Consider the following 144179-nt stretch of genomic DNA (forward strand, 5'->3'; position numbering starts at 1 on the left):
ATGGCGTCGCTCGAACGGAACATGTGCTTCATCTGTCGTTCGGACTACTCTGCATGTTATTTACATACCATGCCTCACAGAGTCTATCAAACTGATGGGCCAAGTAGTTCATCATTCAATCATCTCTCGAATCGATTATCTAGATGAGATATCGTTCGAAACATCGTTCAAACATCCCTGCCAGAGGCTCGTTCGAACTAATGTATTCGCCTGCTATTTCGTTTGAATGACTGATGGTAGTTAAAGTATCTGGTTCGGACATAAACTATTCCAGAGTTCAACAGTAACTGTTTGGAAGCCATGATGGGACTCAAGTTCCAGTGTTCGAATGATTGCCTGTTCATCCACTCCGTTGAAGCTATCCAATTGCCTTTGTCCAATAAAGCATATTGGAGAAAATGCAAGGTTTCTTCAAATACAAATGATGATTTTCAACATAGATTTCAACAAATATCACAACACAGCCTATCCTATTTGAGAAAAAAAATAAATACAGAAGATTCAACACTAGAGGATGGATTTTTGAGTTCTATCTACTGATAGGATCTAGGGTTTGATCCTGAAGCAAATTTGTGAGAATAATTTTCGATAGTCCCCAAGGAGGGTTTTTATTTAAGCACATTTGTGACTTAGGACTCAATTTGTTCGTTGCTTTTCCCGTTTCTTCTCTTTTAATACAATATTATCCATTCATGCTTACATTAAGTCTATCATATAGATAACTCAGTCTATCATATAGATATCTCAGTGTCATTATTTCACAACCATACTACAATTATATAACTCAATGTCTTTATGTTTGTAAGTTCATAATGGACACTAACAAGATAGGGTGGTCCATTGTGATGTTTGTTGAAAGAACCCTTGTATGGGTTAATTTGTATTTGGGGAAGCCTTTCATTTTCTCCCTTTTCTAAAATCTTTCACACCAACTATATGACAAAAACTCTCACTCACCACGAGAAATCGATCTGTTCATTACTTTTTCGATTTCTTGTCTTTTAATACAATATTGTTCATTCATGCTGACATTAAGTTTATCACGGTATTCTTCCGCCAGAAGTGAGGCTTTTATAATAAACTTGGGTTGGGGTCACGTCGCGAGTGGCTATCGGCTATTTAAAAACAAAACAAAAAAGCCTATCATATTCATCACTTGTGTCATTATTTTACAATTATACTGCAATTATATAACTCAATCTCTTTATATCTATAAGTTCATAGTGGACACTAACATAGATTCCTATTTTTCCATCCAACTTAAAGTTGTTGAGATTTGTAATGGGCTAAATTGGCTTACGCCATTACAATCCGAACCATTGATGCATTACCTAGCATATCTTGTTATGGTCACATGTTAGTTAGGGTTTGTCCTCCTGATCTCACAAAATTAATAGATTATTCTCATATATTTTTGTATGTAGTGATGGCTAGGGCAAAAGGTAAACACTACAAGATGCCTGCTGGCAAGTTGAAGAAGCAAAAAACTCAGGCCGGGCCCTCTTTGACCATGGGTAGTGATGTTGATACCAAGTTCAAGAACTAAGGGAGTGAGAAGACGTACTATGACAGGTTCCAGAACTAGCTCATACTAGGTGAACGGGCTATTAAGCTATCTAATCTAATGAATGAGGCTTTCAATTTCATACCACAAATATTTCAGTCCCAACATTGGGAGTACTTGACTTCCAAACCAAGATCGATCTATGTTGAACTTGTCCGTGAGTTCTATGCAAATTTCACATCAATGATTGAGGATCCCCTGACATTTGTTAGAGGCACTCAAGTTAAGGTAACACTTGAACTTATCTTCCATGTTATCGACATTCCTATAATAGATACTCCTACATACCCCTATCCTAAGGAGGATGCTCTCTCGAAACAACTTATGTCAACAAAGTTTGTCCATGTAGATAAGCCTCGTTATTGGTGTGAGTAGGATTGTTCATTCAATTTGGCTGATATGTCAAATCCAGTGTGTTTACTTGCACGAATACTTCTTCAATACATTTATCCTATCAACCACCAATCTGACATTAACATTCAAACAATCATGTTCCTCTATGTGTTGCTCAATGGTGATAGTATTTATTTTCTATCTTTTGCCATTGGCATCATGGAGGGGGTCTTTCACGAGAAAACAGATAGCTTGCCGTATGGGGTATTGATTTCTCGACTTTTGTGTCATCTATCTGTGAGTATTCACAATTATGAACCTAATCAAAAATCTCAATTGCCTTTCTCTAAACTTATTGTTCAGAAGTTTGTGGCCCAAATATCAGAGATGGAGATGAGATTCGTTGATCGCAAGACCATACCAGGTGGTTCAAGCAACCCGGCCTCTGCAGGTAAGAGATCGTGTGAGACCTCATTCCCAAGGACAAATGAGTCAGAAATATTGCACCAATTGTTTTCCATACAGGACCAACTATCTCAACCTAAGTCCATGATCGCTGAGTCACGAGAAGGTCAGGCATTTATCATAGCTCGTCATATCGTACTTCAAGACCAGCTTCAACTTGATCATGACCTTCTAGTCCAAACACATCAGGATGTACAGGTAATTCTACAGCATAGGACCCATGATGATAATAGTGATGCTAATTGAGAATGATGTATTTATTTTGAGTTTGGTTTGCATATGTTTGGCCAAATATTAAGGTCAATTTTATGTAAGAAGTTACATTATTAGTGTATGGATCTCAATCAATACAATGTAGGAGTTTGAACTATTTGTAACATTATTCTCTAAGTTGAATTTTATATAGCTCAAATGTTGTGACTCCATCAAATTGTCTGTCGTTCACTCAATACACTGGGTAACACATGAGAAGAAAATAAATACTCATATAATGTATAAGAAATGTATGATAATTTACCTACCTGTAATTCACATACAATCACCCATCCAGGCCTTGTCTCAATATTATTTATCACTACCGCTATTGGAGTCATCCTCAGTGAGGAAGTCCTTTTCCTCATCCTCCCAATCTTCATCGCTCTTGATCATTAATAAAATCAACGGGGTGCACATTATCATCACCTCTGGAATGGCAAAGGCATAAACTACGACAGATGGTACAAGGGTTGGATACATAGATGAAGACTCCATTTCTTGATACGCCTCAGCTTGCCCTTCATCTTCGACTTCAGATGTTTATTCAAGCAAACCATCATACACATTCCTGCCAATAATTTTTTTGCACGACTTTTCAATCACTCCCAATCTAGCATCATCGAGATAGAAGACTTGTTTCCTTGGGATGCCAACACGAATGGATCTTCCTGGTAGCATGTGTGAGATACATTCATACTTGTATAATGTGGGTCAAGACGTAGTCTTCTATGATCACTAATGTCCTACCAATCACATTTAAATAGATATACATGATGCCAACCCATGTAGCACAACTACAATATATCTGTAAGCACCCCATAGTAGTCCTTTATACCCCCATCATGCCCCCCACTAACTACCACACCAAAACACTGGGTGCGACGGGTTGCTTCACAGTCTCTAGTGTGGAATCATGTTCCATTTTTCATACAACCCAAATATGATGCCACCCAATGGTCGGGACCACATGCCAATGAGTATAATTCACCAGAGACATTGTTGGGAGCCAACATAAGCTTTTTTTCACATGTTCAAAAATAAGAGATGGAGTCGGTTAATATGCTAATAGACTGCATATAGCACAGAATCCATATAATCTTTGCAAGGAGCAAACATGAGGGTATGTTAGTAACGTACACAATGTTTGAACCACTCGACGAATTCTGTTTCATGCCTTTTGTCAACATTGAGAGTGGATTCTACAGTGATCTTCTCATAATGCTCTCTACAACAGAAAATATTATATGTAAGTACATGCCAACTGAGATCTAAATTCCATAAGAATTTAAAAGAAACGAACACAAAATAAAGGAAAAATCTCATTTGATGTAGTCCCCAATATCTGCGCAATTATTGAGCACATACTAATGGGTGTTTTGAAGAAGTTTAGCACATAAGTAGTATGACGATTTGAATCCTAATGGATGGACACATTGAGAGAAGATAGAAAATGTTGGCACCGAATTTTGTTGAACAACATCCATATTCCGTTCTTGTCGACTATATCTGGTATCAACATCATTGAGGTACTGGGAACAAAATGTCAAGCACTCCACATGAATATATCCTTGGCAATAGATCCTTCAGGATGGGCTCTATTTATCACATAACGCTAAAAGCATCTAAGATATCTCTCGAATGGGTACATCCAACCAAGTTATAGTTGGGCCGCGCAGATAGGTAGACTATAATATAGAGGGCTATATAGAAACCAACAGGATCAACCGTTGCCAACACGGACTGGCCTCCGAAGTCCAAAATTGGCCAAAATAGATGGAGAACTGGTCGGTCAGCCATATAAATTAAGAAAACCGATGCCGGTCAAACCCAAACAGCTGAACCAGTCAATTATATATATATATCTATTATACTTATATAAAACGATGTCGTTTCACTTAAGTAAGTGAAACAACGTCATTTTATTTATGACTTTTAAAAAAAAATTAGGTGAAAAGGTGTCGTTTCGACTTGGGATTAATAAACCCCCTTCTTCTTCTCCTGTCTTCTTCTTCCATCTACAAGTCTACCTCTTCGCACCAATGGCATAGCTCGCTGCTCCCCTCCTCTTTCACAAAGACACCAAAGGCAGACCAACTAACCACATCAACTCATGCCGACACTGAGGCTGTCGGTTTTCTCCCCCCTAATCGGCTGGTTTTGAACCTTTGCAAAAGTCGTCAGTGCGGCGTTGATTTTGGACCAAAACTGCACTGCCGACGTTGATTTTTAGCCCTAGTCCAAGATATCTCTCGAATGGGTACATCCATCGAAACTGACCTGCTACCAATGTCTCACGCGGTAGATGAGTTGCTAGATGTACCATTATATCAAAGAAAGCAGGTGGAAGTACTCTTTCCAATTGGCAAAGAATAATCGGGATGTCACATTCAAGCTGCTTCAAGATGTCCACATTTAAAGTTCGTGCGCAAAGCTTTCGAAAAAATGTACTCAATTCTGTTATTGCCAATCTTATATCTTTCCGTAGAACTTGCCAATGGGCAACTGGAAATAGCCTTTTTAAAAGGACATGTGAATCATGGCTCTTTATTCAAGAAATCTTACAATCAAGCACGTTCACGCATCTTGATATATTTGAGGCAAATCCATCTGGAAATTTCATAGATTTCAACCATTCACAAAAACTCCTCTGGCCTTCCCTCACAAACATGTAATAGGCAGGCCTCATCAAAGAACGAGTACCATGCTCCTCCATGTGTAGGTATTTCTTTATGCCTAGCCTTATCAAATTCTTCCAAGCTTTGATGTTGTCCTTTGTTTTACACTTAATATTCATATCGGTTCCAAGAACATTGTCACAAATATTCTTCTCAGTGTGCATAACGTCCAAATTGTATCTCAATATTATGGTTTCCCAATATGGTAATTGGAAGAATATGCTCTTCTTCATCCAATTCAACTTTTGGGGTGAACGCTTCCTTTTCTGAATAGTTTTGCTCTCTCGAAACTTCAGACAATCTCATGAGTTACTCTAATATATCATGTCCAAATAACTTCGTTGGAGTCATAACATGCTCTTCCCCACCATCAAACAAGTTGGAATTTAGTCACCAACTATGATCCCTTGGTAAGAATCGACGATGATGCGTATAATAGTGTTTTCCACCATATGTCAACCATTCTGAGCCTGTATCCATATTACACACAGGACATGCTAATTTTCTTTTCAAACTCCATCCAAAGAGGTTTGCATATGCAGGAAAGTCGTTAATAGTCCATAATAAAGCTGCATGTAAACGAAAGGATTAGTCATGAGAGGCATCATATGTGAGAACACCTACTTCCCATAAATGTTGGAGCTCATCAGCTAAGGGTCTAAGATATACATCAATGTCATTTCTAGGAGCTTTCAGACTAGGGATAAGTAACGTCAACATTAGGTACGGTTCTTTTATACACAACTAATGAGTTGATTATAAGGTACCACTAGAACTGACCAAATGTTGTAAGGCTTGCTAACATTATTAAACGGGTTGAATCCATCGCTTGCAAGACCAAGTCGGATATTGCGAGGTTTGTTTGCAAACCAACTATGCTAGTTGGTAAAATCTTTCCACGCGAAAGAGTCACTGGGATGTCTAAGAGTTCTAGAATCGCCCACTCGATTATTTGAATGCCAAGTCATATGGGATGTTGTCCGTGATGTCATAAATATAGCCTTTGGAGCCTCGGTGTTAGCGGGAAGTAGTGTAACTCCTTGTGAGGAATTTTCTTCTTCTTACTTGCGTCGGGGTTCCACCTTGATGCACCACATGTTGGGCAAGTTTGCCGATCGGCATGCTCTTTCCAATATAATATACAATTTTTTGGGCAAGTATGTATCTTTGTATAACTAAATCCAAAAATGTGTTCAAGTTTCCTTAATGCATGGTATGAACTTAGCAATAGAGCATGAGGAAATGCATCCTTCAACAACTAAAGCATCATATCAAATGACTTCACAGTCCAACCACCAATACTTTTGATATGGAGCATAACTTTGAAAAACTCGCACAACCTGGATATAGTGGACTTCTTGCATCTTTAAGCAATTGCTCAAAGACTATTTGTTGGGATGGAGTACTCGTGGGTCCTTGATATCTGTCGGTTTCAACTCCACTCGTGTCCATAAATCTCCCAAAATAGACATCATCTAACATGTCTTCGATGTCATCAGCATATTCTCCATGCTCATTAGAATGGTCATTATCATCGTTCCTTACCGTGACAAAATCATTTGTCTCACTATGGAATATCCATTGTATGTAGTTCTAATCAATGCTTTTATAAAAAGATGTTCTTCGACAATACCGATGGGATGGTAATAGTTACTAAGACATCTCCTACAAGGACATCTAATAACATTGCTTCCATATGCATTATATCGTGCCATTGAGAGAGAGTTTTGAACTCCCAAACCATAAGCTTTATCTCTAAACCTATTTGTAATATTGATCCAACTCTTGTCCATATTCAGGTCCCTATACCGGCATCATAGCAAAATATTATAAGCATAACAGTGGCATGATTGGTATAGAATGATATGAAAGATATGAATAAAAGCAAAAAAAAAATAGTTAATTTAAGTAAAAAGGTATGTCAACAAGGTAACAATAGTTAAGTTACCAGGTGTGATGTTGCTGGTGACAATAATTGTTGGCCAATATACATAAAGAGCGTTGTAGTTAACCAATTATGTGGGGTTCAAAACCTTAATTTGTCTAAGTCTAATCATGTAAGATATTTGATATAGTTATCATGCAACATGGGCCGGGTAATAAATATATGTGATTGTCCATATAATTGTTTTCTTTTACATTAGACAAAGTATCAAACACTTGGAGGGCGAAATTTTGTATATGGCAAGTGAAGAGTAACATCATTTAAAAGAATACTTTCTATCAAACACTTGGAAGGCATCCATGGCATTTATATTCCATGTATGTAAATGTAAAATATATTAACTATTGATTGGGCTGACACCTTGAGATGACAAAAATCTCCACAAAAAACAAGAGCATGCATGGACATCTAGGCAACTCGGATAGAGTAAATGTCAGGCACTATTGATCATGAATATAAATGCAGGGTAAAACATAAAAATAGGTAAATCATCATAATACGTATTAATTATACAAAAACCACATCAATATTGTAGTACAATAGAAATTTGTCCATAGGAATTCAAGAAGTCATAGGGGTCCATTGCATAGTATATATACATGCACTTATGAAGGAGGTTTACATTGAAGCTATTTGATGCAGGACTTCCTTGGATGCAAGAGAGTATTATATGTAAAAAGTAAATTTTGGGAATGAGTCAAATCCAAGAATGGAAAATAAACCAAAGAAAATGAAAAATTAGATCGCAGTAGCTTGCCCTCCCGATCGAGTATTCACACTATTATCTCTCTCACTTTTCTAATTTCAGTGATTACTATTAATGGAGGGTAGAATTAAGTAGGAAAGAAAGAATATAAATTATCAGGAGGAACAGAGGATTAATATTTGCAAGGAATTTGGTTTCGTTGGCAAAAAGGTTTTCTCTTTTTCGCAAGGAAAGCATCACATTGCAATTGGTACATTTGCAACGAAATGAGTATCGTTGGTAATATATTCTTAGGATTTATGCATTAGCAACGAGATTATTGAAATCGTTGCTCTCATATTTTTACAAAGAAATTATATCGTTGCTAACATGTTTTTGCAAGTAATTGATACCGTTGCTAATGAGGATATTTTTTGCAAGGAAAATATATCTTTGCTATTGAGGTTTTTATAATTAATGAGGTTTTCTAATTCTACTCCTTCTATTTGGAAGAAAATTAAAATTCTTGCTATTTTTTTTTTTTGGCAAGGAAATTATAATCTTTCTGAGATATTTTTGCTAGGAAAATATGTTGTTAGTAATAAGTTTTTTATTATTATATTCTTTTATTCGCAAGGAGATGAAATCGTTGCTAATATGTTCTTGCAAGAAAATTATATTGTTGCTAACATGTTTTTGAAAGGAAATCATATTGTTGCTAATTTCATTTTTATAATTATGATCTTGTTTTTGCAAAGAAATCTAAATCGTAGCTAATATCTTTTTGCAACAAAATCATACCATTGCTAATGATGATACCATCGTTGCTAATGAGTTTTTTTGCAATGATTGAATTGCGTTGGTAATGATATATCAATTAGTCGTCGGGGTATAGATTTTTGCAACGAATTTGGTTCATTGCTAATGACATAATGGTTTTGCAACGAATTTTATTTGTTGCTAATGAGGATACATGTTTTTGCAACGAAATTAAACTGTTGCTAATGAGTAGAAACTTTTTACAACAAAACAATGTCATTGCTCTTGTCTCAAAATCGTTGCTAACTGAATTGGCATTCCAGACCCAAGGTTTTTTGCAATGATTATTTTGCAAGGAAATGCTTTCGTTGCAATTGTATCCATTTAAAAAGAGAACTGGACTTTCATTGCAAAAAAGGTATACATTAGCAAGGGAAAAAATTTTGTTGCAAATAATGGTTGCAAAAAGTCTTTCCTGTTGTAGTGGGTGTGTGAGATGATGAGTAGCAAAACTCAAAATAAAATATTACATTTTTCCTATCTACTCATCTCTCTCTCTCTATACTACACTTAATTCACTATGGTGTTTGGACGTCACCAGTTACTTCTATTAGTGGCAGCTTTAAGTACCATGTCATATTTGTAGAGAGAGAGAGAGAATGGAGACTCGAGAGGACTTGTCATAGGGTATTTAAAGTTGACGTTGTGTATGTGTAGTAGAATGAATATTGCTTTGGTAACAAAAGAAAGATTGAACCAAGAAAAAAGGAAAAAAGAATGAGATTTAAATTGAATAAGCTATTCAAGGTAGTGTTCCATCTAAAATATCAAATACAATGTAAATGTACCTATGTATAATAGACTACACATGGACGAGATCGAAGAAGACTCTTTGAAGATAGAACAATGAAAAAAAAAAAACAAATATTGCCAGTTATCTTAGATTTAGGAGCTTAATTCATCCCTTTTATATAAATTTGTACACATATGTAGGAAAATCATACTATTATGAAGACTTAACGTCTATCAAGAAGTTCAAAATTATGAACCTAATGCCGCAAGACCTAGAGCAAGATTAGATTATGTTGTAGATCAACATGTTTGGGGAAAATTGTAGCTTGAGTATGGAGTATTATGGCACCTAGTACATCAAGTACAATGTAGCACAACTCACACTTTAGCAACTTCCCATGCACTCTATATGTACTGTGCCGACAAAGAGATTGAGTAGTTTTTTCTTCTTTTTTTTTTTCTTTTTTCTTTTTTTTTTTTTTAATGGGAAAGGACTTCATTTCATTCAATGAACCAAAGTTACAACTGTGACTTATCAATACAGAAAAATCTAGACTATAAGCCAACTACGCATCTGTTCTGGCAAAAATATAGACTATAATCCAGACTGTAAACAGACTTATCAATCTCTTTAGGACAAAGAGATTGAGTAGTTAGAACGAAAAAATCAAGAGAACTTCTATATCTAAATGAAGAACCCCAAGAAATATGGTTAGGGGAGGTCTCGATGTCATTAGTTAATGGATAATGGATCGAATAAAATTGAATAGGAACCAGATGAGCATGATTTTGATGACCTACCTTCGGTCTAAAGTAAGTCCATCATTATGAAAGTTCACGTTTTATGTTGGGCCTAAGCCCACTGGCTAGGCGAGGAAAGAGTCCCAAGCGATTAAAGGCTCAATTGCGGGGTTCACCCGCATGAGAATAGTGGAGAGGAAAGCAACTCAAAACTCACCGTATCTTTATGGGACTCACACCCCATGCACCCCTGAGTTCTCGCTGAACAGCTCTTTCACATTCAATGATACAGAGGAAGTTCTGAGTGGAATATGCATACCAACTCAACCTTGTTAGCAGTTAAACCAAACCAAGCACAGAAGGGGTTACCACATTAAATGCTCGAAATTAAGCCCTCAGAGGCATTACCTTATTAAATTCCTGAAATCAAGCCCTCAAAGACATTACCGTGTCAGGAGCCAGAAATTCAAGCACTCAACGGGACGATGCCATACTGCACCTCTCATCTCCTATAAATAGATCGACAAGTGCGTCTTGTTATCTCTCTTGTACATTCTGAGTTCTCTATACTGATATTACTCAATCTCATTTAAGCATCAGAGACTTCCTTGAATCCTAGACTACGTGGTTAATTCTTCTAGAAAGTTAATCACGCGACTGGGAAAAAATGCAAGAAATTGCATCAGCATTTTACATCTTTAAATTCCAAGTTTGAAATTTCAATAAGGAGGTGAGGATCAAGTAATGTCTCTAAATATAAAATACATAAAGAAGAAAACTAAAAAATATTCAGGATGAAAAGACATGGCTATGTGTTTGAAACTATGAAAATCTCAAAATTAGTGTAAAAACTAGGTCAAATTTAGGACATCATATATGTAGGCCTTTTTGGAGGAGATCTTGCAAGCTCATCGATCACTCTTTTTGTTTTTATTTTCTTAGAGAGTGATAAATATATCCCACAGAAGGCACCAAATTGTTGATGCATTTTCCCGACGGGGTTAGAGCCCAACAATACGATTGAATGGTCCATGATGATGGCTTGGGCGTTGATACAGTGCTCAAATGCTCATCTATGAAACAAATGATAAATAGAGAGAGAGAAAGAGAGAGAGAGAGAGAGAGAGAGAGAGATTTATATAATTTAACATAAAAGTCTATATCTACGGGTCAATTGGAGGCTAAATCCACTATGTTTGGTGATTTAATAGTCTCTCTTGGCCTCTCTAGCTCTCAATACAATGAAGGAGAATTAGGGTTTGCGGGAGGTTGAAGAAAATGCCTTCACTATAAAAATCAAGAGACGTGGAGCCAATAATCTAAGGAGTACATAATAGCGACGATAATTTATAATCGCTAGAAAAAATAATGAGTCTTTTGCGGCGATTTTACAAACAACTGCGACGATATATATCGCTGCAATTGGTTTTTCTCAACAATTTAATGGCAAATGGAAAGGCAATTTCCATTGATTTTTTGGACAGTTGCGATGCACAAAAATCGCCGGAAATAATAGTTTTTTGTGGCAATTTTTGCCTATCTCTGAAATTCATAAAAAAATACACTTTAATTTCGTTGAAAATGCAGCGAATTAAAAATCGCCAAAAATGCTCAAATGCAGCGATTAATAGGAGTATTTGCGACAATTATGAGCGCTGGAAGAAACTTGATTTTTTGTAGTAAGTCTCTGTGAGTACAAAAGTTCATATATTTGTAGAGATCCCTCCTGTTATAGAGGTCTCTTTCCTTATTTCGAGAAGTTAAATCCTAGTACTTGTCTTATGTCGCTTTAACATTTTTACACTTAATTGTCAACCTCTTTCAATTTTATTTTTTTCTTATCTTTATCTCTTCTTTTATTCTTGGTAATGAGTTTCCAATAGGCTGAACTCTAGTTCATCTTATATCCAACAATAGTTATAATGAAAAAATCAAATTCATAGATCCAAACACTTCATCTGTTCACTTGATTTGTTTTTTCTATTTATTTGTGAATTTATCTTAAAAAGATAAAGAGAGAATGTTGCCATTGTAGATAGTAATAATAGATATTATGCTAGTAATTATAAATGGGTAGGTGTCACTAAGAGCACAATCTAACTAGAAGTAGGCCACAGTGACACTAGGAATAGCAACAACAAGATGGGTTTTCATTGGGAGGGTTGAAATTAACAAGTAAAGAAAAAGGTGGTAGGTTGGCCAATTTCGGTTTGTTTCTCCCTGTTGATCTTGCCTTGTTGCTCAAATGAATTAAGAATTTCTCAATTTAAGCTTAGACTAGGATTTGTATTTACGTAAGCTGACATTGTGTTTTCTCTAAATATACCTGCAACAATCATTGAAAATTTTTATGTTTATATATCATTTGACGACGAGGGTCCAAGAATATAGATAAAACAATGTTTGAGTTGAGTTTTAGGTCCAAAATATGTCAAGTTGAGACTTGTCTAAAGTTACTACAGTTTTTTTCTTTGGATGATTTCCATTTTGTCTAAATAATTTTAAAAAAATAGTAATACTAGATACAATTTTAGTGTGCATTTTTTTGGATCGGATTTTTTTCGTATGAGTTTTAAAATTATCTACTTTTTTTAGTAAGGTATACGGAATCTATAAATCCTAAAACTTTATAAATTATTTTCCTTAAAAAAAGGTTTGATAAAGAACTCCAATATATATATATATATATATATATATATATATAGTTTTATTTCCTAAAGTTTTTAAAATAGCTTTAGGATTTAAATTAGTTTTTATCAAACTTCAGTTCCTAACGTAAGAAGAAATTCTTTCGCCGGATCTAGATCTTCTTTTGTTGGTTCTGTTTCAGAACACCTAGAAAGAAGATACCAAAATCTCAAACAATTTTTGGAAGATTCTGTTAAAACAGCCCAACCTATTAATCCTGATTTAAAATTGAAAGGACTTTCTACCTCCTCTCAAGTTACTTCTGCTTATTATACTATCAAGAATGGTGAAACATCTAAGGATAAATCCATAAAGGAAGAAGCTGATAAAAAAGAGGAAGACGCTTCATCTTTATCTCCTACAGCTTCGGATATGGCTGCACCTATTACACCTATTTATCACAGTCAGCTTACTGTGATAAATAGAGTTTTTGAATTTGATTTAATTGCTTTAGTTAAATAATATAGTTTTGTTCAAAACCGTGATAAGAGAAAATCTTATCATGCTACTTTTTCTACTTCTGAAAAACTACGTGTTAAAAGAAAGTAGAAAGAAAAAATGAATGATATTCAAAGGCATATATTTTTCTTTGATTTTATTGAAAATTATTATGTTCTTATAAATAGTTTAAATGTTGTTAAAACTAGTTTTTTCAAAGAAGAAGGCAAGGCAGTAATTAAATCTAGCCATCCTTAAAGTTACTATTTTATTATTTCTCATAAGGGAACTGAAGTTAAAGCTTCTCCCCTTAAAATACCTAATACTGATTCAAATACTACTATTGCAGTGGAGACAAAAAAGATTATTGAACAAAACAATTTTGTTAACCAAACTCTCCATATTATAGGACAACAGTTAGATCGTATTGAAGAAAATATAGAAAAACCTATTTCTACTTTATTTTCAAAATCTATTTTAAAAACTATTGAAAAACCTTTGATTATCTTACCAGAAGATCGGTCAAAGATTAATTTTCAAGATTAATTTTTAAAACAAACAGACCAAAACTCTTGATAAAATTAATCAAATGCTTGCAGATATAAAAAAAAAAAAAAAATAAGAACAACCTTCTACTAGTGCTTTAACTAGCAACGAAGAAGAAGTTATTCTTGTTGAAACCACAGATGAATCATCTGATAGTGATTCCTCCATTGTTAAAAATATTAATTTACTTGAAAAGAATTTCCAAGATTTCAATTTAAAACCTGAAATCGCCAGATTTTCTTCAAAATGGTCCAAACTAATGAGTCTGACGAATAACTGGTATTCAAGGCCAACTCCTCCTGATTTACAGTTTGAAGAAAAGATTTTTCAATCTCAATCTTCTTATTTTGCTGACAAAACTTACGAATGGAATATCGATGGATTATCTGAACAAGAAATCCTCAATGCCATGAGTAAAATGTTTCTTGTTTCAAATGCTTACATTAACAATAATATCAAACAACTTGATATTGTTATCATTTTAACTAATGGTTTTACTAGTGTGCTTCAGAATTGGTTGGATAAACACCTGACTGCTGAAGCAAAGAAAACCATTCAGAATGCTATTAAGCATGATGACGAAGGGTTACCTATTTTTGATGAAGCAGCAGGGATGACATTTTTTTATGGTGTTAATACTTTGATCTATACTATTATTAAACATTTTGTTGGAACTCCTTCCAATATTACTATTCACATTAGTGATTATTTGAATAATTTAAGATGTTGTCAGATGTTTGATTACCAATGGTATCAAGATATTTTTATGTTTAGAGTAATGCTTAGAAATGACAGTCATAAGCCTTACTAGAAGGAAAAGCTCATTGATGGATTACCCGATTTATTTGCTTATAAAGTTAATGATGAACTTACTAATATCTCAAGATTTCTTAATTATGAAATTACACCTATGGTGATATTTTCAGTACAATTAAGAAACTTGGTATTAGTATGTGCAATGATCAAAGAAAGCTTCGTCAACAAATGAAGAATAGTAAGAAAGCTAAATATGAGATGAGAACTTTTTATGAACAATTTGGTCTTCCTCCTATTGCTCCATCTAGACGAAAACAAAAATACTCTACTAAATTTTCTAAACCACATGGTGGGACAAGGAGAAAATCCCATGATGATTTTTACAAAAAACTTGTTAATAAAAAATCTTTTGATAAGAAAAAGAATTTCAAAAAACCTTTAAAATGAAATTGTTATAATTGTAGCAAATCTAGGCATTTTGCTAATAAATGTCCCAACAAGCTCAATAAATTTAAAAACAAGCTTAATCAGTTGAATATTAGTGTCAATGATCAAGAAGATCTATTTCGACTCCTAGAGACAAAATATTCCTCATCAAATGACATCAATGAGTTTAGTTCTAGTGATTCAGAATATCACTCGGAAACTGAACTCTCTGATTCTCCTAATATTAAGCTTGGTTGTAATGATTCTTGATGTAATTATTTGGGCAAAACAATTAATGTTTTAACCAAAACTGAAGAACAAGAAAATCTTTTATTAACATTGATTTCTCAAATTACTAACCATGAGCTTAAAGAAGAAATCTTCACAAGCTTAAGAAGACTATGGTTCGCCAAGAACCAAAAACTTCTAAGCAAAGAATTAGTTTTCAAGACACTTTGGAAAGATTTCAAAAGAAAAAAATCAAAGATGCTTCTACTAATGATTTACAATATGAAATAAACATTATAAAAAATGAAATTATTGACCTCCTTAAAACAAAAATTTTTATGTTTTGAAATTGATAAACAACTTGATCAGGATATTCCTTCTGATAAGGAGCAAGTAAATAGTTCTAATTCTAACCAAAGAGAAGAGAAATCTTCTGAGAATCAGATTTGTTTAATTCGTCATATTATTCCTCCTAAATGGTTTTCCAGAGTTTCTATTATTGTTTGTCATGAATTTCAATTTTCTGTTATTGCCATGATTGATTCTGGATCGGATATAAATTGTATCCAGGAAAGATTAATACCTAGTAAATACTATGAAAAATCTACTGAGAGATTATTTACGGAAAATAGTTCTCAGATAAAAATCATCTATGAGTTAAATACTGCTCATCTTTGTCAGGATAATGTCTATTTTAAGATTCTTTCTATACTTGTTAGAAACATGTCTAATAAAGTCATAATAGGAATTCATTTTATTTATTCTTTATATCCTTTTCTTTTTTACAAGGATGGTATTACTACCGACTCTTTCGGACAGAATATTAAATTTAAATTTACTTCAAGATTTGAGATTGATACTAACAAAAGTTTGAAATATTTGCTTTCTGCAAAAAAAAAAAAAATTGAATTTCCTTGAACAGGAAATTAGATTCGAAAAAATTTCTGAACAATTGTCTAATACTTTGCTTCAATAAAAAATTGATGATTTTAATAAACACTTGATTACTATATTTGTTCTGATCTTCCAAATGCCTTTTGGTATAGGAAGAAACGTGTTGTTTCTTTACCTTATATAAAAGATTTTTGTGAAAAAAATATTCCAACTAAAACGCGACAAATTTAAATGAGTAGCGAGACTTTAGAATTTTGCAAAAAAGAAATCAATGATTTACTTGTTAAAAAAATTATTAGACCCAGTAAGTCTCCTTGGTCTTGTGATGCTTTCAATGTCCAGAAAAATGCAAAGATTGAGAGAGGGACCCCCTGCCTAGTCATTAATTACAAACCATTGAATAAAGTTCTAGAGTGGATTAGATATCCTATTCTCAATATGAATAACTTAATTCATAGGCTTTGTGATGTTGCTGTCTTTTCTAAGTCTGACCTAAAGTTAGGATTTTGGCAAATCTAGATCAGTGAGTCTGATAAGTATAAGACTACTTTTACTACATGTTTTGGTCACTACGAATGGAATGTGATGTCTTCTGGTCTCAAAAATACACTTAGTGAATTCCAAAATATTATGAATGATATATTTAATTCATTTGCCCACTTCACCATTGTTTACATTGATGTTGTTCTCATATTCTCTAAATCTATTGATGAACACTGGAAACATTTGCAATCGTTTCTAGATATTATTAGATTAAATGGTCTTATTGTTTCTGCAAAAAAAAAAAAAAAAATCAAATTGTTTCAAACTAAGATTAGATTCCTTGGCTACGATATTTCTAAGAGCAAAATTAGACCCATCAACGGGGCTATTGAATTTGCTGACAAATTTCCTGATGTCATCCTTGATAAAATCCAGTTGTAGAGATTTCTTGGTTCTCTCAACTATATTGCAAAATTCTACCAAAATATGAGGAAACAATATTGCCCATTATTTGAAAGGCTACATAAAAACCCTCCTATTTGGTCAGAAACTTATACTAATCTTGTTAAACAAATTAAGACACATGTCAAAACTCTCTCATGTCTTGGTATTCCTATATCTAATTCTTTTAAAATAGTTGAAACAGATGCCTTTGACATGGTTATGGTGGCATTCTTAAACAAACTGTTTCACCAAGCTCATCTAAACAAATTGTTCGATTCCATTATGGAGTCTGGAATACTGCATAGCGTAATTATAGTACTATTAAAAAAGAAATATTATCTATAATACTATGCATTTCTAAGTTTCAAAGTAATTTAGTAAACAAAAAATTGCTATTTCACATTGATTGCAAAAGTGCTAAATATGTTTTAGAAAAAAATGTTGAAAACATTGCAAAACATATTTTTGCCCGACGGCAAACTATTTTAAGTGTATTTAATTTTGATATTGAATATATTAAAGGTTCCAAAAATTTTAATCCTGATTTCCTTACCCGTTAATTCTTACAGCAAACATGAGTAAGAAGAAAGGAAAATGAAAACAGATTGTTGCTCCCCCTCCAATTCCTTATGTTAAGCTCATAAAAAATGAGTCTGCTTCACCTTTAGATATTGCAAACCGATTTACTACACTCGGTAGTATTCCAATTGTTAGACCTGTTACCCCTTATGATCTTTATGCAAAACCTATTTCATCTGTTAAAACTACTCAGTATTTTCTCCCTACTTCAAAAATTGAGTATATCATAAATTTTTTTTTTATGGAATCTGTTTTATATTGAACCTAATCGGTTTGTATATACAAATCGCTCCAAAATTGCTTCCAGCTATTTCCCTCATGGTTTTCACTGGATTCTTGAAAACCCAACCAAGACCCTTCAATATTATTCTAGTATTCTGCTTCAAACAGAATCCATTGTCATCAAACCTATTTTTGATAAAACTGATAAATCAAAATTGATTTATCATAATGCGTATATTTTACGGATCATTACTAAAGAAGATTGGGGTACACACCCCTTTACTTCAAAAAGACTTTCTGATTTGGAGATAGTTTACAACTATTTTGACTATATTGATGCTTGGTCAAAATTCATGCTATTTCAGATGGCCGACATGAGTCATTCCTGTTTCTCAACTTTGACAAGAAATTCAAAGGAAAACTTCCCCTCTGGTTCTCCAAATGGTGAAACCAGTTTGGACCCATTCCTGAGATTTTCCTTGGAGAGCTTCAAAGAGCCTTCAAATATTTTTACTAATGCAATTGTTTAAAAGTTAGATCGTCATGCCATCAAATTTCCCTACTCCCTCCATTTCTACAAATAGTACAAGATTCCTTGGATCATGAAATAGAATTATGAAAGAAATTGTGATTTATTGATACGATTATGCTTTGTTAAATGGTGGGATAAATATCCCCATACCCAAGATGTTATTAGTTCATTCATCAGAGACTTCCCATAAACTGCTTCAGATCTGAAGAATAAGGAGGAATTCCCTGCTATTGCTCAACAATCAATATCACCTGGATATCCATTAATCCAGGCCCCTGCTGCTACTACTTCACAAAAAGAAAAAACAATTGCTTTTTCTTCTGTTAAATCTGATAAATCCTCAAAATCTAAAAAAAAGAGTTCTTGATGGACTTCATAAAAAAGATTTAATTTACTTGCTAAAAAAGTCCCTAGAAAAAAATAATTCTAACGAATCTGATAATAAGTCAGAAGTATCATCAGAGGCTTCAGTTGCTGATCCATACAATAATATATTTGGACATGATTCAAAAGATAGCCCAAGGTTATCTGAAAATGAATGATCTGTCGGCACAAATTGACAAAAACTTTGATTCGACATTGGTAGGCTTGAACTGCTAGATTCCTGCTCGAACTGCCAGATTCTTGTTGTTTTCACTATTTACTTTATTGCTTTAATAATTGTAATTAGTGCCCCATTCATCTATAAAAGGAGAACCTTGCTTCAAAAGAAGGCAAACTTGTTTTAGGATTCATTCTGAATACCTTCTTCTCCTCCCACCCTTTCATACCTCTCGGATTTCTCCAAAAAATCCTTATGCATTTTTGTTAAAATTATATTTATAAGTTATTTCATCATGAATAAATATTTTTTCTCTTATTAAGTGTTTTCAGTTTATTTTCATTATTACCAAGTTCCAGTTATCTGGTCTGTCCAGTCATTTGGTTCTGCTTTTAATTTATTTTTATTATAACCAGTTCATTACTTCCAGTTATCTGGTCCTGTATCTAGTTATCTGGTCTTGCATTACTTTCATCTCTATTATATCCAATTATTTGATCTTATCCAGTAATCTGGTCCTATAATTGCTTGTGCTTAATTCTGCAATTCTATTATTACTTCTGCCCTTTTGGTGTGTGTGTGTGTGTATATATATATATATATATATATATATATATATATATATATTATAGTTCAAACAGTCTAACATCCCAACTACAAAATCAATAATTACACTGTTTTGAGGAAAAAGACCCATAAAAATATAAGGAAAATGATACATCTATTAAGGATATATTCCGATAAAAGTCACTAATGCTTTTTTTTTTATTATTTAATTATTAAGAAAGTGTTTTTAAATAAATTTATGAATGTTTTCATTTTTTCTTAAAATATTTAAAGCGATTTAAAATATGCTTAAAAAAAGACATAAAAAGGACACAAAATACACTTCTTGATAAGACTCTCGGAGCCTCTCGATGACTTTAGCAGTACCCCAAAATCTAATGTACGGGTGTCTAAAAAATTCATTCGAAGTGATGTTTTATTTTTATTTCTTCTAAAAATACAATCGACGAGAAAATAACCGAATATTTACAAGTATGTCATTTTGGCAGTTATGGCGATCTTTTGAAATATGTCTCATCTCATCGAATCTTATATCATCTCATTTTATTTTATTTTTAAATAATATTTAATAAATACAAACACTTTCAAACTAATCATTACAATTTTTTTAAATTAATAATTATAACTTTCTCAAATTTCTAAATAAAAAACAAAAAAAAATCAATTTTTTAACAATATTTTAAATTTATAATTTTTTTATTCAATTTTTTATCTTTTCTTTTCTAAAACTCAATAAATATTTAATTTAAATTATTTCATTACTATTTATAAATTATTTTACTATTATTTATAAAATTCTCATGTCATCTCTATATGTCACTTGAGTTTCTAGTATTTTTTAACTAGAAAATTTCTAAATGAGGGCCATAAAATAGGGAGAGACTTTATATTCATCGAATATTTTGATTAAGTTGACACTATTTTAATACTATGCGTTTGTCACTATGCGGTTAACCACCCACTTTTGTCTTTGACTTACAAAAGATTTTCCCCGAAAACTGAGAGGAAAATACTTAAGTAATAGATAAAATCTTTCGACAAATTCTATTGATTTGATTTTTTTTTTTTTAAATTTAAAGGTTAAGAAAGTGATTTTTAATGAATTTGTGATTTTTTTAAATGATTAAAGTAATTTGAAAAATACTCGAAAAAAATACACAAAATAAAAAAGTGCAAAATGCACTTATCGGTGGGAACTCTCGGAAGTCGTATGGGTGGCCCTAGCAATTCCCAAACTGAAATAGATACTCATAAAATATTTTAATCACGGTAACTACAAATACGTGCCACAATTTTAATAAAAGCAACATGGGACTGAAAAAAAATCAAACACAACTATAATGCTTATTATTCCCTCAAAACACAACATATTCACATGTATAATATGTGTTTATGCAATTTTTAGCTATGACTGCAACACTCTTGTGAGGGGTGCCCCTCTAAGAGAGGGGCCCAGGCCCGAAGAGGTCAAGCTATGGAGACCCTAGGCCCTCAGGCGAAAACACAGAGTAGGCCAGAAGCCCAGACCAGGAAATCGCGTACCGACACCACGACCATAGGCCCATCAAGAAAGGTTTCGGCACCGTGCTTGGGCACTCAGAATCCCACCACAGGGCAGTGATCATGTCGAGGCTCGGTAAACTATCGAGCCCTACTATAAGGTATAATACGGACTACCGCTGATGGACGCAGGCGGCTAGATGGATCTCCCTCAGTAGTTGGGTCTCCAAAACAGGTATAAAAACAGTCATCCCTCCCACTTGAAGGCTCTCTGAACCTTTTTATTATTCTCTCTAGTTTTTTAAGTTTTTCCCATCCAACGAGAATTCTTCACTAACTTTGGCATCGGAGTGATCCTGGACGTCACCAGAGCCATCTTTTCCCTCTCAGTTACGAGTTCAGGGGGTTTGGTTGCTGTGGAGCTGCTTGGGGTATGAAACACGACATCAACAGTGGCGCCGTCTGTGATATCTTTTTTTTCCATAAAATCGTGTAATTCGCATGTCGACAGCAACACAGTCCCAAACTATGCATGGAAACTGGGATGCTCTGCTAGGAGAACGCAGCGCTCAGACGAACCAATGAGGAGCTAGTTGGAGGAAGAGAACCTAGCAGCAATGAAGGGAGAACTCACGGCGAGTCCCTATGAATATCGCAGCAGAGGAGGAAAGGTGCACAATGCACCCCGAACTCTAAGAGCTTGGAGACAAATATGCAGAAATGGCTAAGCGAATGGGCATGCCATCCACTATAGACCAGCTACTTGTCAGCACCAACCTCCCATACAGCGCAAGTGTTGTAGCGGTACCACTACCGCCTAAGTTTAGGAGTGGTTTGGATTCAGATATTAGTTGAGATGGTTTGTGAATAGTAGAATAAAAGTTGAATTATTTATTATATTTTGTGTGGAAATTTGGGAAAGTTATTTTGAAATTTGAAAAAGTTGATTTGTTTATTATATTTTATGTAAAAATTTGTGAAAATTGTAATGATGAGATGAAATGAGTTGAGATAAGTTGATGTGAGTTTTGAATGTAAACGAGATCTTAAGGTACCCCAGATGGAAGTGTACGACGGGTCCAAGGACCCACTAGAGCACCTGGAGACATTCAAGGTCCACATGACCTTGCACGACTTCCCGGTAGAGATCACCTGTCGAGCCTTCCCACTAACACTGAAAGAAGCCACCCAGGCCTGGTTCGGATCTCTATCGAGAGGGACCATAGAAAGCTTCACTAAGCTTGCTCGCCTTTCCATGGCACAGTTCATGACAAGCTGAAAAATGAGACGCCCGGCTGCTTACCTCTTGACAGTTAAACATCAAGATGGCGAAAGTTTGAAGTCATATCTCTCACGGTTCAATCGGGAGTGCATGACCATCACCGACCAAGACAAAAAGATAACCTTGGCAGCCCTTGATAAGTGTGATTTTTATCACTCTTTTATCTATAAAAAGTGTCAATTTTCTTTTAATTCTATTGATTTTATTTTATTTCTACATATTTTTCTTTATTTTCTTGGATTTGAATGAATAAAAAGATTTAGTACAAAGTGAGAGCATTTTGATATAAAAGAAGAAACTATGGAGCCAAACCGATGAGAGGCAGTGAGATCTGAAGAGAGCCGAGGAGATTTAGGAGAGGAGTTAGTTTCTAGAGTCTGGGTTTTAGAGTAAAAATATTCCACAGTTTATTCTTGAAGTTCGTTTGAAGGAGGCAGATCTGGAGGGTAGAGGCGAGAGCCGCATGCCTCATCAACCAACTCTAACGAAGAACACTAATTTTATTGTTTTTCTTTTCAATTTCATTATGAACTAATTTTATTTTTTAAAGCTTTGATGTAGTCTAGCATTGAACACAATTTATATTCTAAGTTATCGTATTTTCAATATTTCCATAATTGAGTGTTTATTCCTTATTCTTAATGCTTGCAATTTTCTAGCTAATTATTTTTCGATCTATTGAATCGCAATGAGACCAAGAAGTAATTTGTGATTAAAGTTCAAGGATTAAGCACCATTAGTTGAGCGAAACTTGAGATACTTTATCACGATTAGCGTGATTTTCAAGAAAAATCTAAAAAACTTAATGAGTCTCCAATTAGTTAAATTCACATACAGACATGGAGTTATTAGTTGGAGATATTTTTCATATTGGGATTTGCAAGATGAAATTAAACGCTCTAGATATATTCTTATTATCTTTAAAATCTTAATTTTAGTGCTCTGTTCTTCAGCTTAATTTAGATAATCTATTCTTCAAATTTTGGTTTTCCATATAGTAATTAATTTAGTTAATTTCAATACTCAATAGCATAATTATTTCTTATGAGTTCGATATCCGTTACTACTTGTTACGATTCTGTACACCTACAGATATTTTTATGCGAAAAGCCCTTCTGGGGGAATCTGGCTTAGGAATCCATTACTAGTTGAGATAGCGTGGAAGATCCCCACCATGTTGGGGGAGTTTATGGACTAGACAGATGGATTTATCAACGCGGAAGACACCCTTAAGGCCCTGTTGGAGGTCACAACCACGAATGAGGAAAAAGAGGAGCACCAAATACGAAGAAAATGGGAGAAGCACCAACCCGGCCGAGTAGGATGCTGCATGCTCATGCAAGTTTGGCAATGGAAGGAGTTTGGCAATCGAACTCGCGAAGAGAGCCACCCCGGGATAGAGACGGCCACCAGTACTACGAGTACCACATGACCAACAGACACAACACTAGAGATTGCTGAAAATAAAAAGGGAGGAAGACCAGCGAAACCGAGGGCGCCCCGGCATTAACGGCCCCCCGGCGAGGTGCGAGCCCGTGAAGATAGGGAGCAAGGAATGAAGCCCGGAGGAGCCCCCAGGTTGAAGACAGACCCATCGAAGAGATCAACACAATTAATGGAGGTTATGAAGGAGGAGGAGTCACTTCGTCGGCCTGGAGGGCAAGCTACAAAGAGGTGTTCACCACCAGGAGAATTGCAGTTAGGGCATCGTGGCACCTAGGGAACGCCACGATAACCTTCGGGGAAAAGGATGAATAAGGCATCCTCCACCTGCACGATGATGCGTTGGAGTAACGATGTAGGTTGCAAACTTTACAACTCAAAGGATCCTGATCGATAACAGTAGCTCTGCAGACATCCTATTATGGGAATCAGTCCAGACCGACTGCGCCCGGTAGACATCCTACTTTGGGAAGCCTTTCACAGGCGACATTTTTTAACTGATGGGGGCCATCGCCCTGTCTATCCTGGTAGGAAAGGCACCCAGAACCACCGCGACCATGATCGATTTCTTGGTCATCAAAGCCTCATCCGTGTACAATGCAATACTGGGATGCCCCACCCTGAACAGCTTGAGGGCAGTGACGTCCACCTACCACCTCAAAATGAAATTCCCAACCAACTTGGGGGTGGGTGAGGTTCGTGGCGAGCAGTACCTGGCTCAGGAGTGTTACGCTCGAGAGCTGAGGCACTTGGTGAAAGTAATCGTGGCCGTGGAAAATGCCGGAGAGACGCTTGGGCCAGGTTCACTGTTGGCCCTGACCGAATGGGATGAAGAAGTCCACGATGAGCAAGCCCATCAGCAGGCTGAATCCAATGTACCCTTAGAGCTAGTTTCAGCCAACCAGCAAAGACCGGAGCACACAGTCCATGTCAGGACTAAGCTATACCCGGAGATGAGAAAGGTGCTAAGATGTCTTATTATCGAATACCAAGACATGTTTGCTTAGAGCCATGAGAAGATGCCCGGGATAGACAACTGCATCATTGAGCACCAGCTTTTGATCAACCCAAAGGCCCAGAAAGTCAAGCAGAAATGGCGGAGCTTTAGTGCTGAGAAGTACGCTGCGATAGCCGAGGAGGTGGACCGTTTCCTGGCGGTAGGGTTAATCTGGGAGGTTCACTACCCGGAATGGCTCTCCAATGTGGTCTTTGTGAAGAAACCCAATGGAAAATGGCGGATGTGCATCGACTTCACCGACCTAAATAAAGCTTGCCCAAAGGACAGCTTCTCATTGTCGCGCATCAACCTGATTGTGGATTCAACTACAAGACATCCCCTCCTGAACTTCATGGACACTTATTCAGGATATAACCAGATCAGGATGAGTATGAATGACGAAGAGAAGATAGCATTCGTGACTGACCGAGGGCTCTACTACTACAAAGCTATGCCATTTGGCCTCAAGAATGCTGGGGCAACTTACCAACAGCTGGCCAACTGGATGTTCAAGCAGCAGATTGGCCGGATCATGGAAGTGTACGTGGACGACTTGCTAGGAAAGAGCAAGGAGCCCGGGCAGCATCTAATTGATCTTTGAGAAGCCTTCTCCGTCCTTCAACGGTACTAGATGAAGCTTAACCCACTTAAGTGTGCGTTCGGGGTGGAGTCGGGAAAGTTCTTGGGATTCATGGTCTCTAAAAGGGGGATTGAGGCGAACCCCAAAAAGGTGGAAGCGGTAATGGGGATTTCCTCCCCTTGCAATCTCCACGAAGTTCAAAGGCTGGCTGGTCGAGTAGCGGCCCCAAACTGCTTCATCGCCAGATCAAGAGACCTGTGTCTCCCCTTCTTCAAAGTTCTGAGGAAGGTCTAAGAATGGGATGCAACCTGCAAATAAGCCTTCGCCAACCTGAAAGCATACCTGAGCCACCCCCCACAATTAAGCCAAATGGGACCCAGAGAGGACCTTACTGTGTACCTAGTTGTATCCCCACACGCTGTGTTCGCTGTGCTGGTCCGAGACTCAGAGAAAGGACAGCAACCCGTCTACTACACAAGTTGGGCCTTCCGCAGGGCTGAAGCTAGGTACCCACAGACTGAAATGTTGGTGTTCGCCCTGATCATTGCTGCGAGAAGATTGAAGCCATACTTCCAGGCCCACCCGATGAAGGTGCTCACCGACCTTCCCTTTAAGAACCTTTTGCAAAAGCCAGACACCTCAGGACGGCTAGCCAAGTGGGCGATCGAGCTCAGCTAATTAGATATGGAGCACTTGCCCCGCTCTGCGATCAAAGGACAGGTATTAATAGACTTTGTTGTAAAATTCACCAGCTTTCCAGAGGAGATCCCGATCACACCCCAAAGGAAGCCCAGATAGGTCTACGTGGACGGCACGTCTTACTGAGTTGGCAGGGGTGTGGGGTGCATATAATCACCGAGTAGGGGGAGGAGCACAACTACGTGGTCAAGCTTGCCTTCAAAGCAACCAACAATGAAGCCAAGTATGAGGCGTTCTTAACTGGGATGTCAGTCACCCGATTGCTAGGAGCAGAAGAGATAGAGTGAGGGTCGACTCCCAAGTACTTGTCAACCAAGTACTGGGGGAGTTTGCCACGAAAGGAGAAAGGTTGAAGAAGTACCTCCAACTCGTCTGCAACGAGCGCAACCGCTTTCGCTACTTCCACATCCAACAAGTTCCGAGAGGAGAGAACCAGAAGGCAAACTGATTCTGGACAAGGCGCAATATGTGCTGGCAGAGATCCACAAAGGAACTTGTGGAAGCCACTTGGGGGGGAGGATGTTGGCCATAAGAGTGACCCTAGCTGGGTACCACTGGCCCCGTTCCCTTAAGGATGAGGAAGACTTTGCCAAGAAATGCCGAAAGTGTTAGGAGCACGAGCCGGTAACGCATTGCCAACCGAAGAAGCTAACATCGATCACGGCCTCGTGGCCTTTTACCCAGTGGGGCCTGGACCTAATTGGCCCATTCCCAGCAGCCAGGGGAGGGGCCAAGTTTGTAATCGTCGCGGTCGATTACTTCACAAAGTGGGTCGAAGTGGAGGCGCTCGCGAGCATCACCTCCTAAACCATCACAAAAGTTCCTGTGGAAGTTGGTAGTCTTCTAGTTCGGCATACCTTAGAGCTTCATATTGGACAATGGAAGACAATTTGACTACACACATTACTGGGAGTGGTGTACAGAGCTCGAAATTAAGGTGAAGTACTCCTCCCTGGGACACCCACAAGCCAACGGACAAGCCAAGGCAACCGACAAAACCCTCATCTCCACCCTTAAAAAGAAGATCGGGGCACACAAATGAGCATGGGCCGAAGAACTCCCAAGCGTATTATGAGCATACCGAACAACTGTCCAAACCCCCACTAGGGAGATGCCTTTTGCTCTCACTTAAGGGAGCGAAGCAGTAATTACCGTGGAAGTCGGAATGCCCACGTTCTATGTCCAGCACTTTGACCTGAAGACCAACGATGAAAGGCTAGCCGAGAGATTGGATATTCTTGAAGAAAGAAGGGAAAAGGCAATTGTGCGAACGACAAGTAACAAGCGAAAGGCGGAACAATACTTCAACAAACGAGTTAGGCCGCGATCCTTCAAGGTGGGTGACTTGGTACTGCGACAGATTGGAGTAACCACCCAAGAAGGAGGAATACTGGGACTACAATGGGAAGGCCCGTACGTAGTAACTGCAAGCAGTCGACCTGGTTCCTATCGCATGAAGGGCAGTTAGGGGCATGAGCTCCGCCACCTCTAGAATGCCGAACAATTAAAGAAGTACTATGTGTATGAACAACTATAAGCTTATTTGATGAATGAAAATACCTGAATGTTTATCTCAAATCTTTTGTTGACTAAGCTTGGAATTAAAGAAGACAAGTCCTTAGACTTATTGCATGGTAAGGCCAAGTCCCTAGACTTGCCAACTGACCCCCCGTCCAACAAAGCTAAGTCCCTAGACTCGCCCATCCAATAAAGAAGTCGAGTCCCTAGACTTGTTGCAGGGTAAGGCCAAGTCTCTTGACTTGCCGACAGACCCCCCCGTCCAACAAAATCGAGTCCTTAGACTCGTTGTGGGGCAAGGCCAAGTCTCTAGACTTGCCGACCGACCCCCAGTCCAACAAAGTCGAGTCCCCAGACTTGCAACGAAGTCGAGTCCCTACACTGGCTGTTGGATAAGGCCAAGTCTCTTAACTTGCCAACTGACCCCCCGTTCAACAAAGCTGAGTCCCTAGACTCGTGACGAAGTCGAGTCCCTAGCAACGAAGTCGAGTCCTTAGACTCGTTGCAGGGTAAGGTCAAGTCTCTAGACTTGCCGATCGACCCCCCGTCCAACAAAGTCAAGTCCCTAGACTCGCAAAGAAGTCGAGTCCCTAGACTCGTTGTGGGGTAAGGCCAAGTCTTTTGACTTGCCGACCGACCTTGGTCCAACAAAGCTAAGTCTCTAGATTCACAACGAAGTCGAGTCCCTAAACTGGCTACGAGGTAAGGCCAAGTCCCTAGACTTGTTGACCGACCCCCTGTCCAACAAAGCCGAGTCTCTAGACTCGTCCATTCAATAAAGAAGTCTAGTCCCTAGACTCGTTGTGGGGTTAAGGCCAAGTCTCTTGACTTGCCGACTGACCCCTCGTCCAACAAAGTCAAGTTCCTAAACTTGCAACGAAGTCGAGTCCTTAAACTAGCTGTGGGGTACGACCAAGTTTCTTGACATGCTGACTGACCCCTTGTCCAACAAAACTAAGTCCCTAGACTCGCAATGAAGTCAAGTCCCTAGCAACGAAGTTGAGTCCCTAGACTTGATGCTGGGTAAGGCCAAGTCCCTATACTTGCCGACTGACCCCTCGTCCAACAAAGCCGAGTCCCTAGACTCACTGCGGGACAAGGTCAAGTCTCTTGACTTGCCGATCGACCCCCCATCCAACGAAGCCGAGTTCCTAGACTCGTTGTGGAGAAAGGCCAAGTCCCTAGACTTGCCAATTGACCCCCTTGTCCAACAAAACTGAGTCCCTAGACTCACCCGTCCAATAAAGAAGTTGAGTCCCTAAAATCACTGCGAGGTAAGGCTAAGTCTCTTGACTTGCCGACCGACCCCCCATCCAACAAAGTTGAGTCCCTAAACTCACTGTAGGGTAACAAAGCTGAGCCCCTAGACTCGTAAAGAAGTCGAGTCCCTAGACTCGTCTCGGGGCAAGGCCAAGTCTCATGACTCGCCGAGCCCCCGTCCAATGAAGACAAGATTCATCGTTAAGTCAAAAAAAGAGAGAAAACAACAAGAAGTGGGACACAAGCAGTCAGGAGAAACATATTTCCATTTCCATTTCATCAAAAAGTGTATAACTCTTACAAAGTCGGAAACAAAAAGTGTTATACAAAGGCCCTACAATGCAAATATATATATATATATATATAGTCTAAGCTCGTCACTACGGAGGAGGAGGTGGAGGAGCACCCGTGGGATGCGGAGGACACCCTGGCTTCTCGAAGTTCTTGACATAAGCTTGCGCTTGGGCATTCGGGGGAAGGGAGGCCAAGTCCAGAGCGTGTAGGTCTAGCCCAGGATTCTAGAGTAGGTGCCCGTGCAGTCGTTCAAGACCCTCCATGTAGTCGTAAGACCAGGCTGTGTCCCGAATGGCTTTGGCCTGCACGATCCGGGATCTGATCTCTTCGAAACGTTATGCAACATTGCCCAATTGAGACTTCAGGCCAGCAATCTCGATGTCGCGGGCCAGGAGGTCAATGTTCCTCTGGGTTCCCGTGCGTGAGAGTTCTCTAATCCGTTTCTTCACCCGTCGTAGTTGCTCCCTTAGGTTTTAGGCCTCCTAGGTAAGTTTGAAGTGCCCAACCAATAGTTTTGAGTGTTGTCTGGCAACCGAGGCTCGACCCCACTCAGTTCTTTCAACTTCTCCCGAACAGACTACAGCTCCACTTCCCTGTTGACCAAGTTTCGCTCGGCCGCGACACGAGCCTTTTCAATGCCTTGGTACTCAAACGATCACCGCTGCATGTTTTACTCGGCATCGCATAGAAGGCATCTCAGAGCCTTCTTCTTCTGCTTACGCCATGCAGCGACCATCCGTAAAAGTCAGTTCTGCTCCTCCAAGAGCTGGTTCTGCTCCTTGAATAGTTGGTTCTGGTCTTTCATGAACACTACCTCGCGGATCAGCTCTTTGCACCCTGTCTTGATGTCCTTGATCTTCCAGACCGCCTGCTTCATCTTGTAGTACTCAAAGCACCCCAACATCTCGAGCTCCCGATTGGCCTCTCTAGCTCCCCCAACTCCTCCTTGATCGTCGAGGCCAACTGATCTGGGTCATCCGCTCGGTGGCCGTAGCCCAGGCTCTCTCTAGGCTTGAGGCTTGTGCCTAGCTCCCGTCGACCCTAACGAAAGTGGAAGGGCCGGCGACTACCAGCTGCAAGGAGAAGTTTGGAAGTGACCCCCAAGTCTCGTTGCACTGCCCTGGTGTAATCGAGGACAGAGGCTCAAAATCGTTGTCATCACTTAACTTTACGACGACAGGGAGATCTTGATAAGTTCCCTCAAGCTTGGCCCCGCTAGGCTTAGCGAAGGAAGGCGGGGAGGGAGCGACCCTGGTGTGGGGAGAGGCTGACTCGGCTACCTCCTCTGGCTTCCCGGTCGTAGCAAAAGGGACATCTCCTTGGCCTCCCCTTGCTCCCCTCTTTCTCTTCCTTCTTCTTCTTCTTCTTCTTCGTCACGCGATTGCAAGAAGAAGTCGGGACGCTCTCCTTCTTCTCCTCTTCCTCCTTCTCCCTCTCATTCTTTTTCTCCCTCTTCGCTCTTGAACCAAGAGGGACTCTGCTCTTTTTCTTAGCATCCGACTTTATAGGTCTGTTGGGGAGCCCCACGAGCTGCCGCCTCCCTAGAGTGTCTTTAAAAGACACGAACAGCTCGAACATGTTGGGCCCATGAGGGGGGTGTGCAAAGGAACTGAAGAAAAGCACCTAGAGGTCGCACCCATCCACCTCTTCCTCATAAGGGAACAATGGGTCAGGAATGGACCCAGAAGAAGCAAGCCGAAGACCCAACAAAGAAGAAGAAGGCCCGGCAGCGGAGTGCAAACTACTCGGAAACGATATGCTCTCCCATATTGAAAGGACCGGAATCTTCGGGCGCATGGATCACTGCTGCCCCTGTCCACGGGCGTCCTAGCCCTAGGGTGCCTCAACATGGCTTCCTGATTCCCCAAAACGACCTCGAGAAGAAGAGGTACCCCTGGCCCCACTACTTGGCTTCTTTCGAGGTGGATCGTGACATACCTTCAACCATTTTGCCTTACCGCTAGAAGAGCTTGAGGCCCACTCCGGCTTGGGGGGAGGGAACCTCTCCCAGAAAGTTCCTACCGACCGTGTAGGAGTGACTGGGCACGGACAAATAGTTCTGAATGTTCCCGTCAAAAATGGCCTAATCGGTTTGCGACTCGTCAGGATTGGCCCTCACCCATGCCATCACTATCTTTAGATGGGCCTCCTCCTTACGGTTCAATGTGAGTCCCAGACTCTCTTGGAAGGGAGGAACCCCCAGACCGCCTAGACAGGATACTCCTTCTGGGCAGCCTCCCCCTCAGGGTACTCCTAGTCTAAGCCCGAAACGAAGAAATACTTCCGGGACCATTACTTAATGCTCGAGTGGCACTGCTCGAGCGAAGCAATCTTCTGGCCAGGAGTCCAAGCCTGGAAATTGCATATCCTCCCCGGCTGGTGATTGATGCAGTATACCGATAAGAACTCCCGAATCGTCAAGTCGGGATACTCCTCAGCAGTCCCACTAAAGGCGATCCGAAAAATGACGCAACTAGACTCTAGGAGTCACCATACGTTGGGATAGAGCTACGTCAGGGCTAGCCCAAGGTAATTGAGAACCTTGCAAGCAGGACAACAGAATAGGAGGCGCAGACCATTGGCAAACATAAGGGGAAAATGGCCACTCTTGATGCCACGCCGTTAGGATTCACTCAGTGCTCGCCCTCTAGGGGATCTCCAAGACAAAGGAGGGGGAAAATGTTGTATTTGGCGTGAAATGCCTTGAGGTCTGTGCCAGAGACTGATGAAACCTAGCACTTCTCGGTGAAGTGTGGAGTAACGAAATCAGCCTTGGGTACCATGGTAGTGATGAGAAGTAACAAGAAGAAAACGGCGGATGCGGTATGCAAAAGAAGAGAGAGACAACGACGAAGGTAGAGCAAAAGGCTTGGGAAGGTGAATGAGGCACGGCGATGGAAGAGAAATGGCAGGAACTCGAAGGGAGAAAAATGGTAGGAGCACGAAGGAAGACTGAGAGAAACGGAAGGAAGAATGGAGGAAGAGGAATGAGAAGTGAGCTTTATATAGCAGAGGGAAGTTGGAGGGAGAGCGGGAAACGAGGCAACCCTGATAGTGATGACACCAGCGAACGCCACGCGAATCCTAGCAACCTAGACGACCCCTCGGATGGCAGCCACCGTTTCAGGTGTGTGGGGGGCACGGACCAATGAGGCCCCTGGACGTGGAGAGAATGATAGTTGGAACGTCCAATCAACTGACGAGAGATGGAACAGACAACTCATTAATGGCCTCGAGAATCCAAATTGGCAGGAGACGAACGGATGGCCTTGAAAACTCGAATGATGGATGGCTCATTAATGACAAAAGACAAAAGGGTAATAGGGACAAGTCGCCTTGGAAGCTCGAGTCGACAGGAGCCGAACGGGTGATATCGAGGGACTAACGGGCGACACCATTACTGGGAGCCATTTTGAAATCACACCACATCTCTGTGATAGGAATTTGCGGGATACTATGAGGGGGGCACCTCCGAGAGAGGGGCCCAGGTCTGAAGAGGTCAAGCTATGGAGACCCCAGGCCTCCTAGGCGAAAACCCAGAGTAGGCCAGAAGCCCAAATTGGGAAATCATGTAACGAGACCACGACTACAGATCCAGAGAGGTTTCGACACTACGCTCGAGCACCCAGAACCCCACCACAAGGCAATGATCATCTCAAGGCTCGGTAACCTACTAAGCCCTGCCATAAGGTATAGCATGGATTATTGCTAATGGACACAGCCGACTGAGTGTGTTCGATCATGGGCACGCCAGGCCTGAGACACACCACACTCGATGTGTGTCAGGTAACCCAGCACGTAACAACGTGCTACCAGAGGTGCCACAAGACGACATGACCATGATCTGACACCCTGCCACAACAGAACGATGGCAGCAGGTCTAACCCAAGCATGGCCTGACACGCCACGATCTCTTTCGACAATCTAAGCCGTGACCTGATACACCGACACGACAGAAAGTGGTAAAAGACTTGACTCAAGTATGACCTGACACACCATGATCTCCTTCAGCAGTCGGGTCCCTAGAACAAGTATAAATAACAGTCATCCCTCGCATGGGAACGCTCTCAGAACCCTTTTACCATTCTCTCTAGTTTTTTAAGCTTTTCCCATCCAATGAGGATTATTCACTGACTTTGGCATCGAAGTGACCCTGGACGCACCAGAGCCATCTTCTCCCTCTTAGTTGTAAGTCCAGTGAGTTTGGTTGTTGTGGAGCTGCTCAGGTTGTGAAACATGACATCAACAACTCTCAACCACAAACTTTTATCTAGAACTTGTATTAAAGGAAAATAATAGAGGATTCTTTATATCATATCTGTTAATAAGAAGAAAAATCAGTTTGTCATGTCCTTTGAAATTGTCCTTTTACGAATGATGTTTAGTAAGAAGGCAAAAGCAACATTCAAAAGAAATCAAATTATTCAAACAATTTCCTCAGATCTATGGGACCAATTGCAAATTCATTACCAAGGGGAGGCTTGGGACAAAATAGCAATTACAATGAGGAGGCTATGGTTTCAAAGAAACTCTTTCGTCTTTGAAGGGACCTTCACTAGCCCAAAACAAATTGTTAACTCAGTTGAAGGGACAATAATAAATTACAATCGATCAATTAGAAATGGAGAGCAAACTGAGCAAACAGTCCTGAACAATGATATGACAGGGGTAGCATGGATCAAACTAGCTACTCAGGTCATCAAGTTTAACTAGGATGCAACTATATAGTCCAAGCATAAATTCATGGCATTCGGAATCATGGTAAGAGACTCTGAGGGGGAAGCCTTGGCTGCGATACACACATACATTCCTTATATAACAGAACTAGAAGTGCTTGAAACCATTACATTATGGAATGCTATGGTGTTTTGTCGAGACTTGGGAATCCAGAAATCAACCATTGAAGGTTATGCATTGGATGTTGTTCAGGTGGTTAGAAGAGAGGGAAAAAAATAGAGGTCATTGTGGACAATTTGATGGGCACAAAGATGGACTTAGTCTTAAAGATCCTTTGCAAGTTCCAAATGGGCCAATTACAAGGTCAAGAGCCAAGAAGATTAAGGAGGCAAAGCAATGATTGGTGCAATTCACTTGGGATGCAGCTATCAAGACTCCAACACTCAAGATGGGTTTCAGAGAAGGAGATCCAGTTTTGATCCACTTGATACAAGCTATGGAAGTCATGAGCTAGAGTTATTGTTTGAACCTTGTTTAATTTATTAAAAGAGCTTATTTTATTAGTTATAGGAATTAGTCTAGAATAATGAGGCTTAAGGATGTTTGGCCAACATATGTTTTATATTTTATGAACTAGAGTTTCAAGAGAAGTTTTTTAGAATAGTTTAGGAATTGTTTTTATTTGCAGCTAGGGTTTCTTTTAGGAATGCCTTGTACTTCGTCCAAGGATTTAATTTATTAAAAGGGCTTATTTTATTAGTTATAGAAATTAGTCTAGAATAATGAGGCTTGAGGATGTTTGGCTCACATATGTTTTATGTTTTATGAGCTAGAGTTTCAAGGGAAGTTTTTAAGAGTAGTTTAGGAATTGTTTTTATTCATAGCTAGGGTTTCTTTTAGGAAGTCCTTGTATTTCGTCCAAGAGTATTTTGGGAAAGGATTTTATGTTAATCTAGGGTTTTTAGGGGATTGAGATATGTAAGTTACTGTAGACAAGTATTGTAGCCGCAGTACTATTCACTTAGGGGTATTTTTGGAATATGGAGATTTATTTTGGCTAGGGTTTTAATTAGGTTTTGGTTTAAATACTCTTTGTAGCCTCATTTTAATTAGTTTATGAAATTTGATAAATTTATTTATTGTGAGTTGAGTTTATCTCCTCTTGTTATTGAATGAACTTTTGAACTTATCAAAAGCAAACCACAATCTTTGTGACGTTCCTCCTTATAATTTAGGTTCTTGAGACAGGTTTTTCAACGGGTCTAGATTTTCATATAATCTAGGTTCTTGAAATGAGTTCCTCAACGGGTCTAAATTTTCCATTGGCTTGATTTGGGTTTTCTTGAGTGAGTTTTCAAATTGATTGTGGGTTCAAGGGATTTCATTCCCACTAGTTTTCAAAAATGTCCCTAAGTGAATAGTACCGCAACTACAGTACAACAGTAACTTACATATCTCAATCCTCCAAAAACCCTAGATTAACATAAAATTATTTCCCAAAATACCCTTGGGCGAAATACAAGGTCTTCCCAAAAGAAACGCTAGCTGCAAATTAAAACAATCCCTAAACTACTCTTAAAAACTTCTCTTGAAACCCTAGTTCATAAAACATAAAACATATGTGAGCCAAACATCCTCAAGTCTCATTATTCTAGACTAATTCTTATAACTAATAAAATAAGCTCTTTTAATAAATTAAACAATGTCCAAACAATAACTCTAACTCATATCTTCCATAGCTTATATAAGTGGATCAAAACTGGATCTCCTTCTTTGAAGCCCATCTTGAGTGTTGGAGTCTTGATAGCTTTATCCAAAGTGGATTGCATCAATCCTTGCATTGTCTCCTTGATCTTCTTGTCTCTTGACCTTGTAATTGGCTCATCTAGAACTTGCAAAACATCTTTAAGACTAGGTCCATCTTGGTGCCCATCATAGTTGGTCGAGGACATCCTGCTCAAGAGTAGTGAAAATTAGGGTCTACAACATGTCAAAAGGGAAGCCAATAGGGCAGCTCAGAAGCTGGCAAATATGGCTATAAATGGATCAGTTTGTTCGATAATCCACTTGATACTTGCTCGATTAAACTCAAATCGAGCTCAACTTGTGAAAAAAAATTCGCTCGTGAGAACATATTCCTGCTCGATTAGTAAATGATACATACCTGACTAAACTCGATTCAACTTAGTTAAGGCTAGTTAAGGCCCGCTTGTTTATACTCGAGTCGACTTGATTAAAACTCATTCATACATTGATAAATGTGTATATATATGTATATATTGGTTAATAATATAAGCATAACACATTTTATAATTAAATATATAGTAGGTAACCTATTTACTTATGCGTATATAGTGAATATACCTCATAACTATTTATGACTTGTAGTAGTAAGATTTAATAATTTCATATACTAGTATGTAGGAATCATATATGAAATATTGATATATACTATCATACTATCTATATGCATTAGTAATTTATGTAGGCATATAACATATGGTTATTATGGATAAATATCAACTAGTTATATACGAATTATTTATAAATTTATAAATTTTTTTTAATTCAATAATAGGTCTATTTGTTAGTTGTAAACATTCTATTAAATTTAGATTTTTATTTATCTAATTTCTTAATTATTAAATCTTATCTAAAACCTAAAAATTAAACAATTCCAGCTTGGCTCAATTCAGCTAGGCTCGACTTTACTCGAGCTCGAGCTGAAAACTTAGCTTATTGAGTAAAGTTCGAACAAAGATTAGAAAGAAAATCTTGAGTTCAAACTCGAGCTCGAACTTAAATTGTTTTAGTCGAACTGAACTCAACAATCTAAAGACTGGCTCGATTACCGCTCTACCAGCAAAAATGGCAATTAGGGAGGCTGAACAAAGAATATGGATAGAAGACTATCCAATGACACTGCATGATATTGTTATGGTTGAAAAGTGTAGTTATGATTTGTAGCTCAGTATATCTTGAATAAAATGGTCTATTGTCTTTTTTTTTTTTTTTTTTCCAAAAATGTATAGATAGATAGTTAGATAGATAGATATCACTCCACCTACACATATTTTAGATAAATTTTCATTTAAATAAATGGCAAGATAAAATAAGCCACGACATTGGTCCTATCAAATAGTGTCGTTACCAATTAAAAAAAGAAAAATTCTACATTCAGTCAACCCGGGTAGACGCCGCTTAAGCGGCTGCTAATGTGGCAAAATGGAAACGAACCATTTCACTCCCCTCAATTTTTTTTTTTCATTTCATTCCCTCCCTCAGCAATTTCTTCAGTCCCTCCCTCTTTTACGTTTCCTCTCTTCGTCAAGAACTCCCTCTCTCGATCCTTCCACAAAGCCATCTCGGTGAAGACCACAAGTCCATCCCCTAGAAGCATCGAAGAAACCTCGACGGCACATCCCTCCCCTCGAACCCGCCGCCCTCCCTTCCTCAGCTGACTGATGGAAGTCTAAGACCACAAATTGCCGGCTTCGTCTTCAGCCATAGTGTTACGTCGTCTTCCTCAGTTTCCCTATCTCAAACCCTACATAGCCCGCCCTAATTCCATTCATCTCGAAACCAGTTAGCCCTAACCCTAGCCCCCTTCTCAGTTATCCTGAAGGCAAGCAATTTCTTCAAACTCTTGCAATATTTTTTTTTTTGAATTTCAGGACTTATATAGTTTTATATATTAATATTGCATATGCATTGTCACCGAAGATTAGCTCTGGATTTAGTGTCTGATTCCTTGGAAACATGGGACTCGGTTGGTGGGTTTGTGTTACTTTTCAATATCATTTTTCATGAAAGCTAAGGTTCTGATTTTCTTAGGATTATAGGACTTATTTTGTGTTGGATCAAGTGCTTAGATATTAAATTTAGCTGAACATCCTGTTGAGGAGGTTTCTCTATAGAATTCAGAATGTTTCTCTGTGGATTGTTTTGATTTTCTCTTTTGTTTTATTCATGAGCTTTGCTACACATCATTGTTCTGATTTTCTTAGGATTTTAGGACTTATTTTGTGTTGGATCAAGTGCTTAGATCTTAAATTTAGTTGAATGTTCTGTGGAGGTGATTTCTTTGTAGAATTCAGAATGTTTCTCTGTTGATGTTTGTTGATTAATATTTCATTCTTTTGAAAAGAAAAAGGTTCTAGTCAATGTAGTCATTGATCATAGGTTTCGTGTTTGATATTATCCAATTTATTTATCTACTCTCCATAGATATTAAATAGTGTATTGACTTGACTTAATTTGGTAAGTTTTATGTTTATATAAAACGAGAAGATAGCAACTTGCAAAGTCACTTAAATTGAAAGCAACCAATGAATCATAATGGAGTCTTGACAGCTGCATCCAAATAAGGTGTTTTAATCTTATTTTCCATTGTTTAACAAGACTCTCTCTCTCTCTCTCTCTCACTTTAGTTTAGAGGCATGCCAAACATTGAAACAAAGGAAGAGATTAATTATTAAGAATTATGGTAATAACTTTAAAGTTGGTTGCAAAAGTGATGAGAGAATCTCATGCAAAGAATTAGATTGGGGCAAGATTTTGGTGTTAGAGTATGATTTTGATCCTCTAAGCAGATTTGCCTTTTCAAAATTAGCATAGTTTTCTTTTTGGTTCCACTGACTTCCAGTACCATGTTAAAAAAAAAATCGAAGCATATGGCTAATTAATTAACAAGTCCAGAGATGTCTCTCTCCTCCCATGCATCTGCCTTAACTTATTCCCTATGGCCTACACTATCTAATTGATGCCTTTGCAAGGTCTTAAAAAAGTGTATCTCCTCTAAGTAGATTTGCCTTTTGAAAATTAGCATAGTTTTCTTTTTGGGTTCCACTGACTTACAATACCACATTTAAAAAAAAAAACAAAAAACATCGATGTATATGGCTAATTAATTAACAAGTCCAGAGATGTCCCTCTCCTCCCATGCATCTGCCTTAACTTATTCCCTATGGCCTACATTATCTAATTGCAAGATCTTAAAAAAGTCGTTTATATCAATATATTAACACCCTTTCATGCAAATGATATTTTCTTGAATATGTCTTTTCATATGTGTGCCGTTACATTGTGCTTTTGGTTCATGTTAGAATGTTGTCATCAATTATGTCTTCTTCATCTTCCGATATACGTACTTTGGATCAACCATTCTGCTTCTGTGAGCTTTAAGCTACATTGAGATACTCAAATACTACAATAAATTCAAGACGATCATTCTTAGGGTGTCCAAAGTACAACACAAAGGTAACTAACTACATGACTTGTAATGTAACTTTAAAATAAATTGATTAATATTACGTACCAACATTTATATATGTTTGCAAATATTAGGGATTACCATACTGAAAGTATTTCAAGTGGGCAGATAGTGATCAATACACAGAGTTGGATCCACAAGAAAGACAAAACGAACTATTAAGGAAGGAGGAAGAGGTCGAAAAGAGACTCCACGATATCGAGAAGAGGGAGATTGAGTTCCGTAAGAGGGCGGATGAAATTGAGAAGAGAGAGATGGTGCAAGATGGTAGAGATGAAGAGTTTCTGAAGAAGACAAAGATGCTTCTTGAGTAAGAAGATGGAATAAGATGTTCACGCATGCTTCTCCGAGCGTATTCGGCTTTTGTAGTTGTTATTTGTTGTTACTTAGTGACATAGTAGTGGTTTTATGTTATAGCTTTGACTATTTAGTGAGTGCAATGTAATAGTTGATGACTTTTTTTGTTGCATTTTGCCTCTTATGCTTGTGGCATGACAAACACTAAATTGGTTGTAAAATAGCTGTATTATAATCAATGGATGTAGTGGTTTTGTGCATTCCTTTCCAGATTGAGATTTATAGCATAAATAAATGTTATATTGCACATTGCTTTCCAGAATTAGATTTATAGCATAAAGTAGAAAGTTATATTGCACATTCCATTAAGTTATATTGCACATTCCATTCCAGAATTAGATTTCTAGCATAAATAAATTGTACATATTTGTTTTGACCATACAAAACCACATGACTCTTAACATCTTATCTTAATGCCAAACGGCACAAACTATAATAACAGTTAATAATTTCACAATATCATCATGAATGCATTTGCCCATATCATTTTTCCGATTGTGACAAATCCAATCCATGTTGCACCGATTGTAATTCATCCAACCTAAATTGCATCTGTACGGATTAATATAAAGTGTTAATCTAATGTAACTATTACAATTAAAATGAGAAAAGTTTACAATTATTAAACTTTCTTGGCTTCCAATCACTGTTTCCTAGTATCGGGTTCCACTACTGTAAAAAACTAAGCTGTCTCGAACAAGCTGTTGATGATCAACAACATCCAAATATTATTAGTCGAATGGTTACTTCTTCCACTTGCAAGCAGTAAAACACAAATTTTCAAATTGACTGCAGAACTCCTATGCCAATATTGCATTGTTTTTAAATATATTTCATTTATAATTTGTTTCTTTCCTATTACTTTTACAGGAAATATACTAGATAATAACAATTGGTCCTAGAGATACCATTTATTCTCTTCCATCTTTTGATTTCTAATTACAGCAAATTGATTGAATATGCTAGTAGGTCGCTTGAGATTTATATGAAAATGCAACTGTTGAGCTTTTGGCCTAATATCTCTACATTGAATTTTTCCTCTACATTTGCTAGTGTGATTGGGGCTTGCTCTATGTTGACAGATTCTTGAAACTGGCCAACAAGTTCAAAGTTCTATATGATTTGCTTTGCTAGCCCTCGTTAATTAGGGATTCCCATTTCCTTATATGTTTCTATATAAATTGTCGACGTTCTTTAGAGTGTATTTATCAATCAAGATCTACACATGTATTATGAAGAAGCTGATAATCCCAAACATATGCATTTCCTCCTTAATAAACTCAACCAATGTGCCACATTGAAGTTCCTACCAACATATTTTCTTAACATTGTTCCTAAAACAATAACTCCCAAGAAATCATAAAACATGAGCAAGTAAAAAAAATGGTCCTTACCATAGTAAAATTACTAAGAAGCTACACGGAAAATGAAGAAATCACTCACACGAAATGAGCTCGAGCACAAATTCACTTCAAAACAAATGAGCTCGAGTTTACAAATCCACACCAGCTCAAGTTGCCAGGCCAAAGACCACACCAGTTCATAGATCCACACAAGTTCAAGTTGCTGAGCCGAAGACCACAAATCTCTAAAGAAAACCATAGCACCAACTTAAGATGAGAAGCACCAACGCAAGAGAAGTTCCAAAATGCACTCAAATCGCAATCAGTTTTTGGCAAGAAGAAAACCAGAGCAAGATGAGAAGCTAATCGCCGAAGACAAGAAAATGCACTCAAATCGTCTTCATTTTCAAGTAGCATTCAAAGAAAATCGCCGAAGAAAGTTTCTGGCCGAAGAGAAGCACAAATCACCAAATCAAGGAAGAAGGTGAGAGAAGTGAATAAGTGAAGCGGGAATCTGAAATGCACTGCACTCTGTTTTTTCTTTTTTTTTTTAAAGAAAAACTCTAGAGTTAGTCGACTGGTGTAAGCGCGAGTGATGTGGCAAAATAAAGAAACGCATCGTTTTGAGCAATTTTCATTTCCCTCCCTTTCTGCTTTTCTTTCCTCTCTCGAAGCCGAAGTCCCCACCTCCCCTCCCTATGTGTTTCCATTTCCCTCCCTCGAAGCGCCTCCCTCCCTCCTTTGTGGTCATCGTTAACCCTAGAATAAGGTGATCAAGGACTCTGGTAATCGATGGGTTTCTTACACTAGTAATTTAAATTTAATTTTTTTTTGTTTTATTTTTGTTTTTGGTTAAACTATATGTTAGTGTGGCCCTTGAGATCGCCTTCCTCAGTGAAACAATCATGGAAGCGTGTCGAGTCATAGTCGCACGAAATCATCACGCACAGTTCTTTCTAAGGTTTTCCTTTTGAGTCCACTTTTCCCACTTGAGCCGTATAATCCGTGAGGCATTCCCCTTTGACATTGGATCTGTCACTTCCTTAATTTTCTTTGGAGATTAATTGGAAGATTTCAGCTCCATTGGTATGTTTTCAGTGTCTCATTCTATGGTGGCGAATAGTTACTACTATTCTTTCAATATTATGAACTCTACTAAAGATTATCAGCTAAGTTAATGTTTCTTCCTCCCGATTAAGATTTTTTTTGTTAGTAATCAACAGTTGATATCACATTTGTGGGTTTATTATTTGTTTGTACCCAAGTTGGGTTGCTAGAAATTTTACGCCAATATCTTAGTTTAATGATCCATCATTTTAATATTTCACCAAATTAAACATGAACTATTAGATCTTCTTGGCCAAGCTGGGATGTTTGATGAAGTAGAGGCCATAAGAATATGGAAATGGGACCATTTGAGGTTCTTTTCTTGAAGATTGTTCTATTCATGGCATGTTGAACTGGGTGAATATGTTGCAGAGCATCTCTTTGACCTGGATACTGAAAACCCAGGGGTTTATGTGCAGTGTTGTTATCAAAATATATATGAAGAAAGTTCCTGGATGTACTTCAAATTGAGGTGGATGTTGTTGTTTATTATTATTTATAATCAATTATCAAAAAAGGAAAAAGAAAAAGCAATTACTCTCATTCGTTAATGTTTTGAATGGATCAATTTGAAATTAAATTCTTATTATGTAATGTATAATAAGAATTATGAAATTTTTTTTGCTGGAAGAAAAAAATTGGCATGAATACATGATATAAAGTTTTAGTTCCATATTTCATAATCTGCTTGATGTTTATTAATATAATTCAGTTCTTGATGACTGTCATCTTGTGCTTAAAAGCAGAAACTTGGCAAGCCGGCATTGAGTACAAGTGTAGAAGATTAAACCTTCACTTGATTCTGAAGACATTTATAGCAGGAGCTCACGTAGACGTTTGTTTACAGCTGATGATCTACAATGTATTATCTAAACTATCCTAGTTATACGTTTGCAGTGTAACTCCTGTAATACTCATTTCCAAGATTATATAGCAGCTAACATGTAATGAATGTAATTCATGTATTGGACACTCAAACTATTGAGGTAGGGTTTGCATTTTTAATAGTTTCTATATTTGCAAGTTTAAATATATAAATATATATATATATAAATATATATATATATATATATAAATATATATATATAAACTTCTGTTTGTTTGAGGAAATGCAAGTGCCTGTGTGTGTTTTTGGGTTTAGTTCAAGCTACAGGTCTTATGATTATAAAGGTGTACTGGGAGTGCAAATCAATAACGGTACATTGGTAGTGAACCTGTAATGGTGGTTGTTGGTTTTTGTAGTGGGAGAAAATGAACAATAGAAAAGACACCTGCAGATTGAAATGGGACCAAGCATTTTTTTTTATATAAGCACACCTGCAATTGAAATGGGACCCGTGTCCTGCAATTATCCCTATTGCAATCACCAAGCATTCAACTAAAATACCAAAACTAAAAAATGACATTTTCATTACTTAAAACCTGTATTCCAACTGAATGATAAGAGTACCACTCGAAGGTTTGATTCAAGAAAAAAAAAATGGAGACAAAACCTGGGGACTAACTCCAGCATAAATAAATGTACCTATCTGTTTTGACCATACAAAACCACAAGACTCTTAACATTTTATCTTAGTGCCAAACGGCACAAACTATAATAAGAGAGACTAATTAACAGTACATGGGAATAACTCCTTTTCCCACTTCTATTTTGGCCTGTTTGGGAATGAAGCTAAATTACATATACAATTAAATATAAATGCATTTGCTCAAAGTGTGTCTACTTTCCATTGCAGCTTCAACATGTCCTAAGTAGCACAACCTCTATAGACAATACTCCTACAGTTAAAATAAGAATATTTAATGAGAATTCATCTCTAATAGACGATTTTTAGCACATACTTATTATGGCATCATGCCATATATTGAGTCCATGATTGGGTTGGGTGTTCAAACCAACTGCCCCCCCTCCAAAAAAAAATCTACATCCATAAAGTTTCAAACAAAAATTTGCAGAAATTAAAATTCAATCATATCATTGCATTGGGCGTGATCCAATGCCTTGTACACGTTGTTCAATATCCAAGGTCAGTGATCTTTGAGAAGAATATAATATTATAAACATGCTAGCCCAAAGAAATGAAGTATGAAGTATGAGTATAATATTTGAAATCTGAATTTTGAAGCTTCTAAGAGGAAGAACGAGTTCTAGTGTTGTTTCTAAACTTAAATAGAATATATTGTGCTTGCATGCAGCTCTTTCTAGGGAATATATACTTTAGAGCAGTTTTGAAGTAGTGGAATAACTAAAACCAGTAACATGATTGAGACCTTTTTAGAATTAGTCCCTTGAAGAGACTCCCATCAGTACTCTTAAATTCCTGCATTTTCATGATTTTGTCTTTAGGTATGTATGCCCAAGTGAAACAAAATTTGTGCAAGAATATTTAAGTTTAGTTGTATTACTAAAATGACATAATAACTGCAACATTAATAAGCATTTGTAATACTTTCCTAAAGAAGTACTACCATTAATAAGCATTAGTGGTTTCTTACCTTGAAGGGAAGGTGAAGGGAAGGGGTACCTACATGCATAAAAAGATGGTGGCTCTCCTTGGCTTTCAAGTATTTGTTTGCAAACAACTGCATAGAGGTGTTTGAATAGCATCCATTAATTAATTGATTAATTGATCGATTAATTAATGCCACCCTCATTATTTCTCTCCTTTGTACATTGACTGTACCCTGGATGTTTGTGTTTTGTTTTCGGCTTGTGAATTTAGCTCCTACCCCACCAATTTCCAGTTGAAAGACTGGCTTATGTTCAATTGTTTAAACATAATGACTCAATGAGGCATTTCTACCGAAAGAAGTTTCTGGTCCTTAATTCTCTATTTTCAGATCTTTTTACTTAAGTCGAAAAATTAACACTCCTTTACTTCCAATAGTTAACTCCATCCGAACTATGATTATGTGAATTATAGCTTAATTTCGACTAACTTCTTTGTAGATTTTGGAGTATACTTTAACATAAGATGTTACAAGACAATATATTGAAACCCATAACAAATTTTCATACTATAATAACTAATTAGTAGACTTCATTCATTCCTACAGCTCCACGTTAGAGTGGATATGGCAAACAAGATGGCCTCGAAAGAACTTCAGCATGTATTTCCATTCACAATCATCCTAAAAAGAAATGGAATGTGAGTTTTGAGAAACTTGCAATATTTTGGGGTGTTCTTTTCTTTTTTTCTTTTTACACAGAAGCATGAATTTCATTCATCACCAATAAACTCAACCAATGTGCAATATTGTTCCTACTAACAGATTTTGTTAACATTGTTCCTAAAGCAACAACTCCCAAGAAATCATGAAACAAAAGCAAGTAAAAAAATGTGCTTTACCAATCTACAGTTTCTTCAATTTTTTACTGGGTATTTCGCACGACTATAGCCGACAAGAAGGAGAAGACCAAATACCCTTTATTGGGTATTTCTTCAATTTTTTACTGGGTATCTACAATGAACAAATACCCCTTTATTGATTTGGAACTTTCATGGAAGTCTGCACTTACAAAGCCGAAGACCCACACTTGAAGATTTGAAGATGATCCACACAAATGGGTGAGCACAGATCCATGTGTAAATTCTGGACACCAACCTCTCCTATCAGTCGTAAGTGTGTAAATCCTGGAGCTTTCGAGAGAGAGTCAAAGCTGTCGTGCTTGGCGTCTTGCTGATTTGAAGCTGAAGACCCACACGAGGAAGATGACCCATGCAATTGGGTGAGCACAGATCGACTTGAAGACCATAATGCAAGAAGCCGAAGACCACAACAAAGAGCAAGTTTACGATCTGAGGAACAACACTACGAAGTCGAAGACGACTAACCAGACCATCAAAGCAAAGCGAGAATCCGAAAGAAAATAGAGTTTTCTTCTGTTTTGCATTTTGTGATTTTTTTTATAATATCCACGTCAGCCGACTCTGCAGCGACTGTAACTGACAACTGTACCTAGCAAAATTGTTTTTTAAATAACAGCTGCTACGTCAGCCGACTGCACGGCGACGGCACGAACCTATTAAAAAAAGAAAAAAGCTATATGCAGTCGGGGGCGTAAGCGCGGGGGAGTCGGTGTCTATGTGGAAAATGAGACGACATCGTTTCAGTCAAATGGAAAATGGTACGTTTTCTTCCCCTCCCTTCATCTTCAAAAGAATCCCTATTTTGCATCTCTGAACACCGAGCACCATAAGCCCAAAGAACCCCAGAGTCCTCGACTACAGCATCGCGTACTTCTTAATGGACCTTCTCCATTTCATCGTCTTCAACCCCAGAGACCTCCTCTTTATAGCCAACCACTTGGTGACGCTCTTCATCTTCCTCACGAGTCGGTACTTGGTCTCTCATGGCGCCTATGCCATACTGGTGCTCCTTATCCTTGCTGAGATCACCAGCGTGTGCCAGAACACTTGGACGCTTGCGATTGCTCGAAAGAACGATGCCATATTTGCTGCGAAACTATACGATCCCTTGTCTGCCCCCTTTTACACAGTGTATTCGATTATCAGGGGTCTCGTGGTACCGTATTTTGTGTACAAAATGTTTGCGTTCTATGCGAGTGGGGCAGCTAAGAGTGTGATCCCAAAGCGAGTGTGGGTTTCTTGGATTGTTGTAATTCTTATTGATATTTCTGTTAGTATACTGTGGGTTTTGAATCTTTGGGCTGAGTTTTACAGGGAAAGAATGGGAAAACTAGACAAGAAAATTAGATACATAGATGTATATATAGCAGTAAGAGCAATGCTATGTCGCCCAAGGCAGTGAAGAAGACAAACACTGTTCTTGCCTTGCTCGATGATTTGCAGCCATAGTGGAAGACGAGAGACCCCACGAAGACAATAATAACCCACGAAAAACATTTCAACCCACGAAGATGAGAGACCCCTCCCTTCAAAGAGAAGAGCTCTGAATGTAGCTCTGCCTTTCTATTTTCATTTTTTTTTAACTGATAGGCTGATGTGTGGCAGGACGACTCCCCTACGCTTACGTCTCTCGACTGTATGTAGAAGAGCTGTTAAAAAAAAGGATAGTGTCGTTCTCACATCAGAGACGCCACATCATTTTCTTAAAAAAGAAAAAAAAAAAAGAAAAAAAAGAGAAACGCCACGCCATCGCCATTGTATTGCTCGCGTATCCATTTAAAATGAGCCACGCCACTGCTAGTCTGCTAACATAAAATAGCATCGTTCTGTTCAAAATCAATGTTGCAGCGCCACCATCTTTCCTTCTGACTTTCACTTCACCCTTCTTGGGTAAACATTTTCACCCAATCTCTTATTACTTTGTTATTCTCAACTTTTCAAATTGCTATTCATCCACTTATTCCAGATAGCTTTCAAACTTGCAGATCCTGAAAAAAAAAAAAAAAAAAAAAAATACCCGAACCTGCTTTCATTCCCACTAACCTTTCAGGATTCCATCCAATCCTTTCTGGGTTTTTTTTTTTCAAAACCCATGTGTTCCTATTAATGTTTTTTGATTTTGAGCCATTTTTCCTTAGATCTTGGTCTTGAATTCCCGTTAAGCAATTGAACTCTGACTATAAATTGGGCCTTGGTTTCTGAATGTTAGGGGAAAAAGTAAGTTAGTTGGCGGTTGTTTTCTTGTCTATCAAAAAACATTTGGCCGTTGTTTGTGAGAATGGGGCATAGTTCGAAGAAGAAGAAGCGAGGAGGAGGGAGTGGGAGGAGGAGCAAGGGTAGGACCCCATTGAAAGATAATACATCTCATCTTGGTGGCGATGATAATGAGCTTCTCTCCGAGGAGATTACTGCCTTGTAAGTGATTCTCGGTCTCCAAGTGTCTTTATTGCTTGGTGTTTTTGGTATTTGCTACCCTAGGTTCATGATACATCTCAATAGCTGTATCTTAAAATCTAGATGAGTTTTGGCTGAATTTGGGGAAAAGAATTATAATCACCTTGAAGGGATTTGTTTTGCTTAGCTGAAAAACTGGATATATAATTTAGGAATTTGGTATAAAGAACCAATATTAATAACTCTCTGATTGCTTAGAATAAACCAATAGTTTTGCAATTCTTTCAAACTTGGATTTGGGCTGGGGTGATTTGGCTGTGAAACACGAATTTGCAGATTAGGACCATGGCCAAAGTATCAAGAGCAGAAACCAAAAATCAATGTATAGCCCCAGGGTTGTCATAACTTTGCAAAATGAACCCAATGTTTCCAGTATGAAATGGGTCTGTTTGAATTATTATTTTTTTGATTGGCACTGGGTGTCCAAGAACAATGTCTCGACTAATCAAGGGGGTGCACGGCCCTCGGCAAGGAGTTTCCTGCAAGTGCACCTCGGGTAATTCAAAGGGAAAATCCCCCAGTCCAATGACCCCTAGAGATTGTTTGCACCCAAGGAGATTTGAATCTTAGACCTGGGGGAGGGGCCAAGGCCTTTTTTACTTGAGCCAACCCCTAGGGGTTCTGTTTGAATTAAATTACCCTAATACTTTAACTATTATGCATGGATTTCAGACTGCATTTTCACATTGGAATGACCAGTTTCTTTGCAGTTTCTGTTTCGACTTTACTCTTAATATAGTTCTTGTGGTCTCTTATTTGCTTGAATTAAGATTATTTTTTGAAATGGGCCTTAGCAGCTTTTCTCTTTGCCTTATGTCAACCTTCCTGGTTGCCATATCGGCCAGGGAAGCATTCGTCCTATAGCCAGTCAGCGACTAACCTTTTGATCATGATATATTTTACGTAGTCTTCAGGGATGGTTTGTGTTAAGAACATGAGACTCTGTGTGTATGAGATAAAAGCAACTGCACTCTTAGATATTTGTCATCATGCCAAATCATTGGAAGATGGCTTTGTTGTAGGTAAGAGAACTTTCAAGTATTATAAGTACATATTTCATTATATAGATGCACAAGTTGCCAAGATGTCTAAAGTATTAGCATATACCTATTCGAGCAGTCTGATGTTGGTTAGTGTGGTGTTGCATGGACTAAGGTCACTATTGGTGGAAGAGGCGCACTTGAGCGCAAACACTGGATAGAGCCTAGGCACAAAGCGCAAAGCTCAAGTGCGTGCTTGATTGAAGTAAAATGCATAGTTTTAAAGATGATGTATGATAACAAAAAATCCATAAAATATGCTAAAAAAGATATATAAAGCTAGATGGTAAATAGTTAGCCTATTAGCACAATTTATTAGAGTATTATGGAACATGAAAATCAAGTAATAAACTAATAGCATAAAACTTAGGGCTCGTTTGGACACTTATATTATCTCAGAATGCTGTAAGTAGTAGTGAAATGGTTTGTGAATAATAGTGAAATGGTTTGAGTTGATATGTTTTATTGGGTTTTGAGAAAGAAGAGAGAAAAAATTGAATAAAAATATTATAAAATTAAAAAATTATTTGAATATAATTTTTTTTTTTTTTTTTGCGTTTTGTTTGGAAGTTTTGGAAAATAGTATTGGGTTTTTACTTCTAAAAAAAAAAGTAGTATTGGGTTTTGTGTTTGGATAATGATAAGGTAATGATTAGATGAAAAAGTTGAAAATTTGAAATTGAAAAATGTTATGTATTTGAGTGATGTTTGGGAAGGAAATTATGAGAAGTTTTAAGAATATCTGAGAATACATTGTTACCCAAACAAGGCCTTAAACATAACAATTCTCTTGTGCTTTAGTAGATATACACATCTATGATATTTTAGAGCCATAATCAAATTAAAGTACATGGTTCAATCAAAATATGCCAAAAAGGCAATGACCAAAAAAGCTCAACAATTGTAGGTATCGACTTACACGCTAACACAAGCAATCAAATATTAATCTGTCTTGAAGTCGATGAATCATTTACTTCTTCATTGCGAGGTTGCCATGATCCTATGCTACGATTTCTTCGCTAGAGTTGGACTAGATTGAGTGGTGCCAAAATGGGTAGTTGAGTTCCTAGCAAGTCGGATACTTTTTTGATAGGTAACCAAGAAGTTTTATTCATAGAAGCGGGCAAAGCCCAAGTACACATGGAATATACATGTGAATAACCTATTTTACAATCGAAAGTAGAAGATCACGGACATTTAGCCCATTACAAGAAATAGCCCCTACCCATAAGAACAAAGTTTTAAAAAAGAAAAATTTAAGCTCATCCATTGTTCTCTCGTGGTCTTCGAAGCTTTTATCATTTCTCTCCCGCCAAATGCACCAACACATACATATGAGAACCATTCTCCAGATCATTGCCACTCGTGAGTTGCCTAGGAAGCCTCTCCAGCTTGCAAAGAAATCCACCAGTCTAAGAGGCATGACCCATAATAATCCAATTCTCAAGAAAAAAATCATCCCACATAGTCCTGGCCACATTGCAGTGTAAAAACAAATGATCTATTGATTCACCATTCTTCTTACACATACAACACTAGTCCAACACCATTGCCTGACGTTTCCTTAAATTATTTGTGGTGAGGATTTTATCCAGAGATGCTGTCCATACGAAAAAAGCTGCTTTTGAAGGAGTGTTCGTTTGCCATATACTCTTCCAGGGCTTGTTAGAACTTGGTAAAACGATCTAATCGTAAATTTACCTATATTGGAAGGGCTCTAGCTCATCTTATCTATAGTACCCTCTGTCATGCTTACGGAATACAATGCCTCATAGAACTCTATGATGGTCTTCCATCTCCTAGTCTTGGGCTGTCTTAATGAATTCTACATTTTATTGAGGGGAGCCACTAGAAAAGACCAAGAGATCGGCTATCGCTGCATCCTTTTCTCGCGCAATCTCAAAAATGCCAGGGAAGGTGTCTTGGAGGCTACGTTCACCCCACCATTTTTTATACCAAAATCTGACACGAGAGCCGTCACCCACCACAATATGTTCATGTCTTCGGAAGATCTCCCAGTGTCTCCTAATGTATTTCCACAAACCCACTCCATATGTGCCACATACCTCATTTGAACACCATCATCCCCAAATTGTGAATCTATAACAGATTTCCATAGGGCCCCCCTTCGTTTTGGTATCTCCACAACCATTTACCCAACAAGGTTTAGTTGAATTTCATCAAGTTATGAATCCTCAGACCACCCCCAGAAATTGGGGTACGTACAAGTGACCAATTAACCAATTGAAATTTAAACTCTTCCCCTAATCCACTCCACAAGTAGTCTCGTTGTAGCTTTTGTGGGGAGCGGGAGCAAGAATAGAAAATAGGTGGATAAGTTAGAAAGAGTATTTTTAATCAAAGTAAGCTTACCACCTTTATACAAGTACAATTTCATCCAAGAAGCCAATCTGAGCTCAACCTTTTCAACCATGCCATTCCAAATCCTCTTTGATTTAAAGGGAGCACACAATACTAAGCCAAGATACTTCAAGGGTAAAGATGATACCTTACATCCCAATAGAGAGGCTAAATTCTCCACGTCAGGGACAACCCCACCGGCACCAATTCAGACTTTGAGATATTAACTCTCAAGCCTGAGACAACTTCAACTAAGGAGTAGAGCCCTCAAAGATCAGATATGCCCAAAATTTGCGCCACAGAAGATAAGAATATCATTAGCAAAAAGCAGGTGAGAAATATCCACAGAACCATAATGAGCATTCCCTACAAAAAAACCATAGAGAAAGCCGCCTTCAGCAAGACCCACAATCATCTTACGAAGAGCTTCCATGATGAATAAAAAAAGTAAAGGAGAGAGCGGGTCTCCCTATGTAACACCTCGTTCCCGTAGGATAGAGATGTTACTAACATTTATAACATAATGCCCGGTAAAGAGATTCGTATCCTGAAATACCTCATTTATTGAAAAGCATCAAAATATTAAAACTGAATTGAACATAATTGTTTCGAAAACTGAACATAAAGTAAAAGAACATAAACTAATCCTATGAATGATATAAAAGAAATCTAGTTCTTGTGTGAATATCACTTATTCCTTCCTAAGGTTTTGTACTAGAACTACTCCTGGTCATCCGGCTCTGTGTCATCATAATCACCATCTGTAAAAATTAGACATAGAAGAAAATATGAAGACAAATAAAAATGAGTCGAATACTCAGTAAGTAGCACATCATACTATAAAATATAATTTAGCCTAGCATAGACTTAATTTCTGAAGACTCTTCACAACATACATACAACATCATGGATTCACAATCATACACGTAACATAACTTTCAAAAAAACTTTACATATATACATATATCGTCACAGATTCACATAGCATATCGATTCATCATTAACATGAGCGTAAACATACATAATCATGGCAACCATGTAACATGAATGCATAATAACTTGTTTATCTTGTCTTAACGTGAAGTGAAAGATGCTTGAGTCCATATTTCACCTAATTTGCATAATTTGTCATAACATGGAGTGAAACACGCTTGAGTCCATGTTTTACTTAACTTGCATTATATGGAGTGAAACACGCTTGAGTCTGTATTTCACTTAACTGACATAACATGGAGTGAAACACACTTGAGTCCGTGTTTCACTTAACTTGCATAACATGGAGTGAAACACGCTTGGGTTCTTGTTTCACTTAACTTGTGGTTAACCATGCTTGAGTCCATGGCACCATCTTAGCATAACTTGTGATGAACACGCTTGGGTCCGTGTCACCTTAAAACTTCTTATCTTTCTTAATGCATGGGAATTTATTAGGCTTCATGAACATTTCTAACATGGCATATTCTTGTACATGGCATAGCATAACATGGCATATTTTTGTACATGCCATAGCATAACATGGCATATTCTTGTATATGGTATAGCATAACATGGCGTGACATAACATGACATATTTTTGTACATGGTATATTCTTGTACATGGTATAACATAACATGACATAACATAACATGACATATTCTTGTACATGGCATAACATAATATGGCATATTCTTGTACATGGCACAACATAACATGGCATAACATAACATGGCATTTTCTTGTACATAGCATAACATAACGTGACATGGCATAATGTGATTTGAACATAAACATTCCATGGCATACATAATCTGAGAACTACATGAACATTACATGACTTATATGATCTAAATACTTAATGACATTACATTGCATGGCATACATGTGATTTTCATGATATAACATTCGCTCCATCAAACAACAATCTATATAAGCATAACATACGTACGCCCACTTACATGCATATCATTATATTTCATCGAAGATCATGATAGGGATCTAACCTGAGAGGATTTTGAAATTAACTCCAACTCAAAAGCATAACGTGAGTCTTTAGGAGATATGCTAGCTATTCCTACGAGGATACAAACACTGAGAGGATTTTTGAAGAGTTTGAGTTGGAGTTAGTTTCAAACTAGGAACCTATTCCAATATGGGAACCTAATGGATGACTATACCAAGATTTTGATAGGGAAAGACTCATTGTTTTAATTTATCTGTTAGCATATTTCCTAAAATAATGATAAAAAAATAATACTAATTTTAAGCCCTAAATTTGGACCGGTATGTTACACCCTGTCTCAAATCACAGGAGGATTCAAAGAAACCCATTGGAGAGCCATTCACCAAGATAAAGGATCGAGCTGTAGAGATGCAAAACTCTACCCATTTGTAACACCCCGCCTATTTACCCTTATAGATTAACTCTTAGATTAACACTAGAATTTGGAAGACTCATTTGAGTAGTCCACGACCCTAAGGGCTTTAGAAAGAATCAAATTAGTTTAGAATTTTGGTTAAGAGCATTGATCGATCACCGCATGATTAGTGATCTTGAAACCATGTTTTAAGCTTGATTTTTATTTCTTATCATTTCTCACCCTTTTGTTCTAAAATTTCCTTGTTTGGGTATCCATTTCCATTATTCTTAGATCATATTAGAACTTTAGATAAACCCTTACACATGTCATTTAGGTTAATGACATGTCAAACCCTAAAGTCGGCACCCACATGTACTTTTGTGTGCAATGGACTAATGTACCCCTAGCTTGATTATTTTTATACCCATTTTTATCAAGGACATTTTTGTCATTGGCCCCTCATTTATTCATGAAATTTTCCTACCAAGCTTGATTTCGAGAACCCTAGCCGAAACCCCAAAATTTGAACCAATCTAAATGCACATTTGTGTAACTCAGCAACCACCATTAAAACACCTTATTCATCGGGCTGCCATTTCTTCTTCATTCGGCAACCAATTCCCCACCGTCTACCTCCTATGTAGGGTGCTTAAGAGTGCCTTTAAGCTAGGCATAACAACCATAGAGATGTGTTCAAATGAATAAGACAAAATAGTTGGCCTTGGGAATGCACCTTACCTGGTGGCATGATGGCTTGCCTTCATGCCATGCATTTACTTCTCCTCCCTTTTTTCCACTCCCCCAAGGCAACTCTCCTTGTTCCCGTAGCCATTTCAGCCCGACATAGATGCAATGATGATGAAAAATCAACCAACCACACATGGCAAAAGGCTTGTAGGCGGCATCATCGCCCACCGCCCAAACCAACCAATGGAATGCCTTCTAGGCGGCGCCTCACCACCCCTTGAAGCCCTATATAAACTCATCTCCCCTTCACTAGTTCCTCACTTCATTTCCTCAAGTATTCTTTGAGTGTTCTTGAGAGCTTCTCTTCCCTTGTTCTTTGAGTGTTCTTGAAGTTCTAAGTGAATTCTTGAGTTTGTGAGTTTGAGTGAGAAGCTTAGGAGGGCCACGAGATCATTGTAAGTTTTTCTCTCTAGATCTTAATTTATGTGTTAAGTGGTGTTTTTGAGTGTTGGTATTAATCTTGGGTGAGTATAGCATGAGATACCATGTTTAGCTAGAAGCTGAAATATTGGTGGATAAGTTAGTGTTTAAATTGTTATTTTGGTGAAGATATTAGCTATGGCATGCCTCGATAATCTATGTTATGATTCGAGTATGTCTTAAAATAAATTTTGAAGTTTTGGTTTGAGGTTAGAAACATGCCATAATAGGTTTTAATTTCTATCTTGTATTGATCATCAAAACATGTATGGTTTGACTTTTAATCATACTTCATTTGAGGAAATTAGCTTATTTTACTTAGGCTTGAAATGTGAGCATTTTAGAAAGCCTTCTGATTGGGATAAGAAGAATGCATGATTTAATTCTAGCATGTCATTGATGGAGAGGTCATGTCATGCATCATTTGAGGTATAGTTAAAATTTAAGGATTTTATTAGGCATGACTAAGTGTTGGGATGAACTTGCTTAAGGTGAATCTTTTATTTCATCATTGAGGATTTCTGGTAATCATATTTTTATTGGATGAATCTTTCATGCCTGCATTCATAAGGATCAGTAGTCAAAATTTCATATAGGCATCAACTAGAGAGCATGGCACGAATTGAGGATAAATAGGTTAAGATCCCTTTTGATTTTTAAGGCATAGACAATCTTAGAACGTGCAAGATATGAGGACCATAGAATCTAGTTAAGTTTGGAAAACAATTGCATTAGTAGCAGTATTTAGAAGTTAGGGGTAATTTCCCTTTATCTAGAAGATTTTACTTTTCTTTAAGATAGAATAGATTCTAACTTAATTCAATTTTTATCACAGCCACTACCTCACTTCCAACTTCAACAGTCTGTAAGTTGGCTTCTAACTTACACTTTGATGATTATTTATGATTTTATTGATAAATACTGCATTTATTTTGTAATTGTCATTTGAGCATGAAATGTCATATCTTATGTTTCATATTTGTCATTTCGCATACAACTATCATTTTTGAATTGTGCCATATACATGCATATCATGAAAAATCTTTTTTTAAAAGCATTGCCTGAAAAATTATTTTGTCATGACCCCAAAGGTTAGGCTGGGGAAGTATCCTGGTGGAACTCCTCTGTCCACTTTAGAGTGATTAAATATGGAGTGGTAACCCCTAGGTTGACGAAAAACAGTCAACAAGTTTCGAATGAGTTCCTTTTAAAGAATACCAGAGTGAAGTCATACATTACAACACCTAATGCTGGTGGGTGTACATGTTATGATTTTTATGATGTTATGTTATATTACCAATCCATTGAGAACAAGTCTATAGACAACGTAGTTTCAACTTGAGTTGTACTACGGTCATCGGTAGGTATTCATAGTGTATATGGGGAGCTGTGATGGTACCATACGTTACATTAATTCCATGATTTTATGTAATTTTTGATGAAAGACTAAGTTTTTACGACGGAAGTAAAATTATGTTCTTTGTAAGAAAATTTACAGCAAAAGTCTACTTTCTGGAGAAATCTGAATGGGAGACAAAATTCAGTTTTTGCATTGCATGCATTTCATGTTTATTATTCTTCATGCATAGTCTATCTTTGTGTACGTTAGTTGTCTAACTTATTGAGATTTCAAGTAAATATCACCCTTTGTCGACCTAGTATCATTTCACTTGAAATGATAGAAGTTGTAGATGCAGATGGACCCAATGGACCAGTGGATCAAGAGGATTGAGGAGGAACCAGAAGTCGACAAGAGACTTGATCTTATTTTGATATTTCTAGACCTAACCCTTTGTGCCATAGAACGCATAAAGTAGCTGGTTTAGATTCTTTTTTTGGAAACTTGGTATTTTGTACTAAGATTAAGCTACTTGATGTTTTGAAACTTATGGTTAAATCAATATTATTTGGATGATTTAGTTATTCTGACATAAGTTCATTTTCACTCTTACTTTCCGCTGCGATTATTGCATACTGCTAGCTGCATTTCTAGGATGCATTGCATATTAACTATCATGTTCAGGGGTATGTAACTTTGTGTTGTATGTCCCGACGCTCTAAGTCTCTGTTACATCCCAAGCAGAGGTTGGGGGCGTCACACCATTTCTGCCATTTCTCGCCAAAACCACATCTTGGAAGTAAATAAAGTGGAAACTTCTAGTTGACGTGATCATAGGCTTTCTCCATTTTTGATACGCAAAGTAACTCAGGTTCTCTAGATTTGAGTCGTCCATCCAAAACTAGCAAGTTGAATACGATTAAGTGCTAACTTGTAAATTTCAGCAATATGGAATATAGCCCCCATTTATCTATAGTGGTGTATTGGAATGAAAGAAATGCAAGAAGTTTTAGGTCTCGTTTATTTTCACAGATGAGATGAGATGAGATAAGATGAGTTGAGATGAGTTGAGATAAAAGTTAAAAGTTGAATAAAATATTGTTAGAATATCTTTTTTTAATATTATTTTTGTTTTGAGATTTGAAAAAGTTGAATTGTATATTTTATTTTGTATAAGAACTTGAGAAAATTGTAATGATTAGATGAGATGAGTTCAGAAGTTTCCTTAAAACAAGCGAGGCCTTAAACGCCTAGAAGTTGGCTCAAGTGGTAAGAGCCTTGGTCTTAGTGCTCTGCTCCCTCCATGTCAAACCTTTGGATGCAAACAATTTCTAGGAGCTATTGGATTGAGGGAATTTTCCCTTAAATTACTCGAGGTGTATACGGGAAATATCTTGTTGAGGGCTTGTCACCATCGGTATTAATCAGGATTTTGTTCCACACACTTGGTGCATATAAAAAAAGAAGTTTTTAAAGATTGTGAGGTTGATGAAAGAGCTTAAAACTTTATTTTTTAATAGTTTATTCCATTGGTCGATTGTAATAGATTTCAATAGTCTTAACATCCATGACTTCCTTGTATCACTAGACAATCATGTCTAGGGGTTGCTCTTGTATATATCCTGTTTAGTTAACTATGCCTATTCTATCAATAAAATGTGTCTATTGATAAAAAACTTTTATTCTATCTAGAATGCCAAGAAGGGGAGTCTTTTTGGAAGACTATTAATGATTTGAAATATGGGAGTTTGCGAGGGGGTTGGTGTTCAAATGAAGTGAGAAGTGTGCATGGTGTTGGTTTGTGGAAGTATATTAGAAATGGATGGGAGGATTTTACTTGGTTTATTAAATTCGAGGTTGGTGATGGTGCGATGATCAACTTTTGGCATGACATATGATGTGGTGATTCAGCCATAGAGACCACATTTCACTCTCTTTTTGGATTGGCTCTTAATAAGGAGGCTTCGGTGTCTGAGTTGCTGGATTGTTCTAGTGGGTTCCTTTTGTGGAATGTTTATTTCAATAGAGCTGTTCATGATTGGGAAATTGGATCTATCTCTGATTTTTACATTTTATTGTATTCCTTGCAATTTGGTAATTATGAGGTGGACATGATGCTGTGGATGAAGACTGGGAATCGGAAGTTTTCTGTACGCTCATTGTATAAATTTTTTTTAAACTTTTAATCAATGCAGTTATAACTGATACTAAGGATAAAACAATTAGCAAAGAATATATTGCAACAGAAGAAATAAATAAAACTTTGTATTCTCATGAAATTATCCTAGGAAGAAGCATAATGGGCTTTCAATTATATAATTTGCACACATCCTGTATGTTTCTTGCTTATTCTACCATGAGGCTTTTAAGTTCAAGATCTGGAGATATTATATTATTGGGTATTTTGTTCTTAAATCCTATGTTTTCTATGCCAACTATTTTCCTTTTTGATAGTGGTCCTAGCATGCTCAATTGTGGGTTCCAAATCCTCCTATCTTGTAATGCTAATGCGTCCCATCTTTAGAAATTACATGCCACAGGTTGAACACACGATCTACCCCTTATTAGGAGGGAAGATGTCTCACTTGACCATGAAGGCAATTATTAAATATGTACTTGTATATGGGTCATTACCGGCTCAATTGACTTTGATAGTAATCACATGCGTTCAAGTTTGTCAGTGACCATGGTAACTAACACTTGGATTGTACCTTGCCATCTTACTGTGATGTTTAGGTGTGCAATATTTCAAGAAGACTGCAAAATTATTCCTGGATCACCTCCTCAAATAATTATTAAGCTCAGGTTTCTGCCATTCTGATGTTGCATCAGTCTCAATAATGAGCTATAATATTTCTTTCATAATTTCATTCAGTTTTACATGAAATTTGTGCAGGTCTTACTCAAAGGATATGGGTTATGAGGATCTAAATGTTTCTGCTCTTCTTTTAGTTAGGTTAGTAAGGTTATACCCTGTTTTGTTTCCATCATCTATCAAATCATGTTCCTTGTTATTGATTTTTTTTTTCCTGTTTATTAGATGCTTACCTGGGTATCCTTACAAGTGTCCAAAGTTGCAGATAACTCCAGAGAATGGTTTGTCAAAGAGCGACGCTGATAAGCTTCTAGCTCTCCTCTCTGATCAGGTATGAGTTGACCTTTTTCCTGCTTTCATATGATCTTATGCTTTTCAAGAATTCTGTTGCTGTTAAAATTCTTGGTTATATGATACCTCAAGTTTCTTTCTAAGTGAGCTTTTTTCAGTTTACTTACTATTTAAGTCAATTACTGGACACAAGGTCCAGGTGCGTGAAGATATAGGTGGATATACTTTTCAGGCTGTGACTTGTGAGCTGCCATTTGCTTATGAGCTGCCACAATAGCAGCCAGGTGATTGCACATTTATAAACATATATTCCCCGAAAAATCTGCATTTCATTAATTGAAATGAGACATGAAATTTCGCTTAGATCGCTGTTTTATGTCTGCACATGTGGCATGTCAGCAGGTAATTATTTTTCAGGAATCCTTTTATATGTCCCATGTACTTGGGATTTTGCCTATTCTTATGATCGATAAAATTTTGGTTTTTGGGAACCCTTTTGTGAGTCGTTTGTCTTTTCTCTCTCCTTAGTTTTTCTCTCCGTACACAATATTTCCTTCCGTAAGTTCACGTAGTCCACGGTGGTTGTGGGCTCTTGACGGTGGGGTGTCTGTTGCAACCTTGGAAGAATATGTCTTCCATGAGAAGTTTAGCAATCGAATCGAAGGTGTTCGAGATACGGGCAGAGGGGCGTGAAGTGCTTATCACTGAGAGGGGTTGGAAAGGATCGCAAACCTTGAGGTTGGGTTGGAACACAGCACGCTGGGTCTTAAGGGGCTCTGGAGGAATGTTTTAAGCATGGGAGAAAGGTGTATTATTTGCTTATAGGGATGAAAACAGAGGGTACATCGCGCAGAAGGGCTCCAATTTTCGTGGCAGTTTCTTGGCCCTGGTGGAATATAGTGGAGGAGGGCATCGGAGTTTCATCTTTATCCCTGAGGAAAGGGATGGAATGGGGTGGAGGAAGCTTGCGGTGGCCGTGAGGGAGGTGGGTAACAAAGGTGCTCAGGGGAGAGGTCTACCACCTTTGTCGACAGTAGCACTCCCGTTGGCTCGGTATTACATGGAGGTTGTGCAGACACCTCGAGACGTGAGAAATTATGCTTCGGCAGACTTGATTAGAGTAGGTGAAGTTCTTGTTTTGGTAGGTATACAGAGGCGGGAGGGTGATGGCAGAGGCGTGTCTGGGCAAAATGATGTAAGTGTTTTGAAGGATTTGCGGGATATGCAGGCTGCTTTGGAAGAGATGGCCGTTAAAGTCAAATGGATGATACGGTGCGTATTGGGTAAAGAAGCCATGGGGTCAAGTTTGGGCCTGGGGAGTGGGCCGGAGTCTGATCATATGAAGAGGGGGGATTGGGGCATTGGGTGTGGGCCAGGAACAAGGGCTTAAAGGAAAGGCCCAGTCTAAACATAATATCAGGCCTGAGCCCAACCAACTGAAAGGTTTGGCATGGAGGAAGAAGTTGCAGTTCGGGGCAGACTCAGCTGTGTGTGGGTCACCGCCACTGTTGCCGGCGAAGCCTCAGATGGTGACGTCGAAGACCCTCGAAGCTTCGACGGAAACACAGCCGCCGGCAATAGGGTTCGTGAAGCTTGGAGGGGTGAACTCAGGCAGATCTGCCGTTCGCTCAGTTCCCATCGTCTAGGCTCTTGCACAGACTTGGTCGATGGAGGTAGATAACAAGATCCTGACGTCAATCGTGAGGAGTAAAGGCGAATTTCTCGTGAGCAAAGGCAAGGCAGTTTTGGCTTAGTCCTGAGACAATGTAACGACGCCGATAATAGCACAGGTGCTTCCACCATTGGCACAAAAAGAGTCAATAGGCACAGATGAAGCCTCGGGTGAGTTAGTGTTGGTCCACCATGTTCTGGAAAGGGAGGCAGGGGAAATTGTTGAGGCTGCTGAGGGACAAAATGAGGTTCTGACCTCTATGGTCACTCACACGAGGATGGTGGAAGGGGGTAATTGTTTACTGAAATAGTTTTTGAATTTAGAAGGAAGCAGGTAGGTTGAGTTTGAACGGCCTGAAATGGAAGAGTAGGATAGGATGGTTTCGGACCCACAACTCGAAGTAGCTGTTTATGAGGAGGAGATGGGTAGTTCATCTCCGTTACAAATGACTCCTCTTCAGATTGTGTCCAAGGAAACCTCAGACTAGGTTTTTAAACAAGTGGAGAAGATTCAAAGTTGTGTGGGTCTCTTTTATGATGGTTATGAAGAACAATTGAGGGCACTTTTAGTTGCTATTGAAGCTGGTCGATCCACGGTTGAGAAGTCATCGGTGAGAAAGGAGCGGGAGTTGAAAAGATTGTATTGTTCTATTAATTATGACAATAAGGAGGGTACTTCAGGGAGGGACAGATCAAAGGGGAGGGAAGCTATTTCAGCTAATGAAACCTAAAATACTGTCTTGGAATATAAGGGTGATCAATAATGTCAATAAACGCCTCCGCATTAGGTCCATTATTCATAGTTGGAAGATCGATGTTGTATGCCTCCAAGAAACAAAATTGGAAATTGTTGACAAGAATGTAATTAGTAGCTTGTGGAGAGGTTCGTTTGTAGGCTGGACTTATTTAGCCTCTTCGGGTGCTTCTGGTGGAGTTCTAGTCATGTGGGATAGTAGAGTTGTCGAGATGGTAGAAGAGTGCATTGGAGATTACTTGGTGGCATGTGTATTAAGAAACGTGGACGATGGGTGGTCATGGGCATTAGCAAGTGTATATGGTCCCAATAGGGATCAAGATAGGAACTTGCTGTGGGATGAAGTATCAGGGTTGTATTCTGTGTGGGATCTACCTTGGTGCATATGTGGGGATTTCAATATAGTTCGATTCCAAGTGAGCGGGAGGGTCTATCTTCGATGACTACAGCTATGGAAGTTTTCTCACAGCAGATTTTTGGTTTGGAATTGCTGGATTTGCCATTGGTGGGGGGTGAGTATACGTGGTCCAATTCTAGAGGCGGTTCAAGATTGGACGGATTTTTAGTATCATCATCATGGGAAGCTCATTATCCGAAGTTGTGCCAAAAACGATTTCCAAGGGTAGGATCGGACCACTTTCCCATTATTCTTGAGTGTGGGATATTCATGAGGGCAAACGGTACTTTAAGTTTGAGAAAATGTGGTTAGAAGTGGAGGCTTCGTTGATAAGGTAAAAAGTTGGTGTCTGTCGTACCAGTTTGAGGGGACTCCTAGTTTTGTTTTGGCTAGTAAACTCAAAGCTTTAAAAGCTGATTTGAAGATATGGGAATAAGGAGGTTTTTAGGAATGTTGAGCAGCAGAAAAACGCCCTTTGGGAAGAGCTTCAATCCTTGAAAGCTGATGGGGATAGTGAGGGGAGTTTGTCTAGGAAGAACGAAGTAAAAATAGAACTTGAGAGGGTTTTTTTGAGGGAAGAGATATCATGGAGGCAGAAGTCGAGAGTTCTTTGGCTTAAAGAGGGAGATAAGTGCACTAGCTTCTTCCATAAAATGACTAATTCTCATAGACGTAACAATGCTATTGAGATGTTAAGAACTGAAAATAATATGCTATCCTTACCTGCCGAGATCCAAGAGCATGCTGTGCAGTTTTTTGTTCTCTCCTAAGTGAGACAGAAGCTTGGAGACCTAAGATTGATGGATTGAACTTTGCAGCGGTGGATGATTTTTCAGCAAGTTGGCTTGAGAGGCCGTTTGAAGAGCTTGAGGTGCATCGGGTGGTGTGTGGAATGAGGAGAGACAAAGCTCCCGGGCTGGATGGGTTTTCTATGGCATTCTTTCAGGATTGTTGGGAGATTGTGCAGGAGATTGGAAAAAAGTTTGTTGCCCGATTGCTGATAAAGGTTTGGGTCTTCATAGTTTATGTAGTTTTAATAAGGCATTGTTGGGGAAGTGGCTATGGAGATACCATGGGGAAGAGGAAGCATTGTGGAGGGGGGTGATCGATCGAAAGTATGGTAGTGATTGGGGAGGATGGTGTACCAAGGAGTGTAGGGGTTCGTATGGAGTGAGTCTATGGAAGTTTATTAGGAAAGGTTGGGGTTGCTTCCTGAAACAAGTTAACTTCTCGGTTGGTGATGGTTCAAAAATCAGATTTTGGTCTGATGTTTGGTGTGGGAATACTGAATTGTCTAGAGCATTTCCGCTTGTTTTCAGATTGGCGACTAATATGCAAGCTTCAATTTTAGAGGTGATGGGTTTTTCCAATGGAGTGGTGCTTTGGGATGTAGGCTTCTCCAGATCTGCCCAGGATTGGGAAGTAGAGGATGTTACTGATTTTTTTAGACTGTTGTATTCAGTGGAGATAAGAAGACAGGGCAGGTACCAACTATGTTGGAGACAAACAGCCTTTAAAAAGTTTATAGTTCGGTCATATTATAAGGTGATACTAAATCAGCACCATATTGGCTTTCCTTGGAAGAGGATTTGGAAGGCTCATGTTCCGTCTAGGGTGGCTTTTTTGTATGAACAGAGCAATAGGGAATATTTAGACTATAGATAACTTGAGGAAGCGTGGAATGATTGTTTTGGATTGGTGCTTTATGTGCAAGAAAGAAGCGGAATCAGTGAACCATCTACTACTTCATTGTGAAATGGCTAAAGTGCTGTGGGATGGAGTGTTTGGAAGGGTTGGGCTGAGCTGGGTTATGCTAGAAGCAGTGGTTGATTTTCTAGCAAGCTGGACCAACTTTCAAATGCATACTTGTTCCCAAGTGGCAGCTGCATGGAAAATGATGCCTCTGTGTATTATGTGGTGTATTTGGTTGGAGAGAAATGAGAGGTGCTTTAATGATCGGGAACGCAATAGAGATGCATTTTGGAAGTTTTTTTAAGCACTCTACTTAGCTGGTTCTCTGCTATTGTACTCAAGGGTGGGGCCGTAAACGAGTTCTTGTCTTTGTTTTTCTAGTTTTAGAATGTAACTAGGTGTTTCTCCTGTATACTTCCTGTGTATTTGGGCTTCGCCTATTACATTGTGCTTAATAAATTTTTAACTTATAAAAAAAATTATTTTTTTGTCTGGAGTGACATGGTTGTTATGGCCAATGGTTTTTGGACCAAATAGTATTTTCTTCCCTTAAACAAAGGGGTGGAGGATGAGGTCAGGAGATATCCTATATAAGTGCTTGAATTGTTTTTACCTACTGACGTTTATTTTATTATGGATTTATCTCAGGCAAATTCTAATGCTCGAGAAGGACGGGTGATGATTTTCAATTTAGTGGAGGCCGCTCAAGAATTCCTATCTGAAATTGTTCCAGTTGGTCAATCACATGTATCTGTAAGTTATTAAATTTAATCATTATTAGGGTTTCAACTTTTTATGAATTTGCTTTTTGATAAGTAACTTTTTATCAATCTAATGTTGAATACTTATTTATCTAATACATTAGGAGTATTCATTGTTTTTGTTTTTAATTGCACACTAGTGACAGACCCATGCAGTGCGCGGAATAATCTAAGATATTTAATTAAAAATAATATCTATATGTTTAAAATGTTTTTATTTTAACCTATTTAAATATTTTAAAGATGCATAAAATGTTTTAGATTCATTTTATAACATACACTACAAAAAATAAAGAAAAGAGTTGAGGATCCCATGGCCTTGTTTAGTCACCCAAGATTTTTCAAAAGTTTTCAACAAAATTTTGAAAATCTCAAAGCAATAATCTTTAAATCTAAAACAAATACACTGATTCAACTTTTCAACTTTTCACCCAATCATTACCCAAACACAAATTAAAACTATTTTGACAAATACCAAAACAACTCATAAAAAATTATATTCAGATATCTTTTCAACTCTACCTATCCACTTTCACAAAGCCCAATACAAAATTAAAAATAATTTCATTCAAAATTTTCTCTACTTTTTCTGTGATATCATTAGATAAGGAATTTAGTCATGTCTCTATATTCTTTCTCAGTATCTATAATACATTGTGGTTTATTTTTCATTTAACAATAGAAAACTACTAGAGACACAAAGGGATCCCACAAGCTGACATGGCACAATGCCATGTCATCTTTTTTTTTTTTTTGTCAATTTCTCCCCGACGCCCCACGTCTCCTCTGTTCCCAACAGAGGCCCCCTGCACCCCGCGTCCCCCTACATTCCCAAACCCCCAACCCCATCGGCGCTGTTCCATCTCGCCGCCACCACCAGTTGCCATATTATTTTGCATTTCTCAATAATTTAGAAAGGTCTAAAGGTTGATGTTGTTTGGAATCTATGATCTGCTGTTTGGCTATCCAGAAAGCTGTGGGTAAGTAAGAATAATAAGCTAAAAGAGTTTAATTGGGTTTTGCCAAGTAGAGGTTCCTTTTTTTTTTCTTTTTTCCTTTCTTTCTTAGGTCCCCAATCATTAAAATATTAAAGGTTTGGAAAGGTTGGCAATTTTCCTACTCCGTCTCTGCAACCATATCTTTCTGATTCAATATTACTGATTGTGGAGCCACCATTCTCGAAGCCAGTTTTCCGACAACAAAGCTAGGAATTTCACGCAATCCACAAATCTCTGGATCCGAAGCAAATTCACCCACCCTCCAAAAATCACTTCCTTTTTCATAAAAAAATAAAAAACTAAAATTTGGGAAAGAAAAAGAATAACCTTTAGGAACTGGTAATGAGCTCAAAGGCAAATAGATTAGATGGGTCTGGGAATTAGGAGTGGTGGAATCGGGAAAGAGAGAGAGGCGAAGTAGAGATGAAAGAGAATAACAGATGGGTATGTGTCAATAAAATAACTGGTAGTGTGGAAGTGGTGTTAGGGACCTCAGTCAAGCCCCTAAACACTATGATCTCCTCGCCTAGGATCTCCTTGTGATGACCGAGTGCCCGTTCCTCTCTTGCTTGGTTCTCGAACAAAGGTCACAAAGATGGCAACTTTGGTAAAGTGACGTTAGGTGTCTAGGCTTGACTTGGCGTGTGGGTTGGTGGGAAAGATGATGGCGTGTGAGGGTTACAATGGCTGATGGAGGCGCACGGCAATGGAGGAAAGTAGGGTTGGTGCCACTTAGGGTTTAGGTTTAGGGTTGGATGAAGGAAAATGGGATTAGGGTTAGATGTGGGGCGGCTAGGGTGGATGGCAACAAGGGATGGATTGATTGATTGGTTGAGAGATTTTAGGAAGGATTCCTAAAATCTTGGAACTTCAATAAGGAAAGGATATGGCCGGTTATGGGAGAGGATATGGTCAACTAGGATTCCTAAATTATAGGAACCCCCAATATGGAAAGGGAGGTGGGCGGCTAGGGTTAATCCAATTAAGGCAAGTGATGGCTGAAAATTGGATTTGAATTCAAATGGGAGTGTGTTTCGGCTAGGGCAAACACTCAAAGGGGCGACACTTAAGTGTCAAAATGGATCAAAAGAGGCAATTTGTTGGTCTCGGCAATGAACATAAATTGAACTCAAACAATCCCAAGAACAATCCAAGAGCACTTTAATAACAAAGTTCACAAATTAATAAGAACAATGGATAGAAAATAAAAGACAAGATGATGAATGAAAAAATACTCATAAGATTGATAAACCGGATCACACTTATTCACGAATTGCACCCCAAAGAGCCCAAGTGCTAAGCATCGAAAATGTTGATCTCAATAACAAAACCGTCCAAAAGGAAATTGTCCAAAGATGTAAAAGAAAAGACTAAGGGTCCTATTTATAAGAGTTACAATTTGGAAACCCCAATAGATCCCTTGAAATAATTAAATAAATCAAATTAAATAAATAGATTAAATAACAAGATAAGGGTCATGGACCAAATCTAGCTGTGGCATGCATGGCCCATGGTGGGTTAGGTTGGTGCATGGTGGTCGTCGGGCTGGTCCATGGCTAGGTGTTATGCAATGGCTTGCTGATGGTGAGCCATGTGTGCGTGCTACATGGCCCAGGCTGGTGGCCTGGGCGTTGGGCTGCAAGGCATGGGCTGGAGCCATGCGCTAGATGGCATGCCTGATGGGCATGCCACTGGCCTAGCCTGCAAGGCACGGGTTGGAGCTGTGCGCTGGATGGCATGCCTTAGCAGGTATGCCATTAACCTCGCTGGCGTGCTGCGTGGGGCACCTGTAGGGGCGCGTGCAAGGGCTTGCGCGTGGCTGGGTGCAGGTGAGCGTGCATGGGCATGTGTAGGCGTGCGCGCATGGGCGGGCGTAGGGTCGCGCGCAAGTGCGCGTGTAGGCGTGGACGCAGAGGCGCGCGCTGAGCTGAGTGGGGCCGCGTGCATAGGGGCGTGCTCATTGCCGTGTGCGGTGCAGGGCTATGCGCCTGGGCATGTGCATGGGCTTGCGCACGCCAGTGCTACGCCCGGCTGCTAGCCTCATTGGCCCGCATGCTGGGCGCCCCATGTGTGTCAACGCATGGGCCAAGGCATGCATGCATGCTGGGTGCCCCGTGCGTGCCACGGCACGGGCCAAGGCATGCGTGTAGGCTGGCCAGGGTGCTGTCCTTGCCTTCCAAGGGTAGTGTTAAGGCTTGTCCCGGGGCCACTTTTCTAGGGGTTTTAACAAGTGGGCTGGCAGTGACGTTGGTGTCAATGCTGTCAACGGAGCTAGTGTGAGCTCGGGCCTGTGTTGTTGGGAACGGGAGGGGGGAGGGAGACTCGGGGTGGGGTGGAATTCAGGGGTAAATATGAAAAACAGGAAAAATGAAAATAAAAGGTAATAACTTAGATGACGTGAGTTTGTGGGATCCCTTTGTGGCTCTAGCAGCCTTCTTAATAATAATATAATAGGAGGTATGATGTGGCTTTGTAGGAATAATTTTCATTTAATGATAGTAAAATGAGATAGTGGATGATCTGGCTTCATGATAGCAATGTTTTTGTTTTGAAAATTATATAGTATATTTAGATTATTGATGGTGTTCTTTTTTTTTTTTTTTCAAATTGTTTTGTTTGCCGGTCATTTTCTTAGATTAACTTGTTTTGGATCTGATAGGAATTACATGTGCCATTATTCGTTGCTGATTAGTTCCAATACCAACCTCATCATCTGCCATTTCTGGATTTGACTGTTTGATTCTCACGTGTTCCTTCTTCAAATTTGTTCAGACTTTTTTTTTTTTTTTTGTTTTGGGGGGGTTCCCTTCCAAGCGTACCATTCACAAATAAACACAACAATGTACCATTTTGAATTGCTTGTTGGCATGGACAAAGTCAAGGCAATAGCTTTCTGTGTTATCTATTATTATTTTTTAGAGTTGGCTGTGTTTAATGCAATATTTTCTGTTTGATCCATTTTTTTATAGAAGGGTTCATGCTCAACCATGGATGGCGGTGGCGAATTCTTTCAGAAGGAAATCACAGCTTCAAGTAACAAGAGGGGACCTTTTGTTTATGGTCTTATGGACCTCTTCAGTGGCTCTGGAGAGTCATGGAATTGGGGATTTGAAATGGATGAAAAAAGTGGGGTGAATTCTTCAGTGCAACCCCATACATTAGAAGGCTCAAAACTTGGATATGACTATCAGCAAAAGGGACTTGATAAGAATCTAAAGCCATTGAAAATACAGGATACAAAGCAAGGTTTATTGCCTTTCCCTACTGCCAAGTTGGATACCCTTGATGAAGAGACTGAAGATAGCAATAAGAGCATATCATCGTCTGATTCAAGTGGGTCCCCAGAGGAGGAATTGGCTGGTGATGCTACTGATGATGAGAGAGATGTAAGTAATGTTGGACCTAACTGAGGGTTGTGTAGTCTTACAAGATTAGATGCTTGACTTTTTTTAAATTGCCATGTTTGGATTCATGTTTGGACCTGGTAAGTAATGATTTTAGTAGGGGCTTCTTGCATGCATACTGTGTACTTAGGTTTTCTGTTTTTCTTTATAGGTAAAATGTTCTCTTACCAGAAGTGGAATGTACTCATTCCCAAGGTTATATCAGTTTATTTCGTGCATGCATACAATGTACTTAAGTTTTGGGGGTTTTGGGGGGAGGGGGGTGGTTGGAGGTGGGGATAAATTAATATGCAAAAAATTGTGAAAGGTGATTGATTACTCATTTGGTGGATAAAGAATGAGTTCCGATTTTATAAGAAATTTTGGACGTTCTGATTGCTGTAAGGGAGATGTATATGTGTAAGTTTTTTGTTACCTGAACACACGTAATTTAAGTTTATGCTTGTGACATACCTGAAAAAAGCAGTTTATGGAAATGGAGAAGACAACAGAAGATGATGGTGATGGTGAATTCGGCAGTGAGGCTTCAGGGTCGCTTCCTTCTGCTTCTGTGGGTAATGACCAAGAATCTCAAATGGTTGAACGTGATCTAATAATGGTAAATTTTAATTTCCGCCTTTCCTTTTGTCCCATTTAGAGTGAATCCTAATTTTTCTGTGTATCTTTTACATTAGGTTCATCTACTTCGCCTCGCTTGTGCTTCTAGAGGGCCATTGGATGAAGCTTTGCCGCAAATAGCCACAGAGTTGTACAGTCAAGGGGTGTGTGGTTGAAGTTATCAAAGTTTGATAAGTCATGTTATACGGAGCCTGATCTTTGTTAATTTGGCTTTCAGATCATTTCAGAATGGGCCCGAGATTTAGCTTCAAAACCATCTTCAATTTTTAACAAAACATTTGATCATGTTTTCCAAAAACAGATGGTCAGTTATCCCATTATTTGAATTTGTTTCATGCAACTAGAACCCAGTTTCTAAATCTGATTCATGTTTTTCTTTTGTTTCAATAATTTTGTCTAGGTTTCATCGAGAATATCTCAATTTTGGAAACCCACTACTGATTTTGAAGATCCAAGCACATCCCTCCCAAGCTCTCGCTTTCTCAGTGACTTTGAGGAGCTAAAACCCCTTGGTAAATTCATATACACGTTTCATGTAGTTTTAACTTTAATTTACAGCCACTTGAGGTGGTGCAATTGCTTCTGTTTGAGTGTGGGTTTCATTTGATCTTAAACTTGGTTTTTCTTCTTTATATTGTTTTTTTTTTTTTAAAAAAAAACGACTGAGTTCTTTTTATGTTTGATGGCTTTAATGATTCTTGATCTCTAAACGTTTAATTTTCAGTGTAACTTACCCATTTATCTAGTATTCATAATGAGTGTGATAGGAGATCTGGCTTTGTGTTGTTTAGTGATCTAGAATGCTCCTCTTCAGTGTCCCAGGGATTTGGGGTTCATGGGCAGACCAAAAGAGGTGGCAATCTTTAGAGAACATCCACTACTATTTGGGGTGTAGTGAAAATGAACGGTATAATTGTTGTGATCAGGAAGTGCTCCTATGTGTTTTGCTTTGCTGTTTCCCTACTCTTGAATTGGATTTTTTTTTTTTGTGAAAATGGTGGTGGTGGATGAAAAGAAATGACCTCTTCAACGCTCGCTATTATCAGAGAGTTGCATTGGTGGGGATGGATCTGGCTACAACACTACAACAACTAAATATTTTTCTTAAGAATAAAAGTTTACTACAAAAGACATGAAGGGGGTATACTCATAACATGAGAAGTATGCAAGAGTGGTCTTTTTATACAAGAATGAAAAGGCTAAATATAGTGGGTCCAAGGAATAAAAAAATGGAGAGCAGTTTGCAAAAGAGTTCCTTGGATTTATAAGGATTCCAAAATGCTTCAACTATAATCTTGACTAGTCCTTTTGGAATATAAGCCTATATGTGGCTTGAATTTTTCTTGGGTCATTACGAATGGTATCATAGTGAATCATTTGCTCGAAGTGTGGAATTTGAGTTGTGCTGCCTATAGCAGAATAGCCTGACAGAGTTGTCGGGGGAGATTATATTATTCCATATGGATTGAGTATAGGAGGCTGGCGAATGAGATCCTACATTACTTCATTATTATTATTTTTTTGTTTTGGGGGGGGGGGGGGGGGGGGGGAGATTGTCTTATTCCAGATGGATTGAGTATAGGAGGCTGGCGAATGAGATCCTGCATTACTCGGGGGGCAGAAGTTCTTGTGATTTATAATGAGTACAAGGGCTCTAATTGTAACTTGGATTATTCCTTTTGGAATATAAGCTGAGACATAGATTGGGCTTTTCATTGGATCATTACACCTCCTTAGGAAAAAAAAAATAAGAAAAATATAGATGCTATGAATCCAGAAAATTTTAAATTCTCCATTGTTAGGGTATGTTCTTTGATAAACAATCAAAGTAAGAGCAAAGCAGCAGCCTACCTGGATAATTGGTTACTTAACTAGTCTACTCTTCCATGCCAGCTAGACAGCATACCAAAGATGGACTATGGTTATTCCAGTTACTATCAATGAAGAAAACCACAAAACACTATAAAGCTCCTAAGCAACTAGACAATGCAACATGAAAAATTTCCCTTTCTTTTCACGTACTAGGCCAATCACCGTAATTTGCTTCCTTTCAATAAGATTATCAATGGACAAACTAATATGATACTTATAAAAAAAGAAGTTATCCATGTTAGTGGCTACATTGTGAGAGAAGAGACTGTATGTCTTCTAGACACTGTCGAGAGATTCTATACAATCATAGGAACTATAGATGGAAAGATACTGGATTGAATTGCTTTAAGTGGAAGTTTTATTGCTCATCATTAAAGGACAACTTGAATGGTTCCTCATCTATGGGTTGTTAGTATCCGTAAAAGGTTAACTGCTTGACTCTAATTTGAAACTGCTATTTTATTGGATGCTAGTTACTTTCTCAATCCCTTGTTTGATAGATCAGTTTCCACCAAACCTCACTGATTATTTTTCTTTTGGAGGTTGTTTTCTTCATAGGTTTTAAATATACCATTATTGTTGATTGGCTTGGCTTTTTTCCTTTTAATATTGCAACACTTGGAGTCTTAACTTTGCCAAAACAGGTCATGGAGGTTTCGGTCATGTTGTGTTGTGCAAAAATAAATTAGATGGAAGACAGTATGCAGTGAAGAAAATTCGCCTCAAGGACAAAATCCTGCCTGTTAATGACCGAATATTGAGGTAACTACTGACTAGATAGAAATCTAATGCTCATTTACCTACAAATCATGTGCTTTATGAATTATCATAGTTGTAATGCTTTCTGGGTTTCAGCATAACCTTTTGGATTTTGTATAATATTAAGTGAGTTATAATTTTATATTACTTTACCAGTAACTGTTAAGGGTTTTCTGTGAAGATTAAAAATGAAATCTTGCAGTTTGTTCTTACTTTTGTAGTGAGGAAGTTTCTACTATTAGAAACGTTAATTGGATGTCATTGCAGTTTGCATCATTTATCCATTGCATGTAAAATGTTTTTCTATTTAATGGCTGCCAGTTTTCACATACAGAGTACTTCATTGGTTGGTTGAAGTCTATGAAGCTATGCTTTCCATAGGACCTGTGATCAATCAAGGTTACTCAAAGGGTTGGGCCCTCACTGGATCCTTAGTAAATTAAATCATAGTTCATGGTCAACAAGAACCGATGATTTTGATGTTTATATTTTTTGCTTCCATGTGGGGGTGTGTGCCAGTAAATTAGGTGTTGTGCTGCATGTATCTGAGAAGTGCTGGAGTTAACACATTTAAAATGGGTATTTGACTCTATTTGGAATGTTCATATAACCTTGATATAGCCATACTTTTATCTATCTAGCTTTTCAAAACAATATAATATTCTTCCTTCCCCTTTCTTGTCTTGCCTGTTTGCCTATTGCTGTCATTCTGCTGGTTCCCCAAAATGCTGTGCACATCTTTGTCAACATTCTAACAACTTGTTTCACACCAGTTTTTTTCTTCTTTTTCTTTCTTGATGGTTTTGAAAGCGAGGCATGAGGCTGCATTTGCTTCTATGTAAAATGATGAAAATTGTAAGTAAAGAAGAATTACCGATTTTCCGATGTCTGGTTGACACCTTGAAAATTATGATAAGGAAAAGAATTTCTGGAGTCGGGTTGCATTAAAAATGATGACTGTATTATTTGACTTCATATACTAAGAATTTTATTTCATAATATTTTTTGGTAAGTAAAAGATCATATTAATAAAAATAGGCATAGCCCAAGTACATAGGGAGTATACAAGAGGTAACGCTTAGTTAAGAGGATGAAATAGAAACAAGAAAATTGTGAAAATCTAGGTCATTGAAATTGACAGCTTTAGCCTATAGGAATAAAGTATTAACAAAAACAATCTAATCTCCTCCAATGAGCACTCCCTATCTTCAAAATTCCGTTCATTTCGTTCCTTCCGTATGCACCATAAAATACAAATAGGATCCCTCTTCCACAAAGCTGTAATTTGTGGAAATATTCTTCCAGCTGGCCAGAAGCTCAACACATTAACAGGCATGACCCAAGCTAGCTCCAATCTTCTAAAGACATCATTCCATGATGCCTTGGCAGCCTCACAATGGAGTCACAGATGATCCACAGTCTCACCATTCTTTCTGCACGTACAATGGCATTCAATAACAATCACCCGACATTTCCGTAAGTTGTCCATAGTCAAGATCTTGCCCAAAGAAGCTGTCCAAGCGAAAAAGACCACCTTTAGAAGCGCCTTATGTCTCCAAATGCTTTTCCAAGGAAAATGATTGCTCTACGGGTTTATAAGGGTCTTATAGTAGGAGGGAACAGAAAATGTACCTTTTCTAGTGGGTCCCACCACATCTTATCAGCTCCTTGAGTCCTCAACCTCATGGAGTACAAGAGGCTGAAAAAAATCAGAAAACCTGCCAATTTCCCAATCATGGGTGGCCCTAATAAAGCCACCTGACATCTCCATTAGGTCCGCCATTGATGCCTCCTGTTCATGTGCAATCCTGAAAACTGTAGGGAATGTGTTCTTAAGGCTCAATCTCCACACCAGATATCATGCCAAAATTTAATTCTAGAAAAATAGAAAATCAATCTAATAATTTTTAAGATTATTTATTTGCTATAATAACATTTTTTAGATTTGCTGTAAATGCAGATTGAAAGAATGGAGAGAGAGAGGGAGAGCATGTAAGGGGCAGAAAACATCACATCTAATAATCTTTAAGACTGCTTGCAATAATAAAATTACTTTAGCAAAAAGATTCTTATCTCTCATTTGAGCGAAGAACAATGTCTATTTATTGCCTAGGTGAAGAAAAAAGCGTAAAGCAAGGGGTGCAAGATGACTTACTCTCCTGGAGAGGGCTAAGTCATTTTCCACCTCATGAACACGATTTTCCCTTTGATGAACTAGCCAGTTTTCATTAACCTCTCTTTTCCGCCATTTCCAAATAGACCAAGAGATGAAACAAACACAGCCTAAATAGTTTTTTTTTTTTTCATCCATTGTTTTCTTGGCATCTTCACCTTCCTTAAAGTGCCACATTTTTGTGGAAATTAGTCATAAAACTGGTGTTTCGTCTTATTCTGTTTTTATCATAACTCTTTTTTTCCCTTCATATCTTTACTGCAATATGATTAAAATTTGTTTAATGGCGAGGTATTTAGGGAAGTAGCCACTCTTTCCCGTTTGCAGCATCAACATGTTGTCCGGTACTATCAGGTAAGAACTTTCTTCATTCTTGATTTATTTCTACGTAATTTCTAATGACCTCCTTGCTTTTGGATTATTTTTCCTTTCTATAAATTTTATTTTGTTCGTGTTACCATGAAATCATCTTTCAGATGTGATAATTCGTATTATTTGATAAGATGCTTCAATTTCTATACTAAAACCTTTGTTCTATGAATGTTTATACAAAATTAGAAAGATTCGTTGTTTATATGATGGTTGTAATGATCTTAAAAACTTCCAGGCATGGTTTGAAACAGGAGTTGTTAGTTCTTTTGGTGACACTACTGGGGGTTCAATGACTGCAGCAAGCTCCAGTTTCAGCTACCTAGGCACAAGCTCAGTTGATGCCCTTGGGCATGAGAACAAGCTTGAGTCGACGTATCTATATATTCAAATGGAATATTGCCCCAGGTAAAGCATTTAATTTTTGTATATTATCTTCACACATTATTTATAGAATCACTCTCCATGACGCTTAGTGCTTGTTTGATTGTTCTATCATTCCTCATTTGGCAATCATGAGTGCTGGATTGTATGATCTAGGCCATGTTTTCCTTTGATGTATTTGGCTACCTCTGAGTTTTAAACATGTTTCGTTTTATCATTGTTCTTTAAAATTTAACTCCATAAGTCTTTAACATTATCTAGGTTTTATTTTAATATGTGTTAGTTTGCCATATCTTGTTCTTATATTCTATTTCATTGCTATGGTTTAAGGACGCTCCGTCAGGTTTTTGAATCATATAGTCATTTTGACAAAGAGTTAGCATGGCATTTGTTTCGTCAAATTGTGGAAGGTTTGGCCCACATTCATGGACAAGGAATCATCCATCGTGACTTAACCCCAAATAACATATTCTTTGATGCCCGGAATGATATCAAAATTGGAGATTTTGGCCTTGGTAAGATCTAGATTTTCTAATTTGATTTGTTTCCCTTTTGAACTCTCGCATTTTTATATTTGTTTATTTGTCTTCTAAGACTCTTGTTAACTATCATGTATATCATAAGCCAAAGGTATTCCTTGGTATCCTATCACATCGTACTGGTATTACTGATTGTATTGGGAACATGCATTCATAAAGTTGCGTTCAGATCTGCTTAAAGCCAGAAACCACTTTATGAAATAAAGTGCTGTTTTCTTATACTGGAGATCTTCATTTTTCCCAACCGTTCCTTTTGGAGAAAGTAATTGAGAAAACTTGAAGAAAAATCACCTAAATCACCAAAGGCCAACTGGATTTTTTTATGAATTTTTTTTTAAGTTTTAGGGCTGAAGAGGGTGAGCATCAAGGGGGAATTATGGCTGAACTGAAATAATTAATAAGAAAACATTAGGGTTTTTTCTGGCGACATTTAGATTGAGAACATAGGTTTTTAGGACTTCTAGAAAGCTTCCAATTTTCTATTTGCAAATAAGGAAATTCCCTAGGCTCTTTGGGAGGTATGGCACAGGCCTGCCCATAGGGTTTCTAGAGTCCTAAATTTCTGTTTTTGAAGCTGTTTCCAAGGATGCGAGTTTTCTCCATTCCTATAACTCCTTATAAAATCAATTTCTTTTGAAAAAGCTCATACTTATTCATAAAACAAAAGCTCATAATTTCCGTATATATGACAAATCAGCATTTCATACATTAATTAAAACCTTAACAGTCAAAGAGCAGCTTGAATTAGGAACATAAAGGGATACTTTGAAATTATATTCATGCCAAACACTAAACACCTTAACCAAGCATACCCAATGATTTTGTCTTAGAACTGGGTAACTAGGTCTCATGGTCAGACTATAAAGCATATTTCGTATCATTTTTGCAACTGTGGGTGCAAATATAAATTAGAGATTAAATGAATGGTGGTGGCATCAGTGTTTTAAATTTCGTACCGTACCAGCCGGTACGGCCGAAATTTTTCATACTGGTCGGTGCAGGTACTATACCCGTTTCGTACCGGCCGTACCAGCCTCAATTTCGGCCGGTACTGGCCGATATTTCGGCCTATGTTTTTTTTTTTTTTTTTTCAAACTACAAGCATATTTTTTAACCCTTAATTCAGACTAGACTATTTATAATTTATATATATATGTATTTATATATCGACTATCCTGAAACGTTATCCCCAAACGCTATTCCGAAACGGTACCGGTACCGAAATATTTCGTTCCAGTGGCTTGACCGGTACGGCGTCCGGTACGGTATTCAAAACATTGGGTGGCATTGAAAATGATGACAAATCACATGAAATCACCAGTTAGTGTAGCCATTAGAGCTTGGTGTTTGTGACTAAGGTCTTTATGTCTATACTCAGCATCTGAAGATCCATATTCGTTCCCCCACTTGTTAATCCGTTTGGTTCACATGGATAACTTTAAGATTACCAAGTCTAAGCAGTTGCATTTAATTGATGCCTTGACTGAACCTTTCCAAGAACTGAATTTGGATCGCTGGTTTCATAGATTTGACTGCGGTTGGATTGTGTACAATTTACTTTTCACAAAGTATTATATGGTTGGCAAGGCATATTATTTACTGGAAGATTTTGGAGGAATGAACAAATCCTTTAAAACCATCATTACCTTGTGCATCTATTCTCGGGGTGGTTGCTCCAGTTTTAGCATAATTTTTGTGGCTGCTCTTTTGATTGTTCTTGTAATCATCCTTTTGGACAGTCAAGTTCTTGGATTGTATAAATTACTCAGTTAATTTAGATGGACTTTGAGACTAAGGGCTTGTTTGGTTACACAAAACCAAACTATCTCATCTCATCTCATATAATTATTACAACTTTCCCAAACTCCTATACAAAATATAATAAAAAATTCAATTTTTTCAAATCCCAAAGCAAAAATAATATTAAAAAATAATATTATAACAATATTTTATTCAACTTTCAACAAAATATCTCATATCATCTCATTTGAATTGCGTAACCAAACAAAGCCTAACATTTAGAGCCTTCTCAAGCCACTCGGTGTACCCAGATTTTGTGCTTGTGGCCTAGCAGTTACAACATACACGAGCAAAATTTAAGTTCTGTTATCATCATTATGTACTCTTTTAAGTTTTTCCAACATGGGATCATGGATGGCATTTGATAAGTGGCTTCTCCTTTGAATTAGCCTAATAAACTAATATAAATGGGATGCTAAGGTACACTATCCTTACCTCTTCGTTTCAGCCAAGTTCTTGAAGTTGGAGCAGTTGGATCAGGATCCAGGTTATCCTTCAGATACTGCTGGGGTTTCACTTGATGGAACTGGTCAAGTTGGTACCTATTTTTACACTGCACCTGAAATTGAGCAAGGATGGCCCAAGATTGATGAAAAGGTGAATTTTGATTGTTCTTTATTTGCTTTCTACTGATGCTCCTGCTATGACTAATTTTCTCCAAAATATTTCATTAAAATTATTTAGTAATCTTGGTTTACAGGCAGATATGTACAGCTTAGGAGTTGTGTTCTTTGAGCTTTGGCACCCATTTGGGACAGCAATGGAGAGGCACATTGTTCTCACTGATTTGAAACAGAAAGGAGAACTTCCACTATCTTGGATTGCTGAGTTTCCTGAACAGGAATCCTTATTGCGGCGTTTAATGTCCCCAAGTCCATCTGATCGTCCCTCTGCCACAGAACTTTTACAGGATGCTTTTCCTCCACGGATGGAATCTGAGTTGTTAGATAGTAAGTAATTAAGATACTTGTATTAACTCTATTTTGATTTATTAAACTTTACTAATCATCTAATTTCAGCCCTACCCAGAAGCACAAACAGTATACAAAAAATAAACTTAAACCAGAAAAAGAAAAAAGGGTGAGAAACTCGGGCCTGGTTTGGATAGTGAGATGAGATGAGATAAGATGATTTGTGAATAGTAGTGAAATAATTTGTGAATAGAAGTGAAATGATTTGAGTTGAGATGTTTTATGGGTTTTGGGAAAGGAGAGAGAAAAAGTTGAATATAAATATTATAAATTAAAATATTGTTAGAATATTATTTTTTAATATTATTTTTCTTTTGGGATTTGAAAAAGTTGAATTTTTTTCATATTTTATTTGGAAGTTTGGAAAAGTTGTAATGATTAGATAATGATTAGATGAAAAAATTGAAGATTTGAAATTGAAAAATGTTTTTGTTTGTGGTGTTTGGATATTGAGATAAGATGGGATGAGATGAGAGGCTTTTGCTATCCAAACTAGGCCCTAATAGCTTTATTTTATAAGTAAAAAAAATCCTAATAGCTAAAAATAGAAAAGCAGAAATCAGCTAATGTTCAATGAAAGAGGTTTGGAGACCTGAGTTCCTTTAGATCCTCCATCTTTTACAATCCATAAAATTCCTTTCATTCCTTTCATCCTATCCTACCGAAGACGTTACATTATCCCACTTGACAGGATCAATTTTTTTTTTTTTTTTTTTTTTTTTTTTTTTTTTTTTTTTTTTTTTTTAGTATATTCAAATTGGCCTTTTCATCATGACAAAAGATTCACCACTCGATAGTGCACACCCAATCTATTCCAAATAAACCTAAAGTAGAGTTCCATAAAGCTGTAGCCAACCTCATAGATTAATGACTATTTTCCACTCTTCTTGCATAGACAACACCAATCAACCACAATAGAATGTCACTTTCTTAAGTCGTCCACTGTTGGGATCTGTCTGGCTGCGTTTGGATGTTGAGCTGAGTTGAGTTGAGTTCTTTATGAATAGTAGTGAGTTGAGATTGTGAAGTGAGTTTTGTGGGATCCACCTAATATGAGTTTAAATGTGTTTGGATGTTAAGATGAATTTAGATATATTTATGGGCAGTTGAAAAAGGTTGTGAGTCCCACGTGTAAAGAAATGTTGAATTGAAAAAGGTTGTGGGTTCTACGTGTAAAGAGATTTTGAGTTGAGATGAGTTTAGTAATTTGAAAGTTGGGTGTTTGGATGTTAGACTCAGCTTAAAACTACACTGAACTGAGTTGATCTCAGTTGAGTCTATCAACCAAGCGGGGCCTTAAGCAGCTATCAAAATAGAAAAAGAAATTTTCGAAGGAATATTGTTCCACCATATATTCTTTCATGGGAAAGAGTTGCTATTATGAGGACATAAGGCATTAGAAAATGATCTTACATCAAACACCCCTCACTTAGAAGGGTCCTAATAGAGCCTGTCTTCATTGCCTTGCCTCCAAGAGTGAAACATAAACTAGCAGAGAATGAAGAAAACTCTCCACCCATGGGTTTGACTGAGAGACCTGAATAGTTTGCAAGCTGTTTTTGCAGACAATTTGAAAATTTTCTAAAGTCCTTAAACCGATCAACCGAATCAAACTCAATCCTTGCATTTAGTTGGATCCGATAAAGGGTTTTACTTTACAATTGTATGTATCCAAATGAAATAAAAATATTTAGAATAAAATATTCCATATGCCTGTACATATAAAAAAAAAGTATTCCATATGCCCTTGTCCCTTAACCAATGTCTTTCCTTTTGTTCTACCATAATATGCACGGTCAATTTAGAAATAAATAAATTTATCTTTGGGCAATGGAAAGTCTGGTATCAGAGATTCAGATGGCTTTCCAAATAGATATATTTAGGTGTTGTGTGGGTATGTTTGTGTGTGATATCAATTTCTGACAATTAGCCAATAGGTTACACTCTGATCCCACCAATCAGATTGTTACATAAAGGATTCAAACTACCGATCAAAAAAAAAAAACATAAAGGATTCAAACTAGAACACCTTTACCTTTTCCACCCTTTTAGTCTATGAATTCTGAGTTCTCCTAACGATGCATCCTCCCTCCATGAGAATGAAGTGGATAGTGCATATATAACCTTCTAATCAAATTGACAAAAAAATCAATGTGAAGACTTATTTGTCTCAAGCATGGAGTTATGCGCATTTGTAATATTGGCAACACAATTTTTCCTACGTATTTCAGATAAATTCTTCACTAGGATGTTAATTATATTATCTTTTAAGGTTCCCAATGCAATTTGGTAAAATTACAAATCATATAATTTGTTACAAGGGTATATTTCTCTCTTGTTGCTATGTCTTTTCATCTTCCATTCCCTGCGCTTCTTGCCGGGATTAATCCTTAATCCTTTACCAGTTTCTATTCTGTTTGCGAACCCTCTTTCCTTTTCTTTTAGCAATTTCTTTTTGGGGATTGCTTAATTTTCCTTAGTTTAGTTCAAGATGGGTCATTGTTTTTGGATAGAAGCAAAGTTGTTTGTGTTCAGAAGAAAAGGTGGCAACTTTTTCTGTATCTCTAAAAAGAGCAGGAGGGTAATGAAGTCTCTTTATCTTTCTGGAGGGATGGTTGTTTGGATGGCCAAGGTAATGGAGGATTGTTTGAGTAACTCGGGAAAGATGGATTCTTACCAGAGTAGAAGGGAGGGAGACAAAGTTTTCATGGTTCAAAGAGGACATAATTCGTATGGTAGGTTTGTGAAGTTGATCGAGTATGGTACTGGTACGGGAAAGGGTATTTTAGTGAATCTTGAAGGGCGGAAGGGGAGTGGATGGGCTGGTTTTGTGAGGAATATGAGAGAGATGGTCGGCTCTCCTTCCTCTGTTTCTACTCACGATAACAGAATCTTTTTAACAATGGTGTTGCTTCACGGGATCCTTGAGGTGATTACAGCCACTTCTCACAGAGGTGCAACCTCTTATGGTGAAGCTTCTTATGTGTCGGCATTGTTAAAGCCAGTGCCTGGGCATTCTTGTTCACACCAAAAGAGTGGTAATGGATATTAGAGGAAGGAGTAGATTGTGTAGGAAGGATGGTTCAATCATAAAGTCCCGATGGAATCAAATTGATGGTGGAGCTGTTGGTTGGCTTTCTGAGGCGTTGCAGAGACTTGGAGAAGCGGAAGGGTCTCTATGGCATATACGGGCAGAGATAATTGGCTGGAAGGAGAAGTTCGATTCTTTGCTAAAAGAGGTAGATGGAGGGTTGGGCTTGCTCATGGGCTTGGGCCAAGTTTCGGTGGTTTCTAAAGAAAATAAGATGGCATTGGGGGCGTTGTTTAGGCCTATGGTTGCTGAGAAAGGAGTTAGGCTAGGCAGGGGCCTAGTTACCTGGTATGTCCATTGTAGGCCTAAGATTCTTCATGGGCAGCATAAATGTTCAAGCTTGTTAGGTGTGGTGGAGGCTCAACCCAAGCACATGGCGGTTCCGATGGAAGCATCGTCTTCACATTTTGGATGAATGGCAGTGGGCGAATCTTCAGGGGGCATTCTGGCGTCGAGTTCCACGGAAGCGACACTTCGTCGACAGAGATCCAAGAGCCCATCATGTGTGGAGGTTTAGCCTAGTTGAAAGACGACTCAAATGTATGGGCTTGCAACTCAGAAAGAGTCGACGACGGTAGGAGATTATTCCGGGGTGCTTTCCGATGACGAGATTTTCTCCAGCGAGAGGGAGGAAGTTGTTTTCTTCTGTTCCTGGGGTTGCAATAGATTGATTTTATCATTGAGAAGGGCAGTGAGGAGACAATGCAGTCATTATCATCTGTTCAGTTATGTAATGGTGGTGTCGAGCAGGTGGTAGTGGGTGTGATAGTGGAGGAGGTAGATGGTGGTGAGTGGTTGAGGGTGAATTTTCATGGGTTTCTAAGATACGTGATTCAAGGGTCCCTTGCACCCAGTTTAATAATACAGATATGCAGCTAGATCTTTGTGGAGTTGAAGATTCTAAGGCAAGTGAATTCGGTGAAATGTTTGAATCAAATGAGGATTATGCTCCTGATCTGTTGTGTTCCATTCCTCCAGGGATTGATTGGAATAATAACTCTTCTGAGTGGGTGTTGAGGAAGGTGGATGAAATTAAAGAATGTGTGGGAGTTTCTTGTGATGGCTTTGAGGAACAATTTAGAACCCTCCTAATTGCTATTGAGGCTGGTCAACCTTCTTTGGCTAGATACGCTTTAAAAAAGGAGAAGGAATTGAAGAGATTGTCGTGCTCTGTTAATTATGATGGTAGGGGAGTAAGTGCCTTTAGAAATAAAGGCAAGTAGAGTGCTGCCAATGGTTATCAATGAAACCTAAGATGATTTCTTGGAATGTTCCAGAGCTTAATGATTTTAGAAAACATCTCCGGGTGAAGAATTTGATTCGTAAGTGGAGGGTTGATGTTATTTCTTTACAGGAAACCAAATTGAAGTTTGTTAGTCAATCTATTATTCATAGTTTGTGGAGTTGTCATTGTGTGGGATGGGTTGAGTTAGTATCAAAAGGGCATCGGGGGAGAGGAGGGTGGTGGAGTTGATTGACCATTATGTGGGAGAATATTTGGTGGCGTGCCAGCTTTAAGAGTGTGGACCATGGTTTTGAGTGGGCCTTTGCTGGTGTGTATGGTCCGAATTTGGATCGTAGGAGTATTTTATGGGATGAAATGTCGGGTCTTTGCTATTGGTGGGATCTTCTTGGTGTTTTGACTCGATTTCCTAGCGATCGAGTGGGGGTTCTCATTTTTCTCATGCTATGACAGTCTTTTCAAATCTGTTTTTCAAGTTAGATTTGATTGATTTACCAATGGTGGGAGGGGATTTTACGTGGTCCAATGGTAGGGCATGGTCTAGGCTGGACAGATTCATGGTTTCGGCTTCTTGGGAAGCTCATTTTCCAGATTTGAGTCAGAAAAGACTTACGAGAATTTTTTCTGATCATTATCCCATTATGCTGGATTGTGGGGGTATTATCAAAGGGCATAGGTATCTCAAATTTGAAAATATGTGGCTGGAGGATGAGAGCTTTGTGGATAGGCTGAAGATGTGGTGGTCTTCGTACACTTTTTCTTATACATCGAATTTTGTTCTGGCTGGAAAACTCAAAGCGCTTAAACAAGATTTGAAGAAATGGAATAAAGAGGTGTTTGGGAACTTGGACATTAAGAGGAAGCGTCTTTTGGACCAATTGTAGTGTTTGGAGGATAGGGAGTAATTGGGGGATTCATCCGGGGAGGTAATGGAGAGAAAAATAGGGGTGATTGCTGACTTAGAGTAGATCTCTTTAGTGGAAGAAATTTCTTGGAGGCAAAAATCTCGGGTTTTGTGGTTGAAAGAAGGTTATTGTGTACAAATTTTTTTGACCAAACGGCGAACTCTCATCAAAGAAATAATGCTATAGAGGTCCTACATGAAGGTGATAACATTCTTTTGGATCAAGAGGCTATCAAGGAACATATTGTGAATTTTTATGAGAAGTTGTTTAGGGATTTCTCTTCGAGACCCAAGTTAGATGGGCTGTTTTTTGACTCTATTGACCAGGTATGTGCAGAATGGTTGGACAGAGCTTTTGAAGAAGAAGTTCTTAATGTGGTTAGAGGAATGGCAAGGGACAAGGCTCCGGGTCCGGACGGTTTTTCAATGACTTTTTTTCAAGCTTGTTGGGACATAGTGTGAGAAGATTTTATGAAGGTTTTTCTTGAATTTCATTCATTTATGAAATTTGAGAAAAGTTTCAATGCTACTTTTATTGCACTCCTAAAAAGGTGGGTGCTGTGGAGATGAGAGATTTTCGGCCTATTAGTTTGGTCAATGGGGTGTACAAGATTATTTCTATGGTGTTAACTAATCGCACGAGTGTGGTGATGGAGAAGATCATTCTTGAAGTCTCAAAATGCATTGGTGAGGGGGACACAAATTCTTGATTTAGTTTTAATTGCTAATGAATGTTTGGAGAGTAGAATCAAGTTGGGTGAATCTGGAATTTTAGTTAAATTGGATATGGAAAAGACTAATGGCCATGTTAGTTGGGAGTTTCTCTTGTACTTGGGAGATATGGCTTTGGAGAGAAATGGCGTTCGTGGATCAAGCATTGCATTTCGACTTCGAGATTTTCTATCTTGGTGAATGGTTCTCCAGTTGGTTTCTTCAACAGTTCTCGTGGTTTGAAACAAGGAGATCCTCTATTTCCTTTTCTTTTTGTCCTTGTTATGGATGCTTTGAGTAGAATGATTGAAGCAGCAGTGGAAGGAAGTTTCTTGTCGGGTTTTGTGGTGGGAGACGAGTCTTAGAGTAGCTTAAAAGTCTCTCATCTTCTTTTTGCTGATGACACATTGATTTTAGCGAGCGTAAGCAAGATCATCTTTGTTTTTTGAGAGCCCTTTCGTTATGTTTTGAAGCTGTTTCGGGACTTAGAAGCAACTTATCTAAATCTGAAATTGTTCCTGTTGGTTGCGAATATTTCAGATCTGGCCAATATTTTGGGGTGTAAGGTATCTTCATTGCCTTTGAAGTATCTTGGTCTTCCCTTGGGGGCTCCTCACAAATCTGTTACGATTTAGGATGGGGTGATTGAGAAGATCGAGAGGAGATTAGCTAGATGGAAAAAGTTAATATTTGTCTAAAGGGGGAAGAATAACCTTATTAAAAGCACGTTGTCTAATTTTCCTACATATTTTCTTTTTTTTTTCCCTTTGCCGGCAGGGGTGGCAAATAGGATTGAGAGGATTTTTTGTAACTTTTTTTCGTGGAGTTAAAGGAGAGGAAAAGAAGTTTCATTCGGTTAGTTGGAAGAAGGTTTGTCAACTGGTTTCTAGTAGAGGTTTGAGGGTGCGAAATTTGGGGCTTTTTAACAAAGCACTTCTTGGGAAATGGCTTTGAAGATATCATATCGAGAGAGATGCCTTATAGAAAAATGTTGTTGATGTTAAATATGGGAGTATGTGGGGGGATTGGTGTTCTAATGAAGTAAGATGAGTGTATGGGGTGAGTTTGTTGAAGACCATTTGGATGGGTTGGGGAGGAATTTGTTAATCATTTTAAATTTAAGGTGGGGACAAGGATACTTTTTTGGCATGATATTTGGTGTGGGGATTCAGCTCTCAAGATTGCTTTCCATTCACTTGGATTGTTAGGGATCAAGATGCTGCAGTGGCTGATTCTTTTTCTTGTATGTATAATAATTTTCAATGGAATTTAGATTTTGTTAGAGATGTGAATGATTGGGAAGTGAATGTAGTCTCTGATTTTTTTGGAAGACTTATAATTCAAAGATTGCCCAATGAAGGGAGGCTAGTTTGCTGTGGGTTCATGCAGGAAATTCCAGATTTTCGGTTAGTTCCTTTTATAAGGTGTTAACCTGTCATTGTGGCTATGATTACCCTTGGAAAATCATTTGGTGAGTGAAGGTACCTAGTAAGGTGGCATTTTTCTGTTGGTTGGTGTTCTTGGTAAAATTCTGACCACGAACAACTTAAGAAAGCATGGAATGTGTGTAGTTGATTGGTGCTTCATGTGCAAGAAAGATGATGATTCTATTAACCATCTTTTTCTTCATTGTGAGGTGGCCCAAACTTTGTGGAATGAGAGTTTTGGTCAGATGGGTATTGATTAGGTGATGCTTAAGGAAGTGGTGGATCTTCTTTCATGTTGGAAAGGTTTTGAGGGGGAGAAAACGTGTTGTTGCCATATGGAAGATGATTCCTTTGTGCTTGATGTGGTACTTTGTAGTTTTGGGCTAAGGCTCTTGTATTGAATGGTGATAATTTTCATAATTTGCTTTAGCCTCGTTTTGTTTCTAGTGTGAATTAGGTATTTCCTTTGTGTACTTGGGCTTTTCCTATTCATGGTAATAAAATTCTCTCATTAACTATAAAAATAAAAATAAAGCATGGAGTTATATTTTGTCATGTAGCAGACTTGCTATTCACATGCATTGGGTGCTTTCATTGCTTGAAGAGATCAATTTCATAAAGAGGTCTAGCATGAAAGAGCACTTTTTTATTGGGGTCTAGCATCGCACCCCAATAATGTTTTCTTTACTCAGCTGAAACAAGTGTTTAAGAGATAGATCTAAATCATTTAAACCTGGCCCCAGAAATTTAGTTAGCATATGATTGATGTTGCCTTAGACTAGACCATTGCCAAGTCCAAATTTTGGCTAAAAGTTGAGGTTTTGGCTAAAGCCAAAGCCATTGAAGAAACTAGTCCACATTTGACTATCCATCCTAAAGTCAAAATAATAATATAATATTAGATATTTTAATAATAATTTTTTTTTTAATATTTTACAAATACACTCCATATATTAATTAATAATTTATTTTTTCTTTAAATTATTGTTTCCCAACTATTTTTTTCTTCAACCTAATTATCCAACAAACACATTTTGCCGACCCTTCTCATACCCAATAATCACATATACAATTTTTGCCAACCTTTCTTCTACCTAACATCTACATTTACAATTTTGTGAAGCCAACAAGCACATGATGCCAACCTTTCTACCCAACAATCACATCTACAATTCTTTAAACTAACAAATACTTCCATAAACCATTATTTTTCTACCCAACAATCACATTTACAATTCTAAAAGACTAACAGACACAAGTTCTCACCACTTCTATCCACCATTCACATCTACAATTTTTGAAACCAACAAACACATTTTGCCAACCCTTATTCTTTTGCCAACCACTCGGGTACAATGATTCTACTTGTGCTAAAAATGCACAAAACTTATTTGTGCATTTCTGAATCGAGGATCACCGATTCATTAAAGAACCTACAGAATGGTTCATTGTGTTTGGTTTTTTATATTCATGATAAAAATCTGAAATTTTGTCCCACATTTGAGTGGATTTTTTATCCGTACCCCTTATAGTATTAATGCTAATGTTGAGCCGAGCTGAGACGAGGAGGTCATCCTCCTTTACAGTGAAAGATGCACCTCTTTGAACTTTTTTTGTAGGAGGCATGTTTTCATCGCCAATGGAGGTTACTTGGACCACAATATTAGAATGTTGTGTTGGGGTGTTATTACAACCTTCTCCTCCACTTTGTAAGAGAGTGGTGAAGAAGGGGTCATCATCGAATGGTGTGTCCATCTTTGAAAAATATTAAATTTTTAAGGAGTTAGCCATGAGCATGTCATAAAAAAAACAACTGTAGTAGGTATGCAACCATAGTGAAAGATAGTAGTTGGAGAAGCTATTTCAAATATGCAGCACACAAACATTTTGTGAATCGTAATGTTGAAAAGGAAAGGACATGATCTATAAGTCCAAGTCTTAATGTGAATCTTAGTGTTAGATTGGATTTAAGTCTCAAATTCCTCTCATTATTTAATATCTGCTATTTGCACTGGGCGTTGAATAAAAGTTCTACCCTAAAATCCATGTCCCAGCAGCTAGGATTTCTAAAGCCATAGCACAGATGAAATCACAACAACTAGATAAGTCCCTATTGATCCACTAAGAGAAAACATCAACTCAGTGCAAATATATGCCTAGTTCAATATAAAAAAACCAAACCAAGTAATAAAAATTATCCAGCCATGAGCATATACACATCATTAAAATTGTTCAGCCATGAGCATATACACAAGTAATAAAAATTGTCCAGCTAGATCATGAGCAATGAGGATATAGAAGTGGAGAAGAATTGGAATAGTATTTCTTATTAACTAAAATAAGGTACAATCCGTATGTCTTATAAACTACAAGGATAAGCTAATAAGGAAAGAATGATAAAGGAAAGAATAACAGAAGGAAAGAATGACAATTGCTAACAAATCTCCTAGAATGTCTCCTAAGAATATCTCCTAAGAATACATAATTACAGAAATTTCTCCTATAATCCAGGGAGAGTTGACTGGATAAATTTGGAAACTTTCCTACACTCCCCCTCAAGCTGGTTTGAAGATGTCTTCCATAGCTAGCTTGCTGATCAAATTTTTAAATTGCTTCTTTGGTAGTCCTTTTGTAAGTATATCTGCTACTTGTCCATCTTCTCCTTAATAAAATACTTGTCGACCTCAACATGTTTTGTTCTATCATGAAGCACTGGATTGTGAGCAATGGCTATGGCATATTTGTTATCGCAATACAGTTTCATAGGTAGTGGATTAGTGACTTTCAGTTCTTCCAATAATTTTTTAATCCATAACACTTCACAAATTCCATGAGCAACTGAACTAAATTCTGCCTCTGTACTACTCCTAGCTACCACATTTTGTTTTTTGCTGCGCCATGCAACCAAATTTCCACCAACAAAGGCACAATAACCAGAAGTTGATCTTCTATCAATTATACTCCCAGCCCAATCTTGTAGATGTTTATGGTCTTCAAACAATAGACCTTTTTCCTGGAGTTCCCTTTAAATATCTCAGGATTCTATAAACTGCATCAAAGTGGTCAAGCTCTGGTGAGTGCATGAATTGGCTTCCCATACTGACAGCAAAGGCTATGTCAGGACATGTATGTGATAGATAAAGTAGCCTTCCAACCAATCTTTGGTACTGGTGTCTTTTGGTTACTTCATCAAGCTTGGCAGGTTGTAGTTTAAGATTAAGGTTCTATAGGTGTCTCAGTTGCTTTACACCTTAGTAAACCTGTTTCTCCAAGCAAGTCAAGCACATATTTTCTTTGTGAAACAAAAATACCTTTTCTTGACCTTGCAAATTCCATACCGAGAAAATACTTCAAGTCACCCAAGTCTTTAATCTCAAATTCATTAGCAAGCATCTGTTTTAATCTCTCAAGTTCCTTGCTGCCATTACCTGTCAAAATAATATCATCAACAGGACAATCAGAATAGCAACCTTCCCTTCACTTGAGTGCTTATAGAACATGGTGTGATTAGCTTGACCTTGGCAGTAACCATGACGCTTTACAGCCTTCCCAAAGCGTTCAAACCAAGCTCTCAGAGATTGCTTGAGCCCATACAATGATTTTTTCAATTTACACCTTATCTCAGCCAAGATTACCTTCGAAACCTGGTGGTAATTCCATAAACACTTCATCCTCTAGATCTCCATTTAAAAAAGCATTATTTACATTCAATTGGTGTAAGGGCCAGTTAGAATGTAAGGGGAGTAACACTCGGATTGAGTTTATCTTGGCCACTGGAGCAAAAGTTTCTTGATAGTCAATTTCGTATGTTTGTGTAAACCCTTTTGCAATGAGTCTCGCCTTATATCTCTCTATACTGCCATCAGCCTTGCATTTAACTGTAAACACCTATTTGCAACCTACAGTTTTCTTTTCCTTTGGTAAATCAATAATTTCCCAAGTACTGTTGTTCCTAAGTGCATTCATCTCTTCAAGAACTGCTAACTTCCAATCCGGATGATCCATAGCTTCCTGAATGGTCCTTGGAACAAATAGGTGAGAAATATTGGATGTAAAGGCCTTATGATTATGAGAGAGTCTGTGATATGATAAATATTTGGCAATGGGGTGTGTGGTACAGGTTCTAACTCCTTTCCTAATGGCTATAGGTACATCAAGGTCAGTAGATTGATCAACTGGAAGTGTAGTAGAAGGATTACCTGGGATTTCCAAATGACCAGTTTTTGGAGGTGATGATTGATTCCGCTCTGGAATTGTGGGATGATCCTTAGTATTGGAACGATACCTGGCTCCAGTATAAACACGAAGTTCAGAAGAGGGATTATTCTGTAGCAATTCTCCCCCTGTTTGTGATTCCCTTATGCTTTGTACAGGCAGATTGGGATTTCCATTTTTTTCACTATTTAAAATTTTAGTTCCTTGAATGTTTTGTAGAGGGATGTCAATGTCAAGGAAAACATTAGGCATTGGTATAGAAGTTTGCCAAAACTGATCTCCACTACTCTTTCTCCCCCTGAAGATAAGTTTAGTTAAAGTAAGACTGATTTTGAACAAAAACGAAATCCATACTGACATGAATTTTTTTTTGTTTTTGGATTCAAACATTTGCACCCTCTCTTATTGGGGCATATCCAATAAACACACATTTTCCAGCCCTAGTATCAAGTTTAGATCTAAGATGAGCTGGAATATGAACAAAAACAGTGCATCCAAATACTTTTAGAGGCAGATTAGAAATTATCCTATTATCAGGAAAGGATTTTTAGGCATGCCAAAGGAATGCTATACTGCAGCACACGGGTAGGCATTCTACTAATAAGGTATAACAAGCAATTAGAATAGCATCCCCCACAAATATTTTGGAATATGCATAGAAAACATTATAGCCTGTACAACCTCAATTAAATGACAATTTTTTCTTTCAACGAGACCATTTTGTTGTGGGGTGTCACGACACATGGATTGATGTTGAATCCCTCTTTCTTTCAAAAAATTTCCCAAAACTTGGTTGAAATATTCTGTACCATTATCCGTACGAAGTGTGCTTATTTTTGTATGAAATTGATTTTCGATCATACTCTAAAATTTCTTGAATAATATTTCAACTTCAGATTTTCCATTCATCAAATATACCCAACAAATCCGAGTATGATCATCTATAAAAGTCACAAACCATTTTTTCTGGATAAGGTAGTAACCTTAGAGGGACCCCAAACAACATGATGAATCAAATAAAAAGGTTTTGATGCACGGTAGCCTTTTGAATTATAAGGAACTTGATGACTTTTTGATAAATGACAAACATCACAATGAAGAGAAGTACAATCCAAATTTTTAAACAGACTAGGCAGCAAATATTTTAAATAAGAAAAACTAGGATGCCCTAATCTAAGATGCCAAAGCATTATTTGTTCACGCATAGGGATTGAACTAGTACTATTATTTGATGATACCTTATTTCTATATAAGGTATCATCAAAATGATAAAGGCCATTGATCATCCTAGCACTGTCAATCATCACCCCCGAGCTCTGGTCCTGAAATTCACAGTGAGAATCAAAGAATATGATACGATAGTTAGAATCACGGGATAATCTACTAATAGATAGAAGATTGCAAGTAAGTTTAGGAACATGAAGGACAAATTTTAATTATATTTTCCTGGAAATTCTAATTGAACATGTTCCTGCAATGAATGAAAAACTCCCATCTGCAATCCTAATCTTTTTATTACCCGGACAAGGATAATAAGATTGAATTAATTGAGGTATATTGGTCATATGGTCGGATGCACCTGAATCAATAACCATGGTGCAAAGGCTAAAGAACTAGAATAGGCACTCGACATATTACCAGTTTGGGCCAAGGAACCAATAGAAGTACCAGATATCTGATTGGATTTCAGCAGTTTAAGAAGTTGATCCATTTGCTCTGAACTTAGAACATTGGTCTGGGCTTCATTAGCTGGTTTTCAGGTCTAGGCTTCAGTAGCTCTAGGAATCACTGGGTTGTTTCCAGGTCCAAGTTTGCTGCTCTTCCAATTTGCTGGTTTTCCATGTAGTTTCCAGCAGGTTTCTCGGGTATGGCGTGGCTTATTACAATAGTCACACCATACTTGAGATTTTTGATTGGGATATGACCACTGTGCAGAGGCATTAGCAGCAGCCAAAACAATAGGATTAGTAGCAACCAAAGCCGAGTTCTCCACTGTTCCATCAGCCCCTTTTTTTCTTTAGCATAACATTTTGATGACAATCTTCACGTCTCACTTTAGAAAATACCTCTCCGATTGGAGGCAGAGGTTGTCTACCAAGAATCCTCCCTCTGATTTCATCAAACTCATCATTGAGTCCAGCCAAGAATTTAAAAATTCTTGCATTTTCCACCATCTTCTTGTTGTAGTTGGAATCATCAAGGCTCTTCCATTCATAGTCATTGAATAGATCCAAGTCCTGCCACAGTCCGTTAAGGACATGACCATACTTAGTCACATTCCCCTTGTTGGGCCTTGCCGAATTTTTTGCTGCAATTCATAAATCTGAGAATAATTTCCAAGGTCAGAATACATCTGACTAAACATTATCCCATAGTTCTTTTGCAGTAGGATAGTACATGTAATTAGTGCTAATATCTTCATCCATTGCATTCACAAGCCAAGCCATAATCATGGAATTTTCAGGATCCCATATAGCATATGACGGGCCTGCTCTGTCCGGGGCCTTGGTTTCACCAGTAAGGTACCCAATCTTACCTCTCCCGTGAATATACATTCGAATTAACTGAGACCATCTCAAGAAGTTGGCTACATTGGGACGGATATTTGTGATTTGGACTGAATGGGGTTCAGTATGGGCTACTTTGGTTTCAGTTTTGGTGTTGACCATAGGTTCAGGTCTGGCCATGGTGCAAGTTTCGGAAAAATTTCAGACTTAATGGAGGCTGAACAGGGTTAAGGCAATAAGGCCTAGGTTTAGAGGCTATGACTGCTGAAAGGAAAAGGGAACAGGCTCTTGATACCATCTAGAAGTGGAGAAGATTTGGAATAGTATTTCTTATTAACTAAAATAAGGTACAATCCGAATGTCTTATAGACTACAAGGATAAGCTAATAAGGAAAGAATGACAATTGCTAACAAATCTCCTAGAATATCTCCTAAGAATATTTACATAATTACAGAAATTTCTCCTATAATCCAAGGAGAGTTGACTGGATAAATTTGGAAACTTTCCCACAAAGGATCAGTAGAATGTATGAGTTATAGGCAATGAGAAGCTAGAATGCATGCATGCATGCCCAAGCACTAATTAAAGAATACATGCACAAGAGGAAAAAAAAAAACCTGCTTCTGAGGAATGGTGCATATAACAGAAGAAACTCCATTTTGATTATAATGGTGCAAACAGCATTTTGATTAAAATGGTCCAATGTGATTAAAATGCTATAAGATAACTCCACTTTGATTAAAATGTGCAAACAGCAAACATGCAAACCACATTAATTTCTTTTGTGAGGAATTTTAGTAAAAACCTTGCTTGTCCAATGACTATAGCAGACCAAGCACATGTAGCACACCATACACAAAATCTGCTTGTGAGGAATACTATAATAAAACTCCACTTTGATTAAAATGGTGCAAACAGCAGAAGAAAAAAAAAATCTGCTTGTGAGGAATTTTAGTTTGTATAAGATAACTCCACTTTGTGAGGAATGCTATAAGATAACTCCACTTTGATTAAAATGTGCCAAAATAGGGTTCAGTATTGACCATTCTCCAGATTGGTCTAAGTTGATGAACATGCTCTGTTTGTATTCTCTCAACTTTCAATGGAACTTTAGTGATTGTAGAGGTTAGTGCCTATTTCTTGTAGTGGCTGTCTAAACCATTTTTACTGGGTTTTATTGGAGCTAAGAAGCCCAAGAGGGCATAGATGAGTCCATTTTTTACTGTCTGCCACACATTCACCCTCTTACAGGAGTGTCACACTTATTAGTATTACGAGTAGAATCTTCTAAACAAAATGAAACGCATTGAGAATGCTTGAATGCAAATTTTGAAGAAATCGAAATGTTATCAATTTTATTTACAAATAAGTCAAGCATATGAATTTGAGTTAACCAGGTGAGCAAGGGGTTTCATCACACACACACACACACCATTTTTTAAGCACAGGGAATGCCAGGAAATATTCTGTATTCCATAACCTGTTACCTATCTACCTCTGGAGAGGTTTCAGTTAAATTGAAAGAAAAAATTAATATGATGAGAGCATCATTAATTTAAAAAGCATGAACAACCTCATATAAACTGAAACATATAAAAAATATTAACATCCATGTTCAAGCTTAAAAAAGAGGGAATAGTTATTAAAACCTAAAAAATGAATGTAAACTATATAGTTTTAATAGACAACTGTCCAGCCATGGACTGATTGTAAAAACAATGTTATGAACCAGAACAACAAATCAGTAAACCAGCAAAACCCAAAGCAAGAACACTTTAACAAAACCTGAAATCAATAATCCATCCAATAAACGTACGGCACAATCACTGGACAACCACTAAAATAAGCAAAATCGCAACCAACAAGAGCAAAGATCTAGCACAAAATGAAGTAAGATCAAAGAGAAATTCCAGAAATTTTTACCCTTAGCACAGGCCATTTGGTTCTAGCTGCCGATTGTTAGTGTAGATCGATTGTCCTCCACATTGTTTGGTTCTTCACCCAAGCTGAGATAGATGAAAGAATGGACAACGAAACGGAAAAGGGGAGAGAGAAAGGAAGTGTGGGTGAAGCTATACGAGAGAAAGGAAGAGAAAGGGACTCGCGGGTTCGAGAAAAAGGGAGAGAAACGGAGAGAAAGGGAGTCAGCTTTTGAGGAAGGGAGAGAAATGAGAGAAAGCAGACGCGGGAGTAGAAAAGCATGGGAAAATTGGCCCAGCGATGGAGATTATTTTTCAATAAAATATACTTTTAGTTGGTGAACAGTAACTCGCTAAGTATGACTTTGGCTTTCCATTTACTGTAGCTCATAGTCTGACCTGAAGGAATTTAGCTAGTCCAATGCAGCTGATTTGATAAAAAATGAGCCATATTTTTAGCTTCACTGGCATATGGCTTGTCCAGGCAGTGCTCTTACTTAATCACGTGCCACAAGATCCAATATCAATTTTAATATCTTTTCTTTAATTGCTTACTTATTTGTTAAGTTATTAATTTCAAATGTGCTAATTAGTAATTAGAGTGGCTAATTTAAGTTCCATTATTGTGCTTGGTAGTGTGGCTTTCAATAATATAATTAAGAAGATAATTCTTTGATTATCTTAATTACATGCTTTCTGCCCATATCTTCAGATATTCTACGAACAATGCAAACTTCAGAGGACAGAAGTATGTACGATAAAGTTGTCAATGCTATCTTTGATGAAGATATGTTAAGCATAAAAGACCTCCATCGTCATGCTGGTAGACTGAGGTTGGCTGGAGATGAGACCTCTATTCAGTACACAGATTTAGATACTGAGGTTCGTGATTATGTTGTTGAAGTCACAAGGGAAGTGTTCAGGCGGCATTGTGCTAAGCATCTGGAAATAGTACCCATGCGTTTGTTGGATGATTTTCCACAGTTCAATAGGTTTCTCTTTCAATCAAACTTCATGCTATCTTTTTTACAGCAGTACATATCCCACAGTGCCTCTTGTTCCTAAATTCTTTTGTTGCTGGCTATTTATTTTCCATATTTTATGTGAAGGAACACTGTCAAACTTTTGACCCATGGAGGAGATAAGATTGAACTTTGTCATGAGCTGCGTCTTCCCTTTGTTAGTTGGGTGATCTCCCACCAGGTATTTACTCTATCAGTGGGAGCTGTGCTAGCTTTTGTTCCCTCTGTCATTGATTTTAGCCAACTTACATGAAATTATTTAGATTTCAAGTCAATTGTCTATACATTTATTAAGCATGGAATGAATATTTGGATTCCTATTTAAGCAAGGTGTTTCATCATATGTATTATGTTAGTTTTTGTTTCTCTGGCAAAATTATCTTGATTTTCTGTATTATGCTAAGCATATACTAATTTGGCAAGACTACTTCTTGGGCATAGGCTTTGTTTTTTAATTTTTAAGTTTATATTCACTCTTTTAAAGGCCATGTGTATTTGCTACAATTTGTGGGTCTCAACATGATATAGAAAAACAACTTTTCAACTTGGATACTTGAGTCTAAATCCTGATTTATAACTCATAGGAATATTCATATAAACGTGCTATGGTTGTCATGAAGTACTGAATAATTTCAGTTTTAAGTGGTTGACAGAGTTACTAAAAATGTTCACAAAAGGCTGCCAAGTGCATGAGAGGCTCAAAATAGATGCTAAGAGCATTGGCATTGGTTTCATCAAAGTTATCTTTAAAATTTGATGAAAAGTACATAATTTCTATAAATCCAAAACCTCCCTATCCATAATCCCACATTGAATTAGCCATTGAATTCATCAAAATAATAATATAATATTATTTTTTTAATAAAAATATTTTTATTTTTTTTTTATATTTTACAATTACACTAATCATATGTTAATTAATAATTTAATTTGATTCTTACATTATTATTACAAGACGGTTGGAGATTAAACGTGAATAAAAAAGACCTTTGAAGATTAAAAGTGAATAAAAAATAGATTTGATGAGTGAATAGTAGCCCTTCAAATTTGAAGAAACCTATCAATTTACTGTAGCTCAAAGCTTTACACTTATCTATTTGGCTAATCCAATGCAGCTTTATTTTGGTGAAATTCATCATATTTTGCATTTGGCTAGGCTTTTGATTAAGCCAATGCCAATGCTCTAAGGTATAATGATGGGAAAGGACAAATTGCAGATGAAAGTCAGAAAGTATTCAATCAAAGTTCTTTCTTTCTGAATTTTTATTATTTTTTAAATGAGATTTAGTTTTTGTGTCAATTGGAAAACTGGGAAGAAAATTTTCTAGATCTTCATTTTGTTGCTCTAAAAGCAAGGAATGAACACGAACTTGGGAGGAAGAAGAGTACCAAGAAAGGAATACAGGCAAGTCCTAAGATTTATCACTTGGCAAAGTGCTCCACCCATTTGGCCCTTACATGGGAGAATTTGTTGGAGCCTTAACGTGAGGAAACGTTGCAATAAATAAATTCATTATATTGGAGCTTAAGCTAAATTTTTCATCTTGTAAGAGTTAACCTTTTGAAACGATGGATGATTTGTTATTCTAAAGATGTAAATCCAGAGAAATATTGACTTATCAAAAAAAAAAAAAAAAATCCAGAGAAATATTGCTATAAAAATGGTCAACGTGGTATGTAGGTATTTAGGATTTAATCAGGAGCTCAAATAAATGCCAAAATCTCACCAGAAATCAGGAGATAATTTCACTTTGAAGTTTGTATTCATGGCTAGTTTTTTTAGCACTCAATAAATGATGCGTTGTCGTGTATGTGATACCCTGCATTAGTGCATTTTTCTGATGATGGGGCCCAGAGTTGGTCACATGATCTATGCTTTGCTTTGATGGTGGCTGTGCTTGTGGTGTGCATCTATGCTTGCAGAGATAAGTAAATGACGGAAAGTGAAGATAAAGGGATACAAAGATTATACATAGTTTGGCATTGAGGCCTCCGTCCACTGGTCTCGGGTGTGAAACCCACTATAAAAGTGGTCTTTTATACATGCTCTCAACCCTCAATATGGCTCTCTATCTATTACATTGGAGATAGAGGAAGATCCCTTTTGCTCTATGTTTTGTTGCTGCCCCTTGTCTTGCTCCTGCCAGCCTTTTTTGTTTACTTTCGCCTTTTTCTCCCTTGAGCTCCATGCATGTGTTGTCCAATCAAACTTCCGGAAAGCTTTTCCATTAATTATTGTGGGGCTTACTGCCAGCGTTTACCCCACAACACCATGTATTATCTAGATATGTGTTGAGTCCCACATTGGGTTGGTGGATTGTAAAGTCGGTGCTAAGTCCCACACGGGAAATTTACTTGGTCGAGATTAGTTTAACGATTTTAGGGAGCTACAGTTGTAACTTTGATTTGTTCTTTTGGCGTCTAGCGCACATGTGACAAGTGCTTCCTTTGGTCATGATAGTTCAAGTTTGACTCGTTGACTTCTACTAAAGCATATGTCCACATCCCACCAATCATTGACAAGTGGACTTTGAAGTTGTAATCATGACTAGTTTCAATCCTTGTTTACAAGTTCCCGAGGTGTAGAGCACTCAGTACAGTGAACTACGGTTCAAGTTTGAGTGGTTGATTTACAATGCAATTTCTTTAACATACATGCTCTATTTATTGTAAAAAAAAAAAATGCATTCCAAAGAATAATTTGTGTTTCTACTTTCTACACTGTAGAAATCTTCATTCAAACGATATGAAATATCGTGTGTCTATAGAAGAGCAATTGGGCATTCACCACCAAATCGCTATCTTCAGGTGTGCATTACAATAATTGAAATTGTCATGGGCGTGTATCCCATTCGTTTTTCATTTTTTGGAAGTGAATCATATGGAATGTTTCTTATAAAAAAAAATCATATGGAATGTTCCCAATGGTGCTTCCATGTTAACTCTTTGGGTGAGTTTTTATAGAAGTTGAAGTGTCCTTTATACAGCATTTGTTTTCAACAGGGAGATTTTGACATTATTGGAGGTGCCTCAGCATTGACGGAGGCAGAGGTTATCAAGGTTATACCCTGCTCTCTCTCTTCCTCCCTAACCATCCATCCCCTGGGAATTGAATAATGGAACTCTCCTGTAATTTCAGTGATTAAGAAGTTTATTTTGTCCCTTTTCTCGCGATATACCTTTCTTCCCTTTCTAAAATGGTTTCTTCAAATTAATGTTGTAATTCTTGGTGCTGAGTTACAAATAAGGAATGAAACTTGGAAATAAGTATTTCTTTAGGAAATATATTGTATGAACCATACGTGCAAGATGTTAGAAAACAATCAAAATGATTTGGTCCCAAGTGGCCTAGCACTTTAGTCAATGAACAGCAAGGACGACATGGGGAGATTAAAAAGGACTGGCTGGTAAGACATGTAGCTCCATGGGTTTTTTTCTGGGCCAGGACATAATGTATCAAACCAGGCTTTGTAGAGGCCTGCCAGTGAGTGGATTGGATAACTCCCATCAGAAATTGTAAAATTTTGAACCTCATATCAACTAGGTGAGATATTTGATAACGTTTTACACTTGGACCTATCAAAGAAAGAAGTTTGTGGATAAATGATGTGGATGTTTATAAGGAATCGGTGTTCTTACATTTTAGAAATTCGTGGAAAAACCAAGTAGAAAGAACTAATTAAGTGTCCAAAGTTTAGACCTCTCAACTTTTTGCCTGTGGTTGAGGACTATTATTCATTGTACTGTTGCTCCTTTTGCAGGTGACCATGGACATTATAGCTCAGTTTTTCAATGCAGATTCATGTGACATTCATCTAAATCATGGGGACCTTCTGGATGCAATTTGGTCTTGGATAGGAGTGAAGGCAGAGCATAGACAGAAAGTAGCCGAGGTATATCATGAATGTACGCATGACATTAGCACCATTTAGTATGTAAATTTGACCTGACAGATGCTTCCATCTCTAAATGAAGCTTCTTTTGATGATGGGTTCTCTGCGTCCTCAATCTTCTGAACGGAAATCAAAATGGGTTGTCATAAGGCGTCAGCTTTTGCAGGTTTGTGGACAATTATATAAGAAAAGAGCTATGCATATAGTTACCCTGCAACTATCATTATCTTAAAAGTTATATTCCTATACATATAGTTACCCAGATGGGATCTATCTATTTATTCTTCTTGATTTTTATTCATTTACAGGAGCTCAATCTGGCAGAGGCTGTCGTAAATAGGCTGCAAACTGTTAGTTTAAGGTTCTGCGGAGCTGCTGATCAGGCACTTCCGAGATTGAGGGGAGCGTTGCCAGCTGGTAGATTTTTTTGTTTATTATTTACATAAATCTTATGATGTATTATATCCATGTCATTAGCTACAATTCTAATGCAGATAAACCTACACGCAAGGCACTTGATGAATTGTCAGACCTCTGTAGCTACTTGAGAATTTGGAGGATTGAGAAACATGTTTATATAGATGCATTAATGCCCCCAACTGAGAGTTACCATAGAGATTTGTTCTTTCAGGTATAATATCTTCGTTTGTTATTTTTTATTTTTGAAAATCATGTCAGTTACTCAACAGCTACCCTTTCATTCTATAAGCCAGTATTGCTAATCCAGTGAAGTTTCAATTGATACTAACTCCCAGCCTACACCACTGGCAAAATTGGCTGGGATTGGTCATGTGCTGTCCTTTTTTTCTTATGGGCATAGTTATTTACTTGGCCTAGTTTGATGATATACTTTTCTTTGGATTTTTTTCTTTCATTTGGACCGTGAAGGGGAAGGGGATGGCAGCTTTGTTGTTTCTGAGACTCAATTGGATTCTGGAAGTTTATCTGCTTTCTACGTTGGCTGTTTTCCAAATATGCTTATTTGTTTGTAATGGGTATATTTTGAATGGTGGAAGAAGTCTGGGAACCTAATTCCTATTACTGAGCGATTGTGTTCAATCCTCTTTTATGCTTGATTCCTTTCCATCCAAATGCACCACATGAGACACAAAAAATCTTCTTCCACCATTCAAAATATACCAAAGATGGTTCCTTTGTGTCTTATGTGCTGCATTTGGATGGAAAGGAATGAGAGGTGTTTTAATGACAAGAAGCATACTTTGGACCAAATCCGGAATTTTTTTATGCACTCTTTATTGCTTTGGTTTTCTGCTTTAGAGATTAATGGACCCTCTGTTCATGATTTTCTGTTGCTGCTTTCTGTTTTATAGAATGTATCTAGGTGTTTTCTATTTTATACTTTCTGTGTACATGGGCTTTGCCTATACATCCGTTTCTAATAAAATTACTTCTTACTTACAAAAAAATAAACCTTAGCTGTGATGTTGCAAAATTTTAGTGTAATCGGCTCCTTCATCCTTCGTCTTATCTACTCATTCATCTTCTTTAATCTTGGCAAACTACTTTTATCCCTCCTTTGCCCTCTTCTCTCTCTCTCTGAGATAATCACTATAACATACAGATAGATCTATTTTCAACCTGGATATATGCAAACACCATTTAGCTAAAACTTAATTCCAAGTAAGTAGGCCTGGCTAAGATCCTTTTAGTTGGAAGCATCAAATAGGTGAAATTAATTTGAACATGGTTTTTTTATTGAGTCAGTTAGATGTCTATGTTTACAAAATGAACATATGATAAAATATCAGCCAAGAATGTGTATTTCCTACCTGCATCTCAACTAAGGATGAAATTAATTTGAACATAGTTTTTTTATTGAATCAGTTGGATGTCTATGCTTACAAAATGAACATATGATAAAATAGCAGCCAAGAATACAAGACAATAATTTTTTCACAAAAGAAAGACCATGAAGTATTATTCATCATGCAGTGCTGATGTCACCTAACTGGGGTCCCAGGAAGGGTGGTTTGTTTCACTTGTCACCTTAAGCATTTTCTGTATAGAAAAGCAGCTCTCAGTATTCAAACCCATCCACTTTCCTTCAGCAACCTGAGAGTTAACCATTGTACCAGAGAATGCCTCTTTTAAATCGAAGCCACACATTATAATAGAAAATAGTTGGAAGATTTGATTTCAAACTTTTAATGAAAGAAGGTTAATGAGGATATGACTGAGTGCAGTAATCTGGTTAGGGCTGTAAATAAACAATACTACCTGATAGGCAGCTCGAATTCGGCTTGATTAAACTCGAATTTGACTCAATTCGATTATTAAATAGGCTGTTCATGAACAAAACATTAGACTTGATTATTAAAGGATACAAGCTTGTATAAAACTCGCCCGACTCGATTAAAGTTAGTGAACATGCTCGTATGATGCTCGGCTCGACTTGTTAACTCACTCATATATTAACACACACGTATATAATATATAAAAATACATCATATTAGATATGTATATAGTTCACTATATATATGGTATATGTGTAGTAGTTCTAATGAATATATGTATGCATATATAATTCACTATGCTATAAATATAATTGTATAATGTTATAAACTATAAATATATAGATATCTTATACAAGTATAATTGATTTGAGTTGGATTAGAGCCAAGTAGCCATATATTCCTCTAGCCATTTAATTGTATTTGTAAATAATTGTGAAGAATTGTGATTGTTAAGAACAAATTTGTATCAAATTGTATATTATAAGAATGTTTTGTTATTTTATTTTATTAGATTCTATTTTAAAAAAATAATAATAAACGAGTCGAGTCTAGTTGAGTGCTCATTTGAGCGCTTAGTTTGATTTTTGGCCGAGTCTCTAGTCAAGTTTGGACATGAGAATGTATTATTCAAGTCTGGTTCGAACATCCAATAAAGCTTGATTTTCAGCTCAAGCCTGATTTTTTAATAGCCGAACTGAGTTTGACCAGGCACTATTCGCTCGAACTTGGCTTGATGACAGCCCTAAATCTGGTATCTAGTTTTAGTAGGCTTGCCTTTAGTGACTACGTGAAAATATTTCATTCAGTTTTATTTTCAGGTTCCTATAATTTCCTAAGAAAGAATAGCAACAAATTTATGTAGTTGATTGAAGTTTGGATCTTATGTTTATCTGTTATTGTTAAGCATGTTAGTTTGTGTTCAATATACATTGTTGCCACCCTTTCTGACGGATTAGTCGAGCTTTAAGTACAGATGCTTTATAACATGGAATCAAACGTTATTGTCTTTGAAGTCCTTGGTCCAAGTCTTAATGGCCTCCATTTTGTTACTTTTTGTTTTGCATGTGTAAGGCATGGAGCTGGTTTACTGTTACCGAGCAGACCTAAGATGAGGAGTATTAGTGTTGTGTACTTCCTATCATTCTAGGATCCCTTCTTGATAGTTTAAGCTTTCGGGACTGATGGTTTACAGCATGATGAAAAGCACATTATTGTAATAGCAAGTAGAGCTTTTGGTATTGGTGTCAACTTTCACCTTCGAAGACAAATTACTTGTTGATTGTAGAAGATAATGAATGACATCCAGATTTGAACATGAGGATTTAGCGGAAATTCACTGAAGAGTTGATTGCACAAAATAAAAAATGAGTATACAGTTTGGCCTTGCTTGTTCATTTTAGCCCCCTTTTTTTTTATCAATAATTATATTTCCGTATTTGGTCTGTTTGTTCATCTTTCACATCAGCCAGTCAAGAACCCAAGGGAAGAGCCAAGCCAACACTTGCAAAGAACCTCTTACTGTTTGATTAAGCATTTCATCGAAATATTATTTACAGAAACACCCATAAACATAACTGCTTTTTTGGAGGTGTATCAACAACCAAAAATAATTAAAAGCATAGAGGCATCCCAAGTTATACTGCAATATTAACACAGCCCTTGTTGGGCAAAGGACCAGCAGTGATGTGTAATACAGCTATTTCTACAACCAGCTAGCGCAGCCTCTTAGAAAGAAAATGCATACATCAAACACTCCATGGCTATACAGCCCTAGCACTGTCTAACAGTAAATAGACATTTTCAAAATCAACGATTGTCAAAGATTTTAGTAAGAAGCGATCCCTGTTGCAACCAACAGTTATGTTAAGTTTTCTGCAGTCCTTTCACAGGTTATATCAGCTTCTGACGCAAGGCTTACCTCATGCAGAACTATCCCATCATGTTACAATTTACTGCATAGTTCTAGGCATTTCTCTCTCTCCAAGCCTAATGTGCAGCAACATAAAGCACGATCTTGCTTACAAGATTTTGATATGCTATTCCTTTCTGAGTATTGGTCCATAGAACAGTGTCATTCCAACTTTTCACCATGCAAGGAATATTACACTTCTGGTTTAGGGTTCTCATACACATATAATTGAATATATAATAACTATGTTGCACTTTTATTGCCAAGGTATATTTAATAAAGGAGAACAATCCTGGATCACTTATTGAAGGTGCATTGCTTGCTGCTGGTGGCCGCTATAACTATCTGCTTCACCAACTGTGGGGTCATGAATATGTACGTTGTTACCATTAATTTATTTGGTTACTTCGTATTTTCCATGAATTCTGTATGTATGCATGAGTGCACACGTTTCACACATTATAAACAGAAATTTTTGTTTTCTTTTGGATGCTCATTTTGGTTCTACCTGTTGTATAAATAATTTATTGGAGGAAATACATTATATGCACCTTCAAACTACCATAATTTTTTTTCATTATCTAAAATGCCCTTGATTTTGCATAATTTCAATTTTTACTCCTACTATCAAATAAAAATACAATATATTGTTAATGATGAAAGCCAAGGAAGTGGTTGGACTCAGCCACACCAAGGGGTGACCCCAGCCATCCTCCTCAAGCTCACCCCCCATGCATGGTCCCGCTGCCGGCGGATGTGTGACTCACCCCCCCCCCCCCCCCCAAAAAGCGCCCCGGGCTCCAGCAGTTCGGTGGCTTAGGTTGCCACCCTCACATGGACCTATCACAGCCTGGCAAGGGGTGGCCACCTGAGCCGCCCTGCTGGGTGGCTAGTGTGACCACTCCCTCAGGCCAGATTCCCACAACCTGTGTAGGTCGTCTCCATGACTAACAGCATGGACAAAACCTTGGCTATGGGTCACCAATATGGAGGCTACTTTAGACTTTCGTTCTGTTTGATTTAACGTAGGAGAGAGAGAGGATGCAAATTTCTGAAATGTGATGGTTTAAAGTGTAAATTGAAGAAATGATGGTAGTTTGGGTATCCAAAATATAATTGCCCATATTGAAATATTGAATAAACTTCGATTTGAAAATTATATTAACTCTGATCCATTAGTTACTTCTCATTTTTTTCATATTCCAGAAAACAAGTCCTCCAGGTGCTGTTGGGACTAGCCTTGCATTAGAGACAATAATTCAGCGTTTTTCAATAGATTTTAAACCAACTAGGTGCAATGTCCTTTACCTCTTACATCACATTCTCTTAGTCTATTTCATTTCCACTAACCCATTAGTCTTGGCTCATCATGTATGTGTATTTACATTTGCAGAATTGAATCTAGCACCATAATTCTTGTTTGTTCACGAGGAGGAGGTGGTCTGTTGGTAGAGCGCATGGAACTTGTTGCTGAATTGTGGGAGGAGAACATCAAGGTTTGAACATTAACTTTAAGAAAATATATCAAAGGAAAACTAGGGTTTTCTTTTAAGCAAAGTAAGTACGATGCTTCCTTATTTTTGCACAAGGGCGATGCTGGAGTAGTATTTTTATTGTTATATGTAGATGATATTATCATCTCTGGTTCAGATGGACTCAGTCAGGTTGGTTTAGATAAAGATAAAGATGTAGTTTGTTGAGATTCAAATTGAATTCTCAATCTTATCTTTGTAATTATTTCTGGAACTATTTTTTATAATGAGAAGGAAGCACCTCAAAGAGGTCTTCGGCCCAATCTGACAAAGTAGTCTCCTTTAAGTTGCTTAACTGTTGCTTTCGGCTTTCTGGCCCTGTGTCAATCAGGCTGAGTTTGTACCTGCACCTGATCCGAGTCTTACAGAGCAGTATGAATATGCAAACGAGCATGATATAAAATGTCTTGTCATCCTAACAGACACAGATGTATCTCAAACGGGTTCTGTCAAGGTGATACTTCTGTCTGGAAGTCCATTTCTGAATTTACTATCTTGTAATGATATTTCATTAAAGTAATGTAACAGAGTAGCCTGCCAATTAACTTAATGAAAGGATATTGTTACTTATCTCATTAACATCAAAATGTCATGACTTCCTGAAATTACCTAATGGCCGTACCCTTTTCTACCTTGACTCCCATGAACTGCAACTCGTAGCTTTTCTTCTCTATTTTCTGTTGGCACTGTAGGCTGGAACAACAGCTGGAGTGTTGGAGATGTGAGTGACAAGGTAGCTAGTTCAATTGGAGTAATTTTACAAATCAGTTGGGAAAATATAGGGCAAACACCTATATATGGAATCATCTTAATTTGAACCCTTGACCTCGGCACGCACAACTAGTAGTAGTACACATTTTCATACTGGTTAAAATGGCTTATTGAACTGTAGATCCTTTTCAATGAAAATCTGCAATAATAATTTTGAGAGTTCTTAATGGGATCAAGTGGAGATAAGTGCAGCCTAATCTTCAAGGCAATGTTAACTACTTTTATAACGGACACACTGATAGTGTTCTTGCTTCCCAAATGTTCATGGTTCCACTTGGGGCCTGCACCAGTTATCAAACTTTCCAATCATCTGAGATTTTCTTTTGACCTGAGTCCATCTTGGTCATGTTGGTCTTTAATTTTCTCTCACTATTTTCGTGTTAACTTTAAGAAGCTTCTTGAAGTAGAAATATGGGCGCACAGCCCCACGCTTACAGGTGATCATACCTGTGAAGATGTATAATGCCTAATTCTGTCTCCAGGTTCGTCATCTTGAACTCAAAAAGGAGAAGAAGGTTGAAAGAGAAATCCTAGTCAGATTTCTATTGGCCGCGATGACAACACAATTTAGAAATCCCTCCATTTGGAATTAGGCCTGTCTCTCTCAATGCAATACGTTTTCAGGTTCGTAAATCACAGTGCTTCTCTTGTTCTTTCATTTTAAAACGCGTTGAAATGATATTAATAGTCTTCTGAGCTGTTATTATCAGTTGTCTAATTGAGAAGTCATTATTTAGTTTATTATAATCAATTAATCTACTGTTGCAATCACTGTCGCAGATCATACTTCTTTCTACGACAACCCCTTTCGTTTCAAGAGGGCCAGACTATTACTGGAAGTCATCAGTCCTATTCCTGTTGGCCACATGAGGAGCTCCTGTTTGTTCTTGTTTTTTTTTTTTTTTTTTTTTTTTTTTTTTTTTTTTTTTTTTTTTTTTTTTTTTTTTTTTTTTTTTTTTTTCTCCTAAAGAATGTAGAGTTTCTTCCGCTTCATAGTTTAAACCACCCACATATTATTGGAGTAAATATGAAATGTTAAGATAGTCAGTTGAATAGGATTAAATGGTGAGTTAAGGCGGGTTTTTTTTTCCTTAGTGTACATAGTTCATAGCTTTTCCCAAGTTGATGTGTATAGGATCAATTTTGATAGCTATAAATAAAGTTCTACCTTATTTGGTCTGAATATATAAACTAGGTGCATTGGTTGTAATCATGACTACCTGATAATTTAACCTTTTGCACTATGCATGGTTCTTTCTTCTTCGACTTTGCTAGTACAATGTGACATGGTTAAGAGAGGTTTTGAGAGAGAGAGAGAGAGAGGACAGATCTTGCTGTTCACTTTTCTCATGCTGTGCTGCTATTTTTATTACTCTCAAAACTGGGGTTATTTTGTTCCTAGGGGTTTTGTGTATTCCGGACTTCCAAAAGTTTGATTTCGACACATATGAGATTGCCAAATGTTTGGGAGTTTCTCTATTCAATCATTTTCCCTTTTTCGTGTTGCTGGATATCTCACTTGTACACATCTACTTTTTGTTTCTCAAGCCTATAATGAGTTAGACAGAGTTTGAAAATGTCAAATCTTTGATCATACATGATTGAGTTGTGAAAACTAATAATTGATTGATAGAGGTTGGACGGATGACCATGTTACCAGATGAGCTACTGTGTTAGATTTGTCTAAAGTTGAGTTCACTCCATAACCTAAAAACAGAGTAATGATTCAATATTGATTCAGGTATATATGTTACAAGGCCTCATGGAAGGATATCAGGGAAGTGGTAAAGGTGGAAGCTTGGGGTTATGAGGAGGGAAGATTGAAGATGAGAGAGAGAGAGGGAGAGAGAGGGAGAGAGATGAAAGCAAATGGAAGTGAAGCCAGGGTTCAGGGAGCCTTATCATTTACCAAACGATGCAGCATTAGTGTTTTAGACGACGTCACACAGATGGGAAGAAAACGACGTAGCTTTACTTTAGATGTTAAATGGTGTAGTTTTGTGTAGTGTTAAACGCATAGCTTTGTTTCTCTTAAATGATGTAGTTTTACTTTATGTTACAAGAAGACAGTAGTAAGGGTATTTTGTAATTTTATTCTTGGTTTGTTAAATCCCACGCCAGGGGTGGGGTTTTGGCAATCTGGAATCTGTTGAACAATTGGTATTTTGCTGGAGGATTTTGGGTGCCTCGAACTCAACCATGCGTATCTGAATTTCATTGTTTCTACAATTCATCCTTATAGATCATCGTCTTTATTACAAAATTACTAAGTTCAAATTTACAGGGACCTATTGAGGTTCTTGACAAGTGGTATCTTAGAGCCTACGTTCCTATCATCACCAGCTCACCCATGGCAGACAACACCAGATCCAAACAGTAGCAAGAATCCACGCAAAATAAATTGGCAGAACACCAAGAAAGCATCACAGGTCTCAAACAACGCATGGCAGAGATGACTGATATGATGAGAGTTTTTTTTGAAACCAACAACCTGATGGTACACAGGGAGGTCAATAGAGAACAGGATTGGGAAGTCCAGGGGTCAAGTTAGACTTCCCTCATTTTGAAGGCAGCAACCTAGTAGAGTGGATTTTTAAGGCAAACCAGTACTTTGACTTTCATCAAATACACGTAGCTCATTGTTTATTAATAGCATCCTACCACATGAAAGGGGAGGCACTTATCTAGTATCAAGATGCATGGAGCAGTGGCCAATTCATGGATTGGGAGCTATTCACATGAGCCCTCTAGATTCAATTTGGCCCTACGACCTACGATGATCTGATGGAAGTGTTGACAAGGCTGGAATAGTCCTCTTCAGTGGTAGCATACAAAGCACAGTTCGAATCTCTTTCCAACAGATTGACGAGATTATCCAATGTCCACAAGCTCAGCTGCTTTCTCAATGGGCTGAAAGATGAGATCCACCTGTCAATCAGAATTGTAAATCCAATAAGTTTGAATGATGCTTTTGGTTTAGCTAAAATATAAAAAGAATATTTGGCTAGCATTAGAAGGCAAACTAAACAAGTGGGGAAAGAAGTAGCTTACTTGCCTCTGGCAACTTGAACCAAGGAAACCATGAGGGGACCAATAGGTGGTTTAAACCCACAATACCTGCAAGGTAGATAACTTTGCGTCAGATGGATGAAAAATGAAGGAGAGGCCTTTGTTATCATTGCAACAAGAAATGTAACTCAACTCACATTTGCAAATCCCCAAAGATTTACCTGTTGCATGGTTGTGATGACACAGGTGATGGAGTGGTGCTGGAAACCACTAAGGAACCGAAACAGAAAAAGGAAGGGTTGGTTGTTGAACCCGTGGAAGGGGCTCTTGAAATGTCCCTGAATGCAATGGTAGGAACTCCTAGTAGTAGTACCATGAGGCTGGTGGGACAAATTGATGGTGAGGCAGTGGTTATTTTGGTGGATTCGGGAAGCACCCATAGCTTCCTCAATTGAGTAATGGCTCACAAGACAAAACTAAAGGTGGATCAATCAGCCAAGCTAGCAATGTGTGGCCAATGGAGATGTGGTAAGGAGTGAAGGGTACTATGAGGTTGTACCTATCAAAATTCAAGGTAATCTATCTAGGAAGGAAGAGGTAGGGACCAAGGTTGTTAGCACAGATTACTTTTCCCACTGTTGATTGGGTGGAGGAGCTAAAACAGAGTTATCAAAATTCCAAGGAGTATACAGATCTATTTGCCAAGTTGCAGAACAAACAAGAGGTGCCTAAAAGAACTACTTTACAGCAGGGTCTGATTTTGAAAAAGGGCAGAATTCTAGTGGTGCCAGATTCACCCTTCAAACTGAAGGTGCTTCAGTATATTCATACAGACCCCATAGCTAGTCATTCTGGCTATCTAAAAACCTATCAGAGAGCCAAAAGAGACTACTACTGGATAGGCATAAAAAGGGACATTAAAAGGTGGGTTAAGGAATGCGACACGTGTCAGGCTACTAAGTATGGAACTCTTCCCCCAATAGGGCTATTACAACCCCTCCCTATATCTTAGCAAGCATGGATTGATATCTCAATGGACTTTATTGAGGGGCTACCAAAATCTAAGGGGTATTCAATTATTCTTGTGGTTGTGGATCACTTTACCAAGTATGGGCATTTTATGGCCCTATCTCACCCTTACACAGCACAGGAAGTGGCTCAAGTGTTCATGAGATCAATATTTAAGTTGCATGGTTTTCCTAAAACTATAGTGTCTAATAGGGATTCCTTGTTTCTAAGCTCGTTCTTGAAGGGTTTGTTTGCCATCCAGGGAACTTCCCTCAATTTCAACTCTGCCTTATCACTCCCAAGTGATGGACAGACCGAGGCTTTGAATAGGGTGCTTGAGGAATATCTGAGGTGCTATGCAGGCCATAAACCTACAAGATGGAGCCAATGGCTGCCCTTAGCCGAGTGGTGGTACAATAGTACCTACCATAGTTGGACCAAGTTGTCCCCTTTCGAGGCACTCTACGGGCATCCACCCCCTAGACTACTAGATTACATTCTTGGAACCTCATCTAACATGGTGGTGGACCAGGTAATGAAAAACATATCTCAAATTGTCAATCTTTTAAAGAACAATCTCACAATAGCACAAAACAGGATGAAGATTTATGCATACAAGAAGAGAACCGAACGAGAATTCAAAGAAGCGGGACTTGGTATACCTTTGCCTCCAGTTGTACCACCAAAAGTTAGTGGCAGTACACCGCAACTTGAAGTTAGCTCTGTGCTTCTACGGGCCCTTCAAGGTGGTCCAACAGCTTAGATCAGTAGCCTATCGTCTCAAGATGCCTTCCACCTCTTAGATCCACCCCGTGTTCCACGTGTCATGCTTGAAAAAGAAGCTGGGAACTCAGATCCAACCGATGGCAACCCTTCCTCCCACCAATGTCAACAACGAGGTTTTACTGGAACCAGAGGCCGTGCTGGAACAACGTCTCAAGCAGCAAGGGGAAAGGGCCATGAAAGAAGTCTTGATCAAATGGGTGTGCACTTCGGAAGAGGAGAATAGTTGGGAAAGTATGTGGAAACTTAGGGTAGGGGTGGGCAGTGGGGGCCCATCCCTCGCTACCCTCGCCCAGCTTGGAAGACCTTTAGCGGGGGCAAGCCTGGCAACCCTCCTATATTTTATATAAAAAACTATACTTTTAATATTTATATAAATATATTGTATATAAATATATACAATTTGTTAAAAACTTGAAGTTGAATTCAAGTTAATAGATTGCCTTGACCTCTTATATAAAGGTTGACCTAGGAGGTCAAAACAATCTAAAATACAACTCTAATGAGTTTTTATTCTTTTCGAATGTATAACTTTTAATTTATAATTTAAATTATATTATAATTTAGGTCTAAAAACATTTACAGACCCAATGGTCATTGAGTTGAGCAGGAGGCGGGGTGGGGTGCAATTTCAACCCCAATGATTCAGCTGAGTTATTGCATATTTTATACATTTAGAACCAATATATTTTATTTATTTCGTTACATTATTATTGGTTTTAGATGGAAAAATGGTTAAGATGAAGAAATCCGAGTTGTGATTTAAATTGGTTAATAGCATGATTTATGCTTAATTTTATAACTTGTGATTTAATTGGATAATGTTCATTCATATGCACAATATATTTTTGAGATTCTAATATTCTATTATTCTTATTTTATTTTATTTCTAATTTCTATTATTTTATTTCTAATTTCAAATTCAAAGGACTTTCAAGTGGGCAAGACGTTGGAACAACCTAAGAACTTTCAACGAGTATAAGACTCTTCAAATAAGGATAATAATGGAGTTTAAGAGTAATTTGGATCAGAGTCTAAAATGCGTTAGGAGACGGAATGGACATACTTTAAGATTTTAATCATAACTTTCTGCTTAAATATCAGATTGATACAATTCTTGATACGTTGGAAAGTTATCTTAAAGGGCTACAAAGTTGTCTCTAATAAGGATTTCCAAATTCGAACTCCTGAAGCGCATATATGGCTGCCAAGTTGAGTCCTAAAATTTAAGCGATTTTTTGTACGGGAATATGAAGACATTAGAGTTTCTTTCCTACCCTATTTAAGCATATCATTAGTACGAAATTACGAACTTTTTGCAGAGCAGCGCCGCACATTTGAAGAACTCTTACAGGGTCCAATTGTCGCTCCAGCTGCCTCCTCCATTGCCTACCACCTCCATCACCATTCATTTGGCTTGCTCTTTTCACTCTCTACTATTTATTTAATTTTAGTTTAAAGTTTATGGAGTAATTTTGAGATTTTTGGCTTAGAAATTTGGGCAATTTATTTGCTATTTATTTTACTTAATGTCGCTATTTTTCTTGCTCTTTTAAGATTTCATTGAACAGTGATTACAATTGCTATGGATTAATTTTAAGAATTTGTGATTTGAATACAAGGATGAACCCTAGAATCTTTATTTTGGGACTTTTCAATTTTCAGTTCGTATTTTGTCAATTGCTTTCTAATCTAGTTTAATTCTTAGCTTAGTTTTATTAATCTCTTAGTTCCATTGCATATTAGATTGATTAAAGTTTAATTAGGACTTAAATAATTTCAGTTTTATTGTTTAATTTTCATATTAGTTAAGATTGTTCAGTTTAGTTGATTCTTTGATTGTTAATTTCAATTTGTTAGTCTTTTACATTTCATTTCGACACTCAAAAATCTAAAAATATGAATCTAGTCCATGAATAGTGCCATTTTCATTCTTGTTGCACTCTTCCATCCATTGCACATACCATCATTTTTATTTTCTCTTTGTGAATATTTTCATCATTTTAAACGAGTTTGATTTTAAGTACCTTTTCCTGAGGAGACGATCTAGGAATTTATTCCTAATTATTACGCGACATCTTCCTGCACTTGAGATAGCCTTTGTGCTACTCATTTTTGAGTGATCAACCCCCAGTACTGGGGCAGGGAGGCCCTGTCTCCGCCTCCCAAGGGGGGGGGAGGGGTCGGAAACCCTCCCTCCAGCATGGTGTGGGGAAGGGGTGCCCCCACACCATATGGTGCGGGTAACACCCCTAACTTAAGGCTTTGTATCCACACCTTGTGGACAAAGTCTTATAAGGGAGGGAGATTGTTATAGGGCCTCATGGATAGAGATCAGGGAAGTGGTAAAGGTGGAAGCTTGGGGTTCTAAAGAGGGAAGATTGAAGATGAGAGAGAGAGACAGAGAGAGAGAGAGAGATGAAAGCAAATGGAAGTGAAGTTAGGGTTCGAGGAGCCTTATCATTTACCAAACGATGCAACATGAGTGTTTCAGATGACGTCACACATATGGAAAGAAAACGACGTAGCTTTACTTTAGATGTTAAACGGTGTAGTTTTGTTTAGAGTTAAACGCATAGCTTTGTTTCTCTTAAACGATGTAGTTTTACTTTATGTTGAAAGAAGACAGTAGTAAGGGGTATTGTGTAATTTCATTTCTAGTTTGTTAAATTTCATGCCAAGGGTGGGGGTTTGGCATTCTAGAATCTGTTGAACAGTTAGTTTTTCACTGGAGGAATTGGGTGGCCTCGAACTCACTCATGCGTATCTGAATTTCATTGTTTCTCTATCATTCTTCTCTACAATCCATCCTTATAGATCATCATCTTTATTACATAATTACTGAGTGCAAATTTACAAGAACCTACTGAGGTTCTTAACAGTATAATATACAGATTACAAGATTTGAGCTAGTAGGACGACAGAAGAAATAAGACATTAGGTTATTTGACTAAGAAAAGAAAATCAAAGTGATTAATTATCCTCCCTTGAAGATAGCTAATTTAAATGGGATTCCAAAACTTATTATGTATATTTATTTGTTTTATTTTCTTTTGAGAAATGATACAACCATAAAGAGATTTTTTCACAAAAATAAATTCATAATTTTACATGGCTTCATATGGTCTATTTGTTTATTGGCACCGGTTGTTTGAGAACAATATCCCAACTAATAAAGTATATATACCACGTCAATAAAATTAACTTTATTGATTTACTTTACAATAAAATTAATTTTATAAACTTATGTACCACATCAAATCATATTATTTTATGAGTTTAATTTTATAAAATTTATTTGTGATTAAAATATTTTTCTTTTCCTTAACATCTCAAAGCACAGGCAAATTGTTGGGAATTGGGGGGGCTAAGAAGTAAGGACGTGACGTTATTACTTTGCACACAAACTTTATTGTTATTTATTTATGGGTGCTGCTCCACCCACCGACTAATACCACCGAGAAATGTCACTCAGTTTGCAAATTGTTTTTCTTTATTTTTTTTTCAAACATTTTCTTAAACCCTTTAATATTTTTTTAAAAGAAAAATTACAAACTCATTAAAAAATACTTCTTTAACTATTAAGTAAAAAAAAAAAAAATACAATTGGTGACTTTTCTTGGTGATATTCCTCGGTGGTAATATCACTTCCCTTTACTTATATATTTTTTTAAAAAAAAAAAAAAGATCCAATGGCCAAAACTCCTCTCGCACACACTATCTGACCTAGGGGTGGCAATATGTGACACAGCACGTGAACTCAATACGAACACGACATGAAGTTAGTGGATTTGGGTTTGATGCTAACAGATTCGGGTCAAAATGGGTTTACTCGTTAATACACGATTTATAAACGGGTTAATAATAAGTCAACTTGCTTAACACAAAATCAACCCATTTTGACCCATTTAGAATTTATTTCAAAATTAAAATTTTATTATTGTCAAGTTGTAATACTGGTATTTCTTAATATGCTTATGTTTTTATTATTTTTATTGTTGGGATTGTAATTTTAGACCTATGCTCATATTTCTTATTGTATGGTTTGTAATATTGATTTTATTATATGTTAAAATTTGAAAAATATATATATATATTTTTTAATATATTGTGGTTATTAATAAATACAAATTTTAATTTTTATGTGAAATTATGTTAATTAGGTCAAATGAATTATGTATTTTAGTTCAACTCATTTACATAAAACAAATAAATATAAATGAGTCGTGTCATGTTAATATATTTCTAAGTAATTATTGAACGAGTCAAAACGGATAATACGACATGACCCGTTATCTAAATAGGTTAGGTTAGGGTTTAGAAGTTTGACACGTTTAGCTTAACGGATTGGATTAGAATTGATCTATATAGTCAAATGTTTTGACTTGAAAACACGATTTGCCACCCTACTTTCATTGATTCTGACCTCTCACCTCTCCTAGTGTCCCTCGCATATATCATCTGTCTCGGTGAATGCATCCCAAACCCATCTTAGAGGCATCACTGTAGATGGAAAAGAATCAATGACCAAAGGCCTGATCTTAATCTTACTTTATACAATTTCCGTTTATACCCTTTTTCTCTCTAAAGAATAGGGTTCTTGCTACCGCACGGGGTCTGGGCTTTACGTGAGGCTGCATGGCAGCCGTAGAGGGTGGCACCGGTCGGCCTTCCTTTGCCGATCTGGTGGGTGCCGTCCCTCAACCTATACCGGAGATGCTTCTTGCACCCAGGCTTCCAAAGATGTTGGAAGGTGAGGTATATTTTCAGTTTACTAAAGAAGAAATAGCAAGATCAGCGGAACCTTTCCGCTACTCTGTAGTCCTCAAGTTCTTGAAGAACCGTCCGTCGTTGGATGCTGTGAGGGCTTTCATTCACAGTCGATGGGGCCTTACGGCCAGTCCAGTAGTTTCTGCCATGAGGAGACTGCGTAACGTCTTCGTTCGCATGGCTAATGAAGTTGATTTCACCAAAGCATTATCACGGGAGGTTTGTGAAATAAATGGGATCTTCTACCGTGCATTCAGATGATCACCAGAATTCAATGAGGATGCCGAGCCATCAAGGGTCCCGGTATGGGTTTCTTTGCCAGGTCTTCCTCCAAACTTTTATCAAGAATCTTTCTTGAAGATTTTGATGGCACCGATTGGAACTTTCATTCGCCATGATAATCCGACACGGTGCACAACAAGAACGGATGGTGCAAGGCTCTGTGTGGAAGTGGATGCTGCAAAACCGCCACTGTCTCATTTCTGGATTGGAGCGCCTGGACTGTCTTCTACCCGAAAGCAAGAAATATTTTATGAAATGCTCCCGGCTTTCTGTTCGTCATGTAAGATGCAGGGTCATAATGCACGGACTTGTAATCCTGGAAAAGCTGGTAAGAAAGGGGGAAGAAAAGGGAATAGGAAAGGCCTCTCAGATGATCAAGGGGTAGAGCAGAATGATGATAAGGTTGAAACTCCTCCGCTGGTTCTTGTGGAAAATAATGTTGTGGGTGAACATTCTATGCGGATGGACAAAGAAACAGAGGAGGCTAGGGTGGAGAAGGCGACGGAAGTAGCAGTTGCAGTTCATGTGCAGTTGGATGCCGAGAAGGAAGAATTTCCAGTGCAGGTGGCAGACCAAATGGTGCAGTTGGGTTTTGAGAATGATGAACAACCGGAGCAGATAGGAGAAGTAATTCCTCCTGTGATTAATAAGGTGGTGCAGTTGACGCCTCTTGTTGAAACAGAGGATGAAACAGATTTAATGTTACAGGTTGGGGACGCAGATGGTGCAGGGATTGTCACGGGTGCGTGTTATGTGGCGTCTAATATGGACGTAAATCAGAGTTTGCGTACGGAAGATAATGGTCCGATTATGGAGCAGACGCAACCAGTGGTGGAAGAGGAAATAGATGAGGACGTTGATGAAGAAGTTGATGAAGAAATCATGATGGAAGAGAACTGTTCTTCAGAACCAGAACCGGAACAGCATCCAGAGGTTTTTTCACAAACTAAAGACTACTTTACTGAATCTGAGTTGAATGATGGTAAAAAGAGGTATAATAAAAAAAAGTTTATTAAAATGTGTAGTTCTTCTCGGGTTCTTGCCCGAAATTCTAACATTGCTTAATGATTGATTTCATCTTGGTATGGAATATTAGAGGGGTGGGAACATCTAGAACCAGACTAAAGACATTGGTGGGAAGATATAAACCGAAAATTGTTGCACTTTTAGAACCGTTTCAAAATTTAAAGGGTGCTCGTAAATTGGCTAGAAGTCTAAATTTTGATATGGTTATTTCTAATGAGGTGGAAGGGGGGAAAATATGGCTTTTGTGGGATAGTATTTATAAGGTGCAAGTTGATAAGTTGGGTATGCAATTTATTTCCATTGTTGTAGAGAATGGTGTGGATAAAATTTTGATTCATGTGATTTATGCTAAATGTTCCTGGGTGGAGAGGCGCTATCTATGGCTAGAGCTCAGTAGTAATCATGTGGATGTAGATCCTTGTGTTGTTGTGGGGGATTTTAATATTATCAGGAATGATTCAGAAAGGAGAAGAGGAAGACCTCGGCCAAATGTGGCTATGGATGATTTTAATGATTGAATTCATCAAATGGGTCTTATGGAAATGGCTACGAAAGGGAGTTGTTTCTCATGGTGTAATGGGCAGTCAGGATTGGCCCGTTCGTGGGCTCGGCTTGATCGTGCTCTAATGGATAATTCATTCAGTAATTTGTTCCCTAATACTATTTATTCTTACTTGTCTAGATCTACTTCAGACCTGGCCCCCATGATCATTGAGTTCAAGAAAGATCCTTTCTCCTATGGGCCGTCTCCATTTCGGTTTCAATAAATGTGGGTGGATCATCCTGGTTTCCTGAATTGTGTTAGAGCTGCTTGGAATTTACAGATGATAGGTTCTCCGATCCTGTGTTTAAGTAAGAAATTAAAACATACGAAGGTGGTGCTTCGGGAATAGAATAAAAGAGTATTTGGTCACACAATAGGGCGTATTGATGCCCTTGAAAAACAGATTGAGGAGATTGAGCTACAACTTCAATCAAATTGGGAGGTAAATTTGGAGAGAGAACTACATGAGGCAGTCTCAAATCTAGCTGGTTGGAGGCATCGGGAAGAGATGAGATTAGCACAAATGGCTAAGCTTAAATGGAAGTTGGAGGGAGATAGTAATTCAAAATTTTTTCATGCTTGTCTTATCAATAAAAGAAGGAAGAGAGTACTGGAGATGAGATTGAATGGAATAACTTATGAGAGCCTAGAGAGTATTCATCAAGGGGCGGTGGAATTTTTTCAAGATTCACTTCAAGGAGAACCTCCCATAGAGCAATCTAGACTGGAAGGCCTTATTGAGACAGTCATACTAGAGGAGGAAAATGTTTCTTTGATTAGGCCGCCTACTTTAGAGAAAGTGTTTGAGGCAGTATCATCCATCCCAAATCAAAGTTGGGGTTATTTGTAAGCCTTGGTTTTGGGTTGTGGTGGGTTTTGTTTAAATAGTGGTCTATTATTTTTGTTCTAGATTTTTTCTTGATTATGGGCCTGTTTTTCCATGGTCCTTTCTTGTAACCACGGTATTCCTTAGCCATAAGTGAGGGCTTTATTAATAAACTTTGGGAGGGAGTCACTATTGGACATGTGACTTCCTGCTCTTTTAAAAAAAAAAAAAAATACCATCTGTCTCGGTCTCACAGGCTCTAGCTCCCGCTTTCTTAGTCTCCCTCTCTGAACTAAGGTATGGATGATCTGAGAGTTTAAGTTCCTGGGTTTGGGTTGATTTTGGTCATTGAACTTTTGGGTACTATAGTTTTTCGATTTTGAATGCTAAATTCTTGGCTGAAAATGTATTGGCAGAGTTGAGTGTTGGCCATAATTTGTTTGGGGTTAAAATGGTGCGGCATTACCCTATTCCTTTTCTATTTCTAGTGTTGGTAAGGATTTGGGAGACTGGATCTTAGCCAAAAGAAACGATTGGCTTGTGTTAGTTAAAGCTAGTGGAGGTGATTGGATTTGGTTGCAAAAATGTCCCCAAAAAATGGTCTTTTTTTTCACCCTCTTTTTTTTTTTTTTTTTTTTTTGAAAATAACCTCAGAAACCTTCCATTGAAATTACATGTTACAACTTGTATTATCAAGAAGGCATCCCACAATGAAGTTCGGGACCTCTTCTATCCAAACTAGTTCTTCTCCGATCTCTAAAGCTTTCTTTGCTAAAGTATGAGATACTGTGTTCTTTTTCCTACTAACAAATTGAATAAACCAATGTGTCCTATTTCTGAAATGAAACTTAACATCATCAATGATAGAACTATAGTCAAGAACAGCTTCTTCCTCACTCAGTACAACCTCAACAACTTCCTTTGCATCGCCCTCAAAGATAGCTTTTTGAATATTGAGTTCTGAGCACAATTCAGTTGCTTTCCTCAAGGCCAAACTTTCTGCAACAGCTGCATTTACCACATTATTCTTGAGATCACACTCAGCAAAGCCTCTCATTCTTCATCTCTTATAATGATACCAATCCCCATTCTATTTCTTTTTACATTCAAGGAGGCATCCCAGTTAACTTAACAAATCCCCTTTCTGGTTTCTCCCAAGTCTCCAGTAACTGTTGTGCCTTATTCTGCTTGCTTTGATGAGCTTGAGCCTGTACCACCTGAAATTCTTGCAAAGCTGCTCTCGTGGCAATGAATGAATTCATGGGGCAATCCAATCTCTTTTCGAAGATCCATTCATTCCTGCTGAGCCAGACCTTCCTTAGCAACACTGCCACCTCTTCTAGCTGGTTCTTGTTGAGTCTGCATCTAAGTTGCTCCCAAAGTTCCAGGAAATCCACCTCTGATCTAGTCCATTTCTTGACATAGCTTGCATCATTACCCCATAAATCATTTGCTGCAGGACACTCTCATAGAACCTGTATAAGAGTCTCTTCTTCTGCATTGCACACAGGGCATCTTTTGTCAATTGTTATCTTTCTTTTGTATAGGTTTACTTTTGTTGGCAGCAAACTGTTTACAGCTTTCCATAAGAAGAGCTTTGTCACACGGTACCTCAAGGTCCCAAATGTTCTTCCATATGTCACCTACTTTCTTCTCTGATGAACTCTCTCCTTTGCTTCTTTATTTTAATTCCAAGTGCAAAAAATATGCACTTCTGACTGTGAACAGACCCTTCTTAGCTGGCCCCCAAAAGATCTTGTCCTTTGCTCTACCTCTGTTCAAAGGCATACAAAGAATCCGTTCAGCTTCTTCCTCCGAGAATATGGTTCTTATTATTGATTCATCCCACTCTCCCTTCTGTCTGTCAATCAATTCAACAACTTTGGCATCCTTCTGCAGTAGAGACACTGGGGACTGAACAGCAAAGGAAGTGGGTCTAGGCATCCATTTAGATCCCCATATATTAATCTCCTTCCCATCCCCCACTTTCCACCTAAGTCCTTCTCTCAAGAGGTCCCTTGCAGACTATATGCTCCTCCATACCAGAGAGGGTTGAGCACCCAGCTTAGCATCTAGAAAATTCCCAAATCTAAAGTACTTTTCTTTGAGTAACACTGCTGCCAAGGATAATGGATATTTGAGTATTCTCCATCCTTGTTTAGCGAGGAGTGCAACATTAAAGTTCTCCAAGTCCCTGAACCCCATTCCCCCTCGACCTTTCTAAATACTCATGTTTGCCCATTTCCTCCATATCATCCCTCTCCCTTCCTGCTGACTTCCCCACCAGAACTTAGAGAGCATAATGTTGATTTCCTTGCACAATTTAATAGGGAGTTTAAAAACTCCCATAGTGAAAGTTGGAATAGACTGTAGAACAGCCTTGATAAGCACTTCTTTTCCAGCTTGAGACAAGAAGGTATTTTTTCAACTAGAAATTTTCTGCCATATCTTCTCCTTGAGGTTTCTAAAGGTGTTGAACCTTGATCTCCCTACCATAGTAGGAAGTCCAAGGTATTTTTCATAAGTGCCACATACAAAAGAATTTCCAGCTTTCTTGATAGCCTGCTTGTCTGTCAACGGAGTATTATTGCTGAAAAAAAAAAACAGAAAATTTTCCTTTATTTAGGAACTATCCAGAGGCCTTTTCATAAACCAGTAGAATTTTTTGAATTTTCCTCCATTCTCCAATATTTGCTCTTCCAAATAAGATACAATCATCTGCAATACTAGTTCTTCCTCGAGCCACTTGCACCCCTCTTATGAGCTTGCTCTTCTCATAATGCTCTTCACCCTCTTATAAACTATAATCATTTACACAAAGTGGATGGAGTGATTATCAAGATAAAGGCCATACGAGCTAGCTGATTGTGGTCTAAAATTTCTCAAGTCAATTCCAGGGATAGTTTGGATTTAATTAAATATATACTTCTGTATAGACTTGTGAAATCCTTGTAGACAAACAAAAAATATAATGGCCCATTACTACATTAATCCTCTTGGAAATCCTTTGAAACTCAATATTGATGGAATTAATTCCTTAGGTAACCCGGGCACTAGTGGAGATAGGCTTACGATTGATTATACACAAAAAAATTGTTCTAGACCTTCTAATATATATTGTCTCATATTAAATACCATTTTTGGATTTCATTTCTTTTCTCCACGTGGTAAAGTAAACCACAATTACAGGCTCTTCCCTTATGATATTACTGTGGCAGAATGATATCATTGGGCCTTCTGATTGTTTAACATTCCATAATAGTAATATATATGTTGTATATTAGCAAGTATTTGGGTATGTCAACAGCTGATGGTGATGGTTATTAGGATTTTTGAGTATCTTTACCATCTTGTTATTATTGCTCTCTCTCTCTCTCTCTCTCTCTCTCTCTCTCTCTCTCTCTCTCTCTCTCTCTCTCTCTCTCTCTCTCTCTCTCTCTCTCTCTCTCTCTCTCTCTCTCTCTCTCTCTCTCTCTCTCTCTCTCTCTCTGTTTTCTCATTCATACAGGTGATGTAGGTGAAGAAATATATTTTGTTGTGAGTCATTTTTGTTAAACTACAATGTATAGCCATGAGATGAGATTTAATTTACTCCATTGTGCATGAAACAAGAAGATAAACAATAGGATCTTTGTTCCTATTACAGTCAATGACTAGCTAGATAGAAGCTAGAATGGATCTTCTTTAAAAAATTAGCTTAAATTACTCAAATTAGCTTAAAGAATTAACGTGATAGCTAAATTTGAATGCTACAAATATCCCCATGTCACACTTACTGGTATTCTCGTCAATTTTTCTTACCATGTGATGCAGATGTTTTATTATATATATGAGTTGTTTTTTATTTTCTCAAATTATCACTCATTTTGTAATAAGGCTGGCCATATATCACGTTAAATAACTGCATGTAAGGCCAAAATACTCTTCGATATATATGATAATTACTTTGTACCACTTCTCATTTGGTTGTGAAGCACTTATACTCCAAGTTGACAAAATGCATGTCTAATATATCGAACCTTTTCTGCAGAATACATGGGTGTAGATCAGAATTGGACAGAGACATGAGTTGATTTCTTAATCTCCTTCTTTCTGAGTTTATGATGTATCTCGTGTTTATGCATTGCATTGGAACATCATTTTATGCTACTTGAATTGGGGACTTCTGGCCTTTGTTTTATCAGGTCAATTTGGGGACATTTTTTTATTCTTTCATGTTTGGAATTACTATATGTGGCTTCAGGTCTTGAACAAGTTTAATATCCCTGATCCTTGTGCCTATTTTGAACTCAGCATTCAGTGCTTTTTTTAGGATTTATTTCATAGTAACTTATGTAAGTTTCTTGGACATTTCTTCCTTTACTAAGCTTTCTATATAAGATTGAAGATTTATCATTTCTCTCTCTTACCTATTTAGTATATGTTTGGGATTGCGGTGGAAAATATAACTTATAACTTTAGGACTTATAGCTTATAACTTAAATAATAAGTTTTACTGTTAAAAAGTTATTTACTGTTTGTTAACTATATGTTTAAAGCATTTTCAAACATATTACGTTTGTTTGGAACCAAATTAAAAAAGCACTTTTTGATGTAGAAATTTCGATTAATTTTTAAAAATTATGACCATATCTTTGAAAGTTGAAAGTTGTAATTGTCCGAAAATTGTATGAGTATTTTCGTTCATTGACAGTCTTTTTAAAATTCGAATTACATTCTGTATTATCTGGAAAAGCACGTTTATTTCTTCAAACAACTTAATTTTTTCATTAAAGAGTTTTTAAGAGTATTTAAGCATTTTTTGAGACTCAAACTGTAACCCCAAATAGACCCTTAGTAATATTGAATTTTGCTTGCGCGCTTCTTTATGTGTTATTAAATAACCACAGGCACATTAGCCTTGCTTCCAATGCTTGTCCTTTAGAAGCTCCAGTGCCATAAAAGCCAATAACATCCGCATCCATTAATATACATGGTTCAGTCAAGTTTGGAGCTACACTTGATGCAGTGAAGGAATATCATCAGTTGTGTCTTGATATAGCATAATTTATAATAGCCTTTTCTTTTCATTTTTTCCCTTAGCCATGCTTTGAACGTCAGCTATGTATTGCTGCCTAACTAATATAATCGATGAGGAAAAGATATTGTCCCTCTTTACTTACTGTGTGAAGCTTCCATTTTCTAGATCCCAGTTGGATGGCATGACACGTTTACTGGCCTTTAGATATATATTAAAGGAATTTGAAGGGGGATAATCAAAAAGGAGGGTTGTGACGGAATAGCAAAAAGGGTTCGGGTTGAGTCGGATGAACAGTCCTGATTTACTTATAGAACTTAACGTAGAAAAACATGCTAGCCTTGCTACAAAATAAAATTTTGAACGTTTCTCAACTTTTCCCGTAACTTTATTCCCGAGCATTACTTAGGCCCCGTTTGAATTATAAGATGGTTTAATCTCATCTCAATATTTAGACACTATAAATATAAATATTTTTTAATTTCAAATTTTCATCTACTTATTATCTAATCATTACAACTTTTCTAAACTTTTAAACAAAACACAAAAAACAATTAAGTTTTTTCAAATCTCAAAACAAAAATAATATTAAAAATTATATTCTAACAATATTTTGATTTTATAATATTTTTATTGAACTTTTTCTTTATGCTCTCCAAAATCCCATAAAACATCTTAATTCAAGATATTTCACTACTATTAACAAACTATTTAACTGTTATTCATAAATTTCTCATCTTATCTAATCTCAATATTCAAATGAGGCCTAAAACAAAAAGAAAAAAAAAAGAAAAAAAAAATTCAATTTCAAACTTTTAAATTTTCATCTAATCATCACATATTCATTATTCAAACACAAAAATAATACAGCTTTTATAAACTCCAAAATAAAAAATAATCTTAAAAAATTACATTCAAACAACTTTTCAACTCTATCTATCAACTTTCACAAACTCCAATACAATACTTGTTTTAAAAATTTATTTTTATTAAAGTCTTTCTCTCATTTCCCAAAACCTAATCTCAAACAAATTTTTTCAATTCTTAAATATGTCCAAACATTCTTGGTAATCAAATATTGCAATTAGAAGAAAGCAGATCATTTTCAATAAGAAAAGAAGTCAAGCGGATATCAATCTATTCGTTACAAGTAGCAATCATAACATATGTGAAGGGATTTCAAGTAATGATCGTAACTGTAAGGTGGAGGGGCGCCCACATGGCCAGACCCCCTCCTATGCTGTAATGGTACATTCTTCAAATTAAAAATGGCAACTGTCACTTTTAACGAGGATTAAAGGTTGGCCTTTAAGGCCAGTCGTGAGTGGTGCACTCTTCAGTTGGTTCTCACATAATCTTTGATTAGTACAAAATCTCTCTCTTTTCTTATTCTCTCGAGTAGGCTTAGGTTGTGGGGTTTGTTGAGTGTTCTTTTAATTTATTCTATGTAGTACACTTCACCATCAAGAGGAGACTCTTGAGGCTTGCTAAATTATTTGGTCAAACTGTATAAACTTGTGGAGCAACACAAAAAAGTTGTGTTTGAGGTTTTCCATTGTGCACTCTTATATCGGTATCATAGTTTTTTTAGATAGTTGCTTTCAGTTTACCTAAAGCCTTTTTTTTTTTTTACGCATATTTTTTTTTAATTGCAAGGAGTGCCATTTTTTTCCTTCATGTTTGAAATTGTATGTATTTTTTAGAAAATTGGTGGAGCCACAGCAACCACAAAGTGGTGCTCGTCTATGTTCTTTTAGAAAACTGGCGGAGCCATGACAAGCACCAAGTGGTGCTATGTGCACCAAGCAGTTGCTATGCGCACAACAACAGTGCAACGAGCACCTGGGTGGTGCGACAACATGCACCGCCGTACTTCAGCAGTGCTACGTACACCACCCGTGCACTGTGGTGGTGCTACGCACGTTGTGGTGGAGGAAAGCCGAGATGCAGTAGGTGCAGTGGTAGTTTGTGTGTGCTTACTCTTCATATGAACAGTGCCCTAATAGGAGGAAGAAGATGACTTGTGTCATTTGAAGGCAATGGGATTGGGCCGTTAGGCCCATACTTCTTATATATATATTTAAAAAAAAAAAAAAAGAATGTTGGGCCAATTCCGTGGCCCACAAATTATTGACCCATTTTTTATACCTGAAATATAACAAAGAAAGTGGCACACCTGAGTTTCGAAACCAAGACTACCTTGTAAAACTAAAGAGGAGGGTGCAAATTTTTCTTGCTTTAAATGAGGTTTATAAATGTAGTTATTATACATTTTCATCTCTTTTGTTAAAAAAAAAAAAATCCATTTTTTTATTGGCATGATTTATTTGTTTAGATACATTTTTTTTATGTCATTCCATGTTATTATATTTCATGTTATTTTTTATTTAATTTTTTAGATTAAATGTGATTACATGTATGTGTGAAATAAACATGTGAATATATATGTTTATTTTATCAACTATGTTTATTACACTTAAATGTTTAGGCATTAGCCTTTATTTTCTTAATGATAAAATAGAAAGTTCCCACTAAGTAGTCTTTGTTAGTATTGTCAGTGTGAATGATAGACTGAAAAAATTGCGATGACCCCAATAAAAATTATAAATGCATTGTATAGCCAAAGGATTATGGTTGCCTTAGTAAGAACTGTAAATGCATTAATAGGATAAGAAAAATGAATTGTAATGATCTTAAAAGAATCGTCATTGTAGACCGGCCCAACAAGTTGTCGTAGTCTGAGTAGCTGTCTTTGTACACCGGTACAACAAATTATCGCAATTGAGTAGTTGTCCTTGTAGATTGGCCCAAAAGGTTACTGTTGTTTTAGTAGGATATGTCTTTATCTGTGACCAAAACTAGATGACTACTTAAGATAGTGGGAGTATGGTTGATATTAAGGAGGATCTGATCTCGTGCATATATATATATATATATATATATATATATATTAAATTTAGGTGAAAATTGAGTTAGAAATTAATAATTAGACATTGTGGTGCAAGAGATGATTATAAAACCTAGTGAATTTTCGATCTTACGACATGTTTGTATTATTTTCCTTCTAGGTTGGATGGACACAATAAATTTCTTAAGTGTATGTGTAATATTCCATTTTGCACATTTTGTAGTGAAATGACATCAAAGAATATAGTTGTCCTTTTGAACAAAGTAGAAAAATTGGATGGGGATAACTATGAAATTTGGCATCGCAAGATTCAATATATCTTAGATGAGTAGGAGATCTTAGAGGTCTTAACTCACTCCCTAACCAAGCCCGAGAGGGGGGACTCAGATCAACACAAGAGAGATCATGAAGCCTATAATGGATGGGCTAAGAAGAACCGTTGTGCGGTCATTATCATGTTAAGCAGCATGCATAATGATCTCATGTGTGAATTTTAAACCTACGATAGTGCCTAAAACATGTGGCAAGCATTGAAGATGAAGTTTGGGGGAACTTCAGCCGCGAGGTAGTGCGAATTGACTATGAGGTTTGACTCCTACAAGATGCGCTCTCATCACACGATAAAACAGCATCTTAGGGCGATGTCGACCATGATTTGTGAACTTAAGACGGTAGGAAACAACCTGATTAACGAGCAACAAGTCTAGGCAGTGATATGCTCGCTACCAAATTCTTGGGAGACAATGAGCTAGAATCTGACGCACAATAAAAACATCAAGGATTTTGATGATGTGTCGCATCACTTAGAGCTTGAGGCTAAGTGCCTATAGGTTGATGAACCCAAACATTCAGCTTACATGGTTGAGTTTGGTTCGCGCAAAAGTCCAAGATAGGCATAACTGCTGGACAAGTGAATAAAGGGTCGGGATCTTCTCAATGCAACAAGAGAGGCTGAAGTTCAAGTTAGAATGCTTCAGCTGCGGAGAGAAAGGTCACTTCGCTCATAACTGCATTGAGTCGAAGAAGGTACACTGTGACTATTCTCGCATTATTTTTGTAACTAGTTTTGTGATGGTTGTTCATTGCTATCCTATATGGACTGTTGATTCATGAGCAATTGAGCACATAGTGCGAGATCGAGTTAGATTTTTTGAGTATCGTCAAATTCCAACTAGGAGTCATGATATCAAAGTAGGAAATGGAATTAGCATGGAGGTGTTGGGACTTAGTACCTACAAGCTGGACTTGCAGGGCAACCGCACTCTATTTCTCTACAATGTGTTATACGCTCATGTAGTTAGTTTTATAATTTTGGGAGATATTGTTATTTTAAATTTTATGTGAAATGATGTTAATAAGATCAAATGAATTATTTGAGTCAATTCAACCCCTTTACATAAACGGGTTGAAACAGGTCGAAACGGATCATGTCATGTCGATATATTTTTAATTAATTCATAACGGATCAAAACAGATCGTGTTGTGTCAACCCATTATTTTAATGAGTCATGTTAGGGTTGATCCATATCATATAATATACACGACCTGACACGACACGAACACTACCCGTTGACACGATTTGCCACCCTTAGCTCCAAGTGGTCTAGTTAAGAATGATGAAGAAATTCCTCAAGCTCCTATAAATTATGAGAGTGATGTCTCTGAGTGAGAAAGCTTTCATGGTAGCTCCGTAAGATGATAAAGAGGCTAGAATAATTTATGAGGCTCTCTCATCTTCTATTAAAGATGTGTATATTAAAGTACTAAATGATGAGATAAAGTCTATAAGGACCAACCAGGTCTGGGATTTGGTTGATCTACTGTCAGGGCACAAGGTTATTGGGAACAAATGGATTCTAAAGGTCAAGCCTAAGTTGGATGGATCAATAGAAATTGGAGAAAGGATATACCTAACATGAGGGTATAGACCATGAGGAAACCTTCTCACTAGTGGTGAGGTTTGCCTCGATTCGCCTGATTCTAACTATAGTAACGTATATGGATTTGAAACTCTATCAGATAGACATTAAGACAACATTTCTCAATAAAGAATTAGATTATGAGATTTATATGGATCAACCTATGGGCTTTATGGTCAAAAGTCAAGAGCCCAAATTGTGCAAGATCAAACGATTTATAATGGCCTAAAGCAATCATTTAGACAACGATATCTCATAATCCATTGAGCTATTCTTTCGAATGAGTTTATGATGATCATAGATGACCATTGTATTTATGTTAAATGGTCCAAGAAGAGCTTCATTATGTTGTCATTGTATATTGACGATGTACTGCTGGCTGGAAATGAGAAATGGTTAATAGTCGCCACAAAAGAGTGGTTATCCTTCAATTTATAGATGAAGGATATGGGTGAGGTAGAATACATTATGTGAGTTAAGATTTATAGAGATTGATCAAAGAGACTTATGTGTTTGTCCCAATAGATTTATATAAAGAAAGTTCTTGAGCACTTCCAAATATGTGAATGTAAACCCATTGATATTGCTATTGCTAGAGGCGAGAGCTTGTCCCAAGAGATGCGTCCTAAGACTCAAAGTAAAATGGAAAAGATGGCTCGTGTGCCTTATGCAAATGATGTGGGTAGCTTGATGTACACAATGATGTGTACTTAGCCAGACATATGCTATGCAGTTGGCTTAGTGAGTAGATTCCAATCTAATCCCGAACTGGCTCATTGGAAAATAGTCAAGAGAATTATGTGGTATCTCAAGGTATTTGCAAACTATGTGTTGTGCTATTAAGGTTTGGATTTGTAGTTGAGAGTTTACAGTGATGCTGATTGGATTAGTGACCTAGATGAACACAAATCAACCATTGGGTATATTTTTCTGCAACAATGGAGCAATTACATGGAGCAACAAGAAACAACCCTGTATAGCCTTATCCACCATGGAGGCAGAATTCATAGCTTGTTCAGCAGCAGTATAAGAAGTTGTTTGGTTACGAAAGTTTCTCAAGCATCTTGACTTCAACGCAGATACTTTTGATCCGGTGACGATATTCTACAACAGTATAGCAGCTCTCACATATGCTAAGGACTCAAAGTATCATGGAAAAACTAAACACATAGATATTAGATATCACTACGTCAGAGACATGGTGACGCAAAAGGAAATGGTCCTGAAACACCTTTCTACGAGTTGCATGGTTGTTGATCCCTTAACAAAAAGCCTATGGCAAGAAATATTGTTGTGGCTCATGTTAGGAATTTAGGATTGCATAGATTGTGAATGTAATTTATGTTTTGACTGATATTGAGATTTAAACTTTCACTTGGGATATTAATACAATATGATTTTATTCATTTCTTGTCTTTATCATATTGTTTTTTCTTTCATATAAATACAAGGTATGTCAACAGGCTTAGATCGGGTCACTCACATGAGCTATCGACTCTGACCTTGAATAGCGAGTAAAGATGAGACATTGTGTCCCTAAGTACTTTTTCCAAAGGGAATAAGTTGGTTGACACAAAAAATATGTTGCCTTAGTGGGAGCTAAAATGTGGTTCATTGTATTGAGATGACAATACATGGGTATCTCACAATTCATATAGCATGTGGTTAGCCAGATGTGAACCCCCTTTTAAAAAAAAAAAAAAAAATAGACAAGGTCACATGTCCATGAGTGATCCCCTTTCAATTTTATTAAAACCCTCACTTATGGAGGAAGAACTACCATTTACATCAAAGAATAAGCAATGAAATTACTCACGTAAATAAGGAAGTTCCCAACAATCAGTGTGCAAAAGTCCACGTAACTTTCCAGTTCCAATATCTGATCTAGAAAATATTCAACTATTGTTTTTAGCACCCTCCTTGGCAAGGAAATCTGCAACCATATTTCATTCTCTATAAATATGATTTATACTGCATTTCAAGGAGCAAAACAAGATGCGAACCCCTCTTTGTCGTCTTGGAGGTGAGGAGATGGAGAGACTCGGGTTAGACGCTTAAGGAGTGGTTAGACTAAGATCTATACGATATTGATATAGGCATACACTCTTTGAGAAAGAGAAATCCACCGCAGCATTATTTCATACATATACTTATTCGACCAAATGAGAAAATGAGTAAATGGTTCCCTTTTTCTCACTATGTGAGTCTCATATTTTATTGAGTATCTTTTATTTACCTTTGACTATGTTATAAGATGAAAGTTGTAATGTCTGCTACTTTGGCGTGCTGTCTATGACCATGATTGATACAGTCTAAAGAGGCATTGCTGGGAAAGAGGTTCGACCAAAGTTGAATGACATAAAGGCAAAGGGAAGACAATTCGACATTGTATCCTCGATGGTATTTGCTAACATCAAACTATGGCGTTACACATTGGTAGTGACTAAGGTTGTGAACACATCGAAATGCTTGATCTGATGCGATCGAGTGAGTCTAGGGCATGGCAAAACACTTTAGGGATGTTGCTATGCTGGTCTTCATTGTAATAGATTTGGTATAATGCTCCCACTTTTCTTTTGTAGGTGTGCTTGGTAGTCGTACAACTTATTTGATTGTATGAACAAGATTAAGAATTATTGAGAGATGCAGGCCTAAGGCCATGTGCACTGTGTGTGAGTGGGAGATGTAAGATGAAGGAGCACCCACATAGTCTTAATGGTCATATGTTACATGCTTCGAATTAAAAGTGGCAAGAGCCACTTTTACGAGGATTAAAGGCTGACCTTTGTGTGAGTGGTGCATGAATGGGAATTAAAGGCTGGCCTTTTAAGGCTACTTTTACAAGGATTAAAGGTTGGACGGAGGATTGCTAGGGCTTCAAGTCGGTTGCCAGTCAGAGGAGGAATTGACATGCTGGGTGAATATCATGGGTGGGTATTGCGCCCAAGATAGCTCATTCGTTGCACTAATTAATCGCTATTAATATTGCTTAGATTTGAATTTCACATTAGTGTATTTTGACAGTTCAAACTCTGAATTTTACTAAGCGGGCTCTCGATTTTGGGTTTGTGGTTTTCTAAGAATGCACATTTCTATAAATGGATATTCGACCCTACAGTGGACTTCCACCAACTTGTTTTAAGTGTAAAAAATATTTTTTTATATAAATTTATCAAACATATTTAAAAAAGAAAAAAAAAACCTTTTAAGGTTTTAAAAATAATAATTGATCTACCAATCTCAAACCCAAACAGACAGAATGGTCTGACCGTTTTGATATATAAATTATACAGATCGTTATTAAACAATTTTTTAAGACGTTACCACGTCCACAGAGAATGATAGAAATTCTCCTACCAAACATTTCAAATCTTTTTTTTTTTTTTTAATTTTTTTTTACTTTTACTTTCACTATTTTTTTAAACTATTTAGATATTTTTTAAAAACAAAAAAAATCACATATTCTTTTAAAAATATTTACTTAATCATTAAATAAAAAAAAAATTTAAAAATTCCGGTGGCCACCACGGGTGATCATTTTTTGTGAAAAAACATTTCTCTTTTTTTTTAATATCAAGCGATCAAACTTTCCAATAATTGTTTTCGTTAATGAGTTGACGTGGCACTGTTGACAATGTATCACTGGTAATTTTTCCAAATAAAATATTATGCACATAGACGAGTATACACTTTCCTATGAAACCGCTTTTTAAATTATTTCTTATAGGATCACTCGAGTTTTGTTTTAAAATCTTGAAAACTCAACCAAATCCATGTCGGTGTTTCATTCACTATTCAGTGACCAGTCTTTTTTTTTGGGTCCGTGCATCTATTTGTCTTAAATGCAAGGATACCTGCTTCAACTGCATTTCCAAATCAATCTAATCATGCTTGGCACTAAATTTTCAACTTTCTTAAATGCAATTCTCTTAATTTCCAGTAGTAATGTTGCACAGTTCAAGCGTAATCAAAGAGAGGGCCGAGTAATGCAGTACCAAAGCTAAATTGGTTTTCAAAGTTTTACTCATGTGCTGCATTTCCTTACACTTTTATTTATAAAATTTATTTTATTAATTTTTTTTAAATTTTAAATTTTAAATTTTATAACTTTTAATATATAAAAATTTTTTATAAATTTTTTTTAACTACATTTAACATTTTCCTTTCATATAATTGAGATGCATACAACTTTTTGGCACAGAAAAAAGGAGAGAGAGAGAGAGAGATGCTTGCAACTTGTTCATCACACAATCGTATTCTTTCCCAAAAGACAGAGAGGTAATCAACAATCAGCACAACTCCAATAAGTTAGAATTTAAGGCAGGAATTAAGCTTAACACAGAAATAGACAAAAATGAAATGGAAAGAATTACAAGCAGTGCAGTGGCAGAAAAGAATGCAAGCAATAAGATGCTAAAACTAGGGTCATAGAGATTGGAAACTACAAATTAGTACATAAGAAACTAGATGAAAGTCATCCAGTGGTTGATAGTAGTGGTAGTGGTAGCACAAGTAAATCAGGAAATTCAAACCTCCCATTCTTCATTTTACATTTCTGCCTCCCAAGAAACTAAATCCAGACCAATAACCAATTAAATATGGTCTCCTGCTTCAGAAGTAGTAGTTCTTTAGGGAATTTTAGAAATTGTGCTGCAAGAACAAATTCTCTTGAGGAGAAGCAGGACCAATCTCTTCCTCCAAACTCCTCAATCCATCACCATTATTTCCTGCATTTCCCTGATTTTTTGCTTCTGAGTTTTTCCCATCAACATCAGCATCTGAGACTGATGACTTCCTCCTCTGTGAAGAAGTAACACTAGGAAAAGTTATCCATGAAGGTGCTCTGAACTCAAACCTTTGGTCCTCGGCTTCTGCCACATCAGTCTCTGATATGGAACGATTGGAAGATCTTTGGGAGGATTTCTTGTGCATTCTACTACTTCCCAAAACTACTTCAGTTGGCAAAATTGGTTGCTCATTGCAAGGGCTACCCATTAATTGTGCAAGCGCTCGCTCTAAAGCTGTTGTCACTTTGTCCATTGATGGCCTCTCCTTCCCTCTCATTCTCACACATTTACAAGCTACATTCGCGATCCTTTTCAGGGCATCAAGATCAGATGGAGGTTTCAAAGCTGGATCTAGAATTGCATTAATGTCTCCAGATTTAATCAAAGGAACTGCCCACTCAACTATATTCCCTTCTTCATATTGCATATCAATGGCTTTCCTACCACTGAGTATCTCCAGCAGCAAAACACCAAAGCCATAGACATCAGATTTGGTTGTAAGGTAGTGGAGCCTGTAGTACTCAGGATCAAGATATCCAAGAGTTCCAGCTGGTAACTCTGCCAAAGGGGAACTACCATCTACAGGTCCCAATAATGACAAACCAAAATCAGCCACTCGGGCATTGTGTTCTTCATCAATGAGGATGTTTGAAGACTTGATGTCTCGGTGAATTACAGGTGGGCAAGCATAACCATGCAAGTATTCAATTCCCCGAGCTGCTTGGACTGCTATTGTGACCCTTCTAACCCAATCCAGTTGCTCCTTCAGGGCCTTGCTCTTCCCATGAAGGTGTTGGTGCAAGGATCCGTGAGCCATGTACTCATAAACAAGAAGCCTCTCTCCACCTTCTTCACAATATCCAAGTAGACTGAGCAAATGGGCATGGTTCAATCGCGAAAGTAGATCGAGCTCTGTATGAAACTCTTTGGAATTCTTCTGCTTGTCTGGAGATGTTATAGCCCTTTTAACAGCAACTACAGTCCCATCCTTCAAAACCCCTTTAAAAACACATGAAAAACTTCCCTTTCCCACAAGGGATTCTTCTTTAAACCCACCTGTGGCTCTCTCAAGTTCCTCGTAAGTGAACATCTGGGCCCTTCTTATCTTCAGCTCCTCCAACTCAGGACCAATCTTCCCTGTGTCCTTTTGGAATTCAGAACCGCTTCTGTTATTTTTGTTGGACTTTGATTCCTTTGCTGAGCATTGACATTTTCGTAACTTGTAGCGAACATATAATAGTGCAGTTAAAGATACAACACTCACCAAGAAAACAGTGAAGGCAATCTCAGAAATGATGACTGGCAATTGCAGTGACCAAAACCTTTCATTCTTCTTTCCATTAATAGCATGGGAATATGAAGTACAATTTGAGAGGCATTCAGCTGAGAGACAACTTGAACAATTATATGCACACTGCCTATCAGACTTCAAAGTGCATTCAGAACTTTGGTACATTTCGGCAGTGCAGCCATTGCTGCAAGGCATGCAGACACGGGAATCAGAAGACTTGCATGGGGCATTCTCACGACTAACTTCATAGAAACCTGGAGCACATGGCGTAGACTTGCAAACTCCAGGAGAGACAGCTAAAGGAAGAGATGAAGGAAATCCGAGGCCCCAGCAAACGGGTGCGAGAGATTTCTCCGCAGGAATTCCACAGGTGAAGTAATTTCCAGCCGCGATTTCATAAACCTTAATGCCTCTAGGAGCTGGGGTGCTTGGTTTGATGATAAAACCCCAACAAATCACTCCACGATCGTAGCTCTTAATTCCGCAAGCATGAAACTTTCCCCCCACGAGAGAGAGCATAGGAACATTTGGAGCCAACTCTACGTTTCCTTGACCAGCATAGGCCACAGAAATTTCTTCCTCAATGCCCAAACTCCTTCCCCAACAAAAAGGTCTAGAATTTACCCCCTCTAAAATCCCACAAACATGATATCCACCAGCTGCAATCTTCTGAAACTTCATGCCCTTGGGTATTAAGCTGATCACCCGGCTACTAGTCTCATCGCCCCAACATAAAACACTCCTATTCTGAGAAAACAAACCGCAATTAAATTCCGACCCAGCTGAAATGGACTGAAGCTGACCATCAAAATCATAGTTTTTGGTCATGTTATAGCCCCAACAATCAACCAAAGAAGTGTTTCTGCGCCTTCCAGTTAAGGGTTTCTGCAGACCACATAGATGGTAATCTCCAGCACTGATTTCTGTATATTTAGCTCCTTTTATCATGGGCTGAGGAACGCCCATTTGAATATACCCACTGCTACCCCAACAATAAGGTTGGTTAGAATCCAGTAGAAGCCCACAAACAAAGCCGTCGCCAGCGGTAAGACCGATAAACGGGAAACGAGCAGGAGTTCCATAGATTATAGCGGTGTTTGATCCGTAACATGTTACAAGATGCGACCCATCTGATTTTAATCCACAGAAAACAGGACCTTTTTCACCATAAGAAATGGCAATGGAAGACATGGAACCTAGACCTGAAACTAACCACCATAAATCTGATAGAACCATAAGTTCGACAAGAAATTCGGCTCTCTTCGTGTTCATATTCATGATCCGGACGAGCAATCTCCTCCCAAAAACCCCCCACCACAAAAGCCAACCCAACTTTTCAAAGTTTATAGTTTGCTTAACTAATATAGTCACATACCTGTGCCGTAGCAGAAAGAAACGCAGCAGAAAATGTTGGCTAGAATAAATAATTCATAGTCCTTCCAGAGTTTATAAGCCGAACTGAAACATCATTTTACTCCCTCCATCGTTTAGGAGAAGAGGAAACAGACGATACCGAGTTTCCAAAAGCTATAACAGCAATATTTAAGTGACGTGATAAAACCCACATATCAGAAGCAACTGATCAGCCGAACTAAGACCCAGATCAGAACTTCCTACCAAGACAGGATATTATCAATACCAACCATACTAACATAAAGAGAAACTCAACTACGGTTTCTGTTTTTCTCAAGGACAATGTGAGAAGAGTTTTATGTCCTTTATCCGAATCTGCTAAGAAAAAAAACTTACCAGTAAATATACAAGAGAGATTTCAGCAACTTCAGAACAACGACTACTAGCTCTAGAGATCACCTTTCAAGCCATGGAATTTTCTCATTTGGCCCAGGTTCATCTAAAACCCATATATGGAACTGCCTGATAATTCTCTTTCCATTGCACCGCGTGGCTTTTGCTCAGAGAGAGTTGGTGAAGAGGTAAATTGCATGTAATGAAATGAAGGATGGATGGTTGAAGGATATTTCTGTTGCAGGCAGGAATGCGGAGAATGAGAGAGAGAGAGGGAGAGAGAGGAGCATTAAATATCATAAAACTGCAGCTTCTGAATTCGGGCAAAGTGTAGGTGAAGACAATAAATGAAAAGTTAATGCCATTTCATTTTTCCATGCCAGGATTTCTGGTCGCTTGGCCACCAGTCTCAATTTTCTCTTTTCCTAGCCACCGTGGTGCAATCTATACTCCGTAGAAATTTCTTTCCAACTGATTATAAATTCCAGTTGTTCCTCAGTACCTTTGCGTTGCGTCTACTTTTGTCTGTAATTAAGCATTTCATTTTCATTGTATTCTTGCATGCACAACGTTTTTTTTTTATGAGCAGTAATTTTTTTTTTTTCCGCATAGTAATTCTTATTTGAATATTCTCCCGTTTTTCTGATGAAAATTACATGAATAATCTGATCACCCGAGATTTAATAAAATCATGCTCCTTTATATCTTATTTCCATTTAGATACTTGCTTTTTAAATTAGAATATATTTTATTCTTCCAATTTCCCTTTAGTACTAGAAATCAAGTCGTTTAACCATTTCAATAAAAGAATGCCCATGGCACTATTTATAAGCATCTCAACCAGACTATTAGCATTGCCTTCCTCAAAGTCATATTCAAAATTTGATAAAAGTATATATTTTTTATAAATTCAAAATCTCTCTATCTATAACCACACATTATATTAATCGAAATAATAATATAATATTATTTTTTTAATAATAATTTTAATTTTTTTAATATTTTATAATTACACTAATTATATACTAATTAATAATAATATTTCTTCATTCATGTATTTCAAAACTAACTATATATTAATTAATAATATATTTTTAATTTATGAAAGTAAAAGAGCGTTAAGAGAAGTGAATACCGTGAGAAATGAAAACTAAAAAGTAAAACAATTGGAATAATTTTTACAATAAAATATTATTTTTGAAGATGAATGGTACAACTTCAAATTTGAAGATATACATCAAATTATTGTAGCTCGTAGTTTAAACTTTTACTTTTTGAAGAAATCATTGTAGAAATTTTATATATGAATAATGCTATACACTACATTCTCATTCTATTTTGATCATACTAAATGATATGTGACGATAATACAGAAACATATAATCAATGATCATTTAATAGTGATAAATATATCACATCATAATTAATATGATAAAAATAAGATGATAATATAATGTATAAAATTTTTCTCTATATATATTTCTTCAAATTTTAAAGAGGTAAATGAGACTGCTCTCAGGAGGTTAGCCTATTCATAAATGAAAGAAAACTTGGGAAAAATACTTTTTCACAGAAACGATAACAGTCGACTGATTTTGGGGTTTCTATACGTTTTTGTTTTAATTTTGTCAATAAATATGTTTTCCCTCATAAGTAAAATATTTTAGTGTTTCCAAAGTTGATTGAGGGTTGAGGCTTTTAATTACTAATTGATTGATCGAGACGTTCGATCCGTTCAATTTAGAATATACATATATAATATTTTTTTTATAATTATTTTCTTTTGTTTAGATCGAGAATGTTTGTTTAATAATACCTTTTGGTCATATAATTTTACGTTTGAATTTTCAATTCTTTTCAATTCTTCTCGATTTATTTTAATTTATCATTATAATTTTTTTAAATTTTAACATAAAATATAATAAATATTTCAAAATTTTCAAATCTTAAAATAATAATAATAATAATAAATAATATTTTAACAATATTTTATCATCTCAACTCAATTCAATTCAACTCAATTCAGTTCAACATCCAAACGTAGCCGCTTTTAAATCCCAAGACTTAAAAAAAAAAATTGTTCAATACAATTGTGGAATGCACATCTGTCGCATAATCGTTTTGAAAAAGAGATGATCTAATATTAAAAAATTAGATTTTTTATGTATTAAATCTCATATTTCACAATTTTTTCAAAATAATTGTACGGGACTTGCACAATTCACGAGTGCAAATATCATTTCTTAACAAAAAAATAAATTGACTATTTCATTTAATTTTCTTTGTCTTGTATAGCAAACACCCTTTGAATTACATAGGGTTATACTTTGGTGACAGATCAATATATATATCACCCCGATCCGGCCTTAATCTACGCCAGTATCACAGACGACCTTTCACATTTATTAATTAATTCATATCTTTGTTCTAGTTTTTGTCTTGTTTAAATATTAATAATTTATTATGTTTCCATGGAAGTCTATTCTATAGTTCTTGAACTACTTGAAGGTTCCTAAAGCACGGTTTTGGTCCTCCAAAAAGGATAAATAATGCATAAAATATTACTAAGGGGAGAGGGGAACATGAAATCTTAATTAAATAAGACATCTTAGGGTTTTGCAAAATGTTTTCCCTATGCTGCAGTTGAGATCGATAGCTATATATTATAATCAGCATCATATTACTTAAGAAATACAAATAATTAATCCCGAAAATCCGCTTCTTTGTTAAACACAAAACTCAAACAATGTTATAAAATTTCAAAACTTTCTTATATTGGAGTCTTCTCTCTATTTTTCTCTCCCGATAGGATAGAGGAGTGGCTTAACAACATGAACCTGCAAGTCACTGCATAAGGCGAGTGGTTGTAGTTGAACAACATGGATGGTTTGGAGGAACTATGGGATCAATTGAGGCTATCAGAAGAAGAGAATATGACGAATACGACGTTAGAGATAGATGACGAGGTTATGGATAAAGTGCAGAGAAAGAGTGAAAGAAGTCTGGTGGGCAAGGTGTGTATGGATCGACCGATTGGCAAAGACATCATTTCCACAACAATGGCGAAAATATGGAAAGTAAGCATACCGGCCGTTTTCCAAGAGGTTGGGCCAAACGTATTCATCATCATAATCTTTGCAACACATGCGCATAAACAGAGAGTGAAGGACGGAAGGCCGTGGCTTTTTTATGACAACTTATTCATCATAAAATTGTTTGATGGATTTACACAAAAAAATAAAATGAAGTTTGATCAGAATATTTCTGGATACAAATTCATAATTTGCCTCTGACATGTATGTCTCGAGATTGTGGGGTGCAAATGGGAGGTACAATCAGTGAAGTGCTAGAGATGGATGTCCAAGATGACGGGTTGGGATGGAGGAACCGTCTTCGTGTAAAAATCAAAACCGAATATCCAAAGCCACTCCAAGAGATTGAGTAGACAACGTGAATGGATGCAAAGTATGGGTTCGTTTGAAATACGAAAACTTCCAGAATGTACTTCAAGTGCAGAAGGATTCTACTGGCCCCCAATGATGTAACAAAAAGGATAACTAGAGGGACATGGCGGAGGTAAGGTGCAAACTAGTTTGGGCCATGGCTTAGGGTCAATCCTTATTTGAGAAGAAGGTCATATGTTAATTATACTTATCTGGCTACAAAGCCTTCGACAGCACTGTAAAGGAAAAAGAAAGGTAACCATGAAAAGAAAGAGATTGTCCTAATTCAAGTTTTGGTCTGACAGCAGCGGAGCAAAGTGAGTCAGAAAATGTTTGTGGAAAGGGCAAATGAAGTGTAGAAATTTACGGAGGAATGGGGAAAAGAAAGGAAATAGAGGTGATTGGGGAGGGTAGATTTCAAAATGCAAATTCGTAAATCGTAAGTGATATTGAGAAATTTGCTGGAGAAATTGGGTAGAAGATCTCGGAGGATTGTGTGATGAATAAAGAGATAAAGATTCAGCATAAAGAAGGCCATTGCAGTTTGGTGGGCCAAATGCCTATAGGCCGATGAAAACGATATTATTAGAAGATGGGCCGATCATTAACGAAGAACAACTCCTTGCTTTAGAAGTAGTGTTTTTGGTATCAGCTGGTATATGCCGTACCGGCCATTTGGCCGGTATTGGTAATATATCCATTCTGTACCGTTCAAAATACTAGGTGTACCGGTCGGTATTTGATATTTTAGCCAGCAAGAAATTTTGCAACTGGTTGGATGGTAGTTTCGAAATTTCAATAAACTCTTAGGGACTATTTTGAACTTTCACGTAACATATAACTTAGGGTTTTCTTTTCTCTTTTTCGGTTTCGCCCAAGCGTTTTCAGCCTCAGTCCCTTTCAACCTTTTTCTTCAGTCGGCAGCAGCAGTAGTGCAGCACCCCTACACCCGAGTCCCAGACAGCCAGCCAAAGCTCTGAAATTTCACCTCGTTCATCAGCTCGCACCGTCGTCTCCTTCGTCTCGTCGCACGTCGTCATCCGCCGTCGTCTCTGGTAATTTTTTTGTTAATTTGATTTTTTTGTTACTTTTTTTTATAAATAAATCAAAATTGTATTTTTATAGATGTTTTAGATTATATTTTTATAATGTTTGTTTGTTTTTAGATTCTACATTGTATCTATGATTCTATAGCTTTGGGGTGATTGTCTGATTCTATTCGAAACTTGGTATTTTATAAGCAAAATCTATGATAAAAATATGGATTTAATATCAGCTATTTTCAACGCAATACATATGGATTTAATAATAGCATCAAATGGCACAAGTTACCAAACTACATGGAAAAAACAAAAAAGAAAAAGAGCCGCACCACCAAATCTGATATAGTTCTTGCCAACTCAGGAATACAAGCTTGTGAATTTCAAAACATTAGTTTAAAGCATTAATGACAAGTTCGCGAAGTAAACATTGCTCCCAAACATAGGATCATATCCCCTGTCGGAATTCCATGAACTGAATAAATTAGGCGGATTGCCTAAATGACAATCCCATGAGCTTCCTCTATCCATGTGTTCAAGGTATCGGATGCCGCCTCCTACGCTTTCATGTTGTTGATCAAACAGGAGACTTTTTGGTATAATTAATTCTATAAACTGATAGATAGAATGAAACTATAATTAAGTCACTTCCCATTCGTTGATTAAGCCATGCTTCTTCACATTGAATTAAAATTGAAACAAGCAAAGAAGCTGAGAAGTTCAAATGTAACTTTTGAGCGCGGTACTATGACAATTAATTTAGGAGCCCATATTACCGATAAGAGTTATTGCATAGGAAGCAATTAAAAAAAGGAGAACATTGACATAACCAATTGATTCAAAACTGGTGGAAAATAAATCAATAGTTGAAATAATAATAAAAACACACCATCATATCAAATCTTTGACCATGAATTCATTGATGCAGAATCACCCAAGTGAAGATGTATAAAATTACCTTTTAGACCATGAATTCATTGATGAGTTTCTTCTTAATAGCTTACTTCGAAGTATTAATTTTTTATACTTTAATAGTTAAAAATGTCTAGTTATCAATCAACCGGTAGTATGACTTCAACTCTAATATTTGCTCTTGTACGATTAGAAGATTCAGCATGGGCCCATGCACATGCAGTGCCAGGGGCAAGAAATAATACTGAATGTTTATATTGTAAAAAAGTAATTAGAGGTGGCAGGATCACTCGGTTGAAGTATCATCTAATTGAGATTCCAAGTGATGTAGAAGCATGTAAAAAGGTCTTTGAATATGTAAAATGGCAAATGAATGAGTTGTTTGATGAAATGAAAAAAAAGCAAAGAAAAGAAAAGAAAAATAAGGTCAGAGATTGGAGGCAATATAGATTTAACATCTGATGATATTGATGATAGTAATAGTATGGAGAGACAGTCTCAGCTTTCAAAAGGTAAGGGGAAGTCGAAAGAATCTGGAACTGAAAAGTCAGTGGGGGATTGAGTAGATTTTTTGCTCCAAGAATAACTCCTGGGGCACAACCTTCAATTAAGAGTTCTATATGTTCAAATGAGATGATTGTAAAAGTAAAGATGGTTGTAGAATGCTGGTGGTATGATGCTAATCTGCCTTTCAATTCGACTCAATCAAAGTTTTATCAACCAGCTATCGATGCCATGACTGCCACAGGATTCAAAGGCACTTCTTTATATAAGTTGAGAGGAAATTTGTTAAAGATGGTTGTGCATGAGATTCAATATTATTTGTAACAATTAAGAAGATTTGGAATGAAACCGGTTGTTCACTAATAGCAGATGGTTGGACAAACCAGAAGCAACAATCAATAATCAACTTTCTAGTTTATTGTCTGAAATGTACAATGTTCTTGAAGTCTGTTGATACATTTGGCCTTAGAAAATATGTACCATGTTGAAACATTATTTAATATATTTGATGAGGTTGTTCAAGAAATTGGAGCTGAAAATCTTGTGCAGTTCATAACGAACAATGATGCAAGTTATTTTTTCAGAAGTATGGCTCTTTCTACTAGTCTCCATGTGCAGCTCATTGCATAGACTTAATATTGGAGAATTTTTTTGATCTAAGATATTTTTCCCTTATTGATGATACTATAAAAAAGGCAAACATAACAAAGTTTATCTATAACTATGGTTGGGTTTTGACATTGATGAGAAAAGACTTTACCAAAGGTCATGATTTGTGTCGTCCTACAATTACAAGATTTACGACAAATTTTTTAAGTATCTAATGTTTGCTCTTATTTAAGAAAGAACTCAGATAAATGTTAACTTGTGATAAATGGATTGTATCAAGTCATTCTAAGAGCAACATAATGAATGAGATAGCTGAGATCGTTTTAGAAGATAAAAAGTTTTGGGCTCAATGTTAATTTATTGTTAAAGTTAGGGAGCTTTTGATTCGTGTTCTACGACTTGTTGATGGGGATGAGAAGCCTGCAATGAGATACTTGTATGATGCAATGGAAAGAGCCAAACAGAACATAAAATCAAGATGCAATAATAAAGTTAGTTTATTCAGTCAATTCACCAGGATCATTGATTCTAAATGGGATAACCAGCTTCATAGTCCATTACATGCGGCGGGTTTTTTTCTTAACCCTGGAATTTACTATAGCCCCAACTTTAAAAATGAAAATGATGTTGTAAGAGGCTTCAACAGTTGTGTTATGAAGATGAAACTTGATCTCGATAATCAAGACAAAATCATTGCAGAACTTGACTTGCATAAGAATGCAATAGGTGAGTTTGGACAGTTTTTAGCAATTTGCTAGCGTAATAAGATTAATCCAGGTATTATCATTTATCAATATCAGTTGTTAAATAGTGTGACTTTATACTTTAAATTTTATCTTATTTTATTTTTACTTGTATTTAATTAATAATTAATAATTACATTATTGTTATAGTTGCATGGTGGATCCAATTTGGTTGCGAGGTTCCAACGCTTCAAAGGTTTGTTGTTCGAGTACTAAGTAAATGTTGTAGTGCAACTGGATGTGAGAGAAACTGGAGCACATTTGCTTTTATTTATTCAAAGAAGAGAAATAGATTAGTACATAAACGTTTGAATGACTTAGTATTTGTTCGTTATAACTTGAAGCTGAAAGAGATGTAAATTTTTTTAATACTAATGTTTTCACTGTTGAAAAATATATAACATTTTCACTTATGTTTGATTTTATTTTGACAGGAGCATAAAAAATGGAAGAGATGCTTTAGATCCAATCAATCTTGAAAATATTGATTTGATAGAAGAATGGGTGGGTGAAGAATCTGAGGTTCTTGATGGAGAAGATTTGGATTGGGCAAATATTGAGGAGCCATTAGCCTCACTAAATGAGGAAGACAATGATAATGTTGGTGTTGATGTTGATGACAGTGGTGACGTTGATGAAAATATTTTGATTAACATATCGAATCCTGATCCTTATTGTTTTTTTGATGAGGATGAGTATTTTTTATGACGTGGTGACGTTAATGATTTTATCATGATAATGTTGGTGTTTATGTTAGTTGTAACTTAAAACTTAAGACTTGTGTTGAGAAGTATTGAGTTTATGACTTATTTTGTTGGTATTTTGGAATGCAGTTAATGCTTGTATATATATAATTTATCCAGGTATAAATTATTTAGAAACGGTACACAAAAAAATACCAGTACGGTACCGATATCGAAACGGTATTGGTACCGAAACGGTATACGAAAAGATATCGGTACCAAAATATTTTGTTTCAGTGCCTTGAACGGTACGGCTTCCAGTACGGTATTCAAAACATTGTTTAGAAGGCTAAGTTGTGAAGAAGGATGTGATGAAAACACTACACATGAGCTATTGAAGGAAAACAAGAATCTGACCAGCGGAAAGTGGAAGAAAAGAACAAGGGAAAAAGGTATGGATCACTGATCTTCTAATTATTACTCTAGCAGATAAAAGGTAGCTGCTCAATCAGGATAATGGAGAATCACATCTATAAAAAAAGAAAATCGGATTAGGAAAAAAGGGGATTTATAAAATTAAAAAAAGAAAAGTTGCTAATATGTTAATGGAGGCTAGTTGCCAACCCAGCTAATCCCAATGATAATTTTAAGTTGGAACTGCAGGAGGTTGAACCCTCGGACAATTCAAGACCTTTGCTTGACAGT

The 144179-nt window shown here is 37.3% G+C and overlaps 4 protein-coding genes and 1 long non-coding RNA gene across 8 annotated transcripts; 2 read left to right on the forward strand and 3 right to left on the reverse strand.

Moving 5' to 3' along the window:
- The first annotated feature begins 32025 nt into the window (after positions 1-32025).
- LOC121246378 (TLC domain-containing protein At5g14285-like) lies at positions 32026-46700 on the forward strand. Its single transcript, XM_041144519.1, has 2 exons — positions 32026-32258; positions 46081-46700. Exons 1-2 carry the CDS (start codon positions 32026-32028, stop codon positions 46658-46660), a joined length of 813 nt encoding a protein of 270 aa, XP_041000453.1. The 3' UTR covers positions 46661-46700.
- A 309-nt stretch (positions 46701-47009) lies between these two features.
- On the forward strand, positions 47010-106513 carry LOC121253467 (eIF-2-alpha kinase GCN2). 4 transcript variants are annotated; one of them, XM_041153483.1, is made up of 31 exons: positions 47010-47148; positions 47468-47673; positions 58693-58761; positions 58853-58912; positions 58997-59102; positions 64225-64329; positions 68305-68721; positions 69206-69337; positions 69414-69500; positions 69575-69661; positions 69758-69869; positions 71874-71991; positions 74461-74515; positions 74769-74938; positions 75245-75429; positions 77702-77850; positions 77954-78203; positions 94955-95234; positions 95352-95445; positions 97992-98072; positions 98268-98324; positions 99026-99157; positions 99240-99323; positions 99466-99574; positions 99652-99788; positions 103589-103696; positions 104528-104613; positions 104715-104817; positions 105185-105307; positions 106107-106248; positions 106405-106513. In XM_041153483.1, the coding sequence occupies exons 2-30, from the start codon at positions 47537-47539 to the stop codon at positions 106215-106217; spliced, it is 3744 nt and encodes a 1247-aa protein (XP_041009417.1). In that variant the 5' UTR covers positions 47010-47148; positions 47468-47536; the 3' UTR covers positions 106218-106248; positions 106405-106513. The 4 variants fall into 4 exon arrangements, 3 of the variants coding, with proteins under 3 accessions (XP_041009417.1, XP_041009415.1, XP_041009421.1); XM_041153481.1 differs by having other exon boundaries at positions 47077-47673; XM_041153487.1 differs by having other exon boundaries at positions 47077-47673; positions 68308-68721.
- Positions 57633-61000, reverse strand: LOC121253482. The gene is made up of 3 exons (XR_005938406.1): positions 60990-61000; positions 60745-60750; positions 57633-58217 (listed from the first exon to the last, which is right to left on the reverse strand). It is a non-coding gene; the product is annotated as an uncharacterized LOC121253482 (long non-coding RNA).
- A 12029-nt stretch (positions 106514-118542) lies between the features above and the next one.
- Positions 118543-118929, reverse strand: LOC121246403. The gene has a single exon (XM_041144555.1). It carries the CDS (start codon positions 118927-118929, stop codon positions 118543-118545), a length of 387 nt encoding a protein of 128 aa, XP_041000489.1.
- Positions 118930-131998: 13069 nt separating this feature from the next.
- Positions 131999-135807, reverse strand: LOC121238700 (serine/threonine-protein kinase-like protein ACR4). Its single transcript, XM_041135686.1, has one exon. It carries the CDS (start codon positions 135070-135072, stop codon positions 132355-132357), a length of 2718 nt encoding a protein of 905 aa, XP_040991620.1. The 5' UTR covers positions 135073-135807; the 3' UTR covers positions 131999-132354.
- Positions 135808-144179: the final 8372 nt, after the last annotated feature.

This window comes from Juglans microcarpa x Juglans regia, chromosome 1D (genome assembly GCF_004785595.1).
Source record: "Juglans microcarpa x Juglans regia isolate MS1-56 chromosome 1D, Jm3101_v1.0, whole genome shotgun sequence".
NCBI classification, from domain to species: Eukaryota; Viridiplantae; Streptophyta; class Magnoliopsida; order Fagales; family Juglandaceae; genus Juglans; species Juglans microcarpa x Juglans regia.

Excerpts from the sequence above, each read along its gene's own strand:
- LOC121246378 (XM_041144519.1), top strand. The coding sequence starts at position 32,026 with ATGGAAGAGAAATGGCAGGAACTCGAAGGGAGAAAAATGGTAGGAGCA. Across the intron at positions 32,259-46,080 it reads GATGGCAGCCACCGTTTCAG|CACCATAAGCCCAAAGAACC; the intron begins GTGTGTGGGGGG and ends CTGAACACCGAG.
- LOC121253467 (XM_041153483.1), top strand. The coding sequence starts at position 47,537 with ATGGGGCATAGTTCGAAGAAGAAGAAGCGAGGAGGAGGGAGTGGGAGG. Across the intron at positions 69,870-71,873 it reads TGAGGAGCTAAAACCCCTTG|GTCATGGAGGTTTCGGTCAT; the intron begins GTAAATTCATAT and ends TTGCCAAAACAG. Across the intron at positions 75,430-77,701 it reads AATTGGAGATTTTGGCCTTG|CCAAGTTCTTGAAGTTGGAG; the intron begins GTAAGATCTAGA and ends TCTTCGTTTCAG.
- LOC121246403 (XM_041144555.1), bottom strand. The coding sequence starts at position 118,929 with ATGAGAGGCTTTGCTGAGTGTGATCTCAAGAATAATGTGGTAAATGCA.
- LOC121238700 (XM_041135686.1), bottom strand. The coding sequence starts at position 135,072 with ATGAATATGAACACGAAGAGAGCCGAATTTCTTGTCGAACTTATGGTT.